The following is a 144,179-nucleotide window of genomic DNA, read 5'->3' as shown; positions in this document are numbered from 1 at the left end:
ATGCTATAAATAACTTAGAAGACAACATGAACAATATGAAACATCATAAACATGAACAAATTTACCTTATATATGGAATGCAAGATCGTCAATAGAAGGGGTGACGATATCTGCAGTCAATTGACTATTTGCAAAAAGGGTGATAATCAGACACAATATAAAAAATGGTAATTATAAATAACATATGTTGTAATCATTAGAATTGAACACAATAAATATGTAATCAAATTTCCTGCATATGTTAATCATTTATCTTAAGTTAGCTAAAAATTACATGATAAGCGTATGCTACAAATAACTTAGAAGACAACATGAACAATATGCAACATCGTAAACATGAACAAATTTACCTCATATATGGAATGCAAGATCATCAGCAGAAGGGGTGACAATGTCTGTAGTCAATTGACTATTTGGAAAAAGGGTGATAATCAGACACAATATAAAAAATGGTAATTAAAAATAACATATGTTGTAATCATTAGAATTGAACACAATAAATATGTAATCACATTTCTTGCATATGTTAATTATTTATCTTAAGTTAGCTAAAAATTACATGATATACGTATGGTACAAATAACGTAGAAGACAACATGAACAATATGCAACATCGTAAACATGAACAAATTTACCTTATATATGGAATGCAAGATTGTCAACAAAAGGGGTGATGATGTCTGTAGTCAATTGACTATTTACAAAAAGGGTGATAATCAGACACAATATAAACAATGGTAATTATCAATAATGTATGTTGTAATCATTAGAATTGAACACAATAAATATGTAATCATATTTCCTACATATGTTAATCATTTATCTTAAGTTAGCTAAAAATTACATGATACGTGTATGCTAGAAATAACTTAGAAGTCAACATGAACAATATGCAACATCATAAACATGAACAAATTTACCTTATATATGGAATGCAAGATCATCAACAGAAGGGGTAACGATGTTTGTAATCAATTGACTATTTACAAAAAGGGTGATAATCAGACACAATATAAACAATGACAATTATAAATAACATATGTTGTAATCATTAGAATTGAACACTATAAATATGTAATCATATTTCCTACATATGTTAATCATTTATCTTAAGTTAAGCTAAAAATTACATGATACATGTATGCTACAAATAACTTAGAAGACAACATGAACAATATTCAACATCATAAACATGAACAAATTTACCTTATATATGGAATGCAAGATTGTCAACAGAAGGGGTGATGATGTCTGTAGTCATTAATTATCTTCATCATTATCATCATAATCATCATCATCGCCATCATCACCATCATCATCACCATCATCACCATCATCATCGCCATCATCACCATCACCATCATCACCATCACCATCACCACCATCATCATCATCATCACCATCATCGTCATCACCATCATCTTGATCTTCATCATCTTCAATATCTTTTTCTTCCATAACATTATACTTTATCGGCCTTCCTCTTGGATCATGTCTAACAAAAAATGACCAACCCTAGTTATGTGGAACCTCTGAGTAAAAAACTTGCTCACATTGGCTTGGAAGAACATAGGGCTCATCTCCAACTAGCTCAAACAACCTTGTATTAATTATTGTAAACCCATTATCATGTTGAATAATCGTTCTATCTAGATCATTTTGATTTAGTTGTAACTTGGACCATTTGACGATGAATAGAACTACATTGAAGGAGTTAAAGTCACACTCAATTATATCATCCAAGATGCCATAGTATTGATTTTAAGATTGTTGAGGATCTATGTCATTTCTAGATGATATATTGGTGACCTCGAAAAATGCAATTATTCAAAAGTTTTCTTTGTGTCATCCAACTTTTTTATGTGAAATTTGTGGCCATGATAGTACATAGCTTTGTGGTGCTTGACTTGCAATTTTTGAAGCATTTGTAAATTATTTTCATTGTGAGTTGATATGAAACATACATCGAGTTATGATCATTAATAGATTTCTACATACCTCTCCACCTCTTAAACTCTTTACTAGATCAACTATCATTGGCATAACATTGGAATCTCCATTACGATGAGCTTCTATAACCAATGAAGCAACACCTTCCCATGTTAATGAGCAACCATTTTTTTGACATCATTGAATACATACCATCATCCAATCAAGATTGTTCACAATATACAAATGTATTGCATCCCACTCTAGACCATCTGTATAAAAAAAAACACCAATTATAAATAACTTATATTGAAGATTTATGAGAATTAATTAACTACACTAACATCTTAGATTTACCTCTCACTTTTCTCGATCTACTTTTTCCTATCAAGTACTACCCTTCAAATTTGTTAATTGAGTTGGGATCCCAAATACGATGTACATCGATCTTTGCTGCAAACTTAGGAAAATATTCACTAATGTACACCATAGTCTAGTATATTATATATCCCTCCACCATAGAACCCTTAGGATGTGCTCTCTATTGAACCAAGCCTTTCAAAAATTTCAATTGCCTCTCAACCATCCACATTGACTTGGTTGGTATAGGTCCACACAATTCAATCTCCCCAACTTGATGTATGAGGTAGTGTTCTTGTGCATTGAAAAAACTTGGAGATAGACTCTTTTGCATTTCACACATAAGAAGAGAAATTTTTCTCTTCTAATATTTTATATCTTCTTTATTGATTTCTTTAGATGACAACCACCTCATGTATTTTCGAAGATCATATATAACTTGTTTGACATTGTTGGTGAAGTGGTGTGGGAGAGATAGAAGTAGAATGCACTGCAATATTTGTAAAATGATCTTGTCAATATTTTATAAAAGAATGCAATTAAAACTATATGCAGTATAAAAATATATAGTGAATAAAAAATAACATGAATTATCTTAATAAATGTATGCCAATCGTTTGTTTTCAACCCTGGCCCAAATTCACTTTTCTTTGATATGAGATTGTTTATCTTCGCAGCAAATCCTATGGGAAATCATTTTTTTTTTTAATGAATTCTTTTATAGCATTGCTCTGCTGCTTTGACAATAACCAACTAAGGGCACTTGTATTAGTTTGGTCTCCATTTTTATTTGATCGAATGCTATTTTTCATTGCATGGTTGGATTCTTCAATGTCACTGCAAGTTTTGACAATTTGGTCTTTTTCATGCCTTCCATCCAAGATTTTCCATAATGTCTCTGTTACATTCTTTCCAATATACATAGGATCAAACAAATGAACAATTGGGAGTTTCTTGTAGTACAACAATTTAGTAAATTGTGTAGGATAATTTTTTAGTCATTTTGGAAGTTGGTCATTGATGCCTTGACAACCTTCACAAGCATCAATTACATCATTAGTAAACAAAACACAATATCAAAATATAAATTTGAAACAAAAACCATCAGATGGAATGACATTACCTCGACGATTTATTTTATTGTATGCCAACTTCCATAGGTGAGGTGTCATTCTCTATGGCTTTGACGTAGTCTCTTCTTTCCCATTGAAAAGATGTTTTTCAGTAATTCAGTACTTATGATTTATTTGTAGAAAGTGTCTATTCTCATTGAACACCTGCTTTCTTAAACTTTTTGAATGATGAGATTTTGAATTTGGACCACAAACTGGACATGCAAATTTTCCCTTTGTCTGAAGACCTACAAGATCATGTATAATTAGATTAAATGTGTTAACTTTATGTTGTAACTAAAACATACCAAAGAAAAGGTGTTAAGAAGAGAACATACCACAAAAATATGTTAGCCCTGGGGCATAATGTATTGCCCATACAAGCATTTCATGAAATTGAAATTGTCTTTGTCCTATTGGTCTACAGATGTCATACATGGTAACCCCATTCCATAACACCATCAACTTGTCGATAAGGGGTTCAATATATACATTGATATCTTTAACTTGGTACTTACCTAATTGAATGAAAAAAAATATTACATAATTATTATGACCATTTTGATGGATTAGTAATAATAAATTAATTTAGATGACCATTAAATAAAAAAAAACCTAGAACAATTAGTGTCAACATTATGTGCTCTCTCTTTATGGACAACCAAGGAGGTATTTATTGTTGATAACAAAAATAGGCCACACCGAGTAAGTAGATCTCATCTCTCCAAAAGGATTGACATTGTCTGTTGCCAATGAAAGCTTGAGATTACAAGGTTCTTTAAAGTGTGACCATTTTTCCTCTATTTCCTTAATTGTCAAACCATCTAAAAGCATTTGCATAATGTCATCTTGAATTCTATTGCATGCATGGCAATCCATAAATTGTGCCAAGCTATTACACCTGAATAATCATTGCAGACATGGAATAATGGGAATATGTTGAAGAACTTGCGAGGCACCTTTTTTGTTAATCGATCTGATTGATATCTACTAGTATGACAAATAGGGCATTGTGTTGCAAATTCATGCTATTTATGATATATAATATGATCGTTTGGACATGTGTTTATTGTTTGATATTCCATTCCAATATCTTTCATGATGGTGGATAGTTCTAGGTACGAGCGAGGTAGAATGTTTGATGGTGGTAAAAAACTCTCACCTATCAACCTACAACCAAAAATATAATTTATTAATTTCAAGAATATTAATTACTGTACGAACCCAATGTTAATTGTAAGGGAACTAAAAGTAAAATAATGAGAGAAGATGACATACCTTTACATATGTGTCATTGTTACATTAGATAAACCATTCATAACCTTCAAGTTCACCAACAACAATACAATGAAAAGATGTTTCAAAGCCTTCATATAGGGACTTGTGTGCCTTCTCAAGTATAGGTACATGAAGCTTTGCATCAACATCATCATCATCATCATCATCTTGATCATCTTGATCATTGTGGTCTTCTTCCATGGTATCATTACCTTCTACTTCAATATTCACACCTCCATCTTCCCTCATTTGGAAATTTGCATTCTCTGAATTGTCATGGTCCATAACATGAAACTCAGGGATGTTGACCTATATGAAAATGATGACCTTATAATAGCCATGACCATGATGTCATCATCAAATCATGTCTTATGTAATTTATAAATTATTAAAATACATACCAATGGATGATATTCGTTGACCATGTTGCCTACAATTCTTTAGTTGTTTTGATTAGATATCTTCAAGTCTTTAAACCCTTACAATTTTTGCAAGGACGATAAAATTTTCTATCACCTTTCCTTTTTAAGTTAGACCATAGTCTAGCAATTGCCTCCCTATTTTTTTGTGCATTAATATCATCAGACATGGTCTTTCTTGAATGGAATGAATCGTTGGTGGAAGAAGGATGATTTGTTTGCAACCTGTAGATGGAGTAGTAAGAGGAAGACACACATAGAAATGAATACTAAAGTGAGACAAATAGAAAGAGGTATAGATAGAGAGATAGAATGATAAAGACATAAAGAAATATAAAAAATGAAAAGAAACAAATACTTAGTTGACCTTCCATAACTCTACCTGTACATATTACACTTTCTGCATACAAGCAACTATCCAATCACCTAAAACCAAATGGCGTTTGAGGATCAAAATCATGCTTGAATGTTAATTGGGAAATATTGAAGCCAATAATGGCAATTTTTAATAATCAATTTGATTTAAAAGTTAAATGTCCTAGAAGTCCTGGTAAGGACTTAGGACCAACATATTGTATGTTGGCCAATAGTGCCAAATAGGGATCTAGATTGATTTTATGGGTCAATTAGGTCCTAGGAACAAATTAGAATAAATATTGATAAGTTATAATGAGAAAAATAAAAATAAAACAATAGTTAGAAATTCAAAAAAATTGAATATTAACGATTAATACAAATTGGAGGGAAAATGAGTTTTAAGGCATAAAACAAACTGTAAACACTTATAACCACTTGGGGTCGGTTATGGAAGTTGGGAAAAATATTATAAACAACCTTTAATGCCTAGAAAATGGGGATGGTATGGACTAGTGAAGTATTTTGTACGGACTGTGAGGAAGAAGGCAATAATTTTTTTAAAAGGTTTTCTTGCATTCTTGGCATCCATTTGATGTGATGTTGATTCCAAATCATTTCTATGGCTCAAGAATATTACATTTGATCATTTTGAATCACATTCATCTTCCTTATATCAATTTTTGGAAAATTATATTGACTGGTCTGTTACAGGTGTTGGGGTCTGCATTGATTTTTAAACATGAATTAAGGATTCATCCCTAAAATGTGATTACTGTGACTTGGGATGAATCCATGACTTGTATTATGATAAATGAACCTTCTAAATTCAAGAATGAAGGAAATATTGTAGGTGATCACCTCGAGACATGATTTTTATGTTGAAGGACTGAATTTGTGAAAGGATTCCTTAAGGAAATGCTTGGTTGGGAGCAATAGCCATTAATCTACCTAAAAGAGATAGAATTTTAATGAATTTTATAGTCTTTTATTGTCCTATGTATGGTGAATCAATCATTGTTTAAGCTTGGAAGTGCTTGGAGAGGGTACATTGTGGAGGCCCTAGCCTTAAGGGCTTGTTGAAGACAAAATTGGGGCTTTGATAGTTGCAGAGACCTTAGGGTCATTTTGAGTTGATTTTTATTTGTTTGCAGTCATATTAGAAGACTACTGAAAGTTTCATAGTCAGGGGATAAATATAATTTATAGTTGCTTTGTTAAATGACCATTTTTTTGAATTGTTGTCACTTATTCACCACCTTTGTTGTCCTCTCTCTCTCTACATCATGTAACTTCAGTAGGAGTTTGTGGCATCACTCTTTCCATAGAAAAATATGAGTTAGATACAAAAATAGTGGCTAGTTAGGAAATAAAATTGGGATTCTTGATATGAGATATGCCCTCTAAATGAATTTCTTAAATAACTATTGACGTTGAGGGTATGATATAATCAAACTCATTTATTTCCTCAATATGTCTAGGTGGAAGGGTTTCCAGTTGAGTATCCAACAAGATACTTTTTGGTTTTTTTTATCTTCTCCTATATCTTCTTATTTTCCTTTTTAGAGCTCCTTTCTCTTTCATGCAAAACCAAGGATTTTTCTCTCCTACTACTAGGTTCTCCTTGTGCCAATTCTGCCTCTTTTGATTCATTTGTAGTCCTTAATATTGGACATTGATGGAGGAGCCAAGAAACATGTTTTGATTGTAAAAAAAATAGAGTTACTATTATTTCCTGTTCATCCTTCGACACCCCTTCTTGTTTCTTCTAAATTATTGATGACTCTTGAACTCTTTTAACTTTGAACTACTTTTGGAACTATCACTGTTCTCATGGAAAAGAGGTAGGCACAATTCCTATGTAACTAAGGTGACAGTTAGTATGAAATTTAATGGTTGAGTGGCAATAGAAGATATAAATTCAAAACCATGTAGCATATTCAACAATCCTATTGTAAAGGAAAAATGTATCAAGATTAACATCAACACTAGAATATAAATTCACATCTTTTATGAATCTGACAAATATAATTCTCAGTATACCATTAGCAAGCATAAGATCACCCTGAATAACATCATCTAATACAAAATAGAGAAAAAACAGAAGGTAACCATAATATTTACTCATAATTTGAAAACCAAGATCACAAGTGCATATCTATCAATGAAACTCCCAAATAAGATAAAATTTGCTAAAAGCATAAAGTTAGCAAAAAATTTTCACCTATTTTTCAACTCTTTATCAAATCTTCAAACACGGGTTTAAATTTTTCTTTAAAAAAGGTAATTTTTTTTTGTTCAAGTCCAAATTTCATTTATACATTAGCAAGTACAATATTAGGGCTTCCCCAATGATTGAATACCTTTAATAGTATCGGAGTACTGCAATGTATGCTTGAAATACTTCTGACAGTTCAAGTTTAGGGGTGCACTAGAAATCCAAAATGCTCCAAAATACTACACTAGAAATCTGAAATGTAGCTTATCAGTGTAATTAATAATGTCTTCATAACAACATGTGGGTTAAAATGGAAAGACAAATCTGCACTTTTAATTCAATTTAAGTATTTTCAAAATTCTCAATATTTTATCAAGAAGTTGCCGACTTCTCTCCAATATTCATCGAGAATTTTATTTTTTACCTCACCAATAAGTGGCAAATAACTAGAATTTGTACTATGGTTCAAACAATCAAGTATAAGGGTATAGATGCTTATAATTCCACCTATCACCACAAACTCACCTATTTGTACAATCACTCTTTAAGGTGTAGGTCTGAGTGCCTCCAAACATATATTACTCTTTCTAATGTTGATCATCAACCTTTAATATACTCACCATCATAGATAGCTTCAAATTGCAAGGAACATATCAATTCACAGGTTTCCATTCATACCCATCACTAAGAGTTAGGTTCTCTAAACAACCTTAAACACAATCTGAAGCAACAAATGTTGTTAAGGTATAATAAAAATCTTTTGTGAGGAAAAATCATTCTTTAAAGGGTTCGATAATCACTAATGTTCTATTGTTATGTCCCTCCAAACAACCTTAATCACATTCCAAACCAAATTTTTTTGTTAAGGTATAATAATAATCTATTGTGAGGAAAAAACATTCATTAAAGGGCTTGAAAATCATTGATTTGCAATTGATATATTCTAACAGGTACCAAGGAAAGCTTATAAGACAACATCACCCCATCTTTTATCTATGAAGAGTCTTAAGAATGTCAAAGAATGTCATGGGATCACCATGTAATTTTAAAAACACCTCCAAATTGTAGCTTATTGCTCTTTAATTTTCACACTCAATAATTAGGGGTATGGCCAACCAGGGCAATGTTACAACCTAGTCAGAACAATTCCTTTGCTAAATTTTTTGTAGAGTTTACAACCTAGTTAGAATAACATTTCCAAAAAAATTCAAAGAAAAGACAAAATCAATTTGGTTACTTCCCAAAAAGATGATATGGCCTACAAATAGAGATCATAGTAACATTTTGAAAATGATTAAACAAAAGACGAAATTAGCTAAGCAGATTCACCCCCAAGGATGCCCAAAAAGATATCTTAGCCTATGGCCCAAAATGAAAATATCTTTAGTTTCTCACAAAATCTTAAATTACTAGAGAATGTAGCTATTGGGTAGTCATAGCAAGTTACTATTTCCAAGTGTGAGTGTAGCAACCTTACACCCCTACAAGTGATAATCAATTATTTATCCTTCTTTAAAAACTACAAGTAATATGCATCAATGACCTTCAACATGAAACTCCAAAATCTAGAAACTTGAATCTCAAAGGTGATTCCTGAATGAAATCATAATACCTTCATCAAGCTTAATTCAATACATAATCAGTCTGAAGCTTTGATACAATACCGATTAAAAGTAAACTTTATCACTGTTCAAGTTAGAATTTTATCATTTTCAATATGTCATTGTTATATGAATTATGATCTTCTTGTTCATGTTTAAAGTTTTCCTTCTCTATTATGCATCTAAACATTTATCATATATTATTACACAATTCAAATTGGACTAGTCATGACTATAAAACACACACAAACTAGATTTGTTGAAAATATAAAAACACAAAGACACATGTATTAACACTTGTACATGACGTATGCATGTGTATATGTTTTCCACCCAAGCCATAAAAATTTCCTATGAATAAAAGTATCATCTACTATGCAAATTTGTGAAATGTCCATGGATCGTTAGAAGAATTTTTTAAAGGTGGAGAATTCTTGCACAAAAAATATTCATAGCATAGGTAGGACTTTCATTTAAAAAAGGTCTTTGCCAAACTAATAGCATGTTTAATGAATTGTGGGTGTTTGCAGATATTTTAAGAGGCATTGTAAGCATTATGAAGATTAATTCAACTTTGCTTGCCCATCTATAGGTATTTAAGTAACCCTTGTAATTTTAGTTTTAATCATCATCTCTCTAGCTTATATATATGTAAAGCCTTCACATCACCATCGATCTCCTTGCCTCTGATGATCAAGATAAATCCTGCTAAAGAGGTTAACTAGAGTTGAGCTTTGAGCTCAAGTGATCTCAAAAGTGTGGGTCAATATTTGAGCTGATGTCCTACTAGATGGAAGACCATTGGGTAAAACTATAAAAGAAAAGGAGGGTCTTGTAGGAAATAGTTTTGCTAGCTCCCACAATCCTTAGTAATTGTAATTCATTTTAAATAAAGTGGAAATGTAAAATTTTTAAAACTATGGCTATGAAAATTATATTAATGTCAAAAAAGTTCTCATAAAGGTTTGGTCAGAATTTCTACTCTACATAATGTATGGAATTCAGTAACTCCATCATCAATATAATGGATCTGTAGATTATTCAGGCTTGCATTTCCATTGTCAAATCTAGTTACAAAAATATTTCATGACAAAAAGAAAAATATCAGTAATTAAATAAAATGCAGTGGCACCAATTGTAACCTTGCTATAAATGCTATAAGCCTTGTATTTGGATTCTTGCATCTTAGAACTCCAAATTTGAATTTAGATTATGTTCACTGAACTAAATTTTGGTTTATACAAAGACTATAAAAATAAAATGTGGATGAAAAGTCTAATTGTTTAAGACTAAAAATAGGAACAACTTTAGTATAAATAAAATTTCAATTTGGGTGGCAAATATAAGAGAAGGAAACTTCATTGAGAAGTTATGGGGGCCAAGATAAGTCAAAATGCATTCAAGAGAAGTATGCTTACTTAGCTTCATCAAGTACCAGTCTCTATTAAATATTTTACAAAATCCCTTCCACCAAGAAGTACATTCTTGTTGCATTACCTAATTAATGGATAATGTTTTCCATGTGCTAGATCTTTTGTCTTTTTGCATGTAACATAATAGGGCTTCACATAAAACTTCATTAATGAACAAAGACTATCACTATCCAAACATATTACACCATTGGTAGTAAACCTAGGAGCCTTCTTTTTGATCCCTATAATAGAAGGACTAGGTTGACTATCAAGAGACAAAAGCCAATTAAATCACCAGTTAAACCTACCATGTTGAAAATATTTGATACTCTTATGTCTCATGCACCATGAATCAAATACAAAACTAAAAATTTAATAGATTGTGGTTCCCTGCAGATAGAACTATTTTACATGAAAATTGGGAATCAAATAAACTCCTTATTCCTATGAAATTTTGATTGTGAACCAAAATTTTAACTAATAAAATAATTATTGATGTTGTTGAAACTATGTCTAAAGCCTCAAAATTCAACTCTTCATGCTTAAATTTGACCAATTTTCCTAACCCTTATTTTAGGTATAGCGGAGTTGTCTTGACACATGTAGAAGCATGGAAAGTAGGGTTAAAAACATGATTGCATATGTGTCAACTATTTGGGAGAGGGTTAAAGACCCCTATTCTAATATGTCTTTTTCTCTTGTACATTTTGAGAGACCCATTCTTGGAGCATGGACCTATTTATGTTCAAAGTACTAGTATTTATGGCTATAAATGGTTCCATGGTATTGGATAGCACAATTCAAATTATGCTTTGTTTATTGATACTTTAAGGATGTCATTATAGATCCAAAACCACTTAGTCATATATTTTGAATCCTTTGGTTCTCCTTGCAAGGAAACTAGTTTTGCTCTGATCTTATACTTATTTTGTATTTCCTTCTTTCATTATAGACTTTGGGGGTTTTGCATTTTAGGTTTATGGAACCCGACTTGATCCTGATGAGTTCCCCATTTGTGCTTTAAATATTTTGATTCTTACAATTTATTAATCACAATGTACCACATAAAATGGGTGTTGTTTGTATATGAAATTGTCATTGTTATTTATAGAATTGCTACTAACAATGTAATATAGTATTACTGTCCCTAAACATTGCTTGTTGTCATTCACTACTTTATTGTACATGTTACTTATCAACATCATTCACTCAAATGAAAATGACCCTTGTAGGGTAGATTTATTTCATGGTAGTTCACCAATCTTCTAGATGACTCTTCACCTTCCAAGCAATTCACGCAAGCCCTCCGTAGGACCTATCAAGTCCAACTTTACAAAGGTATCCCATAAGCATGACTCAATCAACTTAGAAAAACTATCAATCAACTCAATCAACTTAGAAAAACTATCTCTGAGGTTACAAGATTCATTACCAATGCCCATAAAGAGAAATTTCAAGATAGGCCTAAAGATCACCTAAAATAGTTAGGCTTCCATATTGAATTTTTGGACCTTAATTCAAAATTCTTCCAAAATACCTCCAAACCAAAATGGACTTCCAGACTCCCATTTCAAAGTACTTCAAGATTACAAAGTTTAGGTTTTCAACTCTTTTCTAACTTGCTAACCTGCAAAACCCTAAGTTTAGGGGTTTTAGTCCTACTAATTAGGGTATATGCTAGTTCAAGGTTCTAGGGCATACCCAATGTCAAATCTCCATTCCCATAGAGCATTTCATATGCATCCTAAAGTTCATCTTCACTAAATCAATACCTTTCCTACTTCCAAAAAATTCACTAGTAACGTTATCCAGGTTACTCACATCAAAATGCCTAATCTCAACAAATTATATTGGACTTGGAGACGGTGAGTTGCATAACTATTGAGTGCAGAATCCTATAATACATTGGGCTATCTCCCTCTCTAGACAATATCTCCATTTCTGTATGGTTTGAAGGTGAGATAGCCATTTTGTTTTAAAACCCTAGGTATGGTCTTTACTGATAACAAAGAGAAATAAGTTTATGTAAAAGCTCTTAAAAAAAATAACTATTAATAATTGTTCTCAATCCATGCAAAATGCATTACAAAACTTGTATAATTCTCATTAAAAATCAAGCAAATATGACCAATGTCCAAAGAAAACAATGACTTATAGGCTATAATAGAGAGAGAGAGAGAGAGAGAGAGAGAGAGAGAGAGAGAGAGAGAGAGAGAGAGAGAGAGAGAGAGAGAGAGAGAGAGAGAGAGAGAGAGAGAAAGAAATCCTGATGCACTTATCTCCCTGGACATGCAGAGTGGCTCATTCCCTACCAACCCCACCCCCAATTCAAGTAGTAGGGTGTATGTAGTTCTCTCCCTGGCTGATTAGTGGATATCTATCTCCAATTGCAATGACCCTTTACTCTATAGGCATACACGGGAAGAAACTCAACAGGCAAAGATTGAATATCTGTACCCAGTAAGTGAGAGGATGTAAATGCTCAACTGGTTTGCATTTGCTGAAATGCAACTCGAAAGTGAAATGAAAAATTACATTTGGCACCTTTTTTTATATCTTTATGTTGATGAGTTGGTCACAATTGAGACCAACAAAAAATAGAAAGCATTGGTCACAATTGTGACTAACACGGGCATGCTATAAAAAAAAAAAAACAAGAGTTTCCTTTATAATGTGACCAACCATTAAGCAATTTATATTTTGGTCAAAATTTAAGGTCAAAATTTAGGGTTAAATGTACTAGTGGGAATGTAGGATATCTCTAGACTTTTCAATCTATCTATCACAACTCCATCACGGTGCCATAAATATGGATATACATCAATGAAGTGGATGAATTCTCTAATATGGATCTCCTCCCTTGATGGCCTACAATGCACTAGATCTTTGAGAGGAAATTCTCACAAAGGATTCTTCAATACTGGATATAATTTTCCTTGCTTGAATGCTTTAAAAATGCAGGAATACTTGAATACAAAAGACTTAAGTCTTCACTAGAGAGAAAGAGCTTGAAAATGATATGCTTGATGTTCATGAAATATGAAATTGAAGCCTCAAGTCTCCTTATATATGAATTTTTGGGCGGGAAAACCATATAGGCCAACTAGGTAATGGTCAAAATGTAATTAAAACCTCAAGGATTTTTGGACCCCAAGATCTAGAACTATTGGGGACTATGCCAACCTAGTTCAACCTAGTCTAGGGCTATGTCAACTTGGGGGTACTAGATTGACCTAAATGGACTTGGTCATGGAGGACATGTCTTGGGTGCTAGAATAAGCTAGGGAAGATTTTAGAGAGATAAGGTGGAAAGATGAAAGAGAGAAGAGGAAGATAGAGCAAAGCACGAGCATATCCATGGCCTAAAGAGGGAATAATGAAGAGGAGGGAGCTAAAAGGTCTTAAAAGGCAAGTGCATCCATTTTAATATGGTACATTGATTACTTCTTTCCAAAATATCTGAGAGACCTCATTCCTAATCATCAGCATCCTTGCACAAGCCATGATAGATCTATGCTTTCTTTCACAAATACTATTCAATTATGGAGCCCTTGGTGTAGATAAATATATTTTGATACCATTCTAAGCATAAAGTTAGTGGATTTAGAAAACATAAATTCACCACCTCGATCAGATCTTAAATGTTTTAGTAATTTACTAGTTTCCTTTTTAACTCTTTCTTTGTACTATTTAAACATATCAAAAGCATGTGATTTCACTTTCATGAATATTACAGTCATCATCCTTGAATAATCACCCAAAAATAATATAAACTATCTATCACTATAGTAACTATAAATTCCAATTGGACTACATAAATTAGTATGCACTAATTATAAAATATCATTGGAAGTGTGTGCCTTTCTAGAAAAAATAGACTTTATCATCTTACTAAGATGACATTATTTTCAAATAACACTATAGGGTTTTTGCAGATTCAGAAAGCCTCTTACTCTTTTCTTTCTATTGATTTTTACCATTATCCAAAGTTAACATGACACAACATGTTATGCCATAACTACACTTCCTTAATTCTATCAAATAAACACGTCTCAACTATAGAATCAAGGTAGAATAAGTACCTTTGGTTTGCATTCCTATTCCAATCAGATTACCTTCATCATCAAGGATTTTGACATTCCTATTCTAAAATTCTAGCTTATGACCCATGTTATTCAACTGAGAAACACTTTAGATTATATTTAAGTCCTTGAACCCAATATGCATCATCACATCTAATCTTATCATTCAACATTAGTGATTCTTTACCTTTCACCCAGTATGGAACATCACTACTAAACTTAACAATTACACCATCATTAATTTCTTCAAAATTTTTAAACTAAATTTGATCACCAATCATATGATGTGAACAACCACAATCAATAATCCAAGAGTCATTCTTTGTAACATGTGAAATAAGGGTAGTTTCATTCTAATACCTTTCACCATTTGGCTCTTCCTTGATTGCAACATAGACGATTTCAACTACTTCCTTATCATCATCAACACTTGTCTCAGTAGGCTCTTCTTCAAGAATGTAGCATGACTTCTTTCCCGTGTCTTTGTAATCTTTATTCTTCCTATACTTGTAATATTTCTTGTCATCTCTATCATTTCTACTGGATTTTCCCCAGTTAGGATGTTTAGTAGCAAAGTGACCAACCTTATTACATTATAATAGATCAAGGGTTTTTTCCCTTTGTATTTATCTTTACCTCTTGATAACCTTGTAGAAATAAATACTTCAATCTCATCCAAATCACCTTTAATTTCAGATTCACTTTCTGTTAGACTGTGGTGACTGATCAGGAAAGTACTGTACATACTTCATAAATAGTGGGGTTCGAGGCATCAGCCTGAAATTTTTTTTTGGGCAGTAGCCGACATGGTAGCCAACATATGGCTGACATGTTATAACCCTAAAGTGGTTTAATACTTGTATAAAAGGGCTTAGGGTTGGGTATTTTTCATAATGTTTTGATACGAAATTGGTTCTTGCAGCGGTATTGAGCTGTAAGGGATTACATATTGTAATCAGGTTGTAATCACTGGATTGTAATAAGATCGAACTTGCTGTTTGGTGGACGTAGCCCAGGGATTGGGTGAACCGCGTTAAATCTTGGTGCCTTGTGTTCATTTCTGTGTGTTCTATTATTTTTTGTTATTGGTTATATTTGCATGTAGTTTTTATTTCTGTCTGTGGTTTATCCTAACAAGTGGTATCAGAGCAAGGTTGTCTTTCAGTTATCCTCTGCAGGAAAGTCTCACGGTTAAGTGGGAGTCTCACAGTTGAGTGGGAGCGATGGCAGAATAGGGTAAGTTGAGGGTTGATAGGTTTAATGGGCTAAACTTCCAGCTATGGAAGATGCAAATGGAAGACTATTTATATCAGAAGGATTTATGGAAGCCGTTGGAAGGAAAAGCCAAGAATCAGGGAACTATGTCAGAGGCTGAATGGGATCTTTTGGACAGAAAGGCACTCGAAAGCATTCGGTTATGCTTGTCACCATCGGTGGCATTTAATATTACAAAAGCAAAGACGACAGAAGATTTGATGAAAACTCTAGCGACACTGTATGAAAAGACCTTCGCTTCAAATAAGGTATTTCTCATGAAGCGTTTATTTAATATGAAAATGGCAAAAGGTGGATCTGTTGCAGATCATTTAAATGAGTTTAATACTATTACTAGTCAATTATCTTCTGTGGGTATCAATTTTTATGAAGAAATTAGGGCTCTCTTGATTTTGTGTTCTTTGCCTGAAAGCTGGAATGGCTTGGTAATGGCGGTGAGTAATTCTATTCCTGGATCTAGTACCCTAAAATATGATGATGTGATCGGTGTTATTTTAAGTGAGGAAACTCGTAGAAAATCCTCAGGTGGATCTACATCAAGAAGTGCTTTAAATGCACAAAGCAGGGGCAGAACGACTGAAAAAGGAAGTAACTCTAAAAATCGTGGGAAATCAAGAGGAAAGTCAAAGGGGAGGAGGTCTCAATCGAGAGGACCAAATGATTGCTGGTACTGTGGGAAACCAGGGCACAAAAAGAAAGATTGCTGGAATCGAAAGAAAAATGAAGGAGATAAATCAGATGGAGACAAGGAGGCAAATGTGGTAAGTAACAAATCCAAAGAGGATGCTTTGCTTCTATCTTTAGAGAGTGTTGATGATTCATGGGTTTTAGATTTTGGTGCTTCATTTCATGCTACACCTCATAGAGGTTATTTCATTGATTATGTCCAAGGGGATTTTGGGCTTGTTTATTTGGGGGATAATGAACCCTATCAGATTGTTGGAAAGGGAAAAATTAAGATTAACTTGCAGAATGGGAATCATTGGCTACTACATGAGGTAAGACATGTTCCAAAACTAAGTAGAAATTTAATTTCAGCAGGGCAACTCGGTGATGAGGGTTGTGTAGTTACTTTTAATGATAAAAATTGGAAGGTTTCAAAAGGTTCCCTTTTAGTAGCAAAAGGTGTGAAAGTAGGCACCTTATATCTTTGTAAAGGTCATATTGTTCCTTCTACTTTGATTGTTTTAGAGAAAAATGAATATTCAGGAACAATTATTGCAGTTGAGCAGGGAGAACAAATAGCTTCTATAGATTCTGATACAACGCTTTGGCACAATAGACTTGGGCACATGAGTGAGAAAGGTATGAAAGTACTTCCTTCAAGGAAATTTTTACCAGGTCTAAAATGTGTGAATATGGATTTCTGTGAAAGTTGTGTGTATGGAAAACAAAAGAGAGTGAGTTTTGTAAAGACAGGGAAGGAAAACAAAAAGGATAAATTAGAGCTTGTGCATACAGATGTATGGGGATCAACTCAGGTATCTTCCCTTGGTGAATCTCATTATTATGTTACATTTATTGATGACACAACTAGAAAAGTATGGGTTTATTTCCTTAGATAGAAATCTGATGTATTTCAAACTTTTAAGAAATGGAAATGCTTGGTTGAAAATGAGACTGGTAAGAAATTAAAATGTCTTAGATCTGATAATGGTGGTGAGTATTGCAGTCATGAATTTGAAGATTATTGCTCCACTAATGGTATTCATAGACAAAAAACTGTTCCAAGGACTCCACAGGAAAATGGAGTGGCTGAACGCATGAACAGGACTATAATGGAGCGCACAAGGAGCATGAGGTTGCATGCTGGGTTGCCCTTACACATGTGGGCAGAGGCTGTCAATACTGCAATATATTTGATTAATAGAGGTCCCTCTACTCCTTTGGGCTGTGGTATTCTAGAGGAAGCATGGACTGGTAAGAAGGTGAGTTATTCTTTTCTCAAGACCTTCGATTGTGAAGCTTTTGCTCATATAGACTCTGAAAATAGAACCAAGCTAGAAGTTAAATCAAAGAAATGTGTCTTTGTTGGATATGGCATTAATGAATTTGGTTATAGGCTTTGGGATTTTGAAAATCTTAAAATTATTAGAAGTTGGGATGTCATATTCAATGAGAAAGTGTTGTACAAAGATCTGTTACAGCAACATGAGAAGAAAGAAGATGATTATGTAGTGCTGGATGATACTCCAAAAGATGATGTTCCAGCCATTCCTCATGATGTGCAACAACTGCAACAACAAATACCACACACACCAGTGAATGTTAGACGATCAACAAGGAAAATTAGACCTCCACAAAGGTTTTCTCCCTCTTTGTATTCTATTTTACTTACTGATGCTGGTGAACCTGAAAGTTATGATGAAGCTATGCAGGTGGATACTAAGATTCAGTGGGAGTTTGCAATGAAAGATGAAATGGACTCTTTGCTGAAAAATAAGACATGGGATTTGTGCAAGTTGCCTGCAAGTAAAAAGGCTTTACAAAATAAATGGGTTTACAGGTTGAAAGAAGAGGAAGGAGGTAAGAAAAGATTTAAGGCCAGGTTAGTTGTAAAAGGATTTGCACAGAAAAAGGGAATTGATTTTGATGAGATATTTTCTCCTGTTGTTAAAATGACTTCTATTCGTACTGTTTTAAGTCTTTTGGCTACTGAAGATTTGCATTTAGAGTAGATGGATGTTAAAACAACCTTTCTTCATGGTGATTTGGATGAAGAAATATATATGGCTCAGCCACAGGGTTTTGAGGTCAAAGGTAAGGAGAACTTAGTGTGCAAATTGAAGAAAAGTTTATATGGCTTGAAGCAAGCACCTCGGCAATGGTATCTAAAATTTGACAGTTTTATGCATGAGCATGGATATAATAGGTGTCATTCAGATTACTGTGTTTATTTTAAGAGGTTGGATGATGATAGCTACATTATTTTATGTTTATATGTTGATGATATGCTTGTAGCTGGGTCTAACATGGATCATATTAAGGGGCTGAAATGCCAATTAGCACATGCATTTGCTATGAAGGATTTGGGGGTAGCAAAACAAATCCTTGGTATGAAGATTTGTAGAGATAGGAAGAACATAACATTGACGCTATCTCAAGCTGATTATGTTGAGAAGGTGTTGCAACATTTCTCTATGGAGAATGCTAAAGCTGTCAGCACACCTTTACTTGGTCATTTGAAATTGACTAAGGAGATGTGTCCCAAGACATAGGAAGAGGAGGATAAGATGTCCAAGGTACCCTATGCTTTAGCTATAGGAAGTTTGATGTATGCTATGGTATGCACTAGGCCAGATATTGCACATGCAGTGGGAGTCGTTAGCAGGTATATGAGTCATCCAAGATTTGAGGATTGGAATGCTATCAACTGGATTCTCAGATATTTGAGAGGAAGATCCAATAAGTGTTTACACTTTGGGGGCTCTACTACTGATTTATAGGGCTATGTTGACTCAGATTTGGCTGGGGATATTGATACCAGGCGGAGTACTACAGGTTATGTCTTTATTGTTGGTGGGGCAGCCGTGAGCTGGGTTTCTAGGTTACAGAAGATTAATGCTCTCTCCACTATAGAGGCAGAGTATGTTGCTACTACAGAGGTAGCCAAAGAGATGATATGGCTTCAGTTCTTCTTGGAAGAATTGGGACATCCTCAGAAGGATAATTATTTGTTCACAGATAGTCAGAGTGCCATTCATCTTGCTAAGAATTCAGCTCTGTATTCTAAGACCAAACACATATAGTTGCGGTACCATTTCATTCAGTCAATTTTGGAGGATGGATAGTTAAAGCTGGAGAAGATACATACCAATGACAATCCAGCAGATATGTTGACAAAGGTTGTAACAAGGGAGAAGCTAAACTCCTCTTCAGCTTCGGTTGGTCTTTTAGACTGAACATGAATAAAAGAACAGTAGAGTCCAGGATGGTTTGATCCAGTGGGAGCCCCATGTGGTAGTGGTATTGCTACAGGATCAGTCTCCAAGTGGGAGATTGTTAGATTGTGGTGACTGATCAGGAAAGTACTGTACATACTTCATAAATAGTGGGGTTCAAGGCATCGGCCCGAAAATTTTTTTTGGGCAGTAGCCGACATGGTAGCTGACATATTATGGCCGACATGTTATAACCCTAAAGTGGTTTAATACTTGTATAAAAGGGCTTAGGGTTGGGTATTTTTCATAATGTTGTGATACGAAATTGGTTCTTGCGACAGTATTGAGCTGTAAGGGATTACAGATTGTAATCGGGTTGTAATCACTAGATTGTAATAAGATCGGACTTGCTGTTTGGTGGATGTAGCCCAGGGATTGGGTGAACCACGTTAAATCTTGGTGCCTTGTGTTCATTTCTATGTGTTCTATTATTTTTTGTTATTGGTTATATTTGCATGTAGTTTTTATTTCTGTCCGCGGTTTATCCTAACACTTTCTTCTTTGAATTGTTCATGGTTAATGAATCTACTTAAATGAATTTCCAATTGTAAGCATACTATTATCATAATTTCTCAACTCAAATATAGTCAACTGACTAGATAGACCATCAATTGTTAGATCATTGCAAGGCATATCTCTTACTTCTTGAATATAAAAAACTTTGATAGAATAAATTAAAAAAAAGAGTTCTCAAGACTTTATTTACAATTTTAGAATCCAATATGGTACCTCCAACAACTATTATCTTTGATTTGGTTCACATAGTGTGCAACATTTTCACCTTCTTTAATTCTCATGGAATCATACTTACCTCTCAAGCTTTCAGCTTTAGCTCTTCTTACATTGTCATGTCCTTCATGAACAAGATTCAATTTATTGCACATTTTCTTTGCACTGGCATAGTTCTTAACATCATCAAATTCAACATCAGTGAGAGTAGATGCAATATCAATCATCATACTATTATGATTCCTCTTTTCATTCATTTGATCCATATTTAGAGGACCAACATGTGTGACATATTCATTATCCAACCAATGTGTGACATCATCTCAAATACATGAAAGATGCAGTCTCATTTGGTCTTGTCATGAGAAAAAGTTCTCCTTTGCAACTTTGGTTATACTCTCTTATACATCTTGACCATTTTCTTAAGTTCCTTTAAACTTCTTTCTTTCAACACTTTGATCTCTAATATAAAATTGTCAAATAATTGAGAGGGGGGAGGGTCGGGGGGGTGGAGTGGGGTGGTTGGGGTTGAATCAGTTATGTCTAGTTATCTCACTATCCCTTCAAACATTTCATCACCATCAAAGAAACATGAACATCAAAAAAGATAACTTTATATATCCAATCACTTGGTAGACATATCCAACATAAAACTTAATTGATACATCAACTTCTTTTCAAATAGTTCCTTATTTTACCAAATTTCAATAAATTCCTAGTTATTACCTAGTGATTACTTAAATTTATGACTAAGTTGCAGTAAACTGTAAAAACTTGTAAAACAACTTATAACATAAGTAACATCCACAGAATTTTGACACCAATATTTAACACAAAAATTTAGTTAGGTATAACCACTTGGGACCAACAACCCAAAATTTTACTCTTATAAAGTGATCTCTTTTATGAGAGTACCTTGCTAGAGGGTACATACACATTTTTAATGTGACCTTGTTAGATTATTTCACCATAAGATCATGCGGACCTAATTGTTCCTTATCTAGGACTAAAAAGAGTGGCTTGATTTAAAGGATTTACAAACACCACTAATAAATGTTACCATATAGGATTTTAAAGACTTGTTAGGTCCACTCAGCATTTCTAAGATTTTATTCTACAATGGTTAAATAGCAACAGTGTAAAATGATCTATTAAGAATAACAACTACATTTTCTTGTTCAAATCTCTATTCCATCTCTTTCTATGTCTTTAACTCACTCAATTGATTCTATCTTCCACAAACTTCTTTCGTTACTTGTCTTGTTGTCTCATCTCTATTAAGTTCACTTGGCTCAACACTTATCTATTTTCTCCTACAACAACTTCTCTCTTTACAACATTCTCCCATCATATCTCTTTCAACTTCATCAATTCTTGAACAACATTATAATGAAATCATCACCAACTTTGAACCAACAACATTTTTCAATCAGCAACCTAGACTATCATTTTCCCTCCTTAAATATATTTCTCAATGCTTCCATATCCTTCTATCATTTTTCTAGTTAATTAGAATTTAGACACCTTAGGTTTACAATAGAATTCCTTCATACAATGAATTTAGACACATAAAAAATATAACTTTACATAGAATTCTGTGTCCATCCTTATCCTTCTTTATTTTCCTTCATAAGATCCTTCTTGATTTTTTTCCATCATTGATCTTGTAACAAACATTGACTCTTTCTTTATACCTTCTCTAAATTTCCAAATTTCTATCAAAATCTTGTTGGAAATATAAATGGGAAAGTAAGTTCTAAGAGGGGGGAGAGGGGGTGAATTAGCACTTAAAACTTTTACCACAAAAACATTTCACCTTTCATCCATCTCATAACTTAGCATATAAACTAAAATACCTAACCATGCATCACATCTATAGCATAATGTAAACAAACACATAACAAAAAATATTTTGGTCACCCAGAAACCATCCAAGGAGAAGGTAAAATTGGGGTGGGGATGATACCCACCTTCACACTACAAAAATAATAAAGTGTGGCCAATTATGGCTACAAAGTTTTGATCATAAACTATGAACTACCATGTGAGAGGTTTGCCCTATTAAAGGCTTACAAAGACTATTAGGTCTCACCTTGACTAAATGATTTAAACTCACAATTAAGCTCTATTTTAGAAGATTTACAAAAGTCTATTAAGACTACTCTATTAAGATATTTACCCTATATCACTTGTCAAAAGGATTCAATACTCGATCCTTCATTTAGCACCCTTTTGCTAGATGTAAGATCTCCTCTTTTCTAATTGTACCATGATCCCTCTGATCGAATGTATCTTCTCTGACCTTTCACTACTTGTCTTTACAACTAGTTATGTTCTCATCAATTGATTCTACAATACCAATCCTTTACATAAGCATCTTCTCCATGCCTCTTTTTGTACATGATACTCCTCTTTGTAGCTCTCTCATCACTATTACTCCCCCTTAGGGTTTTACTCTTTAAGTAGGTATCATGGAGATGATCTTAGGTAATAATAAATGACTTTGGTTGATTGTTATTGCTGCTTAATGCTTCCCTTTTTTTGATTGGCTACATGGGTCACATAGGGAGGTAGTACATGACATGATCCTTATCTCTCAATATTGAAAATTTACTTGATTATGTTGGCCAAAAATGTTTTACATAGGAGTTTGTGCCATTACAAAATTCTATGTCATTGACTGGTTACTTGAGATCAAAAGACTTCTGATGCTTAGCCTTGATTGTGCTCTTATTTTGTTTACTTGAATCTTGAATGTCTTGACACTCACTGACTACTCGACACACATTGTTTTCTTGACACCCATTGTTTGCTTGGCTTCTAAATGACTTGGTATACACTAATTGTTATATCACTCGACATGTATTGTTTGGACACTTAAGCTCAACATGCTTTAATCACTCAGCTCACACTTTTCACTCAACATGCACTATTCACTCAGCGTATGTAGTGGCTCGGTCATAGTGATGACCAACCAAGTATGCTAGATAATGACTAAGTATTTTGTCACTACTTTGTCAAAACCATAATGAGATTAACAATCTCCCCCCTTTGACATGAGTGGCAAAAAAAATTTGTCTTGCTTCATGCATATGTCAAACAATGTAGAATGTCTACTCAGTCTCTATACAAAATCTCAAAATCTCAAAATTTGCAAAATTGTTGTCATACCTTGATACTCCCCCTGAGTAAATACTTCATTTTGGCTCGATAACTCCCTTAGAGTAGATATTTTCCTTGAAAAATTTGCAAAATTTACAAAATCTTCAAAATCCCCCCCTTTTGACTCTTATGCCATTGAGAGATTTACAATTATAGTATATTTTCCAAAAATTGCTTGTGTACTTGCATAATGATTCCTAATGTAAAATCCCAATTATCTCTAGCAGCATCTAAAGATTGAATCTAATTTTTTAAAGTTGATGCCATGTCAACTAGACCTTCTTGTGTAGAAAGATGGGAATATTTCTTCATCAATGTCTCTACAAAGGCTAGTTCTTTCTGCAAAAATTTTGTGTGGGGTCAACATGGATTGATTGCTGATCAAAGGTGATCTTATGTTTTCATATTTTTCTTGCAACTCAGAGAGCCTACTCTTTCTCAACAATAATATTTGAAAATATAACTGACTGGTTTGAGGAGATGTCTTTAATGAAGATCCAGTAAACTTGAGATCTCCTTGCAACCTATCAATTTTTTGTTGAGTTTCTCGATTAAATAAATCCAAATTGCATAATTTACTATACATAGAGTAAATGTTATCCAAAACTTTCTTCACACTATCCATCTTAGTTGACAAATCAAATTGTCTTAGTTCAATAGCATTGGATATCTTATCCATGACCTTAGTGTGAAACTTCTTCTCAAACTATTCCAAAAACTTTACATTAGTTTCTATATCCTCATCTTTTATCCTATCAACTATATGTACAAGTTGTTCTATCTTAGGCTTATTGGATACTAAATCTAAAATATCAAAAGCATCAACAAAAATGTCTTTGATCTCATGAAAAATTTGTTTTTTCTTGTGCTCTTTCTTAAGCTTCTCTTGCCTTGATTTTCTTTGTAGGGCCTCCTGGAGTACCTCCATTTCTTCTGGTTTAATTTTTGTTGGATTGAATTGGGGTAAAACAATCAATTCATCTAAACTAATATCCTCTATTGATGTAGTTCAACACTCTTTGGTGAGCAAGTACATGACACTGATATTTGTAATGGTGTGGCCTAAGTACTTGGTATTTGAAGAGTCTGGCTATTGGAAGGTGATATAGTTACTGGCAAGGTAACCGATGTCTGTATTTGAACTTTTCCCTCTATCTCAATAGTCATCTTATTCTCTTCTCCTTGTTCATCCTCCTTATGATCTTCAATATGTTTTGGTGAGGTGGGTACAAGACTAGCTTCCTTACCCTTATTTTCTTCACTTCCTTATCAATTATCACAATTGTTGGTATACCTAAGATTTTTAAATTTGGTAGTCATATAGCTGGTGTATCTACCTCTTTGTCTTTCATCTTAATGAAAAATGTTGGCATTGCAGATGGTACATTAGTAAGCTCATCTTTCTTCACCAAAGCCTTATTGTGTGATTGATCATGTGATTCTTTCTCCTTTACTTTTTTAACAAGTTAGGGCACAATAGATGTATCTTGTTGTTGCTTCTTTGTGGATGCAATGTTAGCCTTTTAAGATTCATCAATCCTGACCAATATAGGATTTGTGCATGAAATAGCTATATTGGTGGATTCTTATTGCAATTTCTTAATGTCATCATAACTAAGTGGAATTACATTCTATGTACTATTGTCAATGATGTCCTCAATAGTCACATAGTCATATTGACTCTCTTTCTCTTCCTATAGAGGACTAGTATTTAACACATTAACATTTGTAGTCTCTTGTTTTCCATCCTTTTTTGTTTCATCCTTCTTTGTTGTTTCTTCCTCTATTTATTTCTTCTCTGCTACAACTATTATGGTCAACCAATAGATTGATTTCCAAAGTAATGTACTTTGGGTTACCACCTCTTCAACTTGTTTCCTCAAAACATGAAAAGATCTATATTTAGGAGAAAATCTCTCTTTTTACTTCTCTACAACCTTTTTAATCATCTTCTTATCAAGAGTGGGCATAACTTGAGCTAAAGTAGTCTCTCTAATCTATTTTTCAGTTTGCATGTTGTATTTCCTTTTTGGCTCAACTCTCTCATATAAACTTTTAGGTAATGAGTTAGCAACCTCTAAAGGAGTGGTTTTGAAAGTAGTCATCATAACATAAATAGCTTCTTCAGTGTTATTTTTGTCTCCTTTATCTAACTTATCAAATTTAAAATGTGGAAAGCTAGATAAACCTACATTATTCTTTACATTCTCACATAGATTATCTATATCAGATGAGAAATTATGGCTTACCACTTTGAATTGACTTATGTTGTCTAATTTTTTCCTCTCTTCATTTGATTTATCTTGAGGTTTATGCTACGTCCTTGGTTTCTTTATAGGATGGCTTGACTTTGCAGTATCATCCTTCTATTTCCCTTTAGCTAATTGTGCTTCTTTTGCTTCTGTAGTGGAAGCCCTTATGCTTGACCTTGTCAAAGGTGCAACTAGCTTCTATTCTTTCCTTTTTGTTGTCTTCTTAGGATTCTATGACTTTCTTTTCTTTCATGTTTCTTTAGGTTCTTTCCCAGCTTCTTCTTCATCATTTGAGCCTTGATCTTCAACTAATCCTTGTGTTAATTGTAAAGGTCATTGATCTTCTTCTTCTACTTCTTCTTCATCACCAAATTTTTCTTTCAATTTCTTCATCAATTTGTTCATTTTTCTATCAATGGTGGTAGCTTTCAAGTTGATAGTAATTATTTCCTTTGCCTCTTCATAGTTTCCAAATTCCTTAGCATTCTTATCAATGTCCTCTGCTAATATTGAAGTGATGGTTGTAGATGCTTCATCAACATTCACCTCATAAGATAAATGTTTCATGCATCTAACCCTTGGAATAACTGCTTGAACATATGTATAGTCGGTATCTACTAGGAAACAAACATCATTATAATGTTGTTGCACTAGATATACATGCATCCTTGATCTCTACTTCATTGACTTATTAAAATCTTCAAAGTAACTAGTCATTACTGAATCAAAATTGTCTCCTAGTTGTTTAATGAAGTCTCCTATCTATTGAGTAATAGACCGATTGATCTTCCATACTACTTTGCCAAATGTAAGAAATGTGTTTTGCACATAGAAAAATATGTAAACAATAAGTGAACCAAACTTATATGAAGAATTCTTTACTTTCTTAATTGCTTGAAGGTTTTCTAATAATTGCTGAATTTATAGTTAACTAGGTCAAAGTTGTGATCTCTCTTGACAATTTTAAAACCTAGGTCAATGGAAATGCATGGCACAATATTGATTCTGGTTGACTAGTAGAACCTGTGTGTTACCACATGTACTACAAATGCAATAATAGGGTCAATGATTGTATCAATTGACATTCCCCTCTTGTTCCATACTGCTCTTGTAGATTTCTCAATTAGCTCCTTGGTATTTTCTTTGTGATTTTGATAGGACCATCCTCCAACCATAGTTGGTTGTCATGAATTTGGCTTAAATTTTTTTAATCCATTCCATTTTGAGTGCTTGGGGAAAATCTAGGGCACACATTAACCCTTTTCATTCTGCAATTTTTTTTCTTCCTTCAGTATTCCATTCTCACCAATTTTGGTATGTCTCTCTAATCTCTAGGTCTCCAACTTCTCCTACCTTGCACATATAGAAACACCTTACATCATATATCATTAAAATATTTTATGGGATCATTGATAAAGCACCTGACAGGTCTCCCTTGTATGAAATTTTAGGTATAGCACAAAATTTAGGAGGTTCTCATACATCATTACTAATCAATTGAACATAAGTAACCTCTTTACCTTCCTTCCTCTTTGTTGTTGTAAACCTTTTTACCATATTCATTTGCTAGGGTTTTCAAAATGTGAAATAATGTAACTTGACACAAGTGAAATAATTTTTGATTGGATGAAAATTATCAAGTATTAGTTGAATCTCATTTACAGTCATTGGAATCCCTTTCACAATTTTCCTTCTTTCCCTTCGATCATCTAGTAAATGAAAAATGAGTTGAAAATTAACTATATAGCCTTAAAAACCTTGCATTTAATGCTTAGTGCTTACATAATTATAAGCTCAATCACTATAGGATTTTTAGTATGCTTAGTCAACATAGCTAACTCAATAGTTACTATGATCCCTTCATTACTTGACAACTACTACAATTCTTTCAATACTTGGTAGCAACATAAAATATATCATAAGGATAGAATAAATTTCTTCTAATCACTTCTTTGCATCTTAATTCATGTTGATAAATCTTTTTCATTCCTCAAATGCTTGGAACTAATGCAAAATATAAGATTTTAGTTATCATTTCCACACATACCTTTGATTGCCTAGTTGGGGGTGATTTGATCACCTAATCCATTAGATAAAGTGACCTTATCTGTACCTGATGTGCTGAAATCTTCCTTCTTTCTCCACATATTGTTCATCTGCATCTTTTCTTCTTAGCATCTACCTTTCCTTTACCTTTTTTGAATTCATTGCTCGGTACAGGTGATCAAGTTGGGAAGTTTATGCTTACATGACTGACCTTAAAACAACTGAAACATACAATCTCCTCCATTTAACAACTTTTTATAATTGTCTCTAAAGTGAGTCCTTATGCAATATACAAAAAAATGACCATATTGTTGGTAATAGCGACAACTATACATTGTATTTTTATCCCAATTGTAACAATTTCTATGATGATGTACCTTTTTTTTCTTGTTTGGTGCCCACTTAGGTTTGGATATGCATTCATATTCTTTGTGTCCATACTTCTAACAGTTATAATAGTATCCTTCAAATTTTTGAGTGTTGATGGTCTTTGTCCTACATTCATGTTGTTAATGTCCTTACTTCTTGCTTCTTGTAGTTATAGAAATGTCCCTTGTATTGTTCTTAGGGTTCTGATTACTAGTGTTGCTTCTAGAGACATTTGTTGTATGAACTGTTTTGTCACAATTATGACAAGTGGGTTTTTTGGTATTTCTCTTATAATTTCTTTGTTTAGCACTTTTAGATGATTCTCCTTCCTCAGTAGTAGAATATCCCAATCTAGCAATATGATCATTTGATCTTGGTGTTTCCATTAGTTTTTCAAATAACTTTATGGCTTCACTAGGTTTATTGAACCTTTCAATAAATTCCTTTCCTACTTTCAATTCATTCTATAGTAGATCGTTCTATGATTTCATAGTTATAATATCAATGTCTTTCCTTTTCAGTTCTTGATTTGCAATCATCAATTGATTCATTGTGTCCAGTTACATGTTTGCCAGTTTTTGCACATTTGATGTTTTCTCCTCAAGTTTGTTTTCCAATATTATTTTATCTTCTTCAATCATGACTTTATCTTCAACTTTATTTTTTCATTCATATATCTTACATGACATAATTGATTGAGTTTCTTGTACCCTTTTCAAATTGACTTCTTTATTTAGGGTACTATTCATTTCCATTAGATCTACAATTGGTACATCAAATTTTTTGGAGTTCTTGTCTTCAAATAGTCCTATAGTATCTTCTTCTTGATATTGAGTACCATTTTGTTGAATAGCTAGATCCTTTCTTCTCTTTAATGATTTATGTAGTTCATCTCTTGCTTCCTTGAATTGATATAAGGCAAGCCATATTTCAATCTTTTCGTTCTCAATAGTATTTCCCAATTTTTAGACTTCCATCTTCAATATCATTCCTCTCAATATGTAAAACTTTACTTTCTATACAACAAGGCTCTAATACCAATTATTAGAAATATAAATGGGAAAGTAAGTTTTGAGAGTGGGGGAATTAGTACTTAAAACATACATTTCACCATTCATCGATCTCATAACTTAGCATATAAACTAAAATACCTAACCATGCATCACATCTATAGAATAATGGAAATCAACACATAACACAAAAGATTTTGGTTACCCAAGAACCCTTCAAGGAGAAGGTAGAACTTGGGTCAGGATGACACCCACAAATCTTCACTATAGCAACAATAAATTATGACCAATTATGGCTACAAAGTTTTGATCATAAACTATGATCTGCCCTATGAGATGTCTACCATGTTAAAGACTTATAGAGACTATTAGGTCTCACCTTGAATAAATGATTTAAACTCACAATTAATTAAGCACTTTGTTAGGAGATTTAAAAAAGTCTATTAGGAATACTCTATTAAAAGATTTACCCTGTATCACTTGTCAAAATGATTGAGTACTTGATCTTTTTGTTAGTAACCTTTCGCTAGATGTCAGATCTCCGCTTTCCTAATTGTATCTTGATCCTTTTGATCAAATGTATCTTCTCTAACCTTTCACAACTTGTCTTCACAATTAGTTTTGTTCTCATCAACTATTTTTGCAATACTGATCCTTCATGTAAGCATCTTGTCCATGCCCGCTTTCACACATGATACTCCTCTTCATATCTCTCTCATCATTATTACTTTCCCTTAGGGTTTTCCTCTTTAAATAGGCATCATAGAGATGATCGTAGGTAATAATCAACAACTTTGGTTGATTTCTATTTCTTCTTAATGCTTCTCTTTTTTGATTGGCTACATGGATCACATAGGGATGTGTAACATGACATGATCCCTATCTCTCAATATCAAAATTTTAAGATTATGTCGACCAAAAATGGTTTACATAGGAGTTTGTGCCATTAAAAAATTCTGTCATTGATTGGTTACTCAAAATTAATAGGCTTTTGATGCTTGGCCTTAACTATGCTTTGATGCTATTTACTAAAATCTTAAATAGCTTGGCACTCACTGACTACTTAGCACTTGAATCACTCAGTACACACTATTTTATTGACACCTATGATTTTCTTGGCACTTGAGTGATTCAGCACAAATTGAGTGTCATATCACTTGGCATGTATTGTATGGACACTTATGGTCAGCATGCTCTGATCACTTGGTTCATAGTGTTCACCCAACATGCACTATTCACTTGGCCTAAGTAGTGGCTCAGTCATAGTGATGACCAACCAACTATGCTAGATAATGACTAAGTGTTTTTTCATTACTTTTTCAAAACCATAATGAGATTAAAAAAATTGGTCTTATATTCCAATTTCTTCAACTTGTTCATCTGGCTATCACTCAGTAAACATTACATTTACTTTGGAAACATATAACTCAGTTAATGCTGACTTGCTTGGGGAACATTATGTTCTTCCTTCCTCTTTGGAATCACTTGGGAAATATTGTAGTCAATCAGTGACTAAAGTCTCCCTTCATCAACCTTGTGACTCAGTTAAGATTGTGATCTTCAATAAATCTCAATAATACATGATTGTAAAAAAATCAAATCAAAATTATATAATCATTATCCAACTCATTTAAGTACCCATTGAATACCTTGCTTATCAATTCTATATGCATCACACTTTCTTCAAATCTTCTTAATCAATCAAATCCTATTCGTCAAGTAAATGATATGGTACCTTCTTGAGTTAGAATAATGTCTAGCCAATTAAGATGTTGACATCAATGGCAATATGACAACTGATATGAATCTTTTACATACATTCATAACATCATCACCTAACAATCTCACTCTATCAATTACAATATCAATAGGGGATAGAAACCCCTGGGTTTCCCCTAGAGGCCCCATCAAAATCGAGTTTACATCAACCATAGGAGGGGGACACCAAATAAATTCCTTCCTCTCTTAAATAATTTTCCTAACCACTTTACCTATAAATGAAGGATGTATCAAATACAACCATTTCTTTCTCATACTTTCTCCCCATGAGGACATGGGAGAAGATACCCCATTATGCTTAAACAAATTACTATTAATGGTTTCTATTAGTAACACTTAAATTTTAAGAGTTATCCATTCCTAACTCATTGTTGGGTTTTTAAAGATACTTTTGTTTCTTTATTTCTAAATCTCATATATTACAATGGAAGGAGAGACTAACCAAAGTCCTCAAAGAATGTTGTTTGGATTCAAAATTGGTGAAGATTGAAATAAACTAAGGATATAGTTAGGTAAGGAAAAATTGACTACCAATTTCTTTTAGGAGCCAAGCCCAAGATGAAAAATCATAATTAGAGTTTAAGAGAATGTTATTAGTGTCTTCTTTAGAGTTTTCACACATTGGGCATCTAAGCCCATTATTTTAAGCTTATCTATAATTAGAATTTCATTTTGGAGGCCTAACCATGAAAAAAGTCCATCTTTTGGGATGAAAAGATCATACCAACATAGGGTTTGAGGAATAATAATTTTCAATTGAATTTTAAGGTTACAATGATAGTTATACCCTTCATTCAATTTATATTCTCTAGATTTAGATCCATCCCAAACCAATATATCCTTTTGTTGTGATAAGGTAATCCTTCTCTCTTTTAGGATTTCAAGTAGAATGGAAAACTCATTAGAGGGAATATTAAATTCTTCCAAGGACTTCCATTTCCATCCCCCATAACTATCCATGTTGATTAGATTTACTTCTAGGATTATCCTAGAACTATGCAAATTTATCATTTTTATTTTAAATTGAAACCTTCCCAAGAGTCCAACTAAAATATTTCCTTATGCCAATTTCCTTTCTTCTAGTTGATCTTATTTTGTATAATAAAATTATAGTAAAGCATAAAGTTTTATTTTTTAGAACCCTTAGGGGGATTATTATTAAAAAAAGTCTAATAGGGTTAGGGTTTTTAAGATATTTATCATAAATAATCCTTTCCATTTAAGATGAGGGTTTAAAAAAAATCTCAAATCTTTTTGTTATAAAGAATCCTTAAAGTTCTTTGTTTGAACCCCCCCAACCCCCAACATCCTTGGGCTTTCAAATCTCATCCTAAGCCATGAGAAAAAAATAATTCTTATTTTTAGAACCTTTTCAAGTAAATCTCTTAGCATCTTATTTAAGCTTTCCCTTTTCTTTCATTAGAAGAACAATGAATGACAATTTATAAATATGTATACCCACAATAATGACTTTTATAGAGTAATCATTCCTGTCAAGGATAACCACTTCCCTTTCCAAGAATCCATTCTAACCCTAACCTTCTTTAGAAGACTATCACATGAAAAGGAATTTGTCTTTCCTTGATCTAAGGGAATACCAAGGTACTTACATAGAAAAGAGCCAATTTCAATCTTCAAAATCTTTAAAATATACCATTGAGTAGACAATGGTCTATCAAAGAAAAATATTTTACACTTTGAGTGATAAATTTTCTGAATAGGGGCCTATATATAAACATAAATGAGATATTTAAAGGATCTAGCCTCTTTAGGATTAACTAGAACATAAATCATTGTATCATCTAAATAAGTTTGGTAGGTAATCAGTTCTACATTACAAGAAATATGGACACCTTTAATTAGAATATTAGAGCATCTATTGTTGATTGATCTCCCCAAAGCTTATGACATTAAGATGAACATGAAAGTGGAGATAGGGTGATCTTGTCTAAGATCTCTTGAAGGAGTGGAGAAACCTTTTGTGGTTCTGTTCAAGAGAACATAAAATATAGGAGTAGAGACACATTGATAAATTAAATTCATCAAATACTTAGAAAAATGAAAAGCTTCTAAGCATTTATAGAGAAACCTCCAATCTACCTTATCAGCTTATTGAGCTATAATGACACCATCACAAATAGATATGTATGGGAAAAATCTATGTTTTTACACACTTATAACAATTGGAAGAAGTGTTTGAATGTGATTAGCTAATATTTTGGAGAGTAATTTATATAATTTATCACATAGAGCAATAGGTCTAAAGCCCTTGAAACTATCCATTGAGTCTTGTATTAGGATAAGGACCAAGAAAGAATGATTAACTTTCTTAAGGAGACATCCTAAATTTCTAACTCCTTCTAGAGTCTCACAAATTTTATCTCCTAAAAAATGCCAAAAAAGTTGGAAAAAACTAGCCATAAACCCATCTGGCCCTAGAGATTTATTAGGGTGCATTTGGTAAAGAGTTGTTGTTACCTACTCCTTAGAAAATTACGTAGGAGGATTTTTTTTTTGTTCATCTAGGGTAATTCTAGGGATATATATTAGAAAATAAAATTGGCTATGGAGGGAGGGCTCCTCAAAATCATTCAAAATACCTTCGTAAAAATGAATTGCTTCCTTTTCTACACATTTCGTTCTAACAAAACCCATTTATGAGCTCAAAAGTGTAGGTTCTTATTGTGTTGATAGACCAGAGAGACTTAGATTTTGACCATGAAGGGATGATAGATGACATACATTAGGTTTTCCATAAACCAACTATCGAGGACACTGTGAGAACTGCTCAAATTGACAGTTAGTCAAAACCAATGTGCAAAGTGTCATTCATTGCTCCACAAGCATCCAATACTTCCCTTGTTAGTGTAGTTTTTTATTTTTTCCTATTTTGCTAGGTTTTTCCTACACTTTTAATAATCTCGCTTAGGTTAATAAAGCATGTCTTATTAGGTGAATGGTTGTGAGGTGTCACCTTCCTACATGTGAGCATCCATTAGCTATCTTGGGAAGATACTTTGCTATCTTTAGTCCGATAGATGGTTGCTCCTCATTGGTTGGTGTTGCCACCTCCTCTCTCTTCCTTGCCTATATAAGCATGCTACCTGGCTTGTATTAGTATCTCTTGTTTTTGCATCCTCTTAATGCTATTTTGCTTCCAACATTTGCATTACTCTCTTGGAGACTAACTCTATGATGCTATTTTGATTTTGTATCATTTGCATTCATAGTTTAGATATTTACTCTTTGCACTAGTTTTCTGGGTTATTAATCTTTTCAGATTCTAACATGGTATCAGAGCTAGCTTGCTACTCGCTATTCGTGGTTTGTTGAATTATATTGTTATTCTATGCTTCTTTGGTTGATGGTTCGTGCCTTCTATTTCTATGGAGGTTCTACAGATTAGCATTTTGATAGAGTTTTGTGGTTCTTCATGCTTCAGTGATGCTGCTTCTTCATGATCACTCCTTGTTCCTATTTTAGGGGACAATTTCCCTAGCGGGAGACTTCTTTAGTTCTTCACTAGGTTCTTACCTCTTTTTGGGGGAGGGTTTTTCCCTTGTGGTTTTCTCTCTTTCCCTGCTTTCAGAGGTTGCATCTTCTTGCATTGTACTTGGGTACCTAACATGGCCTCGTTGCCGGGACCCATTTCTACATCCACCTAAGCTTCGCTTATGGGGGGGTGTTAGTGTAGTTTTTTTTTATTGTTTTTTTATTAAAAAAATAATTTTTTGCATTTTCAGAAGCTTCTTTTTTTTGGAGCAGTGGGAGGTTGTACGGACAACTTTTTAAATTTTTTTTTTGGAGTACTTTGGGCTCAAACGGACGCTTCCATTGGATTCGGAAGGCCGTTTGCAGTCAAAATCTATATAAAATTTGTCCATTTTGGACACCGTTGGTCTGGGAGGCAAATTTTTTTGTCCGACAGAGCCGTACGGCCCCCTGCACGCAGTACGAGGGAAAAAAAAATAAAAAACTACACTAACACCCCCCCATAAGTGAAGCTTAGGTGGATGTAGAAATGGGTCCCGACAACGAGGCCATGTTAGGTACCCAAGTACAATGCAAGAAGATGCAACCTCTGAAAGCAGGGAAAGAGAGAAAACCACAAGGGAAAAACCCTCCCCCAAAAAGAGGTAAGAACCTAGTAAAGAACTAAAGAAGTCTCCCGCTAGGGAAATTGTCCCCTAAAATAGGAATAAGGAGTGATCATGAAGAAGCAACATCACTGAAGCATGAAGAACCGCAAAACTCAGTCAAAATGCTAATCTGTAGAACCTCCATAGAAATAGAAGGCACGAACCATCAACCAAAGAAGCATAGAACAACAATATAACCTCCCCTTAAGGTAGGTGAGGTGACAGGCAGCTGAAAAGATGGGCCAAAAATCTCCTACAACACAGGAGCCAAACTCATCGAGAGTGAGGTACAAACACAAATAAAGGCATGTGTCATTGACACTGCATGAGGAATTATAGAAAGAGGGCCTATAAGCGGCAAACAACTATCCAGGAAATAGAAGACACGAACCATCAACCAAAGAAGCATAGAACAGCAATATAACCTCCCCTTAAGGTAGGTGAGGTGACAGGCAGCTGAAAAGATGGGCCAAAAATCTCCTACAACACAGGAGCCAAACTCATCGAGAGTGAGGTACAAACACAAATAAATGCATGTGTCGTTGACACTGCATGAGGAATTAGAGAAAGAGGGCCTATAAGCGGCAAACAACTATCCCCCCCATGGCACTTTATATAATAGTGCAAGTACAACGAATCACAATGATGAAAAGGATCCTGAAACGCAAGAGTGGCACTTTATCTCAGTGCGTTGCATAAAGATGCTTACAATGAATATCAGCAATGATCAGAAAAAATATAAGGCTGAAACAACAGAAGGTAAATCCCAAAAGGAAGCAACTGAAGCAACAAAATCGATCTCCGGACCTGAAACAAACAGAATATCCACCAGAATGCTAAAATGCAAAAGGATGAATAGGAAGTGTTTGGAACAAAATCTAGAATAACAACTAGCATCACTAGAAAGAGCATAGAAAGAGCTTTCCAGCGATATAAAGAAGTCCAAAATCGGAGATCGAAAGCTCAAGATACGCCTCCCGGAGTGCAAAATAGAACATCTGGATTTGACTGCCATAATAGGCAATCAAACTGTACCAAAACTCAAAAATACCTATACCAACATCTTTGTCTCAGAATTAGCTTTTTGGTGCTTCTTTAGGATTAGAAAAATACCTCCGTATGCAAAAGTTATGGCCAAAAAACCAAAGGTAGGTCCAAAATGACCCAAGAAGAGGTGCATGCAAGGATGGATGATGCAAGGATGATGTCATACTAATGTCAGCAATCGAATTGATTAAATTTGACAGTTTCTAGGCCATCGCCGCAAAAAAGGATGTCACGTGGCAGTACAGATGACGTGGCAGGGTCCACGTGGCACCCAGGCCACGTGTCACCCCTACAGCTGCTGACGCGACGCTGAGTGTGCAGACCGGTGGCGAGTGGAGTGGCCGGAGGCAGAGGCGGCGGACGGAGAAGAGAAACCAGCAGAGGAGACGTGCAGAGGGAGGCGCCGCCCAGCCGCGGCGGTCGATGGGTGGCCCGCCGGCGGCAGCCGGTGGGGAGGAGAAAATAGGAGGCGCCACTGGATGAGCGGACCGCGGGTGGCCCCGCGGTGGCGCGCGAGCGCTGCTGCGGTGGTGCGGCCCGAAAATATTTTTAAAATTTTTTTTTTGATGCTGAAATCGTCCGTACGATCCGTACGGAAGCCCTACAACCAAATTTTTTTTTTCCTTCCAGAGCTCTGTCTCCAAAATCGAAAAGCTTTATATGAATCCTGACTGCAAATGGCCTTCCGGATCCAATGGTGATGTCCGTTTGGGCTAAAAGTGCTCCAAAAATTTGCCGACCCCCTTATTTGAGGAAAAATTGCATTCAAATCTATGACTGCCAACGGAGAGGAGTATGGCTGTAGCTTTGCATGCTCGATTCTGAAAAATATACAGCTTGCATGCAAAATCTAAAAGATACCCAGATGGTTTTTCGGGGCTGCGAACAAAACCCAAAAAGTGTTTTTTTGTCAAAACTTTTCTGATTCTCAGGATCATCCAAAGATGCAAGAGAAGAGCATACTTCCTTTTTCAAAAAAACTACAATAAAGTTTATTTGCCCCCCCCGAATCTCTCAATGAGTTTGGCTCCTGTGTTGTAGGAGATTTTTGGCCCAACTTTTCAGCTGCCTGTCACCTCACCTACCTTAAGGGGAGGTTATATTGTTGTTCTATGCTTCTTTGGTTGATGGTTCGTGCCTTCTATTTCTATGGAGGTTCTACAGATTAGCATTTTGACTGAGTTTTGCGGTTCTTCATGCTTCAGTGATGCTGCTTCTTCATGATCACTCCTTGTTCCTATTTTAGGGGACAATTTCCCTAGCGAGAGACTTCTTTAGTTCTTCACTAGGTTCTTACCTCTTTTCGGGGGAGGGTTTTTCCCTTGTGGTTTTCTCTCTTTCCCCGCTTTCAGAGGTTGCATCTTCTTGCATTGTACTTGGGTACCTAACATGGCCTCGTTGCCGGGACCCATTTCTACATCCACCTAAGCTTCGCTTATGGGGGGGTGTTAGTGTAGTTTTTTATTTTTTCCTATTTTGCTAGGTTTTTCCTACACTTTTAATAATCTCGCTTAGGTTAATAAAGCATGTCTTATTAGGTGAATGGTTGTGAGGTGTCACCTTCCTACATGTGAGCATCCATTAGCTATCTTGGGAAGATACTTTGCTATCTTTAGTCCGATAGATGGTTGCTCCTCATTGGTTGGTGTTGCCACCTCCTCTCTCTTCCTTGCCTATATAAGCATGCTACCTGGCTTGTATTAGTATCTCTTATTTTTGCATCCTCTTAATACTATTTTGCTTCCAGCATTTGCATTACTCTCTTGGAGACTAACTCTATGATGCTATTTTGATTTTGTATCATTTGCATTCATAGTTTAGATATTTACTCTTTGCACTAGTTTTCTGGGTTATTAATCTTTTTAGATTCTAACATCCCTCACATAGATTATCCAAATATTCTCCATTACTATTTACTATGTTTGTGATTCTATTAATTGACCTTCTTAGCTTAGCACTATTATGGAATTATTTTGTTTTCCTATCCCCCTCATGGAGCCATACCTCTCTTGACTTTTACATCTAAAAAATATATTTTTTGGCCAAAATATTCTCCAATTGTAAATGAATGCCTTTTTCTTTCAAGTAGAGAGACTCATCCATCTCAAATTTCATTACCTATGAATTTAAATTTTCCAAATACACTTCTATATCTTTCTTTTCATCAAATATATTACCAAATTAGTCTTTTTTCCACTAGATAAGGTTACACTTAATGGTCTTAGGTTTTTGGACAACTTTATAAATTTTGAAACCATGGACCTCAATGTTTTCCCACCAACCCACTATTCTATTTAGAGAAGTATCTTTAAGACACATTTGTTCAAACATAAAGGGATTTCTTTTAGGGTTTCCTTCTAATTCAATATTGAGTGAAATAGGATAACGATCTAGACCCAAAAAAGAAGGGTTTTAGTAGAGAAGGATGCTATAGAAGTAGCCATATTATAAAAGATAATAATCTTTCCAATCTTTTTTTAATGTGACTAAAAACCCATCTTCTATTATTCTAAGTGAATGTATTAACTTTAGTTACTACTTCTAGAAATGCAAAGCCATTAGTGAAATTGTTTCAATAAATAGAGGCCTACAACATTTTAGCCAAGCTCCCCCACTTTCCTAAAGGTCTTAAGATAACATTAAAATCTCTACCATTAATACTAAATTTTTTAAGGGAATTAAGGTGGATTTAAAATTCTTTCCAAAGTATTGTTAAAAGTAGAACTACATATATTAATGATGATGCTACTTCTGGATTCGATTGTGTAAGTTTTTTTATCATCAACGTTTCGGATCACTTTTTACTTCCTTCTCTCATCCTGATGATGGATCACAGAGTGTGATCTGAAATGTTGATGATAAAAAAACTTACACAATCGAATCCAGAAGCAACATCATCATTAGCAATGGATTTTGGAAACCTGATATTATTAACTACATATATTGCTAAAACAAAATTCTAAATTTATTTTAATTAATTAACATGAACACTAATTCATTTTTTCTTCGTACAGAGTGGTCTCAAAGAATTTATTCTTGGGTTTCAAATGATAGCTAGGCCTATGAAGGTGCTCATGGTTGAGCTTCCAATTATATCCTTAAGCCCATTTTTTAAGAGCCATTAACTCATGTTGGTTCAATTTAGGCTCCTAGATTAAAAGATTATCTAGTTTGTAATTTCTTATACAACACTTTAATACACGTTATTTGTAAGAAGCATTTAAGCCCCTAACATTCCAAGTTAGGACCTTCATCCTACCTTAGGAAAGACCTTCTCCTTCCCTACATAAAGTAAATTAGTTAATTTGACTTCGCACCTAGCCTCAACATCTACTGATCTTAGGGCATTCAAAAATTTCATACCTCATTTCTTATTAACTTTAGTATAATTTGGGGTTGCCGATTCTTCCTCAGTTTGGTCTAAGCCCTTTTACTTTTCCTATTTCTCCATTTAGATGAAATTATTCTTTGTATTTTACATTGTATAACTCTCACCTCATAATCCTAGGAGTTTAACAACCAATATCTCTTTTTGAAAATTTACTTGCTCACAAAAATATTCATCTATAAAAGAATTAATTAAATCCTTAGTTAATTTATCACCAAAAGTTTCCCTTTCCTTAGAGAATGATCCATGAGGGGGAGAGACACTAGGGCTCGATTTCTCAAGCACATCCCAAGTTAAGGAAGGTCAATATGAGGAATGGGGACTTCCTTTTGGACGTATTCCTCAAAGACATTATGAACTTCCATTGAACTTGTTTCCTCATTAATAGCTTCCAATGGAGAGCCACCAAACAAGATATGAAAGGAAATTGGGATCAAGGGGGAAGGAGGCCTAATTTCCAAGGGGAAAGAAGGGACCTGAATAGGAGAAGAAGAATGCAAAGGGGCCTCCCCTGTAGGACTAAAATTATCCAAAATTTCCCCTTCTTCCACAATAGTATCAAGAGAGAGTTCCAAAGTCTTAAGAAGTTAACTTAGAGAAGGAGGGGTTGATTTTAGTATTCACAAAACCCCCTCCCCAAGAATTAAATAAAATATGCAAGTTTTCCTAATTATACCAAGTGTACTAGAAAAGTCTATTTTTATATGATCATTTCTTTTATTGCTAGTGCCACAAAGAAGGGGTTTTATATAAGAAATAACCAACCGATTTACCTAGAAAGAGCTTCAGATGCAAATATTATAATAATTGATTAATAATACATCTTATTGGATCTAACTTAGATTTAGCTAGTTCCATTTTAACCAAAACTTCTACATAGGAAGAGAAGATAAAATTATATTATATGTCCCTATAGCTACTAATTGTGTCACCTAGTCTCTTGAGAATTTCACTTTATAGAAGATCCACTAGGAGATTTTTGATTAAGAATCATTTTAGAACTTTAATTTCATTAAAATTGCTAGGGTTGAAATTAGGATACCATCAAATGAAATTAATCTAATCCCTTCTAAGAAAATAGGCTCACCATGAAGAAGTTTTTTTCTAGGATCTAATGATTTACAAACTAGAAAAATAACATAATTATCAAGAGATGAGATACATACCTAGTTGGTAAAGGTAGCCTCTAACTACTCCTTGGCTCTAGTTCCTAACAGATCCCCTCCACACCATCTTGAAAAGAGGTCACTAGATTTACAATAATCCTCTAAAGCCCTTAGTATAATTTTTTTTTAAATAATAGGGTTTGAGTTTCCTTCAGTTGTGGAGTGGAGCCATTGATAACTATAGAAGGGAGATAATTAGGGCCTTCCTTAGGAGAATCTTTAACTTGTATATGGAATGGCCATTTATTTAGAGACTTCAGAGTTGAGGAGGGTAAAGGATGATGGGAATAAATTTGTGAATCACTAGATTTACCTAGAGGGATAGAAATAACCCCTATTAACAAAGGACAAATTTTGATAGGTAGAAACCACATATTCCTCTCCTAAGGGAGTTTCCTTCTATGAGCAACTAAAATTTGTTCCTCAAAAACCTCATTCTTCCTATCTCAAATCCTCCAAAAAGAAGGATGATCAATTTTCCTATCTTTCCAACCCAAACAATGCTATTTTCCATAGGCTTATGATTAGGGTTCAACTTGTGGGAAACCTTCATATCACTTCTTGAAATAGGAAAATCATCCATCAACATAATAAATGAATTACAAATCAGAATTCCTTCAGAGATTTTTGTTAGATACATATTGGGATGAAGCCTAGATTAATTATTATTATACTATGTATTGAGATTAATTATAATTATGCATTAAGTTTGAGTATATTTGAATAGAAGACCTCTTCAATGGGAGGTTCACAAGATATTGCTATGTTATAGGATCTTGTCTAGAATTAAACTGGTTACTTACCACCACTTTCTAATGATCTTTTTTAATTACTACTAAATTAGAATATAATTCCTCTCCGATTTGATTATTTGTACAAGCCAAAACATATTGAAGATATTCATCCTAAATAAAAAAAGTTCACAAGTATACTTATTGCTTATAATCTTTATTTCTATTTTTATCATGATTTTATTTTAATTATAAAATTTTTAATTGAGGTGATATTTTCATAATATATCACCCTATCTAATTTTTTATCAAGATTAAAGTAAATAGTTTTAAAGTTAGAATCTTCATCAATATATATTTCATGAGTTGTAGCTCACAACAACTTATGTCTCATGATAATGAATAATCCACATAATGCTAAATAAGTGATGTTCATGTAGATGATTCATGAGATATCTTGGAAGGTTACTTGTTTCAATATATACTTCTAGAACCATTATGCTCTCTCTCTCTCTCTCTCTCTCTCTCTCTCTCTCTCTCTCTCTCTCTCTCTCTCTCTCTCACTCTCACACACACACACACACACACACACACACACACACACACACACACACACACACACACACACACACACACACACACACACACACACACACACACACACACACACACACACACACACAAACACACACACACACATTCATTGCTTTTGGTTCTATATAACCCAATGGGATTATGGATAAGTACTAGATGCAATACTTTATGTTCTTCAGAACACGATGGAATTTTACTATGCATAATGTGATCATGTTATTAGTAAGTTAAAATGAGATTGTGCTATGACTAAGATGATTTTTTTAAATATTATTCTCTTGGCTCATTAATGAGCCAAACCCCATTTTAAAATTTTATTAAAAGTATAGATAATATGCTCACATTATGTGTAGTTTTGAGTTCTTTTCATAGTTTCAACATTTTTACACACCATCTTGGTGCATATCATAGTTTGGTCTTAGAAGATTTTTGGTATGGCTTCCAAAGAAGGTTTTCCCCTTTCTACCTCATTCTTACTTGGGTATTTGTAGTTTGGGCCACACTTCCTAACTATCTTGAAGAACATTATCTTTATCTAGCCACATGGCCTTCTATAATTCAAAAGTGCTTGCCCTTCTTGATCTTGGGGTACCCTCTTTCCCCTATCTCAAGATTTGTTGGTAGGATGGGCTATTGCGATTTTATATGTGATTTTAAGGGCATATATGGATGGTGTATGTTTATATTTTGGTTCATACTTATCAATGTTTATTCTAATTACATCTTTGATTTATGACTAGATAGATTTTTAATCTTGCTTCAAATTAAATATTTTTATGATCTTTAATGCTAATAGGGATATCATTTTATTAGTATGATTTTTCCATCTCTATGAAATTTTCTTTTTTGATGTGTCTTTTCATCCAAATGTGATCCTATCCTCCTATATTATTGTTTCCTTGGATTAGTTAGTTATTTCTCTGATTGTGAAATGCAAGTTCAGGGTAGGATTAGTGTAGCTTCTAGATCTCCCTGGCTGGTTTCCTTAAATATTTTGGAAGGCTTCTAGATAAGTCTACATGGATGTTTGTAAATGGGATTTTATGATCTTTTTCTTCCTTCTTCCTTCCTCTTTGTAAGGGTAGGGATTCCTACCCAAGTCCTTCTAGATAGTTGAGGCACATGTATTTTATCTCTCTGATATTGTATGAAAGGTAGTATACCACCTAAGTGCATAATTTTATGTATATCAAGGGTATTCCCTTGTGCCTATACAAGGGTAGTTTGTATTAGAGGCTACCTTGCCTCCTATTATATGCAGGGCTTTGGTCCAATGCCACACCATGAATTTTCCTCACCATTCTTTTTCCCCAAATGCTTGCACTTTGAACATGGACAACATGTAAAATTAATTATTAATAAAATCAAGGCTTTAACTATTTATTTATTTTAAAAAATAAAATCATAATGTGTTCCACTATCATGGGATAAATTGCTAGAAAATGATTATTATGAGTACCCATATAGATAAAGAATATGCACCAAAAAAAGAATAAATTTAAAAGAGTGGATGGATATGTGGAGGACCGTGAGTGGCCAAAGTATGTCTTTAAGTGGCAATTAAATCATAGAGAAAAAGAGTTATACATTTTGACGTATACATTTTTATAGGTTATCAACTATCTATAAAACATGTGTAAGAATTTGATTAGTTATTTTTTACAACTTTTCAACTATATTTTTAAATTACTAATAATTTAAATGTAATTTCTCTTTAGTTTCATTATTTTTACAAGCCATAACATATTGAAGTTCATCTTAAATAGACCAAGTTCAAAATTTTAATTATTTCTTACTAAAATTTACTTTTGTTTTATCATACAATTACTTTCAAAATTACAACAATTTTGAGTTGGCATTATCATAGTATATATCTAATGTTGTGTCAAGATTAAACTAAATATTTATCAATCCATATTTCATGTGTAGTGGCTCACAACAAATTATGTCTAATGATCATGAATAATCTACATAATACTAAATAAATGATGTTCATATAGGTGATTCATGTTGGAATTCTTTAGAATAACTAAGGCAGGGGGGGTGAATCAGTTATCCAAGGTCCAAATGTAGAAATAAAACTTTTCTTAGCTTAGTGAACCCATAAAACATTTATCATCATGCATGCATCCATAAGATTATGCAATCACTTAAAACATGTAGGTTATTGTCAAATTAATTTGCAAAAATTAAACATGAAACATAATAGATTCAACAACACATTTGACACAATGATTTATGTGGAAAACCAATTTGGGAAAAACCACCAGCAACATGCTACTCTTTTTCACTCTTCTGAAGTGATTCCTTGTGAAAGACCAACCCTATTAAAGGTTACAGTATACACTATTAAATGTGACCTTGTTAAAGGATTTCAATCACCCTATTAGGAGTGAGCCTTGTTAGAGGACTTTAGACCATTCACTTGGAATGTCACCTAGTTAAACGATTTACAAATGACTGTTAGGTCAACCTTAATCCAAAGGATTTACCCTAGACAAATACAATTATTAGAGAGTAACAGTAAGGCTTGATCTAATTACAACTTAAAACTACATTTTTACATTATAGATCTTTCTTTTAGTCCTCCATTCTACTTGGCTTTCACACATTTAAGCTCTAATAGCTTGTTCACCCTTCAAGCATCCATACCTTTAAGCCTTCTTGCTTAACATGCCAATGCAGACTCTTAATTAAGTCATTGAATGAAGCAATACCCTTGACTCCTTGTCTTCCTTAGGTTCTCACACATGACAAGCCCTTCTTCTGACCAGCCATCCCTATAAATAAAGAATTAAGATCTTTTGTCATTCATTCTCCATTGTCCAATTTAGGGTTAGGACAGATTAGGTAGGATTTAATGAATCTACCCCTCATTCCATATCACTTCTAGAAAATTATTCTTTAATTCTCTTTGAATTCACCTCAAAATGGTTTACCCTAAATTTTGTGCCACCAACTCATCAATTCTATCTTCCACTTGGTTCACACAATCCAAGAAAACAAAATTGTTGGCTCAGATCCATCAAATTCATGATCTTTCTATTAATGTTTTCACTCAACATTAACTTTCTTTTGATGCTCAACACATATTGCATTGCTTAGCACCCTCTGTAAAATTACTTGGCATGAACTAAAGTTTACTAGTGCTCAACATCAACTAAACTTTACTCGACATCCACTATTTTTCTTGGTATACACTAAAATAGATTTTTACTTAGCTCCAATTAATTTTTTTCTTGGCTTGCACTGACTTCTCTTGGCACCTTCTATTCATTCAATCAAACTTGGCAGAAAAACTCTATTTAACCTATTCTTTTGAACTTGCTTAGTGTAACCAACCTTTGCAACCTTAAGTAGATTATCAATGCACTATGATATCACTATCTTAGCGGATTCTTGTACTCCTTTTTATATCATAACTCAACCTTTCCTCTAGGTGCTATTGTTACATCTTTTTATCAAATCCTCTTCATCAATTAAATAAGTAATAGTACTTAAATCATATTTAAGCAGTTATCTTACTAGCAAAAAATAGGTTTGACATCAGTGACAAAACAATGATTGAAACATATTTATCATAATTGTATCTATCTATTTTCAACAATCTCCCTCTTTCGCATTGATAGCAAAGAAAACTGATCAACCAAATTGACTTGGTTAAAACTAAAAGAACAACAAAATACAAAACAATCCCTTGTATTGAAATCTCTCCCTCTATTAGCAACTTTCATCTTCTGAATTGGTTAGCAAAATTTTGTTATGTTCTGATCAACATAAATTAACAATCAATTCATCCTTATGACTCCCTCTGAATTACTTTTTATATCTCCCTTCTATAGTATCCCCCTCTTACTAGGTATATGTTATGAACAAATACACTTTCTTTATTAGTAGTTAGTATTTCTCCCTTATATTGTATATTATGATTTCTGCCTCTTTGTTTAATCTCTTGTATTTCTCCCTTCAGGATTAGTTGAATCTCTTGTATTTCTCCTTCTTTGAGAAAAATGCCAAAGACTTGTCATCTTAATATGCATATATGAACTTCTTCAGTTTCTCCTATGTCACCTTGCTTATGGCTGATTTTTAGTTTCAGCTATTTGATTACTTTAGGCATCTCCTAAAATAAGATCCACTGTGTGAATGTGTAACATATGAAAATTAGCTTGTTTGATGCAGGACACTCCTTTTTTTTTTTTTTTAGATAGCCTTTGATAGGGGTATCACCCCTAGTTTACCTCTTAGATACTCATGAGAATCCTTAAGTAATGCTTTTGTGAAGATATTAGCAATTTTCTCTTTTATGTTAACATATTCCATCTTCACCCTTTTATCTTAAACTAATTGTCTCAAGTAATGATACTTGATTGCAATGTTCTTAGTTTTTGTGTGCATCATAGAATTCTTTGATATATTTATAGCACTTGTATTATCACAATAAAGTATCATTGGTTTAGTGATCTCTTCCTTCATACCTTTGAGTAGTTGTTTGATCCATACAATGTTTGTACAATTAGCAACAACATATTCAACTTCAATAGTAGATTATGAAGCGTAGTTTTGTATCTTACTAGTCCATGTAACTAGCCTCTTTCCTAAGAAAAATGCTCCTCCATTAGTGCTTTTTCTATCATCAATGTTTCTAGCCCAATCAACATCAGTATAGGCTCTTAATTCAAATTTCTCATTTTTCTTATAGTATAGACCATATTCCTCTATTCCTTTCATATATCTCATTATTCTCTTTATAACCATCAAATGGTTCTCCCTGGGATTAGTAGGGAATCTTACAACTATCCCTATAGATAATACAATATCAAGTCTTCTATGTACTGCATATTGTAATTTCCCAATCATAGACCTATATAAGATTCAATTCACATTAGCTGAACCATCAATCTTTGACAATTTATGTCCTATCTCCATAGGTGTACTTATTGGTTTGGAATCCTCTAATCCAAAAAAATTTAGTATCTCCTTGACATGCTTTGACTGAGTGATGTATATACCATAATTCATCTGATGTACTTTCAAACCCACAAAGAACTTGATCTCTCCAAACATAGACATCTCAAATTCTTGCTTCATTTTATGTGCAAAATCCTTACATAAAGCATCTTGACCTCCAAATATGATATCATCAACTAAAATTTTAGATAAAAAAATACCTTTTCCTTTCTCTATCTTCATGTGTGGATTTTTTTTATCATCAATCCTTTCAAATCTAGTCTTCACAAGATAATTATGAAGTCTTTCATACCATGCTCTTGGTACTTGTTTCAAACCATATAAAGCTTTGTGTAATCTACATACCATATTCTTATTGTTAACATCAACAAATCCTTTTGGTTGTTCTATGTAAAGTTCTTCCTCTAATATGCCATTTAGAAATGTAGATTTAACATCCATTTGATAAAATTTGAAATGTTTGTATGCATAATAAGAAAGTAGATTTCTTACTCCTTCCAACCTAGCAACAAAAGAAAATATTTCTCCATAGTCAATTCCTTCTTCTTGCGCATATCCTTTGTAGACTAATCTAGCCTTGTTCCTTGTGACTTCATCATTTTCATCTAGCTTATTCCTGTATACCCACTTGGTGCCAATCACATTTTTGTCTTTTGGTCTAGGAACTAGAGTCCATGTCTTGTTTTTCTCAATTTGTTTAATCTCTTCTTCCATGGCTTTACTTTAGTCCACATCTTCTAAAGAATATTTTAATATTTTTGGCTCTTTTAAGCTTAGTAAACATGTATCATTTCTCAATTTATTTCTTGTCATTGGTCTAGCATCTTTATCTCTAATTATTTGTGCAATAGGATGATGTCTCTTAACATATTTGGAAATTCTTGGTTCATCTCTAGTTTCTTCATTTGGTCTATCTATGTCAGAGTCACTATGCACATCTTTGTTAGATAGTTTAGCATCTTTCTCATGTACACTAATATTAGAATTAGAATGTGGCTCAACTTCATTATGTGACTTGACATTTTATTGTAGCTCACTTCCTGAATCCAACTCAACATTCATAGTATGTGACTCGGCAGTCACTGAAACTTGTTGTTGGTTTGTGGCTTGATTTGCAACATCTTCTTTAGAAACCATACCTTCTTTGAAATATACAAATGATTTGTATTCTTCTAGTTCCTTCATAGGTTCAGCCTCATATACTTCTATATATTCATCAAATTTCACATTTGCACTTTCCACAACTTTGTGAGTGTTTGTATTTAAACACTTATAAGCTTTACTTCTTGTGGAATAACCTAGGAATATGCCTTCTTCACCTTTTGCATCTAGTTTACCATTCCTAAATTCTTTGAGAATAAATCATTTTATTCCAAATACCTTAAAATATTTTACATTGGGTGAGTATCCATAACATAGTTCAAGAGGTGTTGAATGAGTACCTTTCTTGACTTGTACATAGTTCAAGGTATAGACAGTTGTACTTATAGCTTCTCTTTAGTATTTCAAAGCAACATTTTTCTCTATCATGAGTGTCCTAGCATAGTCCATTCTAGACCTATTCCTCCTTTTAGCAATTCCATTTTGTGGAGGGGTTTTAGGAGAAAATGTTTTCCTTTTGACACCTCTGTCATTACAAAACATCTCAAACTCATTTGATGTAAATTCTCCTCCTTTTTCAGATCTCAAACATTTTAGACTTTTACCTATTTCCTTTTGAACTCTTGCTAAGTACTACTTAAACATTTGGAAAGCATCAAATTTTTGTTTCAGAAACATAATTGTCATCATTCTAGAATAATCATCAACAAGTAGCATAATGTACTTATCTCCTTTGTAGCTTTGCACTTCAATTGGTCCACACAAGTTAGTATGAAAAATCTCTAGTATTCCTTTAGAGGTATGAGTTTTACTCTTAAAACTTGACTTTGTCATTTTGCCTAACTAACATTGTTTGCACAATATATTATCAGGCTTCTTTAACTTAGGCAAACCTCTAACTTTTCTCATGTTAGTGAAACTAACCAAGTTATCAAAGTTAACATGACAACCTTTTGTGTCATAGCCACACATTATCAAATTTTACAATTAAACAAGTAGCATCCTCTGTATTAAGGTAGAATACATTACTCCTAGTTTGATCACCCTTTTCATAACAATTCATGGCAATGAACTTCCTTTTATCTCTAGTCATGTGATGTGAACACCCATTGTCAATTATCCATCTATCATTCTTGTTCACACAAGACACAAGTGCAGTTTCCGATTTGTCTTTCATTGCAATGTACACCACTTCATCATCATGTTCATTAGATTCATCTTTTGTTTCCTGTTTAGAAATGTAGCAAGACTTCTTGCCTTTGTTTTTGTAATCCTTGATGTCTTCATCTCTTCTACTTTTTTACTTGTCACCACCTCTGTAGTTCTTCTTCTCTAGAAATCTATTAGCAATATGGCCAACTTCATTGCAATTGAAACAAATGATAGGTAATTTAACTTTAAACTTTCCTTTACCTTTGTGAAGTCTCCTTGCTAGTAGTGCTTCAAGTTGATCTACATCCTCCTCATATGTATCACTATCACTACACACATACTTTTTACTTTTCTTCTTCTTCTCATTAGGTTCCTTTAATGACAACTTGAATTTGAAAGTAGATTCAATATTTTTTAGGATTGTAATTATCAAAGTTAGATAGCTCAAAAGTAGTGAACCTACCTACCAGACCTTCAAGAGGTAGAGTATTCCTTGCTATACATCTTAGTTCTTGTATTGTAGAAACTCTAATACCATATATAGGAAACATTTTTCTTAAGGATTTTCTTAGTATAGTATCATCATCTATTGTACCAATAGCTCCTCCTATTGCATTAAGAACATCTTTTATCCTTGAGCAGTATTAAGCAACATTTTCCCCTTCTTGCATTTTCATATCATCAAACTTACCTCTGAGAATTTTAGCTTTGGCTCTTAGAATATTTTTGTCTCCTCCATAGATGGTGTGTAGATTATCCCACATTTTTTTTGCACTATCAAGACTTTTGATATCATCAAATTCAACATAGTTTAGGGTAGAGGCAATCTCTGGCAATGCCTGGATATGTTTCTTCTTTTTTAGATCCTCAACAACTAGGGCTCCAGTAGGATCAACATGCTCAGTAGTAATGGTAGATTTTGCATGATCTCCAAGCCCTCAAAGGTATAGCTTCATCAAAATTTTCCATGCAGTTAAGTTATCTTTGTTAAGATTTGGTACATCTCTTTTCAAAATCTTGATCCTTGTGCTTCTAGTACCTTCAAACTAGTCTTCTTAAGAAAATGGCTCAAATACCAATTGTTGGAATTCTTTAGAATAATTGAGGGTAGAGGGGTGAATCAGTTATCCAAGGTCTAGATGTATAAATAAAATTTTTCTCATATTAGTGAACCCATAAAACATTTATCATCATCAATGAATCCATAAGATTATGCAATCACTTAAAACTTGTAGTTTATTGTCAAATCAATTTGAAGCAATATAAATTTGAAACATAATAGATTCAAAAACACATTTGACACAATGATTTATGTGGAAACCCAATTTGAGAAAAACATCAGTAACATGCTACTCTTTTTCATTCTTTTGAAGTGATGCCCTATGAAAGGCCAACCCTATTAAAGGTTACAATACATACTGTTAAATGTGACCCTGTTAAAGGATTTCAATCACCTTGTTAGGAGTGAGCATTGTTAGAGGACTTTAGACCATTCACTTGGAATGTCACCCAATTAAATGATTTAGAAATGATTGTTGGGTCAACCTTAATCCAAAGGATTTATCCTAGACTGATACAATTATTAGAGAGTAACAATAAGGCTTGATCTGATTACAACATACAACTATAGATTACAGATCTCTATTTTAGTCCTCCATTTTGCTTGAATTTCACACATTTGAGCTCTAATAGCTTGGTCACCCTTCAAGCATCCATACCTTTAATCCTTCTTGCTTAGCATGCCAATTCAGACTCTCAATTAGGTCATTGAATGAAGTAATACACTTGACTCCTTGTCTTTCTTAGGTTGTTGAACATGACAACCCTTGCTTTTGACCAACCATCCTTATAAATAGAGAATTAAGATCTTTAGTCATTCATACTTCATCATCTAATTTAGGGTTAGGAAAGATTAGGTAGGATTCAATGAATCTACCTCTAATTCCTTATCACTTCTAGAAACTTCTTCAGTTCTCTTTGAATTTTCCTCAAAATAGTGTACCATGAATTCTGTGCCACCATCTCATCAATTTTATCTTCCACCTAGTTCACACAATCCAAGAATTTTTTTTTGTCATCTCAGATCCATCAAATTCATGATCTTTCTAATATGCTATCTTTCTTACTTCTGATGCTTGGCACATACTACGTTGTCTCAACATCCTCTATAACATTACTCGGCACAAACTAAAGTTTACTAGTACTCAACATCAACTAAACTTTACTCAACATCCACTATTTTGCTCAACATACACTAAAATAGATTTTTACTTAGCTCCAACTGATATTTTGGTCATCTTGCATGGACTTTTGTTAGCACCTACTATAAATTAGGACAAACTTGGCATAAAAACTTTGTTTAACTTGTTTGTCTGAACTTTCTTAGTATAACCAACCTGTGCAACCTTAAGTAGATTATCAATGCACTATGATATCACTATCTTAGCTAATTCTTGTATTCCTTTTTATATAAAACTCAACCTTTCCTCTAGGTGCTATTATTTCATCTTTTGATCAAATCCTCTTCATCAATCAAATAAGTAATAGTACTTAAATCATATAAGTAGTTGTCTTACCAGCAAAAAGCAAGTTTGACATTAGTGACAAAACAATGATTGAAACACATTTATCATACTTGTATCAATCTATTTTCAACAATATCCTTCTTTAACAATTCACGAGACATCATGGATTGTTACTTGTTTCACAATATACTTTTTCTATTAAATATAAGATAGTTCACAATATCAGAGTACCAATGGCTTGAAAAAGCATACTAGAGTAATATAAAAATAGAGGAAAGTGGTACTTAGATCTCGGCCTATTCAGATCATACCACTTAAACACCAAGCCATCAAAAAAAAAAAAAATTGAATGATACTAACATTATAACATATCATTATTCTATTTAAGAAGTCCATGCTAAGTATCCATCTACCCATTTGAAGTGTAGTCCTCCTTTTCTAATGACATTATATGAGCTATTGAGAATAGTAGCAATAGGGATGACAAGAGCCTAAAAACTAGGATGACTATTATAACATGACATCTTCAAACCCTAAGCTCAAATTATTTCTAAATAATGATCAATGTGTTTTAAACCCAACCATTAGGGATCATCCTATTAATAATGTCTTCAACTGTAGCATTTTTATGACCCATTTCATCAACATCTCTAGTAATTTGACTTGGCACCATTAGTGTGGGAGTTGATGTCATGGGTTCAACATGATTAGAAGGGGGTAAGCTTCTCATTATTTCTAGATGCCACTTAGAGCATCATTTTTAGGGGTTATAGGAATTGCAATTCTTTTCTTCCTTATAATCTAATTTAGAATATCCTTCAATGTACAATCTACATCTCCCCCTTTATTCTCCTTGGACTAGATATCAAATATTAGATCTTCATTCTTGAGAATATTAGTATATTCCTTGATCAATTTATGAAATTTTGACTCCTTAGCTTTGAAGATGATGGAAACCTTCAAGAATAGGTGTTTAAAAATGAGTCTCCACAGAGACCCAATATGTCTATTCTTAAATATATCCTCATTTATAGGTATCCACAAATGCCAAACCAATAAATAAAAGAATGTAGCCCAAAGTGTGTTAAGTTTTTAAAATAAATTGGGTATGAAGCCAATGATGACATGGGAGTAGGAGATGTGTTCACCAATAGTAATACCAAACAAGTTCCACACCCCTTTGGAAAAGGAACATTCATAAAGGATGTGGGCAAAAGATTCAGGCAACTAATACAAAAATCATAGATAAGGGTTACCATCTGTAATAGCAACATGGATCATATGTAAGAAGGGTTTCCAAATAAAATAGAGAATTTTGGGTTCCATAGGTATCTTCCATAAAGAGTGTAGGCATTTATCCCAAAAGGGCTGGTTAAATTCATATCCCCATATTTAATTGAGATGGTTAATAAATACCTCTAAATTAGACAATAGGTAGTATACATAGCTTTAGTTACTACTAATGGAGAGACATCTAGTCATTTCATGAATGGTAGTCTATCAATGATTTATCCACAAAAAAAGGGTAATATAGCTTGAATCCATTCCTACATTAGAATTGAATAGGTTCACTTCTGAGTGGGGGGCAAGAAAAATTTGAGGGAGAGATACTCCCAAGGAATCAAACATCCATTACTGGTAAGGTCACTAAAATTGGAGATGTCAAGTCTGTACCATTGCTTATAAAGATCCTTGCAATAGGGCTTACAATTTACCATCCCTCTCCAAATTCCACTAGAGATGCCTTTCACCATAGAGCTTAAAGGAGTCATCAATTAATCTTGTACCTAATACCCAATGTATGAGTTGCTCCCAACCTTTCCAAATACCCTTATTTAGATCCACCTACTCTAACTTTCCACTTACTAGAGTAGAGATTATGAATGTGCATGTTCTTCTAGGACTTCCCTAATTGAGGAACCCCTCTACAAATATTATTTCCAATAAAAACTTTCCAAGGTTCTTCTTTCTATTTTTCTTTGGCTACTCACTTGACTACTAAAGCACACCATTGCCATCTAAGGTCTTTAAACCCCATGCCTCCAATTTCTTTCCTCCTAACACACAATTCACATTTGACAGTGTGTCTCTTCTTTTTGCCTCTTCCATTTGACCACAAGAAATTCCTAATAAAATTTTGTACATAATTGACATGAGCTTGAATGAAGAACCAAGTTGAAGAGCAATAAATTGTATAAGCAACTAGGATCTTTTGACACACTTGAAACCTACCAGCAAGGGATTAGGTAGTTGTTATTCTATTTCTATAGTTTCTTTTTTATCTCACACTTGACCTAGTTCCACATGGAATTAAGGTTGAGGGATACTAAGAAGGGTGTCCCAAGATATCTAACCATATTGTTAGGCCCCCTATAGGAGATACCAAATTTGCAATACCAATTAGAAGGGGTCTCCTTCCACCCCAACATAATGGATTTGGTGATAGATATTTTGCTACCAGAAGCTTTGCAAAAGATGTCCAATTTAGTAATAAGATGCTCTATATTTCCTTCAAAGAGTTTACTTAGTAGTGTTATATCATCAACAAATTAGACATTTGAGATGTTATTCTAATTATGTAGAAGAATCCCTTTCACTTTAAGGGAGAGGGTTTTAGCATGAATGTTGATGGTATTGCTTAAGGGGAGTATGCTAAGAATTGTAAAACATGTATATGATTGACATATTACATTCAAGATTGTGTTTGTCATTGATGTCAACATAGTATTGTTTCTGTGAAGGCTGGCAGAGTAACAAACAAAGAATAAGGTTGTACAATCTAGGCTTGCAATTTGATGGTCACCCTTGTCTGTCACATGAATCTTTTGTGATTGGATCATTTTAATGTCTTTCATTATATATTTTATGAAATTTTTTTATTGTGAATTTCATATATTAAATTAAATAATAATATAAATGCATTAAAAAATTCTAAATATTTAACAATATATAATAAATATTTTAAAGAGATTGAGCTATTATGAATTTAAAATAATTTTTAAAAAAATATTTGTAAAAGTTACAAATTTAGAATGGATTTAAAAATCATATATTTTATTATACAAAGTATCAAATTAATTAAGCAAGTTTCTAAGTTATTTACATGCTTTATTCTATCTTAAAGATATTCTAAATTGTTACAAATAATATAATATATACAAATAAAAACTAAATACTATTAAATACAATATATATCATATATATATATTTACATTATTAAATAATATATTTTACTTGTTGATAATAACATGTGATGGTTTATTAGTAAATTTGAATGTCATATTTACAATTTTAGAAAAAATTAACCTATCAATCTATATAGTCCATAAAATTTTCAGCCTATCAATACAACTCAAAAGTGCAAAAAAAAACCAAAATGACCATCAAATTCTAGGCTTGGTACATATTGTGTATTGATCATTAAGTCAAGCGCAATTACGGATGTATTCTACACTGTGTCCTAATGACATGGATAAGTGTGCATAGAAAGAGTCAAAGACATGCATAAGTTATTGAAGATTTATAAAAGATAGTAAGCAGACAAAGTACTTGATAAGTGGTTTTTGATGATTGATTTGTATCTAATAACTAGGATACAATCTTGATGCACATAGTTAGATTGTGATAGTAGACCTCCTGATGATGATGTCAATAAGTGTGCAAGGTCAGAGGTTACATGTGTGATAAGTTGTAAAGACTATCAGTTGATAGTGATTTTTAATTAATTTTTTTATAATATCTTATTGAGGTCCTATTATAGTTAATCGGGAAAGCCTCAAGACTAACTCAAGGAGTTATTTTAAGGATATCATATAAAGGAAGGTTATTTTCCTTGTTAAGTTGTATCAATTCAAGTGTTTGATATGAGAAGTATTTGGTAAATGTGAGTAAGTGATCCAAGGGATTATTGGATGCAAAGTTGGTGATCTAATATTGAGATCTAAAGAGGTTTGGTCTAGTCAAGAGGATGGATAAGGAGCTAAGATTATTTCATTTTGATAATTTTTCAAGGAATAATATAGAGTAGTTGGACAATGAATTCAATGGTCTTTCCCTTGATGATGTTTTGATAGTGGGTCTTTCTACCTTCTACAAATCTTAACAAGGTTGACACAACTCCTAATAGGAACTAATATGTACTGAATATATTTGATTGGCTCCTAATAGAGTCCATCCTCTTACAATGAACATTTATATTAGTACATCATTTTGTGGGTACTATCCCCACTAGGGTTTTCCCTTTGATCAAGGGTTTCCCTAGTTAACATATCTGGTGTTATTGTGTATGTATATCTTTTTATGATTAATTAATTATACTATTCACATGCTTATGGATTAATAGGTTTGATAAGTGTTCTAATAGTTGGATAACTAATTCAACCCCACCCCCCCACCCTCCCACTCTCAGTTGTCTTGGTGGACTTTACTTCCTAACAATTGGTATCAAAGCCTTAGGTCCTTAAAGAAAAAGCTTAATAGCTTTGGGAGATTACTGGCGGATCACTTCAAAAAAGAAAGTCCTAAATTTGATGGAGTTAACTATGAAAACTAAAAGGAAAAGATAAAGATTCATTTTATATGTATGGGTCTAGGGTATTGGTTGATGACAAAGACTAAAAAGAAGATTGTGGAAGAAAGCAAACTTGAGGAATATAGTAAAGCTGAAAGAGATCTGTTTATGTGTAATATGCTTTCTAGAGAAGCATTATTGTCAGACCTTCTTGAGAATGAATACACTTAGGTAAAAACCTTAGAGAAATCTTATGAAATTTGGATAGCCTTAGAATCTAATTTTGAAGGTGATAAGCATGCTAAAAGAATTAGACTATAGAATTGGATATGTTTGTTTCAAGATGCTAAAATGATGGAAGATGAATTTGTGAGAAGCTATATTGGTAGAATATCAAAAATTGTTGCAAGAATTAAGTCTTGTCAAGGATCTAAAGGTGAAGATGAGATTATATGGAAGATTTTGAAAACAGTAACACCACCGTTTAGACAAACATCACAAATAATTGAGCACGTGATACCTTGCACTGTGAATTTTACTAGAGATACATTACTTGGAAGATTGGAAGCAACTGAAGTGAGCTTAAAGAAATCCAAAGAATTTCCCATAGTGGAAAGAACTTTTAGTACATTGAGAGTTCATCTTTCTTTATCAAGAAGTGCAAGTACCAGTGGAGACTATGCTAATAGTAGTAGATCCAGATTTGAGTTGGATAGAAGAATTGATGAAGGAATTGCCCTACTTGTAAGAAGAGAAACATATGGTAAGAGAAATTTTAAATGTTGGACTTGCAATGAATTTGGTCATTATGCTTCTAAGTTTCCTAAAAGAGAGAAAAAGTATAAGAAGAATTTCAAGCTGAGAAGACCTAGAGATTATTTGTATGAAAATAAAGATGATGAATTCAAGGAATGGGTTTAGAGTGAAAGTGATGTTGAATTAGGATTTGTAACTATAAAAGAAGAAAATCCTAAAAAATAAATTAGATAAGAAAAAGCCCTAGCTTCATAGGTTGAAAATTTTTTTTATTGGATTATAGACAATGGGTGTTCACACCATATGACTAGAGACATGAATACCTTTGTTAGGTTTATAGATCATAATGGAGGGATTGCTAAACTTGGTAACAATATTTCAGCTTGTCATATCACAAGAATATGATCTATTACTCTTGATGGAAAGACTAAGAATGATGATGTCTATTTTGTTGATGGATTAAACCATAATCTATTGAGTGTTGGACAATTGGGTGATAAAGGTTATCAGTTACAATTCATAAAAAAGACATGCATTATCAAGGATAAAGATGGTAAGTTGATTGGAACTGGTACAAGATCTAGAGGTAACATTTTCCACTTGGACCCTATAAAGATAAATTGTTTGGTTGCAAAGGTGGTTAAAAGTTGGTTATGGCATAGAAGATTTTTTCATGTAATCTTTGATAACATTATTAAGGCTATTAGTAAACTTTTTGTTAGAGATCTACCTAGAAATGAGAAACCTACTAATGTTGTTTGCAAAGAATGTGTTATATCTAAGCAGAAGAAAGTTTCTTTTCCTAGCAAAAAGTTTACTACCATAGCAAAATTGGAGATTAGAAGATTCTACGGTGAAATGTACTTTATGATTTTTGTTGATGATTTCACTAGAATGATGGCGGCATATTTTATTAAAGAAAAGTATGAGGCACTTGAAAAGTTTAAGTTGTTCAAGAATAGAGTTGAGAATGAATCTGGTGTAAAGATAAAATGTTCGAGATCAGATAGATGTGGAGAATTCACCTCTAGAGAGTTTAATATCTTTCTATGAAGAAAATGATATTAAGAGACAATTATCAAAACCTAGGACTCATGAGAAAAATGAGATTTTTGAAAGAAGAAATAGACCTATAACTAAAGTAACAAGAGCAATGATGTTTGAGAATGATGTATCCAAGACATTCTAGAGAGAAGCAATTAGCATGTAATAGTATACACCATGAACAAAGTATAGATCAAAAAGGTACAAACAAGACTCCCTATGAATTATAGTTTGGACATGCACCTTCACATAAATATTTCATAATTTTTGGATGTAAATGTTACATAAAGAGAGATGATGATACTGGTAAGTTTGATGCAAGAAGCGATGAGGGTGAAAATGTGAAAGTGGATAAAAATTTTGGAGTTAAGGAGAGAATGTTGGATCATATTTCTAATGAAGAAGAAGATAAACCTAAATCTATTAGAGAGAATATTGAAGTTTACTTTGAGACTAACAATGATTTGTAGAATGATATTCAAATTTTTGAACAAAGAGAAGAACATAGATCTGAATCGAGAGAAGAAATAAAAATTGAAACATTAACTCCTACACTGGACAAGAATTTGACAAAGAACCACCTTGAGAATTAGATTATTGGAAGTAAAAAGAAAAAGGAGTTGTGAAAAGAAACAAATTAAATGATGAATTATATTTGATTTCTGAAGTTGAACCAAAGAGTGCAAATGAGGTATGCAAGGATGATCACTAGATTCAAGAAATGTAAGAAGAATTAGATCAAATTGAGAAGAATGAGACATAGGAACTGGTTCCTAGACCTAAAGATGAGAATGTTATAGGAACTAAATGGGTATTCAAAAATAAGATGAATGAACAAGTTAAAGTTATTAGAAATAAAGAAATGTTGGTATGAAAAGGATATTCATAGAAAGAAGGCATAGATTATGAAGATACATTTGTCCCTGTTCCCAGGCTTGAAGCAATAATTGAATGTTCTTGGCTTATGGAACAAGCAAGCACTTCAAAGTATATCAAATGGATGTAAAGTCAACATTTATGAATGTAGAACTTAAAGAAGAAGTCTATATTAAAAATCCTAAAGGTTTTCCTTTGATAGAAGAAAAGGATAAGGTATGCAGATTGAAAAAACCATTGTATGGTCTAAAGCATGCACCTAGAACTTGGTATGCAATATTGAACAAATATTTGACAAAGTTGGGATTTCCTAAAGGTATTGTAGATAGTAATTTATATTTGAAAGAAATTGAGAATGAATTTTTGATCATTTTAATACTTGTTCATGAAATAATCTTTGGAGGTAATGATGAAGTGAGTGACAAGTTTGCTAATGAAATGAAGAATGAATTTGAGATGAGTATGATTGGTTTGATGAAATTTTCCTTGTGTCTACAAATTGTACACAATAGTGATGGTATTTTCTTGTTGAAAATATTTGGTTTGGAAAGTCATAAGCCTATTGGTACACCTATGATAGTTGATCATAAGTTATCTAGCAATGATGAAAGACCTATAGTTGAGCAGAAGAAGTATAGATCTATGATTAGAGGTTTGCAATATATAACTCATAGCAGACCAAATATAGAAAATATAGTAGGGATATTAGCAAGATTTCAAACTAATCCTAAGGAATCACATTATGTAGAAGTGAAAAGAATATTTAGATATTTAAAGGGTACACCAAATTTTGGACTATGGCATGACAGATCAAGTGATTTTAATTTGTGTGCATATAATGATATAGATTGGGTAGGTATTATGGATGACAAAATGACCACTAGTGGTGGAGCATTTTTCCTTAGAGAAAGACTAGCTTTTTAGATAAGAAAGAAACATGATTGTATCTCATATAGTATAAAAAGGTAGAGTATGTAGTAGCAACAAACAATTATAATCAGATCATGTGGATGAAGAAGATGGTAAAGGGCATTGGGATAGAGTTTTCAAAAGTTTTTATCATACATTGTGATAACACAAGTATACTGAGTATGTCTAAGAATCTTGTGTTGCATTATATGTTTAAGCATATATCCATTAAGTACCATGTTTTGAGAGAGAGTTATAGAGAAAGAGATTAGATTAGAGTATGTAAGTACAAAAGAGCATATTGCATTTATCTTTATGGATTTATTTCCTAAATATACATTTGAGTATTTGTGAGGTATTCTTGGGGTTATGTCCCTACCTACTTCTGAGTAGATGATGTAGAGAGTACATCAATCCAATGGTACATGTCACTATTGTTTGTCTAGACTGAATGTTGATGTTTCCTATATGTGGGAGTATCTGAGATGAGTAGAGTCATCAAGGACTCTTGGTAGTTGGTATTGAAAAATGTCTTTGGACACTTGAGATGATTAAAGACTTTGAGCAAATGATTGACATAAAAAGCTTTTTTCATTGATTTTAGTGGGGGAGAAGTATTCATAAAAAAAATCCTCTAGCACAATGGGGGAGAGAGAGTACATGATAAAATCTTCTAGTATTGTGTGGGAGATATATGTATGCAAGAGAATTATTCATTTATCTATTGATGTCAATAAGGAGAAACATTGAGTTATATCAATAGGGGAGAAGTTGTAAACAATTTATTTCCATCCGTGTAAGAATAAGGAAGAAAATAGAGAAGTGTTCCTATGAGTTTCATATTTGAGTGATGAAGAGGATTTGAAAAGAAGAAAATAATAGCAACAATAGATTTTGATTTGGTATTCTTGGAACTTAGTTTTTTTTTTTATCTATGTTGTCATCAATGCCAAAGGGGGAGATTGTTAACATGAATTCTTATGGTATTCCTTTGGGGGAGTATCCTAAGAATTGTAAAGAATGTTTATGATTGACATATTGTATTGATGACTATTTTTTTGATTGATGTCAACATAGTATTATTTCTATGCATACTGGAAAAGTAAAAGATAGAGAATGAGGGCCTACAAACTATTTATTGATGATCAACCAAGCACATTTGAAGATGTATTCTACATTCTGTCCTAATGATGTGGATAAGTGCACATAGAAAGAGTTGAAGACATGTGAAAGTTATACAAGATTTACATAAGACAATAAGTAGACATAATATCTATTAAGTGATTTATGATGATTCATTTGTATCTTTGAACTGGGATAGAATCATGATGTGCATAGTTGGATTTTGATAGTAGAAAAATTGATGATGATTTCATTAAGTGCACAAGGTTAGAGGTCACATGTTTGAGAATTTTTAAATACTATGAGCCAATAGTTATTTTTAATTAAGATTTTTTGTAATATCTTAATGCGGTCCTAGTATAATTAATTGGGAAAGCCTCAAGGCCAACTTAAGGAATTATTTTGAGGATATGGTATAAAGTAAGGTTATTCTCCTTGTTATGTTGTATGAATTCAAGTGTGTGATATATGGAGTATTTGGCAAATGCGAGTAAATGATCCAAGGGATTATTGGATGCAAAGTTGGTGATTTGGTATTGAGATCTGAAGAGGTTTGGTCTGGTGAAGAGGACAGAGAAGGAGATGAGATTATTTCATTTCTATTATTTTGCAAGGCATAGCATAGAGACCAATTGTATATTGAGTTCTATGGTTTTTCCCTTGAGGTTATTTGCATAGTGGGTACTTCTACATGCTACAAATCCTAATAGGGTTGGAATCTCCTAGTAGAGATTCAAAGTCTCCTAACAAGGACTAGTCTGTATTAAATGTATTTCATTGGCTCCTAATAGAGTCCATCCTCTTACAAGGAAATTTCTATTAGTACATCATTTTGTGGGTACCATCCCCACCAGATTTTCCCCTCTGACCAAGTGTGTTCCTAGAATATATATGTTGTTATTGTGTATGTATATCTTCTTATGGTTTCTGATTATATTATTCACATACTTAAAGATTAATATTTTTGATAAGTGTTTTAATACTTGGATAACTGATTCAGACCCCCCTCTCAGTTATCTTGGTGGACTTTACTTTCTAATAGAGGGAGTCATCCCTAAAGATATAATGCAGGCAGTTAGCTTGTAGCACAAATAGGGAGGTGGCTAATGGGAAACCTTGGTGGATGGAGCTAGATAGGGGAAACTCCTTAGATCTAGAACCATTAATATGAATTACTATAGTGACATGTTTTGTAAGTATGAAAACCATTTTTATAAAGAATTTAGGGAGGTCAACATATTCCAGCATCATCCTTATGAATTTCCACTCCACCCTATCATAGGATTTTTGGTAATGAATTAAAAATATGGCCTAATAAATTAATTAATAGGTAATGAGCTTTTCTAAAATCTATCTACCCTTCACAAAACCATTTTGGGTATGACAGATGACTTTAAGTAACATATCCTTAACCCTTAAGGCTAGGATTTTTGCCATGATTTCATAAGATACATTGAGAAGAGTGATTGTTCTCCAATTTTTAATCAAAATTTTATCCCCATCTTTATGAATGAGATTAATGAGTCCCTTATTGACCTTTGAACCTTAGTGTACCACTTTGTATAGCTTTCTTATACATCCAAAGTAGATATTTCTAGATCCAACCAATGTGTTCTTTGTATAATTCCACTGGTATGTCATCAGGTCCTTGGGCCTTACAATTACTTATCCATATAACTATAGTATTAATATCCTCTTTTGAGATAGGCAAGCCAAGTCCAGCTCTATCTTCTTTGACCTTCACTTTTTTTTGGATAAGCTTACAAATCCTCTTTCTCTCCTCTTCCATCAAAATCCCATTATATTCTATAGTGAATAACCAAGAAAAGAAGTTGGCAAAGGTATTGAGTATATACCCTTGGTTAGAAATGGTGGAGTTACCCTCCATAATCACATTAATTCTATCTCTTGCCTCCTTGCATTTTAAAATTTGGAAAAAATATTCGAAACCCTTATCACCATGTTTTAGCAAGTTGTTCCTTGTTCTAGTTTTAGCACCTTGAACTTTATAGTTTTGAAATTTACTTTAAAATTCCATAGAAGTCATCAAGGTGTCCAGAGCATGGGAATTGAGTGGATCATTTTTAAGAACAACCTTTGCAAATACAAGATTCTCATGCAGTGAGTTCTTACTCTTCTACTATCTTTTTCTCTTTTCTTACCCATAATATAAAATAGATTTCTCCATCTATCTATCATGATATTCTATCTACTAGTAGCATTTGGGTGTTGAACAACATGTATGTTGTATAATATAACAAGGAAAGAAATCAAACTCACACCTTTATCTTTATGTAAAAATGTGTTGAGAGAAAAGCTTGAGTTCTTTGCTTTTGCCAATCCAGGTTGGTTGAGCAAGAAAATTGAAGCAAATGTTGGATAGTGGTAATAAAGAGTAAAATGATAGAATTCAACTCTATTACCATCACCATTTCTACTGATGGAGAACAATTCTTACTAACATAAAATTTTTCTAGTCTACTATATATCCTTTTGGGAACTTTCTAAAAATTAGTCCAAGTGAAGCAAATTCCATAATGATCATTCCTATTCCCAAGAAGGAGATCAAACAATTAATTTTTTTAATACATTTATTCTAAAAGAACCTTTTCTCATTTTTCTCTTCAAACCTTTGTCCACCTAATTTTTTGTATTGGCTCTCAACTATATTGAAATCTCCCACCATAATCTTGAGGATCCCTTTCAACTAACATTTCAAGTTCCATGATTTGTCCTAGTTGTAGAATTCATTTGTTGCATAGATAGAACATATTCTAATTTCTTTGTCTTCGAACTTAAGGGTAACCTAAACTATTCTATCATAGGGGAAAATATACCACTCCACTACATGTCTAGACCACTTGGGACTGATCAAGATATCTACCACACCTCTACCTTTGGCATGGTTGGTGCAAAAGTGTTTAACATCTTTCCAAATGCACTTGAGGGTTATGTCTAACTGAAATGTGGAGGATTTGATCTCTTGAAGTAAAATTAAATCAACATCAATATGAGATCTAAAAAATTATTTTGATCACATATGTCCTATCTAAATTTTCTAAACCCATGACATTCCAAGAGATAAATTTGGCACTCATTAGGAGATAGGGTTAGATTCAACATCCTGTGTAGCTTCTACACTCTTGAAGAATCTAGGGAGTCTAAACTTTTGGATTGTGTTTGGTTTCAAAGATGCAATAGAGTTAGAAGGTTTACCTCTCTTCTTGGAACCAACATTCTCAACCTTAGGTTTTGAATTTCCCTCCTTATTCATCTCCTCACTACTTTCTATAGAGCTCCTATTATGATTTCTGGTTTTCCTTTTTGCTTTGGAAAAAAGAATGTTACATCTTCATCCTAACTACCCTAAGCCTAAATTCCTACTACTCCACAATCATCATCAAAAATGTCCATAAAGCCACAATCCTTACGTTTAGGTACCTGATTAACTAAAAGTAGCCTCATGGGGGGCGATTGATCAACCAAATTTAGGGGGAGAGAGTCAAGGGAAAAGGTTGGGATCACTACAACCTCAATTATTTTAATCTTATCATCTACATAAAATGTGATTTTTATGGTTTCATGGCCCTCACAATTTGACTCACTATTGACCCTAGGGGGACAGAATTCCCATCAATTTCCATATTGATATCTCTATCTAAACATCTACAGGAGGGGGCTTAGGGTCACCAACCAATATGGGTTCAACTTCTTTAGGGAGAGGAAGAACTGATAGAAGTTTCCCTCTATTCCTAAATTTATGTACAAAAATCTTTTTAATCTTTTCAAGTGCAATCTATTGTGCATTCATTGTGTAATACTCCAGCTTATGAGGAGACAAGCCAAGCTAGGATGTATTAGGTTTGGGGATTACAATTTCAAGGGGGCATCCTTGGGAAGAAGGAGATATTCCTCAGTTGGTGATTTAAATGCCACACATAAAGTTTCTAATTATGCCACAAGCTTTGATGAAGCTAATTATGACCTCTATTTTATGATAGTTTTAAACACTTTTTTTAACACTATTTTATTTTCATTAAGACATTTGTGAACTTATGTTTATCTGAAACAATGATTAACCTATGGGTAGATAGTATGTCATATTTTGCCAATATTATATATAATATAGTATTTCATATAACCATCAGAATGTGTGTTCTTATATTTGAATTTAATTTGATAATGCTTATTTGCAAATATCTCTCCATTATAACTATCCTGTTAGCAATGAAGCTGAAGATGATTGGAAGAATTCAAACATGAACATTGAAGACAACTAATAGCATTCAAGGAGAAAAATAAATTGAAATGATTCTTAACTTACATTCTATGTTAGTAGATTACCAGAAGCCAACCTAGGGGGCCCACTTGGGAGGTGGATTAGATTAGAGCAGTATAGATTTATTTTCAAGCATTTTTAGTATTGCAGGTAGAAGTTATAAGTTCCTTCCTATAGCATCATACTTTGTGAATGTTCCTGCAACATCTATGAGAACAATTATAGTAGATGACCTGAGTTGGAATATATGTTAGAATTTCATTGCATTTCTAGTATTCATTTCAGTAAAGAGTTAATTGTGTTAGTTTCTTGCAGCACTAGTTTAGGTTCTTTCCTTTCATTTTACTTTCCTATAGCATAAGAATAATGACTCATTAATAAACCTAGTGTACATACTATACCGACCATTTCAAGTATATGTCCCTAGGTTGACAAAATTAAATGTACCTCATAGTGGGAAAAATAGTCCTTAGATTCAATACACTATTCCTAAGTATGGTCTTTGGCATGATTATTATACACCTATTGTGAGGTAGATCATTTTTGGTGCCATTGCCGTGGATGGTGTCAAGCTAGGAGCATTCGTGAGTCATAGTTCTTAGTTAAAGTTTTGTAGAAATTTGTAGTCTTGAAGCTTTCTTCACCAATGCGAAGAATTCAATTGCATGCATCGAAGAGGAAGACAACAAGATGAATATGGTAGATTTCTTCCATGGGAGTTTGTTAATTTGAATGAAGAAATTGAAAAAGAAGTTGAGTTGCCTTTTGAAGATGTAAGCCTTTTTTTTCCTACATAATCATCCTCAAGAGTAGAACCTATAGATACAAGTGGTCTTCAACCTTTTGCTGAAATTGTGGCTAGTTTTCTTGATAATACTACTCTAAATCTACTAGTTGTTAATAATCTAGTACCCAATGTTCCTTTTCAGCAGCAACCTCATAATCTAATACCTCCAATAATGGCACAAAGTACTTTTCCATTTCCTCTCCCAAGCCTCATAAATACTGATAATCTCAAGAATTTACTTGTAGTTTCTCTTTGAAAGTTCTATGGCCTTGCAACCAAAGACCTTGATACTTTCTTGTTTGAATTTGACATACTCTATCATAGTTTTGACTACAACACTGATGCCCATAAGCTCAAATTATTTCCAAAAACATTAAAAGAGTTAGCTTTATGATGGTTCATGGGCTTAGGAGCCAATGCAGTAGGAACTTGGGATGAAATGCAAACTCTATTTTTGGATAAATATAAATAGTATTGCAAAGAATCTAGATCAAGAGGAGATGATGTCTCCAAGATATCACAAAAGGAGGGAGAAACATTAGAAGACTATGTTTCACGTTTCTTGTATACACTGTAGAAGAACCCTCAATTGGTGTTATCTGAGGATTCTCAAAAGTTAGCCTTTTGAGAGGTGTGAATGATAACTGTCTAGAAGCACTAGACCTGATGGTTGGTGGTGATGTATATCAAGCATCACTAAAGGAATCAGAAAAGGTATTTCAAAGCTCAAGATATCTAACCTATTGTTAGATTTCAAGTAGGACATCATAAATGATGTCACTACACATCATGACATAATGAGTACAAAGAAGAACTATGTAGAAGCTGAATTACAAATAGTTGAATGATGCCCTCATTGTTGGAAGCAAAAGAAGGATTGCCAATGCAAACTGGTTGCAAGTATGGAGAACCAACATTTTCCAATTGAGTACCTCAAGGTAGATGGAGATGATCAGCAAGTATTTTTTGGTGCTCAATATTGGCCATGGGCCCAATGTTAAGGTATGCCTTAGGACCCTTTGAAAAATTCAAATTCATATGGTAATCAATGGAAAAACTATAATCCCCAAGGTCCTCCTCAATATCATCAACTTAATTGGAATAGTGTTGAGAAAAACAATCTGCAATAGCCCCAATGGCCTTAGCATTCCCAACCATCATGGCCCAACCAATAAAATAACAAATGCTAGAACCAATAGAACTACTAGCAAAACTAGTAGAACCAATGGCAACCACCCCAAGGGAATTGGAAGTCTACAAACCAATGGAGGGGACCTCAAAAATGGCCTAACCAAAATACCAGTACTCCATAATTACCACCCCTAGTTCAACAACCTGCTCTAATGCCACCACCTACAAATCATGGACCTCAAAAGTAGACATAGTTACCTACACAACCTCACCCAAATCCAAATAGCCAACAACCACAACAACCCATGTATATTGTTGATGCTCAACAATGTCTTGTTTATTCTCTGAGTGTTGTAGATATACATTTGATATTTGGTACAACTTTACCAACACCTAAACCACCTCTTATATATGTATATGTATTATATATATATGTATTATATATGTATATGTATTATATATACATATATATATACAAATATATATATATATATATATACATATGTATACATATATATACATATATGTATATATACATATATACCTATACATATATACATATATGTATACATATACATATATACATATATAAATAAATATAAATATATATATATACATATATATATACATATACATATACATATATATATACATATACATATACATATATATATATATATACACATACATACATATATATATACACATACATATATATATATATACACATACACACACACACACACACACACACACACATATATATATATATACACACACACACATATGTGTATATATATATATATATGTATGTGTATATATATATGTATGTATGTGTATATATATATGTATGTATGTATACATACATATGTATGTATACATACATATGTATGTATACATACATATGTATGTATACATACATATGTATGTATACATACATATGTATGTATATGTATGTATACATACATATGTATGTATACATACATATGTATGTATACATACATATGTATGTATACATACATATGTATGTATACATACATATGTATGTATACATACATATGTATGTATACATACATATGTATATATATATACATATATATATATATATATATATATATATATATATATATATATATATATATATATATATAGACACACACACACACATGCTTCTGACTATGCCATAGGTGTAGTTCTAGGGCAACAATCTCAACATCTTGAAAATGCAATATATTAAATTAGCATGAGCCTTCATGGACCAGAATTAAACTACACAGTGACAGAAAAAGATCTATTAGTAGTAGTTTATTCTTTGAACAAATTCTGGCATTACATAATTGGCTATCCCATATTTGTTCATACTAATCATGCAAAAATTAAATATCTCATGAAAAAACTTGCTATAATAGGCAAGTTGGCAAGATGGTTACTATTGTTGCAAGAATTTGATCTTACTATTGTTGATAAGCCTGGAAGAGCTAATGTGGTAGCTAGTTCTTTATCAAGAATCCATCATGATGAGAATGACACTACTTTGGTAGATGATGCATTTCTAGATGAGCATTTATTTCATATTGATGTTCAAAATCCATGGTATGCAGACATTGCTAACTACATTACAACTAATAAAATGCTAGAACATTTTTTTTACAAAGAAAAAAAGCTTCTTGTAGAAAAAAGTTTCTATTTCACTTGGATAGATAATCTCTTGTTTTACACTGAACCTAATCAAGTTACGAGAAGATGTGTGAGAGAGGATGAGACATATGACATTCTACATACATGTCATAATAAACCATGTGGAGGGCACTCTGTAGCAAAAGGAACAACCCTAAAAATCTTGACAACTGGTTACTATTGCCCAACACTTCAAAAATATGCAACCAACTATACATGGAAGTGTTATAAGTGTTAAAGGATGGGCCAACCAACATGAATAGATGAAATGCCTCTCAACCTACAAATGGCCTTAACACCATTTGAGAAATGGGGCATGGACTTCATTGGTCGAATTGATCCTACACCCAATGGGAAATCATACATCATTGTGTGCACTAATTACCTGAAAAAATAGGTTGAAGTTAAAGCCATGAAGCATGCTCATGATCACAAAGTTGTAGAATTTCTATATGAAGAAATATTTACTCACCATGGTGTACCCAAAAAAATAGTCACTAACCAAGGTGCAGAATTTACTTCTAATCTGATCTCAAAACTGATGAAACAATATAACATCAAGCACCAAAAATCAAGTCCCTATCATCCTCAAGCTAATGAACAAGAAAAAGTCACAAATCAAGAGATAGAGAACATCCTAACAAAAATAGGTCATTTGCATCATAAGGATTGGAATAGTAGATTGCCAAAAGCTGTTTGGGCCTACAGAACAACATGGAAGACTACTACAGGGTTCACACTATTTGAGCTCCTCTATGGGAAAGTAGCAATGGTCCCCATTGAATTTGAATATAAAACTTTAAGAACTGCACTGGAGTTGGACATTGAACTTCCTGTAGCATAGAGATAACATCTTCTACATCTTAACTCTCTAGATGAAATGCACAAAGTTGCTATGGAACACTATGAAATTATACAAAAATAAAGAAAACAATGACATGACTCCTACATTAGCAATAAAAAATTTCAAGTTGGTGACTGGGCACTACTATATGATTCTAGATTTAAAGATATGTCAATCATGTTGTAGACAAGATGGATATGTCCATATGAAATTAACCATGTCTTTGAAAATGGAGTCATCCAATTAACTACCATTGATCTAGTGCCTTTTAAATGATTAGTCAATGGTCATAGACTCAAGTTATATAAATGACCCCAAACAAAAGAGGACTTCCTACAACAATTTCAATGGCCAAATTATAATACAAACTAGGTAACTCTTCCTTTAGCAGAAGGTGGTAACCTTCCACTTACAATTCTTAAACACTAATTTCTTTGTGCATGCCCATAATAAAAACTTTATGCCAACATAAAGTTCCAAATTTCTTCATTCACTTTCTAATTTCTTCTTTTTCCACCACATCTCATTTCTTTACCTTCTACCCTTCCACTTTCCACATCATCATTTTCTAATGTTTTCAATAAACACTGCAAGTTTGTTGATAGATGTTGTCACTATTGATGTATATTCTACCACCTTCCTATATGTGTGATGATCAATTAATAGGTATAAGATTTTAAAATTATTATTCATTTATATACATAGATTAGTTGCTTATATCTAATGATGCATTCTTTATATTATGATGGTGTTATGCCAGTTACATACCTCGTATTAAGTCTGACAAGTGTGGACACTTGTCCATGTTGTGTAGGGGGTAAGGAAGGTTACTAAAACCCAATAACATTCCTATTTATTTGTAAAGATTTTTTTTCCAAATCTTCATACTTCCTTTATTGATGGAATTCAATTGTCATAAGTATGCAAGTGACTAGGTGTTGTACCCTTTATTCTTGAATGATTCCTTATTGTCAGGCTATGATGTGACCTGCATTTAAATTTTAAGTGATCTGAATCCCATTTTCAGACAATTTTTATGCATCCATGATTTAATCTCATTAAAGTCATATTATTGCTCATAATGAATCATTATGACATTAATTACCGGTTAAATGAAATGTGAAAATGAGTCTATAAAACAAAAACAAAAGAAGCTTGAATTCATAAGGGGGAAATAGTGCAAGAAGCACAGACAGTGAAAGTGTTAAGCAAAAATGGGTGGCCAATTGCAGTGATGAGAACTAGTGGAACATACCATTTTTCTCTCAGATGTAGAGGTAGTGAGGAGAATTAATATGTGTAGCTAGCTAGGGTATTTCTTAAGTTTAACTACATTTGATGAAGAAGCAGCCATAGAATTCACAAGGACATTTGATGAGGAAGAATCTTCTATATGGGGTTCAACAGTGGTTGCTATAGAAAAGCGAATGACAAAAGTAACTAGATTACTGACAATAGGAGAACATTATCCTAATATGCATGGTGCAAGATTAGCTAGGGCTTAGTTTGTCATACCAACTGATCCTCAGTTGGATATTACCAAGCAAGGTTGTAAAAGAACATCTCTTTTGTCGCCATACAATGAGCTACCATGCACATGATCAGGTACGTCACATGTGAATGAAGATTTTCATATTTACATGCACATAATTTTAAATTGCTTAGTTGTATAAGGAATAATTATCTAGTAAATGTTTCCAATTTCTTGTACAATATGCTATGTATTAGTGCTAAAGAAACCCAAAAGGGAAAGGAAAATTTTGTCACCCATCATACCCTAATTAAATTACTCATATAAAGATCAATTAGGGATGTCTCTCCCATGTCATGTGCAGGAATTGTCCAAGCTAAAACCCTACAACCCTAGGCTACCCTTAATGAATAGCCTAGTGAAGAGAATGTAGTTCCCACTAATAAACCTATTGTTGAGCAGAGCACTCAAAATGTTAAAATTGAGAATGTGCAAGAAAATGTGTCTTTACCTATTCAAGAAACTTAGAAACCTACATCTTTCTGAGCAAAGAGTAAATGGAAATTGCAAGAAGAGATCTCTGCTTCAATAAAAGAAAAGCCAAACCCTACAGTCATAAGGCAAAAGAGAACTAAGATGGGTCTTGCAACAATCACTCCTACAACAGAGACACCAAAAGGAAGAAGTAGGCAAAAGGCCGTGATACTAGAAGAAACCCCTATAAGAAGAAGTCCTTGAATGAGAGGAAAAATTTCTAAAGAATCCACTTCATCCAAGCCATCTATGAAAGAATCCCTTCTACAAATTGTTCCTAATAACTCTCCTCCTCACATTGAAACTACAAACATTCCTAAAAACCATAATGAGGAATGTAGGGTTGAAATCAATGAAAATCAAAATGGTAACTTAATAGGCCAACTAGGTACTTCAAGCTCTAAAGATGAAATAGTTCTTGAACAAGTTTATCCAAACACTGGCTTAGTTCCCTATAAATCAACATGGCTTATTGGTTTTGTAGAACAATTATGGAGGGAATAGTGAATGAGGATAAGAAACTATGAAGAGGACAATGATTCCATTACCCTGCAGAAACTCCTTTTCTAGTTGTTTGGACAACATATGTTTGCTACAGCCCTATGGGAAGGAGAGATGAGGAAAATGATGAAAGACATAGTGTCTCTAGGTGTAGAAATTACAAATTCAAAGGAGCAATTAGCAAATAAAAAATAAAGGATGGATCATGCCCTCAAATTGGCTAATCAAGCACTTGCCTATATACCACCACCACAAATTTATGCTATGTGGTTAAGGAAAAATTTCTTTTATTCCAACTTATGCTAACCCTTAAATATATAAATGAAAAATTCAAATTAGCTTAGGAATTCCATGGTTTATACCAGACTCTACCATCCTAGTAGCAGAATTTGCTCTATGAATTATATGTGCACAATTTTATTATCCCATTAGAATCCCAATGGAATCCTTTACTCTATATAGGGGATATACATCTAAGGGATTTGATGTCTTGGATGTATAATGAAGCAAACTATGATAGGCAATTGAATAATTATAGGGACAAGGAAAGATCAGAGCCCCTACCATTAAGAGCTAAGAGCAGTAAACTAGAAGAAGTTCTTAGGGACTAGTTTAGATTAACTTATGGGGATAAGAACAAGAGAGCAAGGGATAAAATCTTCACTACTCGAACCAAGGCCTATGAAGATTATGAGGACTTACCCTACTTTTCCTTACAGAAAGCCATGGGTGGTGTTAGAAGTAGATGGGGTAGATTACTAGAGACACTTAAGAGGTCAAAGCCACATAGTCCCATCAATTTGGAGGTTGCCCTTCACCAAGCTCCAAAGTATATAGAGTTAGGGACATACGCTAGACCAAAACTATGATGCCTACTCACTATACAAACTCCAATGCTCATGTGGCCCTTGTATAATATTAATGCTGATAGACTTGACAAGCTGCAAGAGGACAATAGAAGAGAAGTTTGGGAAAGAACATAAGGATTCTACTATACCTTCAAGAGCAGCAGGAAAGGAAGGACTGAAGTTGGGGAATTCAGGTCACTGACTAGGAAATGCAATGCTTGAGGGAAAGCATCAGTTTACCAAGGGGTAGATGATGAGGAAAATTATTACCTCTATTTTATGATAGTTTTAAACACTTTGTTTAACACTCTACTTTATTTTCATCAGGACATTGGTGAACTTATCTTTACCTAAACTGATGATTAACCTATGGGTAGATAGTATGTCATCTTTTGTCAATATTGTATATATAATGTAGTATTTCATATATCCATTAGAATGTGTGTTCTCATATTTGAATTTAATTTGATAATTCTTATTTGCAAATATCTCTGCATTGTAACTAAGCTATTAGCAATGAAGTTGAAGGTGATTGGAAGAATTCAAAGATGAACATTGAAGATAGCCAATAGCATTCAAGGAGAAAAAGATGTGGAGGTTTAGCCATGATGGAAAAGTTATAACAGTACTAAAGGACACAACTATGAGTATGGAGGAGCTATGAAGACTTGGTACATTCTCTTCATTTATTATTATGTCAAAGTAGTTGTCCAAACTTTATTATTCCTACCTTGAGCCATTATATTTTCTTCCCACCTTGAGCTGTTATCTTTAGTTCTTTTTCTCTTGTGGATTTATAGCTAGTTTTTTTTATTTTCTATTTTGGAATAAGTGTTGATCTTCTATTTATAGGTATTAGACCAATTGTGTTAGGGGTTAGAAGAAGAAAGTTTATGAAAACGAACTGTTAACTCTTGCAATGAGTTGTTTTGATAGTTCTATGTATTGTTTCCATGTAATGGATTTTTGAAATATAATGAAATAGTTCTTGGCTTACATTCTATGTTAGTAGATTAGAAGAAACCAACCAAGGGGGCCCACTTTATAGGTGGATTAGATTAGAGTAGTATAGATTTATTTTCAAGCATTTTTAGTATTGCAAGTAGAAGTTATAAGTTCCTTCCTGTAGCATCATACTTTATGAATGTTCCTGCAGCATTTGTGAGAATAGTTATAGTAGATGAACTAAGTTGGAATATATGTTAGCATTTCATTGCATTTCTAGTAGTCATTTCAATAAAGAGTTAATTGTGTTAGTTTCTTGCAACACTAGTGTAGGTTCTTTCCTTGCATTTTACTTTCTTGTAGCATAAGAATAATGACTCATTAAGAAACCTAGTGCACATAATGTGTTGACCATTTCAAGTATACATCCCTGGGTTGACAAAATTAAATGTATCTCATAGTGAGAAAAATAGTCCTTAGATTGAATACACTATTCCTAAGTATGGCCTTTGGGATGATTATTATACACCTATTATGAGGCAGATCAAGCTTTTAGAAATTAGACTAGATTTAAGATTTAGATAGAGAAAAGGAATTCTGTACACAATGGCTCTAGAGGTACCCTATTGCATGAGATTATAGACTTGACCACAATTCTTCAAGATAAGGCAATTATTCATAACATGCCCTTATTTTATACAAAGAAAACAAGCATTGAGGCCACCAAGGAAAGTAAAAGAACAAGAGTACTGGTGAACATAAATATCAAAAACCAATTCTTTGGGAAAATCCTTGCCCAGGTGAATAGAAATCAGGATTATAGTGTCGATATGATGAAGTAAAGTAGAGGATTTATCAATTTTGATGGCCTTGCCAAGGGGTTCAAGATCTTCAGGAATATGGTTCCATGAAAATGGAGAAATGTTACCAACATTGATCCAACGAGGAGTAGAGAGAGCTAAAAATTCTATAGCAATGGCCTTTGGAGACAAAGGAATAACCCTAAAACTAGATAACCCTATTCTCCAAAAAAAATCTCAACAATGTATTTTTATGTATTTGGGTCCTTGAAAAATGGTAAAAAAAGACCTTTTTGTATCATTCTAAGAAATAAAAAATGAAAAGCCCAAGCTATTTGGTCTAGTTATTGTGAATCCATCCATTCAAAAAGGCACTTCAAGGAAGTTTCTTATAGGTTCTTGGGCGACAAGAAAGATGAAAATACTATGATGTTTAAAAATCTCTTCTTTAATGGCATATTACATTTGTGAATTAGGAGTGAGGATACATGCAAAAGAAGACATGTTCTTACCTAAATCTCATTGTTGTCTTATGCCATTGCTATCTCTTTTCCTCTCCTATACAAACTTGGCTCCATCAAGAAGACTTGGGTCGTTCCTCAACACCTGTGCAAAGGATTTTCTTGTTGAACTAGTTCTTGCAACCTTTTATCCAATGGAGCAACATAGGGTTTAGTATTTTCAAAAGATAGAATTTTCCCTATGGTTTTCAAGTCATTGCAAAAGTGTTTCACTTAACCATCCTTTAATAGTCATTAGGTGCTCATATTATTGGAGGGTTACCATGCTACTCGAGTTGCAAAGCCTCAGTGCCAAGTTTTTTTCACAAGATTTTTTATTTTTTATTTGTTTCAATTCATACTTAAAGAAACATTGTGTAATATTACACCAACATAGTATTAATGGAATCTAGTTTTAATTTATATTCTATCTTATATCTATAGTTATTTATACTTTGTGTAAAAAAAATTATTTGTGTAGATTTCATTTTTTTCTAGAACCTGTCATGAGCCATGACTAATGTATTATTTCTTTATAAAAGACATATGCTTATAATTGTTTTACTATTTAAGTTAATATCTTGAAGACATTATTGTGATAACATTGTTGTTACTTTATTCATTTAGTATATCTATATAATACAATAAATGAATCTAAACAATACATTTTTATTGGTTTAAATAAACAAACAATATGTTATTACCATAATAATATTTATTATACTAATATAATTAATTATAATATTTAAAAATAATAATATTATTAATAATATTGTGTTGTTATCAATCACCTCTTCATGCTTAATAAATATTTGTCATCGATATAATGAAATCATATATTATGCTATCAATATATAATGTTAAGCTAATAACATAAAAGTTAAATTAATATTATATTAATATATTATTAAACAAATACGAATTAAATGAGCATATTTAGTGATTGAACAATAGCATTAATTTGAACAAGCATACTATTTGGCATATCTTTTCGGTACTTATAAGTACCGATGGGTACCCACCGAAAGGAGGTAAGCAGGAAAAAGTAAAAAAAGAAACACCAATTGCAAGACAAGATACATAAGCATACAGGCTGAGTACACAATACATCAGACCCCATCACTCAGCAGAGTACCAAAGTACTAATAGGTACAAGGTCTATCAACTTATTGAAGTATATTGAAAATTTCATTAATAGTAAATATATGGTACAAGTCATTTATATATATGTGTGTGTGTGTGTGTGTGTGTGTGTGTGTGTGTGTGTGTACACAAGTATAGATGTGAATATATGAAAAATGAAAAATAGATAAATATTGAATTAAGTGATACATGTATTATATATATATAAATGAAAAATAGATAAATATTGAATTAAGTGATACATGTATTATATATATATATATATATATATATATATATATATATATATATATATATATATATATATATATATATACATTCATAAGGATCATAATGACATTAGCAACATATTCTAATTATAGTACATAAGGGTCTATTTCTCATCCACATTATGATATCTTAAGGTAGGGAGTTTCTAGAGGGAGAGGTAGAGTAATTTTGGGCAAATGATGGATATCCTTTAGGGAACTGCTTGTAGTCTATTTCACATGCCCTTTGGCACTGTAAGTCTTCCAACTTATGATGATCATAATAAGGAGAGAGAAAGATTCTTGTGCCCTATATGAAGAAGTCTTCCAAATGATTATGTTCATTAGTTTAACACTCATCCCTTCAACACCTTAATAATAATGATGGTTATATATTGCTAAATATTGGATGATCCCCTAACATATGCCTAAAATTTGGATCTTAGGTGAAGGGTTTAAGAAAGGGATCATCACAAGTGGTATCAAAGCATGATCTTGGCATCCTATACAAATAGAAAATGAGAAAGGGAGAAAAAATGAGCGAACAATTATCTAATGAACTTAGGAATATTATGGAACAAACAAACCAAACTCTAGTAGAGAAAATAGAGAGATCAAACCAAGCACTTCTCCAAGCATTGCAAAACATGGGAAATTCCATAAACAATCTAAAAAATAATAATTCTAGTGGAACAAACATAAGTACAAACCACTCAGAAAATAATGGAGCTTCATCATCCTGGGTGCCCAAACCCTCCTTTTTACCTAGGGAGGAACCCTAAATGGAAGGGGCAAGACAAAAAACCAATAATGCTATTGAGAATGCAAGAGCTTATGCCAGCCTTGAACTAGAAATCAGAGAGCTAGTAACATTTAGAGAATTCTATGAAGCGAACAAACAAGAAACTCCTAGGAGAGAAAGAAGACATCAAAATCAAGATTTTAAAAGAAAATTAAATAAAGTAACACTTCCAAATTTTGATGGATTAGGAAAGTCCACTACACATGCTTGGCTACAAAAATTGAACACTTATTTCACCCTTAGCCCTATGACAAAAGAAGATGCACTTCAATTCATAATTCTTCACTAGGAGCAAATGACACATGATTGGTGGCACCATAGACTTACTACTCAAGGGCACCAAAATATCACTTCTTACGAAGAATTCTATCAAAAACACATTAAGAGATTTGATAGAAGGAATCCCCAAGAGAATTTTAAGAAATCAACTCAAATAAGGTAGCAAGGAATAGTGGAAGATTATATAAAAGAGTTCCAAAAGATTTTACTCCGAGTCATAGGAGGAGATGATGACCACTCCACCTACTTGTTCATAGAAGGATTAAATGACTCATTAAAGGGTTTAGTAAGTTCCCTAAAGCCTTCATCCTTAGACGATGCTTTTGAAATAGCACTAAGACTAGAGGTCTCAACCACAAATAACAAGTCATGGAATAAGCCCAACACAAAATCTCACAAAAAAGATAAGTTATACAAAAAGTTTGTACCTACAAAAGAATGAGAGGAGCTAAAGAAAAAGAATTTATGCTTCAAATGCCAAGAACCATGGGGACCAAGCCATAGTTACAATTAGAAGAGAAAGCCCTATCACAATTGCAATGAAGACTGGGTACTAGGACATAAATGTAAAAAGAGGGGCCACCTCAAAAGAACGGAAGAAGATCTTGAGGAAGAAAATACCAAAAAAAGGGAAAAATATGAAGAAAGAAATGAAATAGAAGAAGGAGAAGAATATGTAGTGATAGCCACTATTACTCAATCCTTTAAACATCTAATCTTAAGAATTAGGAGCACTCTCAATGGACAAAAAGTCATTACACTAGTTGTTAGCGGAGCATCCCATAACTACATTGATGAAAAACTAGTTAATAAAATGAAGTTAAAAGCTAAAAATATCAAGTGATTTACTGTTGCTCAAGCCATTGGATCATTGGTATGATGTACAAGGATGATTCCACAACAAGAAATCACATTAGAAAAAAAGCACACCATTAGAGAGGACTTGCATGTGGTTCCACTAGATTCAGATATAATTTTGGGGGCTCCATGAATATTTTCTTTGGGATATTTTAAGTTTGACCTTCCAAACTTGAAGATCCAATTTGAGCACAAAGGGGAAGAAATAAAATTGGAAGGAATACTTGATAGTCCTGCAAAATTAGTCTCACGCAAAAGAATAGAGAGAATATTACGACATGGTCAAGGAGAATGGGTTGCACAATTCTTAGTACTAAATAAATCTACTCCAAAAGCCTTAGCCATTCATATAGATATTGAGCCCATTATTAAGAAACATCAAAAGGTGTTTGAAAAAATTCTTCCAGGATTACCATCCAAAAGAGGATTTGAACAAATTATAGAATTGGAAAAAGATGCTAAGCCAATTATCACCACCCCTTATCGACATCCTTAAAAACATAAAGATGAAATTGAAAAAGCCATTCAAGAACTCCTAGCAATGGGACATATTCAACCTAGCTCAAGTCCTTTTGCATCACCAGTGGTACTTGTGAAAAAGGAGGATGGGACAATGAGGATGTGCATAGATTATTAGGCACTAAATAAGAAAATTATTAAAAATCGCTATCCCATTCCTAGGGTGGATGAACTCATAGAAAAACTTCATGGAATAGTGTATTTTTGTAAGATTGATTTACAATCAGGATACCACCAAATCAAAATGAGGAAAGAGGATGTTCCCAAGACAAAATTTAGATGTCATTATGGACATTTTGAATTTCTAGTTCTACCCTTTGGCCTCACTAATGCCCTGGCCACCTTCCAATCATGCATGAATCAGATCTTCTAGAAACAACTCAAGAAATTTCTACTTATATTCTTTGATGACCTTCTTATCTATAGTAGGTCATAAACAAAGCACCTCCAACACATTTAAGAAGTCCTAAACATATTGGAATCCAAATGCTTATTTGAAAAAGCATCGAAGTGTGAATTTGGGTCATAAAATCAGTGCCAAGGGTGTAAGGATGGATGAAGAAAAAGTTAAAGCAATAAAGGAATGGCTAAAACCCAAGACCCTAACTCAATTTAGGGGATTTTTGGGCTTATGCAGCTACTATAGATGATTTGGGAAGAATTTTTCCAAGATAGCATCCCCTCTGACAGATTTAACAAAAAAAAGAAATTTTGGATGGAATAAGGCAACACAGGAAGCTTTTGAAGAGTTAAAGGAAAAAATGAGCTCTTGCCCAGTCTTAGCTATTCTAGATTTTGCACTACCTTTTGAATTACAGTGTGATGCTTTAGGTGAAGGAATTGGGGTAGTACTCATGCAAAAAAAACACCCTATTTCTTTTGAGTATGATAAGGAAATGTTGGCTATCATGCACGCATTGGAAAAATTTAGACAATATGTAGTATGTGGCAAGTTCAATATTAAGATAGACCATAATAGCTTAAGGTTCTTCATGAATCATAAAGACCTTAATGATTGCCAACAAAAATTGGTAAGCAAGATCCAAGCCTATAATTTTGATATTGAGTATGTCAAAGGAACCAATAATGTGGTAGCAAATGCTTAATCTTAGCGAGACCATTTGAACACTCTTACTAGTATCATAGGCGATTGAAAAAATGATATTGTTGTAGAATATGTTAAGGAGCCAAGAATTAATGAGATCATGGAGAGAAATATACTCAATGATGAAATCAAAATAATTGAAGAACTCATTCTATATAGGGGAAGAATTCTATTTATAGAAAATTCCAAGTTTAAAGAGAAAATTATGAAGGAATACCATGACAACCCTCTATCTGGACACACAGGGTTCTACAAGACTTATAAGAAGATATGAGAGAGGTTCTCTTAGAAAGGCCAAAAGAAGGACATTATGAAATATGTCCAAGAATGTATCACATGCCAGAAGAATAAGTCTAAATAGAACCACCTAGCTAGTTTATTACAACCAGTACCCATTCCAAATCAAAAGTGAGAAAGTGTTTCCATGGACTTCATTAATGGGTTACCAAAAGTGCGAGAAGGAGATTTCATCTTTGTAGTGGTGGATAGGTTGACCAAATATGTACATTTCTTTCCAATATACATACATTATAAGGGACCACAAATAGCAGAGATATTCTTCAAAGAAATTTTTAGGCTACATGAGTTACCAAAGAATATTATTAGTGATAGGGATAGAAAGTTTCTTAGCCTATTTTGGAAAGAACTTTTCCAGTTAGCAGGAACTGAGTTGACTTCTAGCACTAGTTACCACCCCTAGACAGACAGACAAATTGAGATTGTTAATAAATGGATAGAAGGATATCTCAGAAACTATGTGACTTGGACATCAAAATGCATGGACCAATTGGTTATACTTAGGAGATTACTGCTATAACATCACCCATCACATGTCTATTGGGATGAGTCTGTTTAAAGAATTATATGGGTACGAGGCCCCCACATTTAGAGATTTGATTATTCAAGAAAGCAATGTACCAAGAGCCAATGATTTCATCCAACAAAACATTGATATTATGAAAACTCTAAAAGATAATCTTCACCATGCTTAAAATCTATAGAAGATCTATGTTGATCAAAAGTGAGTGGAAAGGATGTTCGAAGTTGGAGATTTGGTATTCTTAAGACTACAACCATACAAATAATCTTCACTTAAGGTTAGTGGAGCAAAGAAATTAAAGCCATTTTTCTATGGACCATATTGGATCTTCAAAAGGGTGGGTGAAGTAGCCTATGAGATAGAATTACCCAAGAATAGCAGGATTCACAATATCTTTCAGGTATCGAGACTAAAGAAAGTCCTTGGGAAACATATCAGCCCTTGTGTTGATTTTCCACCACTAGACAATGAAGGGAAACTCATATTGGAACCTAAGGTTATTCTTGATAGGCGTGATAGGAAACCGAGGAACATGATTATTCCTGAATACTTAGTGAAGTGGATAAATCTACCCACGAAAGATGCTACTTGGGTAGGGGAGGAAGTCATTTCTCACTCAACATTGCTTGAGGACAAGAAAATTTAGGAAGGGTGGACTATCATGATCCATGACTAATGTATTATTTCTTTATAAAAGACATATGCTTATAATTGTTTTATTATTTAAGTTAATATTTTAAAGACATTATTGTGATAACACTATTGTTACATTATTCATTTAATATATTTATATAATACAATAAATGAATCTAAAAAATATGTTATTACTATAATAATATTTATTATATTAATATCATTAATTATAATATTTAATAATAATGTTATATAATATTGTGCTATTATCAATCACCTCTTCATGCTTAATAAATATCTATCATCGATATAATGAGATCATATATTATGCTATCGATATATAATGTTAAACTAATAACATAAAAGTTAAATTAATATTATATTAATATATTATTAAACAAATATGAATTAAATGGGCATATTGAGTGATTAAATGATAGCATTAATTTGAATAGGTATACCGTTTGGCATATCCTTTCGGTACTTATAAGTACTAATGGGTACCCACAGAAAGGAGGTAAGTAGGAAAAAATAAAAAAAGAAACACCAATCGCAAGGCAAGATACATAAGCATATAGGCCGAGTACATAGTACGTCGAACCCCGTCGCTCAATAGAGTACCAAGGTACTAATAGGTATAAGGTCTATCGACTCATTGAAGTATATTGAAAATTTCATTAATAGTAGATATATGGTACAAGTCATTTTAATGTGTGTGTGTGTGTGTGTGTGTGTGTACACAAGTATAGATGTGAATATATGAAAAATGAAAAATAGATAAATATTGAATTAAGTCACACACACACACACACACACACACACACACACATAAAGATACATTCATAAGGATCATAATGACATTAGGAACATATTCTAAATATAGTACATAAGGGAGTATTTCTTGTCCACATTATGATATCTTAAGGTAGGGAGTTTGTGGAGGGAGAGGTAGAGTAATTTTGGGCACATAACGGATATCCTCTAGGGAAATGCTTGTAGTCTGTTTCACACACCCTTTGGCACTGTAAGTCTTCCATCTTATGATGATTGTAATAAGGAGAGAGAAATATTCCTATGCCCTATATGAAGAAGTCTTCCAAATGATTATGTTCATTAGTGTAACACTCATCCCTTCAACAACTTAATAATAATGATGGTTATATATTGCTAAATATTGGATGATTCCCTAACTTATGCTTAAAATTTGGATCTTAGGTCAAGGGGTTAAAAAAGGGATCATCATAGAACCAAATTAAGCAACACTGGTCTATTCTTGCTTTTAGCAAGATTAGATTACAATAAAATTGATATGTTGACAACAAATTTATATAATATGTGATAGATAATTAACTAGGGTCATATTCAACCTTGATGAGTACGTAATTTGTAAGTCACCACATCTCACCATACGATATTTAAATATAGTATAGCACTTGATTTCCTCTCCATATTTTTAAAAATTTATTAATTATTGATAAATTCATTTGATAGAAAGTTAGATAAGATTGTGTTAAAAGTGAGATATTTTTCTTCTAACTTTAATGAATAGTGTTTTAATTTTATTTTATGGAAATGATACTAATTAGAATGGTCATCATTATACACCTAAAAATAAATTTATATCTATATCTTTGCAATGCCCACAAAAACAAGTGTTAGAGATGAGAATGTAATTATCTAAATTTTAGATTTATAGGAATGCACAAGTATATAGGCAAAGAAGTATGTGTTTTATGAAATTATAAAGAAAAAAATCTTGATATACTTAGTTTTTGAAAGAAATGCCTAGAAATTTTAAATGGCTCAACTTCACACCAAAGATTTGTTTATGTAGAAAATATTACCTAAAATTATACAGAATTAAAGAAGGGTGTTTACTTGCAAGTATGACATTTGTGTAAAACATAGATTTTGGATTCCCTTACACAAGTCCAATTCGTAGACTTTTGTATTCATACAAAATCCAACCCTTAATCTTCTTAGGGATGGATTTTCCAAAGCACACATAAATGGAATAAGGCCTCATTATAATGTGAGTTTGTTGTGAAGCACATCATATAATTTATGCATGTTCTACTTCTTTAATAATAATTTTTTTTTTCGTAATAACATAGCATGAGCATTTTATGCATTCAAAAAGCTACACTGTTTAATCTAAAACAATATATTTTCATATTAATTTTTGATAATTTTTGTGTCCTTGTCTCTATAGAATTACTTATCCTCAATGCAAAAAATTAAGGAGGTAATAAGTTTTAGTAAAATACATATAAGAGGTACTAATATCTAAAATCATAATACCATAGGATAAATTTCTAGAAAAGGTTTTTATAAGTACCCATATAACTATAGAATAAGAACCACAAAAATGATAAATTTAAAAGAATAGGTGGGTATTTGGAGGATCATGAATGGTCAAAGTAGGTCTTTAAGTGGAATATCTAAGTTGGTAACACTATGATTATGCATGGTCAAGGTAGGTCTTTAAGTAGGATATGATAGGACTTTAAGATGTAAGAAAAGAATCTATAGGAATTGAATGCAGTTTTAATATCTTATCAACTATATATCAAAAATATGTAAGAATAAAATATGTAGGAAATTGAATGAAATTTCTAAGCTATTAGTTTTTTTTTTCTAAGAAATCTATTTGGCAAATAAATAATTTGAAAGAAAAAGGTCGCCTAGTAGAGAACAAAAAAATTGTGAAGCATCATTAGCGTATTATTAAAAAAAGAAAAAGGTATGCAACTATAAATTCATGTCTTCATTTTAATTTTTTTTAAATTTGATCAAGTTTTCTACATGTAGCTTGCAACCAACAATTCTAAGAGGAATTGAAAGTTTAGGTAAAATTGTCAAACCAAGTTGAACAAACAGATATCAGAAAAGGTTCAAGATATGACAATATAGAAGCTCAAGTAATGAAATTTGGAGAAGGGGGTCATGATTAATTGCTCCTATTGGTATGGATGAACACATAAAACTGTCTCAAATTGCAAAGAATAAAAATTACATATATAAAAACTTAGATATTTTTCTTGTGATGGATATGGAGAAATTGAGATCACTTATTGATATCAAACCATTAAGAATTTCTAACAATAGGACTTTGAATAAGATAGAGAGAAACATAATGAATAAATTTGATAACCTAGATTAAAATGAAAAATCCCAATTACTTTCTCTTGTTCTTATAGGAAAAAACTTGCAAGAGCCATTAAAATTTTGGGTGTAGACAAAATCTTGAAAAAGAGAGAAATTCCTAACATGTAAAGTGATATCATTGAAACTTTAGAAATAGTTTGAGCTTTTAAGGGAAAAAATCTCAAACTAAAGATAAAACTATCAAAATAAGAGTTATGTTGATAGCCATTTTTGGTAACACTATCCTTTAAAACAAACAAATATCTTCAATTTCATCTCACATGGTAGGAAAAAAATATCAAAATGCTATGAAGAGAATTCTTTTGGGTGATAGAACTTTGGAGGAAAATTGTAGAATTATTTATAGAGATCCTCATTGTGATATGATTGAGGTTGGAATCAAGAATTTAGTAATATCATTTTGGAATGATAATACTCGTACTTCATCAAACACATGATATGCTATCAGATACATGATTAGATATAATCAATATGAACATCAAACAATACATTGGTTGGACACAACACAACAAGAAATGCATGTCTCATTTTGTAGTTTGAATCCTTACGTAAAGATTGGAAATTTTTTTTTTTGAAAGGTTGAAGCCATATTATGTAAGGAGAATCAAAGTGATTGAATCTTTTTGTAATTGTTATCATATTGAATTTGATGTCCACTATTAGGTTTTACGAGATTTTATAGAAGATAATTTTTGTTTTCAAAATTCTCCTCCTAGTAGACAATGTGAGTTCATGTCATCCATTTTATGTGACAAAATAAATGATTCAATTGGTCAAATAAATTGCATAAAAAGAATGTACAAAATATGTGCAATTTGGATATTTTTCCTTTGAAAATTAAAGCTATTGATGTCATAAAAATAACAAATTACACGAGTTACAAATATGTAAAGAATGAATGAAACTAAATTTGGGAAAGAATCCAAAAGGTTAAATCATATGTTGAAGAGGAGATAACTACCAAAACATTAATGCAAAAATTTAAAATTTTGATTCAATCATATATTCATCGTGTCTTTTTTTCATAGTGGTAAGCACAACAATTCCAAACACTTAGAGATATTTTTCTACTTGGAACTATTCTTTTATTCAAAAAAGGGCTAATCAATGAAAATAATATTTTTCAGAGTAGATTACGCTAATGGTACATGTTTGTTATCATCATGTACATTTAGATTTGGATGGTATTTAGAGCAAATTTGAATCATGAGTCATCAAGAAATAATATAACTTTTACTTAGTAATGCTAAGGAGCATGAAACTCATTATGTAGAACATTGTTTCAAGATTGTTTTTGTGAAATTGAATGAAATGAGCATAAACATTAATAAGAATTATGTTTTCTCAAATGGGTGTAACACACAACTCAAATCATCCAAACCATTTTATGCACTTTGTAGATATCATCATAATAAAAACATACCACATGTATGGAGTTTCTTTGAGAGTGGACATGACAAAGGTGAACATGATGATGTTGGAGCTTGCATCAAATATACTCTACAAAAAGTATCAAATGAATTACAATGAAGCTCACATAAATAATACACATGATGTTGTTGAATTTTGCAAGACACATTTTGCATCAAATACGGTTCGCACATCATCAATAATGAGTCAAACAATATCATATAGAGTACTTCAGGATGTAATAGGTAGATGAACATGCATTCTTTTAATCACGTATAATTTTTCTTGTTTCAATTTTACACATGTAATTTATCTATAATTTGTCTCAAATTTTTATGTTAAATATATGTGTTCAACAGTGGATAGGAAATCTATGCATGGTTACAAGAGGATAGAAAAGACACGATTGTTACATTTTATGGATACCAATTCTCATAATTATACAATGTACACTAGGGAATACTCATATTTTTGTTGTCATTGCATAACAAAAAACTATTTTGAATGCATCAACTAGGAATGTGGATATGTAGTTGCATGAAATTTGGTGCTATTTTTTGTTACTAATACAACTAATGGAGATCAAGCTAAAAAAATTGATGACATTCCTTTGATTTCTGTAGGAGATGTCTTTGCAGCAGTTGTTGAGCCTCCAAATGTAGAAGGATATAATTACTATTTATTGTGTTGCACCATAAAGAGGATGAAGTTAATTAAACCCAAAGAAAGTGATGGGATGCTATTCCATACATGTTTATGTTTCAAATATATTACATTTAATAAATTACAAATTTATTTTACTTATGTAGTATTTTAAAAAAATGTGGTGTGTAGGTTTAGTTGTTTTAAAGAGACCATATCTCAAGAAAACCAAAATAGTGCAGCATGGAATTCACTTTGTTGATTATCAACCTAAAAATAAGATGTTTCAATATAGCCACCTAGTACTTTTTATCTTTCTTTCTCTCCATCTAGTTAAATCTCAATGTGGATGTCGTAAGTGGAGAATAGATAGTGAGGACCATGAAAGACTATTAAATGTTCTCCATGAGAATTTTGAACCACTTAAGATGTTCTAGAAATAATATTAGTTATGTATATTTCATGTTTTAGGACTTATTTTGTATATTGATCTACTCTAGTATATGACATGGTTATATTTCATGTTTAGGACTTATTTTCTTTGATATAATTTAATATACAACATGCAAATATATTTCATGTTATGGTCCAACCTATTTGTGCATTGATCTACTTTAATACATGACATGTGAATATAATTGAATAATTTAATTATATGATCTAATTATTTAATCATACAATTGAATAATCTAATCAATCTAATCATTCATCATGTCTAAATTATTGAAACATCTAATCAAATAACCTATATTATTCAATCATCAAATTGAATAAATAATATAATCTATGATGAAATCATCTAATAAATTCATTTAGATTTCAATCACACACACACACACACACACATTGTAAAATCATATTGCAATACCTACACATGTCCTAAATTAGACAATCATGTATAACATCAAATTATAAATGTAGTACATATATTCAAATTTGGTATTTGAATGTAAAATGTTCTAGAAACATAAATGTTGAATAATAGATATATTTTTTGGGAAGATCAATGATAAATTAGAAATATCATGTCCTAAGCTAGATAGTCACCTAGAAATATAAGAACATAGCGACCCTCTTATTGAGACTCATGAGCATCTCATCGATTTTGAAGTATCTATTAACCCCTAGGAAATTAGTAATATAATTCATCATACATGCATACATGGATACATACATACATATATCATACATGTCACTAATGCATTGCCAAAAATCATTTTTTCACCATATGAAATCACAAGGAAAGTCATCTGACATTTGAAATTCTTATTTGATGTGTTTAAACTTGATCAACATCACTAAATAGATCTAACAATTCAAAATTAAAGGCCACATAAGCACAAATATGAGACTAAACTAGTAGATACATTTAAAAATCTAAGATTCAAAAGTTCAGATAAATAATATAATTTAAAATAGATTTCATAAAAAGTAATCGAAAATTTATTTTTAATCTCATTTAAAACTAGATACTATTAAATTTTTCATCAATTGTTTTATGTATTAGTATACTCAATTAGATTATCTAAAATAATGATATATTGATTAATTAATTGATAAATAAATTCCTTCCTTAAATATTTTTCTTGGGTTCAAATTAGTTTGAATGACAAGTCAACCATTAGAGGAGGCCTACCAGTAGATATTATAGCTAACTCTACATACCTATAAAGCTTAAACTATACATTAAATCTGAACATTTATGTTTTTTGTTGTCTTCATATGGGACTTAGCTATGCATACTTTTTTTTGGCTTATGATTATTAACTAGATTCCTTGTAGATTTGTTTTTTGATGAACAAACCTTTACTATTAATTCAAGATATTAAAATTAATATTACTTTAGTGATGCATAATCACCCCACAAGAGTCACATGACTATAGGTTGTAAGGCTAAAAAAACTATTCATTAAAAAAAAATACCACCTTCGGTAGTCAAAGTTTTACTGGCTGAGGGAGGTGGGTCATAGTTGTCATTTTTTTTACCCCATCCATTCTTGGGATCCACGAGTGGGTTGGTTAGAGACCACCCATCATCAACAAAATCTTTATCTTTCTCTTTTTTGTCCTCGATTCTAGGATAAAAATGGACAAGGCTAGAAAAGGTAATTGTTAGAGTAAAGCATTAATTTAATTTCATTTATTAAATAACCTTTACCCCCTTCTTAAGATTTTGCTTTATGCACTTTGTGTTGCCATTTAATAATTAATTAGTAATTAATACATATCATTTACCTCTTAGGGTTTCTCTTTTAGGTTTTCTATCTTCTTTTATAAGGATTGATCTTTTTTATTTATCTCATTATTCTTTTTAGACTGATCATACACTTTGCATATTTTCAAAGCAATACCCTTGTCTCCTTTTTGCTTTTTCTTCTTTGTGACAAGTTCTTGTATGCAAGTATTCTTCAAGCTTTGTGGATTTGTATTGCTCAAATTTTTCATGGTATCCTAGCCAAATCTATTGTAGCTTGTTAAATATTTAGAGAAAAAGAAGAAAGAGGGTTTGACTGAATAACTCTGGCATTTTGGGTATTTTTTGTGAAAATAGGGGGGTCTCTAATTTTTGGAGCACTTTGAGCCCAAAAAGACCTTGTGGTTTGATTTAGAAGGTGTCAAAACACCCATTTTCATATAAAGTTTGTCAATTTTGGAAAATGTTGACTTAGGAGGAAAATTTTTTTTGCATACTAGGGTCGTACAACCTCTAGCACCCAAAATGAGACAAAAATCACAAAAATTCAAAAAATCTGCATTTTTAGCCTTTTTGGCTCATAGACAGTTTAAAAAATTGCTAGCGCTAGCTGAAACGACTGGCAATCTCAGAAACCACTACAATGACTACCAATAGTCATCTAGACAGCTATGACTTTTTCTCCATCAATCACTCCAGCTCAGCCCACCCACTACCACTCAGCTTCATGACCATTCTCACTTCTACTCCGTCGGTGGCTCCATAGTCAAACCACTTAGCTCGTCCGCACCCATCCCATGGTCACAAGGCTGGTTGATTTTTTTAGCTGCTAAGACATTTTTTTTTGTTTTTAAATTTTTTTCCTTTTGGGGACCTTGTTAATTTTTTGGCAATATCTTGAGCATACAGGGGTCTTTTTTCTATCCAAAATCAACACTAGAAAGTTGATTTAGAGAGGGAGACAATGGTGTAGGTGTTTTTCAGAATTTTGTCCATTTTGTACCTTTTTTTTAGTTGAATTCTGATGAAGTCTTTAATCTTCTAGGGGGCATAACTTGCTCGTTATAGCTCCATTTTTTGATTCGAACAAAGCACTAGAAAGCTCTTCTCAAGAAATTTTTAGATTCTATGCCATCTTACCAGTATTTTATACCAAGTATTTGTGACACACTTGTGAATAATTTTTTATCTTTTCTTGTATACACATTCCTTATGCAAGTTGGGGTTCAATTTTTTGCATTGTGGGGGATATTTTTATATTAATTTCTTTTATAATATTAGCCTATCATAAAACTTTAAAAAAATCTTCTTTAAATAATGGATGAGACCTCTTCTTTCTTAGTACTCCTCAATAGACACAACTATCACACATGAAAGTCTCATATGAAATGACTTCTCCATTCAAAGTGCTTGTGATCTTGTCTAGATATAGTGCAACCAATATTTCAAAGTCAATACCAGACTATGTAGCATAGGAATCCGATGGATGAAGCCATGGGTCTTGAATGTTTTAGACATCTTATAGTTCCATCTTGATGAGTGTTCCAATCTTCAATAAGTGTGGGTCAAGTTTCATGACTTGTTTATTACCATCAACGAGTTTAGAGCACTTTAGATTGAGGTAAAACTTACTTATCTTATGCTCGGTGCTTTCCCCTCTATTAAGGACTTTCTTATGAGGCTCAAACAAAATAGAACTTTTCTACAGGGATGTAGGAAAGAGAAGACAAGTAAGGAGTGCATCTATCTAATTCTCTCAAAGCTTTGAAGAAAATTTTATTTTTCTCTTCTACCTTTCATTCCATTATGGATGCCTTAGGTCCAAGACTTGTCATGCCCACTTTTGAGGCATTTTTTGATTTCATGACTAGAGAGAAGTCCAAGCTTAAGTAGTTGGATACTATCACCAGCTCAAAGACATAGGCATTGGTTGCTTAGACATCTACAGGGAAGCTAAAGCAAAAACTAAAGCACATGACATATTCAATAGGTAGTGAGAGTTCCTCCAAGCCTACTCCAAAATAAGATGCTTGAAAACCCTCTTAGAAAGGTAAATCTTCTAAGTATGGTGAGTCTTCCTCCAAGACTAAGAAATACACATGTGATCATTGTAGTTTTTATGTCAAGGAAGGACATCTAGTTTCCAGGTGTTGGAAACATCTTGAGGCTTTAAAGGAGGCCATGCAACAACACATAATTTCTTCTCTGAAGCTGCCACTTCTTCCTTTAGGGAAAGGACATGCTCTTTCTACATGAGCATTGTCTTCTATAGCTACTTGGATTTTTTATTTAGGGACTTCACACCATATGACACACTCACCTGATTTGGTTACCTCACTTGCTCAGAGTGTTACTACATATATTACAATTGGTGATTCTTTACAAATTTTAGTCACAGGTTCAGGAACTATCTCTTTAGAAGGTGGTTCACTACATGATGTTCTCTTGGTTCCTTCCATTTTTATGAACCTCTCATTTGTCTTTCAAATTTGTCATTCTAACTCTAGGAAGATAGTTGAGTTCTCACCATATGATGTGGTTATTCAAGACCTCCATGGTCTTGACTTGGTTGTTGGTACTAGGAGTGTTGATCTTTAGTCTAATTTATATTAGTTTTATGGCTTTGAGAGATTCAATTCTATAGGTCTTTCTCTTATTTCTCATGCAAACATAGTGAGAAAATTTGGCATGAGCATTTTGGCCATGTCAACTACAAATATATACAATAGGTGAGTAGACATGAGTTAGTGATTGGGCTACCTCAAATCTCTTATATTGATAATCTATGTGAAATTTGTGCACTTGACTAACATCATAGAGATCAATTTATGATAGGTAGATCTACATGTGCTAAGGCACAATTAGAGTTGATACATAGTGATCTTATGTCATTTCTAACTCCATCTTTTTTAGGTACTCGATATGTGCTCACCTTCATAGATGAGTTCTCTAGACGTACATGGGTGTACTTTTTGAAGTAAAATTCTAATGTCTTTGATATATTTTGAATCTTTAAGACATTTCTGGACAAGAAGTCTTCTCTTTATGTCAGGCATATACACATTGACAATGGGGGGGAATATGTCAGTCAGTCTTTCACAAATTTTTGCCCTAAGCATCGTTTACAACATTAGTTCACAGTTCCCCATACCCCTTAGGAGAATGGGGTTTCAGAGAGAGATTTAGATATTATGGGAGATGGCCAATTGTATGATATACTCTTGAGTTATGAGTTCTTAATTTTGGGTTGAGGCTACCAATTGTACCAATTATATTTAGAATTGGGTGTCTCACAAGGTATTGTGGCACATGAGTCCTGAGGTAGCTTGGACTCATGTCATGCACAATGTTTCTTCTTTCTGCATTTTTTATAGTGAGGCTTGGGCATTTATTCTAAATGCTTAGTAGGAAACCATGGAGAAGAAGAGTCGACCACTCATGTTTGTTGGCTACTACAAGGATATGAAGACATACAAGTTGTTTGATCCTAATTCTAGAGCTGTCTTTTTTTGGCGAGATTTTCAGTTTGATGAGAATTATCCTAAGATGAAGCCACCATCACTAGCTTCTCCCTCACTACCTAGTACCTCCTCTACTCCTCCATAGGGTTAAACATCCTCTAAAGAAGATCTTGATATTGATCATCCTTCATCACCTCCACTAGTTGTTTAGTGAGTGCACAAGTTAGCTCATGCTACTGTTGATATAGTAGGACCTATGGTAGGTGATCCTACAATTTCTTTTCACACTCAAACTCATGGTAATAGACTCTTGAGCCATGCCATTTTAGATGATTCATAAAGTTTTTTGCAGGTGATAGGACACTTATAGTGGGATAGGGTTATGGATGAGGAGTACTCTTCTTTGATGAAGAACCATACATGGGATCTTTTTCCCTCTTCTGAAGGGAAGAAAGGTGGTTCAGTGCCAATGGGTGTACCATGCCAACTATGTTGTAGATGGTTATATTGATAGGTAGAAGGCATGCCTTATTGAAAATTTATTTTCATGGGTTGAGGGTATTGATTACTCTGAGACCTTTTCTCCTATTGTCAAGATGAATTCTATTCACCTTGTACTCTCTCTTGTAGCTTCATAGGGATGGATAGTTTTCTAGATGGATGTAAAGATTGCCTTTTTCATGGAGACCTTAATGAAGAGATCTATATGGACCAACCTAATGGTTTTATGCAAGACTTCATTGGTCTGAAGGCTTCATAGGTCTTTATATGGTCTAAAACAAGCCTCTTAGGCTTGGTATGAGAAGATAGATTCCTACTTACTTTCTTCATTGTTCACTTTGTGTCATTATGATCCTATGGTTACATTCAACATCATGGGGCTAATTATTGATTTATGCTTAATGTATTTGATCTCACTATTACAAGTAGCTCATCCTCCATGATACCAAGTGTTCAACAAGCCTTGAGAGAGTAGTTTGAGCTGATAGACCTTGGACTTTTGCACTATTTTTTGGACTACAAGTTGTTTAGTCTTCATATGGGATAGCCATACTCTAATAAAAGTATGCTCTTGGTATTCTTCAAATATTCAACATGCTTGATTGCAAGCCTACTCCAATGCCTATTTAGTTGGGTGTTGTTTTATCTACCACTCGCACTACTCCTACAGTGGATTCCAATTTATATAGACAACTTTTGGGTAGTTTATTGAACTTGACACACACACATCTTGATATTTCCTTTATGGTTGGAATTGTCTCTTGATTCTTACATCAACCATATAAGAGTCATTGTTAGGATTCCAAACGTATCTTAAGGTACATTAGGGTTACTACATGTTATGGAATTCACTACATATAAGGTGATCACCAAATTGTTGATTACACAAACTTATACTGGGCTAGTTATATTAATTATCGCTAGGCTACTTTTGGATTTGTCTTATGTCTTGGTTATGGTCCTATCACATGGTCTTGCAAGAAGCAATATGCTCACCCATTATCATCTATAGAGTTAGAGTATAGCACAATTATGCTATCTTGTTAGGAGGTTTCATCACTTTGACACTTGATGATAGAGTTTAGATTTCCTCCTAATAGTACCACCTTTTTGTGGTGTGACAATCAGAGTACTATACACATTTCTTGCAACCCAATTGAGCATCAGTGGACCAAGCACATTGAACTTCACATGCACTTCATTAGGCATCTGATTCAGGATGGTGCTTTGAGCTTGGAACACATTCCCACTATTGAGTAGGTTGTAGACATCTTCACTAAACCTTTTGCATCCCTATGGTATCTTTAGTTGCATCCTATACTTGGGGTGAACGAAGTTGTCCTTGGGGGTTCTTAGTGATGAGTCCTTCCTTCCTTCTTTTCTTTCTATCTCTTTTTGGATTGGAGTTTTTCCCACTAGTTTTTCTCTATTTCTTTGTTTCATATAGATTTAGTTGTGATTGGTTACCTCATCAGGCTTTGTTGTTGGGGCCCACATTTTCTTTTAGCATTGCATTGTTGTTTCTTTTCTTTTTCTACATCGTTTGTAGCTAAATTATTGCTCATCTTAAGAGGGATCTTAGAGTAAAGCATTAATTTAATTTAAGTTATTAAATTACCTCTACTCCCTTCTTAAGATTTCACTTTATGCACTTTGCATTTCGATTTAATAATTAATTAGTAATTATTAAATGTCATCTACCTCTTAGGGTTTCCTTTTTAGATTTTCAATCTCCTTCTATAAGGATTGATATTTTTTATTTGTCTCAATATTATTTTTAGTCTAATACAATTTTCATATTTTTAGAGAAAATCCCTTGCCTCCTCTTTGATTTTTCTTCTCTATGACAAGTTCTTACATGCAGGTATTCTTTAGGGTTTGTTGATTTGTATTGCTCAAATTCTTCAATAACAATCATTTGGATGAGTTGGTCTTAGGCCACGAAGATCCACTACTAGGGGTGGGTGAACTAGTAGTAGGAGCAATAAGAGACCATTCAAAGTTGCACCATTATGAAGATGTAGAGTAGCAATTTTGACCATCATTCCAACTATGAGGATAATGATAGGGATCCTAGGACTAAGGAGTTTGTGAATGATAAGAAGAGGAACTACATCCATAATGACGACCATGGGGAAAAATGTGATTGAAAAAAATAGAATCTAATGACACTTTGGCCACCATCCACATGGTGTGACCCTAGTGGTTCAAAAGATCTTGCAAGTGGTCCACCTAAAGCACCAACTAGTTATCCCTTAGTTGGATTTGTATCATCACATTATTGAATATGAAAGCTTTACTGTACATAGAAAAAATTGTATCAATAAAGTTGTGAGTGAAAAAAATAAAATTTCTATCTTTTCAAAGATTAAATAGAATATTAGTCCAAAAATCATGCTAAATATGAGTTTATTTGTAGGGGAATCTAGGAAAATCACCCAAAAAAATCATATGCCAAGAAAAAGGCTCAAGCCAAAATAGTTTGAAAAACTCATGAATTGAGCTCCAATACTATTGAGATGTTTGACAAGACTAAAAATTATAAAGAAAGATATTTTGGTTGCCTACAAAAGGGACACCTAGGATCAGGAACTCCCAAATTCTTCAAATAAGAACCTAATGGAAAATTCCTAGAAAATAATACACCAAGAAAAATATGCAATCTTCAGCTCGATAATGTCAATCCAAATATAGTAAAATTCTAGTCTCTATTTTTTTCTGAGAAGACTGCAAGTGCCAATATTGGTTGAAGTTTCCGACCATGGGAAAATGTGGCACCAACCAATGGTATCCCATTTTGTTCTTATAACTGGTAAAAGAAGAGAAAGGATACCATTTCTAATCCTTCCACCACAACTTAATTGTTTGAATACCCAACTTGTGAAGCATGCAAGGAGGAAATGAGGAAATAAAAATTCAAAAGTCTATTCATTTGGCCAAGATAGAAAAAACTAAACTTGAATATCTTTCCCATGTTTTAAAGATCATGGTAGCTCTCAAGAGTAAATATTTTCCTAATTCCATGCTAATAAAAACATAGAGCACTAACATCCTAAACCCTAACATGTGGGAACCCTTGCACAGAAAAGAGGGGACACCACCAAATATTATGCTAGTTCATAAAAAGCTCATAAAAAATGCATCACTATCCTAGTGAAGCCACAACTTGATGGCTTTCTAGTTTCTCCAATTTTTTTTGGAAAGTAAAGTGCCCTAGATTTGAAATGGTTCCTATTATAATGAGAAGGGTTTGAAAAACAATCTTCCTTCCAGGATAGTCTACTAATAGAAAAGACTATAGAAATGAAATTCCTAATAATAATTTGCTAGGAAATTTTCCCAATCAAAGCATTGATGACCCACTTGGCACATAAATTTATTCTTTTCTTCCATATAGAAAGAAGACACATGCCTCTAGACTCCTTGGGAAGACAATAATACTCCCATGTGACTCTATTACACCCATGATGATCAACTGTAGAAGTCCAAAGAAAGTACCAAAGATTTTGTCTAGCCTCATGTATGAGGCTTGTAAAGAAGCCCAACAATAAGAATAGTAAACATGGGTGGCTTCCATAACCTTGGAACAAATCTATAACTTTCCAACCAAGAAAATAATCTTGATAATCCTGTATTGACGTTTCATTTTGATCTTGGTAGGAACCACATTCCACAAATCAATAGGAAATGCTTGGAAGGAAAAGGTGGTAACCAAAAAGAGGAAGACCTGTCTATGTTGAACCCATTTCTATCCATGTTCAGAAAGCCAAGGAGGAGAAGGAAGAAAAGATTTCCAATAGTAGAGATTCATGTTCCATTGAATAGATTAATAGAGAAAAGGAAATAATCATGGAGTTGGAGGGTATTGGAGAAATTGTTGACATCCTCAATGAGAGTATGAAAGGAGTCATTAATAAAATGACCATTTAAACGATGGGTAGGTGATGCAAGGAGGGAAATTCATCTAACAAGAAAAAAGACATAGAATTGACAAGAAAGTAGCCAAACCCCTCAATAATAAGCACATGAAGATCCAGAGCTAAAAAGAAACTCTAGTGAATGGATTTAAAAATGCCAAAAGATTTGGATTATTTTCCGTTAATGGTAATATAAGAAAATGCATCACCAAAAAGTATCTAAACTAACTCAATCAATGAGAAAAAAATGTTGAGGGCCTGAAGCATTGCAAGGATGAAGGGTCATTCAATATGATTATAAGCCTTGGAAAAATCTATCTTAAGGAATATAACTTATTTTTTGGACTTCCTAGTCCACTCCATTCCTTCCTATACTACAATAACATTGTCTAGAATATATCTAGACTTGATGATTCTAGTATGCTCAGCATGCACAACTAGAGGTAGGATGTAGCATATTTTTAGATTCAAGGCTTTAGCATTAATTTTGTAGGAGACATTAAGAAAGTTCACTAGACTTTGATTATAGATATCTTTAGGATATTTTACTTTAGGTATGACTTTAATAATTCCTTTTTTGATAATATATTGGTAAGAGATTTGGAATGAAATACTTTTAGATAGACCATATGCAAGTTAGGGCTAATTCAATCTCAAAAGGCTTTGTAAAATTCAAATGGAATTTAATCTCACCTGGTAGCCTTTTCGTCCTCTATGGAGAAGATGAATTCCTTGAGAGCATTTATGGTGAGATTTTTCTAACATAAATAATAATACTCATCCACAAGAAAGTCTAGAGTAACAAAAATACAATCCTTCAAAGCTTGGTTCATGGTAGATGAACTTCCCTATAGTATGAACTCATTCTCATAATGCTACAAAAGAGCTTGAAGAATGTTAGGATGCTTAGAGAGAACCCTTTGACCTTTCTTGAGCCTCTTGATCCCAAAATAGGTATGGTGAGTTGTAAGAGATTGGAAAAACTCTTTGGAAGCTTGGTCTCCAATCTCAAGCTAGTGAAGGAGAGCCTTGATTTGGGCTCTCTTGGAAACATAGTTCTCTAAAACTTTCTTTTGGTGATAGAGATAAAAAAACTAAAGCCAAAGCTTCATATCAAATAAAATCATGACCAAGGCCTCTAAATTTTCATAGAGATCTTCTATAGTTGCATCATACAAATTTTAGCAGTACATGGAAAGCTATCTTTCATAAATGTGAAGAAACCTAGTTGTGCAGCTGATGACACCATTCTACCATTGAATCCATCTTGAGTGACTATGGGGACTAGGCTCCAAATTATAGACATGCAAGATATGAGCCAAAGTGGATTCATAACTAAGAAGTGTCACGTTGATGAAAAAAATTGTTTTAGAAGGATGCCTCTTAGTTGTCTACCATTAAATAGTAAAGAGGGTGGGATAGTAGTTTGAAAAAGTTACATCAATCAAAGGATTGATAGGTAAATAGTGAGCTTCAAAAAAAGATAAAAAAGATTAAGTTGTAATCATGGTAGGATAAAGTTATTTGAATACCCTTTTAGATCTGGCTCTAAAATTAGACAACGTGTGACAAACCCCACCAATACGACATCAGTTGAGATTGGGATAAAAAAGAACCAATTTATTATTTATGTAGTATTAAGCCTTCCATTCTCTAGTTATCCATCTAAATGGAAAAATTTCATTTTTTAGAAGCTAGCTCAACCATATTGAAGTACAGATACATAACCTAAGTGATTGGTAGTAGATGATCCACCATCTAAAATAATGATTGTTGAAGGACAACAAAACCCAAAAGATTCTCTATATGGGGTCACAACTATGCAAAATAAGAAAAGAAAATAAATGAGGGGAAATAATAGTAACTACACCACCTTGATCAACTTCATGTCATGAAGAGAACATAGTTCCATATGGCCAAATAACATGGCAAGCATAATTAAGACAGAAACAAGAAATTTATACTATTTGGAGATAAATATAATTGAGGTTGCTAATCCCACATCTATAATCTGAAATAAAATATTTTTAAGGAAGATAAGTTGAGACCTCAAAAATTATAGAAGAGAAAATTTATAATAAAAATTCTTGTGTGTCATCCTTGTCTCTAAGAGAGGAGAGGTTATTATGAAAGATAGTTGAAATGGGTTTGAAGCTTGAAGGAGAATCTCCTCTAGAAATGACTCTCTTCTTCTCCATGCTTCCATCTCAAATATTTGCATGCCCATAAGGGTTGTGAGATTGTCAAAAATATTGAGACACAAACATGGAAGCCTCCTACAAAGTGTAGACCTATGTGGGATGAGAAGCACATACAAATGCTTTTGTCCCCTCTAGGGAATGGTTTGAAATAGGTGTTGAAGAAACCTCAAGTGTCAAGGTAATAGGAGCCACCACAGAGACTTTTATTGATGGAATAATCATAGATGCTAATTTTTTCTTATGGTTCAAGGCATTTTTACCTTTTCACACCATGGTGGTCCATTCTTATTTGTTGGAAATTTACAAAAGCTTGGAAAGAACATCCTCAAGAGGAGATTTTTTCTAAGGCACAACCAACATACAATATTTTATCTTATGTTTAACCAAATGACACCTATAAATGTGTTAGGTAGGTTTAGGTATAGCACCTTTTGGGTGAAGGTATGGCCTCCAACTTGAATATCAACAATTTCTTTAAGGTCATGCAAAAGGTCAAGCTCAACACTAACCTTCTTCTAACAGAAATTATTGAAATTATGATCATGTATCATGTACACCACCTTACTTAGGATTTATGTAATGACCTATATGTACACCACCTTACTTAGGATTTACGTAATGACCTATATGAATAACTAACATGGAAGGGAAAGACCCAAAAACTCAATCAAAAATAGGACCCTCATCTTTTTATCATTTGAGACTATAAAGTCTTGAGACCAATGTTGGAAAACTAACAATTTGAAGATTTAACTGCATAGGGCCCAAAACTAAACACTAGATTGACTTGGGTAGGGTTTGAGAAATAAAACATAGAGAAGCCCTTGGTAAGCCTTTGAATACCATTAAGATGAACTCCATAACCCAATCATTTAGCATTCTTTGAGGTAAACTTTTAACCACAAAATATCATATTAAAGTATGCCTCTCAAGTTAGATAGGCACTACCAAATTCTTGAATATTAAGCACAATATTAGGAAAAGACATACTCATGGAATAATTTCATAATAAACTTGTGAGGGTATTTTTTGGGGGAGGCACCATGAACATCTGTCATGGAAACTCCAACACCAACATAAACTATTGGGCCAAAATTGGCTAGAGTTATTATAAACCCCTAGAGATCTTGCAACAAATGCAGTATGCCAAAGTGATAAACAAAGTTCATTTGAAAAAAAAAGTGTAAAACATTCAAAACACTAGAAAAATGCATCACCAAACCATACTTGTAGAATTTTATAAGTTTTGTAGGGTAGAAAACTGGCCATTTTAAAGAGTTGCTTGATAAATACTTAACGATGCTTCAAATATTGTTCATTTAAAATTGCAGTATTTATGGATAAAGGTTTCAATAGTGTACATTAATGTTGTAGTAGTATTGTATAATGGGATCAAGTATGAACCAAAATTGAAAACTACACAATTGATTATTGATAAATATAAAATTTATTAATAATCTTTTACTTTATTTTTTGAGATCCTTTAAAATTGATAATTGAAAGATTGGGTGTTCAAGAAACATATAAAATGCATTCCATTAATGTTGTTTTTCCTCTACACAAGCCATTTGTAAAATAAAGTTTAAGAGTTACAGTATGATAAACTTTAGTTTCAAATATAGTATTATAAATATTTTATTTTATTCACTTGCCAAGTAAAAAAAATAATGAAGGGGAAGCACTTTTTTTTTGCTAGCTATTTTAATTGAGTGGAATTGTTGACCCATTAAAGTTGAGCAATTTCTCATCAATCAAAGGATTTTCTTTGAGTAGCTAAGAATTTCTCTATTCCCAATTTTACTAAGTTTATTTTTTGAGCAAGTAGGGTAGCTCACAATCAATGCAACCAAGAATATAATAAGATATATATTATTTCAAGACATTACAAGCCTTTAATTGACGAGATGGTTTTAACATCACACACTAAAGCTTGATTCCCATGCTAAAAGTGTTAAATAATCAAAATTAACTCACTTTTTCTAAGCTTAATTTTTTCCTTAATATGTGATGTTTAAAAATGGTCATAGAGTATATTTGTTGAATACCATAAATATTTAAAATTCCCATAGCTACCCAAATGAATGAAAATAACTTGAATGTATTAGAGCCTTTACAATATTATGCCTAAAAAAATCTAATTTCTTATCATTTTTTTTTGGATAAAGAAAAACAAATTAGAATTACATAGTTGTTAACAAATAGAGCATATGTAAAAACATCATCACAATAGAAGTAAAGTGACAACAAATATGCCCATTACATCAATACAAACATAACCAAAACTTTAGTAGCATTGGGACAAACTGAATAACCATAGTAAAGGAGAAACAAACAAAATAACATGATATGTCACTCTCCAATACAAGATCCTATCTAGTAATGAGCTGAAAATCCCATTTTGTTGAATCTTTTCTATACTTTATGTACAGTCAGATCTAAAATGAACCAATGTGAAGTTTTCTTAAGTCTATTTTATAGCCATGCATGGATTTTTTTAGTGTGTATATTAGTTACAATGTCATGGACAAAAAAAAAATTCCAAGTCATCAGAGTTAACAAATTAGAGCATATTACTTGAGTATCTATTTCCAATGGGAGAAAGCAATGGGACAAGGTAGTCTAACATCAAATATTTCAAATATTTTTAATAATAATAAGCTTGCAAGGGTTAGAAATCATGTTATGAGAAGGAGAGGATCTATAAATATAATATTTCCATGACCATGTTAAATTGAAGAGTGATAGTATGGAGATTTTTAGGGAAGCTCATAATAATCTCACACAAGAGAAAAACTCAAAATAGTGAATTAAGAATTCATCTTTACCATTGAAGGGGTAGTATGGTAGTACAATGAGGAATTTTAGACAAGATCATACTGAAAGATCATAGTGGACGATCTGTAAGAAGTAAATTGTGATTTTACATCATCTTTGATTTTTGGAATAAGTGTTTATACCAATGGACTTGACTTTGTTTACACTTCCAAATAGTGTTGAGAGAGAGAGAATGAGAGATGGCCACCCTAGGCACACACATATTGTACAAAACTTTGAGAAGGAATAATCTAATGCTAAGTTACCTATTGTTACAAAAGTTTACACCCTTGCCTAAAGTCCAACCTAAAGGAAACCTTGTGAAATATGGAAATAATCTCCAAGTTGTGGGACTTGAACAATGAGATTGAGTCTTTAGAGAAGGTTAGCCTCCTTACTATCAAGGTGCACCTAACTACTTCTTGAGAGATAAAGGGGGAAGGACATGCATGAAAATTAAATTGCCTAATCTAATCTAGAGGGGTGATACACCAAAATAGTATGTTTAGTCTTATCACTTCCTAGAAATGCATAGTTCATCAATATAATCTCAAAATACATAGATTAAATCTTTTCTCTAACAAACAACCATATGAAGATTAGAAACCAATAGAATGTTATAAGGAAGGAGCTTCACTGTAAATCATTTAAAGGCCAAATAGATACAAGCATACAAGTTTAAGAATGTAGGCAATACGTTAATAGAAGACAAAATGATATTGCACAATATATTAATGGAAGAAAGAGATACAACAGATAATTTATTCACTCAAAGAAAAAAGGAAATTATAGTAGTAGAGTATGCAAATATGACTAATACAAAATTAGAAAAGTGACCAACCCTTGAAAAGGTTACAAAACTTTCTTTTATAGCTTTAGCATAATTGAGAAGACTACTACTGAAAGCCAAAAACTCAACTATTGTCCTCAAGTTACAGAGAATAATTACTAGTGATCCAAGAATATTCAATTAGGTGCATGTCCATATGCAAAAATCTGATCTTTACATGCAAATATGGCCTCACAGAGATGGAAATGGTGGTCATAATTGTTTTTGTTGGGCAGATGGATCACCATGGTAGTGATGGAATGTCTTTTGCATTTACCAGATATAGAGGACACTAAAATGTGGTTGTAGGAGATCAAAGGACCCATTTTCCATTAAAGAGTTGCTCAATTTTATGTTCTCAAAAGTGTTAGGTCATCCATGTTATTAGGTAAACTAAATTCAATAGTCAACTTTGCCACATGGCCCTATATCATTTAAACATTTTGCTACCTCACCCAGATTTATATCTATTATCTTTACTAATATCTCCTCCTATTTACGGCTTCATAACTAATTTTCCTTATTAATTTCTTGGCCATGTGAAATAATGACATCTTAATTTTGGGTCCTATCATTTCTTCACAGGTTGAAATTACCTTAGTCCACTAATTATGGTAACCCTGCAAACATCATAGAATTGACTACTTCACACCCTCACAATAGTTAGGACCCAACTGCTATTTAACCATGTGATGTCATGATCTTTGTCACTTTATGAGAACCACCAACCATGAAGCCTATTTAAAACATGTGATGTTGCGATCACTATTTTGATGATTGCCATCTTTAATTTCATGGTTTCACAACCAAAAATCATAATCATAGACGAATCCTAGTGATGTTGTGCCTAGCCCTTAACTACTTCAACATTTCTTTGTTTGTAGCCTTACAACCCTAACCCTTCACCTCAGCTTTAACCCAACGAATGAGTGAACAAAGTGTTTTACAACTTTGTTGCCTTAACGCTGGATCAATCTTAACTCTTTGTGACACTATGATGGTTATCTGATCTTGACTACATGTCACTTTTTATGGCTTTGCAACTTAGAAAGATTTAATTGCATTGCCACCTACAAAGTTGTGAAGTCCATTTAACCTAGCTATTGATTGCCATATTGTAGCCTGAACTATTAACTACACCTTTAACCCTGCAAACTAGCTAACAAAGAGAATCACATCATCACTACCATAACTCTAGGTTAACCTTGACTGCAAGAAAAAATTTGAAGACCATTAAAATTGACTGCTTCCTTGAATCACAACTTCATAACTCAAGATCCCATAGTGCATAATTGGTCTTCTATCATGTGATTGATAGTGAGTAACTCCTTCATGACCTAGATTTGAATACTAGCATTATCACCTGCACAACCATGGTAATGATGAACTTTGACTATGTCATTCTTGCATAACCAATCTCATGGTTAAGACATAAACTAGAGTGACAGGGAAATGATGGGGTTTCGCATTTTTACAACTTGAAACCTTTCATTCAATGTAAAGAATCTAAAAGATCTAGGGATAAAAAGAAAGAACACTATTTTTATGTATTACTTATATGCTTGCATGGAAAATATGAATAGTTCAATGAATGTGAGACATGCAGATCACCCTGAGTGCTCATGAAGATGGCAACACTAGAATTTTAGGAAGCTAATAAAATGGCTAACATTACCACCAGACCACCTCCAATGCTTCAAAATATTTGAGTGAATTCTAGAAAAAATAGTATAAAGAGAGTAGGGGAACTAGTCTTTGAAATTCTATCACTGACACCTTGTCTTTGCATTTTAAATTATAACATTCTTTAAGTTGAGGGCACAATTTCCATGTAAAGTTTGTAGAATGCCAAATATTTATGAAACCTAAATGTCTTTCATGAAGATCAACTCTTATCTTTGAACCTGGGAATCCTTACCAAAGGGTTCCTATTTTCTTGGATTAATCTATTCCACCATATTAAAGAAGAGACCAAACATGACCTATGGCTAAAGGAGTGATCATACCGAGATAACTTACTTGAAAGAAGTTTCCATGTTTCCAAATACATTTGAGAGGATCCAAATCATTAGGTTTAAAACAAGAGGCTAGGAGAAGCTTATCGTTCTAGTGAATTGTGTTCGAAGAATTATCTACAATGGTTGTTTGAATTCTATATCTAACTAGAATTTTCCAAAAGGCATTTCCTTCAAAGGCCTTGCCAATCCATTTTGATAGAAAAATCCTTTGATTAAAAGGGTCTATGATACCCAACCCTCCCTTATCCTTTGGAAGGATAGTTTGGGATCATGATGTAACAGGTATACCTTTTTGGTTACCCCAATTCAACCAAATAAAAATTTGAATTAGATGAGTCATTTAATTATAAAAATCATTAGATGATAGTGAATATGAAGGGATGCATACATGGATTGCTAGGAGAATTTTACTAACCACTATATAAGACCAACCATTGACTAGAACTAGGTTGACCAAGCTAATAATTTTGATTTAAATTTAAATAAGAACCATGCCCATATATCTTTTAATAAAAATTCAATTCCAAAAGGTATACTAAGATATGTGGTAATGAATCCATGCTTTATCTCCTTCTATTTATTTGAAATCCATGGGTGATGAGAGCTAGGATGAGCCATCAAAAATTTAGTTGTATGATTAGAAATTTGTGAACCTAAAACTATACAAGTCAGGGGCATACAAGAAGCTTCCTCTAAAAAATAATTTGTCTAGAATTCTGTCTTTTTTGGCTCTGCAACTTTTTCACATTTTTCCTGCTCTCCCAATGTTTGAATTTTGATGGGAAAGGTTAGCCCCCTAGATATAGGCTAGATCCATAGGATTTTCCTAGATCTATAGTTTGATCTAACCTCAACTACGAGTTTTTAGGGTGGTGTGGATCTTGAGCGTCCTTCTAGTGGGGACCCTATGGAGTCTACTATGCTTTTGGTGGATGGCTAGGAGAAATTCATGATCCCTATAATGACTCAAGGTTGGAAGGACATAGTTCAATGAGAGAAGATGAATCATGTGCCCAAGATGATCAGTGGAGAGGAGAGGTTAGAAATTAATATTTCAGACAACTTGGTTGATAGTGTGTCTGCCAACATGAAATTGTGCTTGGTTGGTAGGTTTATGGCCTTCTGCCCTTCAATTGAGATAATTAAGAAGTGGGTAAGTTAGAAGTTGAAGGTGAAAGGGGGTGTGCCTATTTGAGCGATGTCTGGGGGCTTCTTCTACTTCAAATTTACAATGATGAAAGATATGACTATGGTTTTGCTAGCTCTTGTTACTATGGAAAGCATAGTCTGATGGTGACTAAATGGCACCTTGCTTTGGACCCGAAGAAGGAATTAACTAGGTTGGCTTCTATCTGGGTTAAACTCTCGAGTCTCCCTTTAGATTTTTGGGATGAAAGGGTCCTTAAGTGAATAGAAAACTCCTTTGGACACTTTATGATGGCAGAAATGGTCACCCTTCTTAAATCTAGACTAGTTTTTGTGAGGTTTAGTGTGAATGTAGTGATTGGTACTATACTATCTAAGTCCATTGTGTTGAGCTCTAAGTGGGGAAAGAAGGTGCAACCCATTGTCTATGAGAATGTAGGGCTTTTCCTAAATGACCCTAGCTATAAAGGTCACTAAATCCCAATATTGTACTGTGGCAATTCATCAAATAATTTGCAAACAGGCTCTGATACCACTGAAAATAACCCTGACAGGTTATTGCTTTCTCTAGCACCAAAAATACTAAAACTTCAAAGGTTTGACATTTCGTCAAACAATTAGCAATCGAGCTCTTACTATAAAGTCACTAAGAACCAATGCTAAACTAAGACAATTTGTAAAAACACTTGTTATGCAACCTTCAGTTTGGTATTATTTCCAATAGGATTCACCAAATAATATAGATGCAACAATAGGTAACAATACCATCGATATTCAAGGAAACATTTTCAATTACAAAAGATTCTCAATGTCTAATCACAAATATAACAGACCTGGACTGAATTGGAACAATATCAAAACCTCAAATTGCCACCTCCATGAAATTTGCCGAGTCTGTTCAAAGTCCTCCATATCTAGTTGGAAATGTAGAAACTGATGCCGCCAACCCACCACCCTCAAGTCGAGCCCATGCACCACTTCTTCAATTTGGAGTGTCGATCCAACCGGTTTCTGAACCGATACGGGTGCTGCTCAGGCTTATTAACTGAGTCGTTGAATGCAAAAATGAACTGCAATTGCCAAGACTTGATCTCGATCTCTGTATATCTCTTCCGCAGACTAATACAGATGGTTTACTCCATGATTTGTTTGCCCAAAAGTGTGATTTGAAACCTGACCATGAGTATTCAAAATTGATTCATTGTTTGCTAGTAAACCCGTGCTGACAATATGTGAATCTTACTCCGGTCTTCTCTTGCTCACGTCACTGGCAGTGGCTTGAGACAGCGGTTACTACTAATGAATTTCCAAATGCTGAAGCGATGGCCTGTAGTCGCATATACAATTCGCACTTTCCATTTTCCTCAAACAATGACTGAAATGCGTGAGAGGAAAGGCATCTAGTATTGGCTATTGCCGAGTTGAATCATTTTGATGGGCAATAGTGATGTCTAATTTACCAATACTGGTCGTTCCAGAGGTAGATTTCTGGATCGATTCACAACACGCTGTAGGTGATCTATCACGACTTGTGACGATGTGACCAGACTGTATCGAGTGCCCTTCTTCAATCTTTCACCAAGAGATAATGTCGGTACGGATCACAAGCTCGCCTTTGATACTCATACGCTGCAAAAATAAAAACTTGTGATGATCACATAGATAAGGAACGTCTGTCGATAATCATGAATGATCGAATATAGAATAATACACTCGTTCCTTGATATAATTAAGCATCAAATATCCCTAGTCAATAAGCGCTTTATCATAAGTGATATTTGCCTTTCATCTAAGGTCAGTCTTAATGATTTATGGCAGTGCTGCTGGAAGATTGACTAGGAGACTCGCCTTCTTTTCTAGATCTGTTCAATACTACAACTGATCCTGTAAACCTTATGAATAGATTATATCTTCGAATATCAATCCTCAGAAAGATCCTCCAAAATTGTTGGCCTTGAGCCCATAGATTCTGTCCCTGATGAAATGACTATAACGTCACCTCCATTCTGCAATAATTCAGATGATATTTCACACCCTCAAAATTGTGTACCAATTGAGAGTTATCGTTCTCAATGGCCAACTGTGACAATTGCGAAAACCCTAGGTTCCACAATGCACTTGTGATTAAATCACAATCTGAAAATCAAAGAGAGATAATCAACTGCCTGATTCGAATGGAGCCCCGGGGTGCCTATTTATTCTTTTCCCTCCATCCTCTCCAGAGACTTCTAGAACCTTTTTGATCTTATCTCTTAAGTGACTTTATTAAATATTTTCCAAGTCACTTTATTAAATACAAGGTTATCTTTTAATATTTATTTATTTAATTAAAATAATTAATTAGTCATCCTTGGACAACCAGATTAATTAAATTAATTAAATCGAACTGTCACCAAAAATTGGGGACATGACAGTCCGCCCTTCCTAAAATTGCTTGTCCCCAAGCAATGGCTGAACCATGAACCAATCAGTCTTCCTGGATCCCAAATGTAAATCTGTGTATCATCCTAATCCGCATCATACTCCCGTGGATAAATCATCAATACCAGTAACTGAGAAACTGTACTCAACATCCAAACAACTGAGACTTCTGATGAAATCATCTGAAAACCAACTGTAGATGCTGGTAGAAGGAAACATTCTGCGAAAATCAAGCCAACTGGAACATCAACTCTATCAAAACTCAAGCCCCTGTCAAAAAAACACCTGCACCCAACTGCATTGTAGATATGACAACAGCCATAGGTACCTGAATCATTGCCATCAAATCCAATCTCTGAAAAACTACTCCAGGTGTGTTGATGCTGCAGGCTGAGTAACTTGCTACTACCAATTTTATTTTCAAAAGATGGTGCCAATCTATCCCCTAATGGATGGTAAGAAACTGGAGCCAATCTACATCTGCGTGAAATAAAATCTTCTATCTCTGTGTCAAAAGAAAAATGATGAGTGTACCCTACCATATAATGACAGTAAGAACCTCCAAATTCTACTGCTAGCTCATCATCACTGGACTGGTAATCAACATATGGCTCCAATCTCTGACTCTGAGTGACTGTAGGTTGGATAGGATCCCGTGCATTTTGCTCAACAAACCCCTCCTCGAGATCCCTGTGAGGTAGCATAGTAGAAAGGACCCCTATAATCTTCTCAACCAATCTACAAATAATACTAGTATCTTGGATGAGAACACCTTCCGTCACTTTATGCGAGTCCAAATGAACACATGCACTATCCAGCAAATATTCCATGAATGGTTCAGTGCAGTAAAAATTATATGAGGAAACATTAACATACTCCCCTTTACACCACAATTGGTCCTCCTGTAAGGGTGGCATACTCAACTGTACCACACTATCAATTATCTGAGAAGAATCAATCTGGAAACTTGACTCTACCGGTATCCCAAACTCATTAGGACCAGCTACTACCAAATCCTAAATATGTGTGTTAGCCTCAACAATATGCTCCTTAGTAGTAACTACGGAAGTGTACTTACCATCATCCACCTCAGTAGTCAAATGAATTGGTGCTAGGGCCGGTTTTGACTGCAAATGCTCCAACTCCACGGTCACCACCTTCAACTAAAACTGCGACTTCTGTAGATCTCGTTGTGTGTCCTCTAAAGCCTCAGTAGTCGCTATGAGCTCTTGGGAAAGCTCACTCACCTCTTCTTCATGATCCAAGAGTGCCTCATAGGCTGTACTCCCCCACTCAACCAGGTGATCACGGTCGGCTACCAATTGTAAGTAATCCTACTTCAAAATTCGAACAGCTTCACGCAAGGCATGAATCTCTGCCAAAGAAAAGTAACCACCGCTGGACTCATCTGTCATAGAAGAACCCCAACTAGTAACAGCCAACAACTGACGAGCAGTATCAAAATGCTCACAAGCGATAGCAATGTCTCGCTTACTAACTTTCAATTGGCTAATCACATGATGGCTCTGGCTAAACTATCTTCTATAAACTCCCTCTGACGCATTGCCTAAAGGAGTATCTTCAAAGATACTGGTCTCTGGATTATTATCATCCATATTTTTTGAATCAACTTCAAAACTCATATCAACATCCAGAGTTTCAAAATCTGTAGTCCTGCTGTCAAGCTCTTCTGTACCTAAAGAAACTGTCAAGGAAGCTGAATCTTCAAAACTGTTCACTTCATTCTCCCGGATGTCATCAAGGTCAAAACGATCCTGGGACTCATCTGTACATGCTTCCAAATATGAAAAACCTTCAACACCTTTCAGCAAGGATGGTCGACTGGAAATATGAACCAAACCCAACAACGGTGCATAAAAACTAATAGCAACATCGGATGTTCTGCTGGCACAAGGAAAGATAACACCGTATATTCTGCTAATCAAATCCATGATAGTACTCAAACAATCATGGCTATCATAAAGTGCTAAAGATCTTCGGTTGACTGAATCCCAAATGCTGCAGAAACATTCCCGAATCCATATGCAAGAAACAACTGGTAACTCAAGCAAACTACTTACCTGAGTAATGTGACCAATACTAGCTAACTTCACATACCTGTCTGCCATCGTCCTTGTATCCTGAATGCAAGATGAACTTGTAACATTATCAGCTACCATATATGATCCGTCTTCTGCAGGGAGCTGAATGTCAGGCATGTAAGATGAAACTAAGCCCAGCTCCATGCCATGCTCATTTCTATGCCTCTCCCAGTCCTGTAACGCCAAAGTTGCTCGAGTGTCCTCAAGCTCGCAAGAAAGCTTGACAACTTCCTCCTCTTTCCTCCTCAAGGCATCTGAATAGTCTTTGGCACGGCTTAGAAGATGGTCACGATCTGATAGAAGATGTAAATAGCTCAACTTCGTCATTCCCATTCCTTCACCAATTGCATGTAAGTCACAACAAGGAGAATTTTCCTGAACTCCCTTATGTCTTCCTTGTAACTGAATCATCTGGATGTGCTCTTCTAACATCTCTCGCATCCTGTCATGATGAGATAAAGAAGCCACAATACTATCTTTGCTTACCTTCAGCTGGCTGGACAAATCATGTGAAGTACTGCCATTCTCATCCTCATGTGACGAAGCATCTAACTGAGCCTGGTACTCTCTGTTAGCAAAATCATAAATGCTCGATGTCTGCTTCTTCACTTGGGGAAGAGGAGGGGAAATGGAAAAATCAGAGAAGGAAGACCAAAGTTTTAAAGAAACCTAAAGGAGGAAAGGAGTTGAAGTTAGATGTGGCAAAATCAAGGAAACATAATACAAGAATGAAATAGATGGCAAGGGAGGTGGTGAGTTGTAGGTAACCTACCCTGGAGGCTACATGACCAAGGGAAAAAAATGATTATCCTATCTTAGAAAATGAGGGGGTTGAACAACCCTTAGAAGTAGTTTGCACTTAAGCAGCAATAATCTAATAAAAGAATTAATATCCCTCTAATTCATGAATTTAAAATGACCATTTATAACCTAGAAAGTATTGTGAATATTTGGCTAGAGGCCAATATTTTGTTATAGTGAAGCATAGGGAACATCAAGAGGTGCGGCTATTTTCCAAACCCTAGTGTTGGTAAAGGGAATTTCATACATTGTTCTAAAAATTACATTATTACAAAGCATAAGAATTTCATTAATGTGTATGCCTCAAACTCAAGGAGATGAAGAGGTTGGCTTTGGGATGAATTGTCTAATTTTCTATCCCATTCTAGGAATACTTTGTGCATGGGTGATTTTAATTCTCCAGTGTATCTCTCTAAGAAGGCTAGAGGAGTAGTGGATTTTGCTAATAGTATGGAGGATCTGACTGAGTTCATAAACAAAATTGACTTGATGGATATGGAGATGTGTGGTGTCAAGTTTACTTGGTCAAATAATAGTAAGGGGATTGACCCTATTCAAGTCAAACTAGATAGACTCCTTGTCCTAGTTAGCTAGGATGGGTTGACCTCTTTTACTCTTAGAATTACCTGGGGCAATCTCAAATGATGTCCTTATCATTTTTAATTACAAAGAGGTGGTGCATGGGGGCCCAAGACCTTTTAGATATGAAATAATGTGGCAATCTCATCTAGACTTTTGTTCTTAGGTGTAGGAATGGTGGGGTATAACAGTGAAAGGAACTACAATGTTCAAGCTCCTGGCCAAACTTGATAGTGTGAGAAGGAATGTTAGACCATGGAAAAAGATTTACTTTAGAGATATCTATAAGACAAAGAAGGAGGTGGAAGGGAAGTTGGAAGAGCTAAAAAAGGTGATGGAGGAGGGCTTGGCATTAGAGGATATGGTTCTAGAAGAGGAAAACTGTAAGAGGGCGTGGAAGGACAAAATGATGAAAAACACAACTTTTTGGAAGCAAAGATTGAAAGTTTTATGGCTAAAGTTGGGAGATATAAATATGACATATTTCCATAGATTGGCCTCCATCCATAAAAGGAGAAACACAATTGATGTTGTGATGGATGGTAATAATATAAAGTTAACAGAAATAGAAGAGATAGGAAGCTGGGTTAGAAGTTACTTCAAAAATTCTTATAAGGAGGAGCACAAGGCCTTTAATAGTGAGGATAGGAAATGGTTGATTGACTCCATTCCCAATGTGATCTCAGTAGAGGAGAATGAGGAGCTTACTTAGTTGGTCGCTAAGGAGGAAGTTCACAAAGCCATTTTCTCTATGAAAACTTACAAGTCCCCGGGCCCTGATGGTTTCCCCCTAGCCTTCTTTCAACACTTCTGGGAGATTATAAAGGTTGATTTGATTAGAGCTACACATAATTTCTTTAGGACTAGCAAATTACTCAAGTAACTTAATAAAATGTTCATAGTTTTGGTCTTGAAAATTAAGGACCTGGGGGCTCTTTCTAATTTCAAACCTATTAGCCTATGTAACACCACTTATAAGATCTTCTCCAAGATAATGATGAATCACCTAAAGCTAGTACAACACAAATTTATTTGGAAAAATAAGAATGGGTTTGTTTGAAGCCATCAAATACTTCATGCTTCTATAACTACTCATGAGGTGCTACAATCTATGGAGAAGAGTGGCAATCCAGGTATGGCTTTAAAGTTATATATTTCAAAAGCTTATGATCAGATTAATTGGACTTCCTATATGAAGTCATGGAAAAATTGGTTTTATTCCAGGAGTTACAAAATTAATTAGATCAGTGGTTGAGACTATAAATTACTCAATGTTGGTGGATGATTCACACAGGGGAGACTTTAGTGGGGAAAGAGGTCTAAGACAAGGGGACCCTATTTCTCCTTATCTATTCATCATGGTTGTGGAAGTGTTAGGAAGAACATTTTTGAGAAAGGTGGAAGGAGGGGAGATAAAAGGCATTAAACTTGCTACCTCACTACTAGTAGAGGTAATACACCAGTTCATGGATGATACTTTCCTAAGTGGGGACTCTTCTATGGTGGAAGCAAAATCTTGGAAACATGTCTTGGAGATATATGTAGTTATCATGGGATAGAAAATTAATATCAATAAAAGTAAAGTTTTCTTCTTCAACATTGAGATTGAAATCTAGAGGAGGGTGATAAATATCTTGAGTTCCAATAGTACTTCCTTCCCTGACACATAGTCAGGGCTTCCTTTGACTGTCAAAGAGGTAAGCAATCAGTTTTGGAATACCATTCTAGAAAAGATGCAACAGAAGTTGATTGGATGGAAAGGTAAAACCATGAGTAGTATAGGTAATCTACAACTTTTGACTTCATCTCTTCAAGGGATCCTGGTCTACTTCCTCTCCTTGTTCAAAATCACTCAAGTTATGGTAGAGAAACTAGAGAAAATCCAAAGAAACTTCCTTTGGTCAGGGGAAGGGGTGGAGGGGGGAGAGAAGACTAGATTAAGTCTGGTGAGTTGGGATACTATGTGTAGACAGAAAAATAGAGGAGTTTTACATATCAAAAATATTTTTGACTTGAACAATGCTCTTCTTACTAAGGTTGGCTGGAAACTAATGAAGGATGAGGCTAACTAGTGTAAGATATTAGAATCTAAGTATCTGGGAAATTTGAATTTTATTCACTACATTTGGAGAAATGACCTTCGTAGGGGATCCAAAATTTGGGGTAACATATTAAAGAATAGAAGTTTACATAGGGAAGGAGTGAGGTGGCTGATGGGAGATGGTAATTAGATTAATTTTTTGGAGGATACTTGGCTAGTTGGAAACCCCTAGTCTAAATAAAGTATGGTAGGTTGAGCAACTACCTTTAGTAACAAGAAGGAAGTAAGGTGAGGAATGTTTTTGGACTAGGTAGGAGGTGGAAAAAGATACAATGTCAATAGGGTCACTTAGATGGTAGAATTCTAGTTGAGGAACTAGAAGAGCTTCTTCAAGATTATAGAATCCTAGGGGTTTCTTAGAATGACACCTTTATTTTGAAGGAGACCATGTCTGGCCATTTTTCTATTGGTTCTACCTATAGGATGATTTTTGAGAAAGATATGGAGCCTAAATATTGGAGGAGAATCTGGCTTAGCCATCTGCTTCTGAAGGTCAGTTTTTTTTGGTGGGTTTCCATGCATGGGAAGATCCTTACCATTGATAACATAAGGAAAGGGGATTCAAATTACCTAACAAATGCTACCTTTGTAAAAGTGAGCGAGAGAATAACCCCCCATCTATTCTTAGATTGTAACTATGCTATTAACATATGGGGTAGGTCATTATGGAAATTGAAAATAGTTTGGGTGTTCGATAAGGGGATAGAATAATTCATTGAGAATTGGAAATGCCCATTCCTCCACCCCTTCCTTATCCAAATGTGAAAAGTGATCCGTTCCCATAGTCTGTTGGGGGATTTGGAAGGAGAGAAACATAGGGCTTTTATAAATGAAGAGAGGAGTGAGGAGATTGATACAGATATTATATTCAAGCTAATAGTGGAGAATATGAAGAATTGCAAGTGGAGGAAATCAATGGTTCCTGCCAATATGACTGAACAAAGGATTGCTAAGAATTGGAATCTTGAAGAAGGATTCATGGAGGTTCACAATTCCAAGCAACTTGCTAGAAAAAGAAAGAGATGGAGACCCACTAAGGAGAATTGGGTTAAACTTAATTTTGATGGTGTTGCAAGAAAGGAGGGTTCGATTAGAGGGGGTTTGGTTAGAGATAGTGAGGACATAATGCTTCTAGCTTATTCTAGTAATCTATGCTTAAGTATCAAATAATGATGCGAAAGTGATGGTGCTCTTTTGGGGCTTGAAGTTGGTTATCAATCTAGGATGAGAGAATGTGGAGATTGAAGGTGATTCAAAAATTATTATTGAAACAACTAAAGGAAACATGAAAGTGGGAATGGTGATCGAAAGGATGATAGAAGATACAAGGCATTTATTACTCATCTGATGACAACACATTTTTTAGCTGAAACACATTTTTTAGGAGGGTAATGGGGTGCCAAACAAGATGAAAACATTAGGTATGAGTGTGTGTGGCCTACATTGCTAGAGAGATTTTGGAGTGTTACTAAATTTGGTAAGACTTTTAGTGAATAGAGTTATTATCTGATGATTAAGTATAGTTGGAGAGATTTTTATACCTTTGTGACAACTTGGTGATGAGTGGATTGATGGGGTCATCTCACTATGGACATATGGAAAGGAATGATAAAATGGGTACTTACAATAATAAATTCACACGGTTCAAAAGGGAAAGTATATCGAAGGATGATATGGGTGTAGTTTTTATGATTTTCTTGCACATATCTTTGTACTTGGTGCTAAGTAAAAATTCAAATTTTGAAAAGTTATAAATTATTGGGAATGATGGAAAAGAATGGATTTGGGGTAATGATAGTTTGTACATGATAACTAAGCCAAGAGGTGACATAGGCATTCATGAGAGTAAAGGCCTTTATGAGTACTTAGTGCAACCCATTTTTATGCATAAGTGTGACTAGATTTTTAATATTTGCCTCTGGTTTAGAGTTTTGAAAGAAGAGAGATTTATGGTGAAGGTTACAACCATGGAGGTGGATCTTCTACATATTGAGCCTAGGATGATTGAGGATAGTGCTCGTAAACCCCTAATTTGGTACATGCTTAAAGAGGGTGGATAAATCCCATCAATGAATGCACTAAATGACTTTGATGAGAGTTGTTCTCAACAATTTGTTAACTCCTGGGAGGATAGGAAGGTTACTATAAATGGTATCATGTTCTATATTTTTGAGGAAATTATCTCCTTGGTGATAGGTTTGGTGATGAAAGGGAGAAAGTGGTAGAAGGTGACTAGGGTTACTAATGAAGCTAGCTTAAATCACTTCTTTTTGGAGGGTGAAGAACCCATTTTCCATCATAGATGGTTTTTACCAGAGAAACTTCTAGAGCCTTGGAATGAAGTTTTCTTGGTACTAATGAAATATTTAACCCTTAAAGGAAGGCATGGTGTTTGTTACTATTATAATTTTCCTCTACTAAATCACTTTTGTCATTCATGATTATATTTCTATTCTATTATTCCTATTACATGAATTAGTGGATATAGTTTCTGATGTTAAGGAGAAGATGAAAAAGGGGGTTAATTATACTATCCTCCATCAGGGGTTCATGTTCCAACTTTACCAATTCCACCTGGCCTTGTTACCCCTAGGATTGTGGAGGGTGATATCTCGACTCTTCATAACCCCTACCCCCACCATATGCCACTAAGAATTACTAGCCCTAGATCTCTTACCTCCCAACTTTAACCAAGTGGGTCCCCTGAGGAGAGGAAGATTTTCACATTAGTAAAAAAATGAAAATGGAGAAAGGGAAGGAGAAGGAGTTAGAGGACTCAAAGGATGAGGTGAGAGTGGAAGGCAAAGATCTAAAATAATTGTGAAAGTTAATGCTCAAGTAAGATAATGATCAAGAAAGATACTGTAATCATGTTGTGCTCAAGGGAATAGAAGTGACCAATATTTCCTCCATAATATGTAGTGAGGGGCCATTTCTTGATTCATTAGTAAAGAGTTATTTGTAGTGTTCATAAGATATTTTCATGATATATTCATCTCTGGTCTATGGTAATCCATTAATAATTAATCATTTATATGTGTACTTTATTGTGTTTGTTTTGTAGATATTAGAAGAAAACCTAGTTGTTTTATCACTCTCTTTCATCCATTGTAAATAGATCCTCATTTGAGCTCCCCTAGCCTTAGTATTAAATAGCCAAAATTGGCTTACTTTTTACAAGATGGATTTTTTCCTTAATGTGTGATGTTTAAATATGATTTTAATTGACATCTTTTAAAAATCATATATTTATAAGTGGATAGGCACCTAAATGAAAAAATGTAAAAAATTGAAGGTATTACAACCTTTACAATATTATGCATAGAAAATATCAAGTTTCTTATCATTATGCTTATCATTTATCCTTCTAAAAAGGAGACAAAAGTCTCACAACCTCCACTAGTAACTAATAATGCTAATTATAATGGAAATCTAGGATAGCATGTTTCTTTCCATTCTTTCACTTGGATCCATTAATGGAGACCAACCTTCAACATGTGGAAACAAAAGTGTATTGTCATAATGGACAATCTAAATTATTACAATGTATTCAACATTCATCCTCTATATTTTGAAGTTCTCCTTAGTTGTGGAGACACTTAGCTTATATTAGTTTCAAAGCTAAACATAAACAAAGGCATCCATACAACTAAAATCTAGAAGAAAAGGTGACCAAGACTTGAAAGTATGATCAACGGGGAGACATAGAACTATTCTGAGCATGATGTCCATGAATTGTTACAAGAATTATGTTTAAACATGTGAATTGTGAGATCAAGACAGACAAAATAATTTTGGTTTACAAATATAGCATCAATTGGTCACTAAACATGAATTTAGTTTTAGAGTGAAGCATTCTATGTTGGGTGTATATGTGGAGCACACCATCCATAATGATGTATTATTACTTTTTTTTTTTTTTTTCCCTCTAAGTGATTGTAAATCTTCAAATCTTTTAAGTCTCTATAAATATATGTTTTGGAGTTTCATTATGTATGTTGAATTTGACAAGTTGAATCTAGAGTTGTGATGTAAGAATCCAACTTGAAAATCAATAAGAGATTTCCCTTCTAGTGTGGATGTAGCCACAAATTATGGTGAAAAATAATAAATTTGTGCACATTTTTGTATTTTGTTTTATCTTTTTGCACTTTCAACATACTTCACAATTTGTATTAGAGTTTGGCATAGTTGATGGGGTTGATTTTGATGGTTATAATTCTAGAGTCAAGGAATATTTGAGAAAGCAATAGTAAAATTAAAAAGTTGTGTCATCTTTTAGGCTAACTTATTAGAATGACTAAATTTGAGCATTTCTTTCTAAAAATCATTTTTTTTCAAATATATATCTAGATAAATTTATTTTATCTATGTTATATATGTTCTCACACTTTTTCAATTGGAAATGTCTATTAAATGCATGTTTTATAGTAGTTTGTGTATAATTACTAAAATAAAATTATTTTAAAAAACTGACATTTCATTAACTTTTACTTTTTGAATGATATTCATTTATATGATGGTTTGGTCTTTCACAGCTATATTTTTAATAGCATATAAAAACCATTTTATAGAGTTCAAAGTTAAGAATATTCTCGTATAGAGTTTATAGTGTTTTACTTGGATATAATATATTGTAATAGAAAAATACTACAAGTACATATTTTAACACTTGAGAAGATGTTTATTATGATAATGAAAAAAATAGTAGACCATATTAAAAAAATTGTATATGATGATCTAGAGGAGAGATTTATCTTCCAAAATATATAATTTTTATTTTGGTTAAAATAGATTTGTTTTGAAAAATGTGGTGGGAGATTAAAACTATTAATTTCAGGTGAAAAATATCAATTTTGGGTGAGTTAACATTTGAGTTGTTATAATAGAGAAATATTGATTGAAAGATAAATTTTATTTTTGATAGATCTAGACATATGTGTCCTCTATAACATAATCTCAGATCAAAGGGAAGAATGTAAATATTTTTGTATAGTTTTATGGGGTGAACTAGACCCCACATTTTCAATGTCTTTCAATAGCTAAAAAAATCGTCCTTAAAAATTAGAAAAATATATCAATTCTTATTCTAAACAATCATTAAAAATAATAATCCTAAAATTTATCCATTTCTATACATTTCATTAGTTTACTTCATTTCCAAAATTTCAATAATAAAACCAATTTTATGCCATTGAAGTTGAATAGTTATACTTTTGTTATCCTTTTGCTTTATGAAAGGGTGACACAGGTTTGTGCAAAAATTATATGGACAAAATTTCAGTTTTTGGAAAGTACAAATGTAATTATTGTTGGTTAAGAAAGACCTTTCATGTGCAATTGGGGGAAAAACCAAGAGGTTAGATGCAATGTCAAATGAAGATTGGGAAAAGGTATATGAAAACATGATGGAAACAATATTTTTTTCATTATCTCAAAACATTGTGCTCATTGTATCAAATGAAAAGACAACAAACGAAGTTTGGGACAAGTTGCAAGGCATGTATGAAACAATGTCCATTGCAAATAAACTTTTCATAATGAACAGTCTCTACAAACTCAAGATGAAGGAAGTGATTGTGATGTCAAATTATATAAATGAATCAAATACCTAATGATGTCAATTAATCTTAGTTGATATGAATAAAGATGAAAAAACTAAGGCTGTAATCTTGTTATGTTCCTTATCTAATAGTTGGGATAACAAGGTTACAATAGTTAGCAGTTCAATTTTTAGTAAGAGCAAGATGGTCTATAATGAAGTAGTGGCCTCTCTACTTAGTGAGAAAATGAAAAAAAGGAGCAAATAATCCTCATTTGATGAATCCTTAATGGTGGTCATCACTAAAATTGGAGGAAGGAGCCACAATAGGGGGAGAAACCACCATCATAGAAGATCTAAATCATCTATGTGCTTGAAGTCAAAGGAAAGAAAAGGAGGAGATCACTTGTTTTGTGGAAAAGTTGTGCATGTGAAGAAAGATTGTAGAAGTCTTAAAAGAGAAAAGGAAAGAGTGCAAAAAATAGTGCATGAAAAAGATGATGGTTTCTTAATACTATTAACAACAGAAACTACTTCATCCTCTTGAGTATTGAATTCTGGTGTGTTATATCATGCCTTTCTGGATGTATCTAATACTTTACAAACTATGAAGAAGGTAAGTTTGGTGAAGTATATTTAGGTGACAATAAAGCATGTGAAATAGTTGGAAAAGGTGAAATTTTGTTGTGATTGGAAGGAGGCTTCAAATTATTATTAAAAGATGTGTGTTGGGCACCAAAATTAAAAAGAAAAATTATTTTTATAAGGAAATTCTACACACAAGGGTTTCTCACCTCTCTATTTGACTCATGGAAAGTCATAAAAGGATATATGATATCATCATATATTAATATATTATTATTAAATATAATATAGTTAAATATGATTATTATTATTAAATGTAATATAGTAATATATATTATTATTATAATATAATCTAGCAATATATTATTATTAATATTTAATATAGTAATGTATTTAGGTTGCAATGGGGCCAATGGGCATTGGACCCATTGCAACAATTACCCTATGTCCTTAGGGGTCCAAGGACCCTTAGGGACACATGTCATAATGTAATGGATCCAATGGAGTTATGGGCTAGCATACAACCCTATTCGACCCATAGGACCAATTATCCTATGTCCCTAGGGGTCCATGATGCAATGGGCCGATGACCCCTTTCGACCCATTCAAAAAAATGAAATAGGTCCCTAGGGGTCCTCTAAAGACATATGTTGTCATGAAATGTATCGAAAGGGGTCATCATTTATCCTATGAACCCCTTCGTTAATTCAAATAAATGAAATAGGTTCCTAGGGGTCCTAGGACCCCTAAGGACAAATGTTGTCATGAAATATGTTAAAAGGGGTCATAGGTTATCCTATGGCCTCTTTTGATCCATTCAAACAAATGAAATAGGTTCACCCCAAGGGACATATATTGTCATAAAATGTGTCAAAAGAGGTCACAGGTTATCCTATGACCTCTTCCAACCCATTCAAACAAATGAAATAGGTCCCTAGGGGTCCTAGGAACCCTGAGGACATATGTTGTCATGAAAGCATCAAAAGGGGTAATAGGTTATCCTATGGCCCTTTTCGACCCATTCGAACAAATGAAATAGATCGCTAGGGGTTCTAGGACCCCTAAGTACATATGTTGTAATGAAATACATTGAAAGGGATCATAGCTTACCCTATGACACCTTTCAACCCATTCAAACACATGAAATAGGTCGTAGGACCTCTAAGAATGTATGTTGTCATGAAATATGTCGAAAAGGGTCATGGGTTATCCTATGAAAACTTTTGACCCATTCAAACAAATAAAATAGGTCCCTACATATCCTAAGATCCTTAAGGACATATGTTGTCATCAAATGGATTGAAAGGGGTCATAGTTTATCTAATGACCCCTTTTGACCCAATCAAATAGATGAAATAGGTCCCTAGGGGTCCTAGGACCCTCAGGGACATATGTTGTCATTAAATGCATTGAAAGGGGTTATAGATTATCTTATGACCCCTTTCGACCCATTCAAACAACCCCTAGGGACATATGTTGTCATGAAATGCATTGACAGTGGTCATGAGTTATGTTATTACCCTTTTCAACCCATTCAAAAAAATGCAATAGGTCCCCAGGGTCCTACCAACCTGAAGGGCATATGTTGCTATGAAATGCATCAAAAGGGGTCATAGGTTATCATATGTAATGCCTTGCCCAAAGATCCTTGGAACACAAGGATAAAACATGCATTGGATTATTTTTTCTTAAGATAAGTTACTTAGCAACATCAAAAGTAACCAAGTGCAATAATGAAACACTAGGACAAGGTGACGTGAATAGGGAACATGGCAAGACTCACATATTCACCTACACCAGCAAAAGTCTTACTGTTAGGATTAAACCACTGATAGAAATAACAATTACATGCAAATATAACCAATATCAGAAAATAATAGATCACATAGAAAAGAACACAAGACACCAAGATTTAATGCGGTTCACCTAAACCCTAGGCTACATCCACCAAATAGAAAGTCCAATATTTTTATGATCTAGTGCTTACAACTTGATTACAATCCATAATACCCTATAGCTCAATATCACCACAAGAAACAATTTTCGCATCACCTTATATGACAATCCCTAATGCTAAGCCCTTTGATACAAGTATTTTTACTGCTCTAAGGTTATAATTAAAAATTACACATTGGCTCAAAATCTTGATAAAATAGGGCCCATTTTTTTTTGGGCCAATGTCTTGAGCCCCAAAGAATTTATAAATTATGTACATTACTTTCTTGATCAGTCACCACAATCTAACACTTACAACTACTTCCAAAGATCTCCAAGCTCAAAACTAAAACTACCAAACCAAGACCACATGAGTCATGAGAATATACCAAGGGGATATTCTCATTCAATCCCAAGATAAAAGCTCCTAGCATGTTTAGACATACAAGTCCATATCCACAAATCACATCATAATAATGATTTGCAAGTAGAGACCAACAACACTGAAGAAGAAGACAAGGTTCAAAGTTACCACCACTCATCTACTAAACACCATGTTGAAAGATAGATGTTGAATCCTAAAATTTGACTAAGCCTAAAATTTTGAAGCCATTAAAATTGTCTAAGTCTAAATTTATAAAGCGCTGACATTTTCTTGAAACTTTATCTTATCTCAAAGAGGTCTAGAACCTATCTCAAATGAATTTCCACATATATTAAAATATATCTTAAGTATAAGTTGGCATATATTTAATTCCTTAATTCCTTAATATCGAGTTTATACTTAATTCCTTATAATATATTTAATTCCTTAATTCCTTAGTTTAGGGTTTATATTTAATTCCTTATACTTAAATGATATATTTTAAACCCCATAGAAATATTTGCTAAACTAGGAAGGAGGGCAACCCTAAAGGGTACTCAAAACACCAATCAACTTCCTAATGAAAAGTCCAAAGACACCTATTATTTTTTTGAGAAGGTTTTTACAAGAAAAAGAGGCGACACTTTAATACAACTAGGAAACATTTGTTACTATAGCTAGGTAATACTTTTTTCCAATGCGATAATTTTCACTATAGCCAGGTGATACTTCTCAGTATGGCCAAGCGATAGTTCTTAGTATGGCCATGCAATACTTCACTAGTATTGTGTGATATTTCACACTACTATGGTGCGATACTTTCCAGTATCGCACAACCTTTTCCTTAAGGCATGTGATACTCTTCCAGTATTGTCTAATGTTGAACCACTATCACCAAGGATTGACAAGAAAAAACTTGATAAACAATCAGAAGGGAAAAGGAGTTAGAACCTTCACATTGGGGAGTACCAGATCCATTGTAATCAAGGCTTGGACACTCGAGTGCATGAATACAAAAAACCATGCCATAGGAAGTAGAATAAAACTATCCATCTAATTTATAATAAAATATAAAGGAACATGCAAAAAGCAACATCCCAAGGTCCTAGCCATCCCTCATGCGTAACATCCCAAATTGTCAACTAGTTAGTCAAAATTATCTTATGAGGACATCATTACTAAAGTGTAATAACATCATAAGCATAGGAAATCTAACATGCTAATCCAATAAGCAAAAGATTCTCCAACTAATAAAATCACAACATCTAATCATATGCTAAACAGAATAATAAGGGAATGTGTTAATAAAACTAACATCATCTAAACATGATATCCATGCATTCCAATAAAAACATAAATCACAAAAAAGCATACTTGAGAACCTGAAGTACCCAGTGAAAACATCCAGCAATGGTCATACTAGGACAATAGACCATATTTGTACACTAATCCCCAATAGTGGTGAAGGTAGCTATGCCTTCTAGCCACATGGAACCCATAGGTCCACTCTAGTCATGGTAATGGAGATGATGATTCAACCACAAAGACACATAAAGAAAACATCTATGGCTAACACTTATGCCAAGTAGTAATGAGGATTGAAGACAATGCATAAACTATAGGTCCTAGTCAGACACTCAATGGGCTACTATGTAGGGGCTGGTATCAAGCAGAGTCACTTGGCATCATAAAACCCAAGCTTGGATTGTGTGGTTCAAATCCTCAAAAAAAGGCTTTTGCACATATCATTTTGTTATATTAAGTTTTATTACCATCCATTGTTTAATTTAGTTATCACTTGATTAAAAATTTCTTCTGTCAACCCTCTAGGTACAATGATCACCAAACTGTGAGATAAAAGCCCCCTCTATATGCTACCCTACCCTACCCATTCTCATCCAATGATGAGTGCCCGTAGGCATGCATATTCTCAATCCAACCTCAAATGATCATAACTCTAACAAGTACCATGGAATATTGAGCCTCACAATTGACCTGATAAATGCACGTGCATGTGCTCATGTGTGATGCACCACCATCACAAAAATAATATCACAAGGACTAGATTATAACACAAGAAAAATATAACTTTCAACCAAATAATATCTTGGAAGGATGGATTCTACACAAATCCCAAAGAACAATAAAACCATACATAATGAAATCACTCAATTGACCTCAATCTAGTAGTATGGATTCTACTAGCATCCCAATTGATGATCCAAGTCTACGACCAACATCATGCCAAGAAAACTTGAGAAAATTGGGTGGCACACAAATTGAGGTAAAAAAATCTCAGAACTCAAAAACTTCAAAAAAAATAAAACCTATTTGGTCTTAGGGCACAAAATCCATGAGAATCCAATAAATTTTAGGTTCAAACACCGTATGCAAAAACAACCAATATAATGGTGTGAAAACCCAAACCTTCATCCCAAAAATTGGGAAAACATTCACACCCAACCAATTGGGTAGAACAACTATCTAAAATGGAGGGGAACACTAGTTTTTAGCCTCATAACAAACAACTACCAAAAATAGGAGTAGAAATAGAGCTGAAACAATAAAATGGGAGAACCCAACCTCGCAACCAAAAGGGGAAAAATGAGAATTTGAACCATGAAATAAAAATATTATAGAAGTAGCCAAAAATTGGAGCAATCCAAGATCTCCCCGAGCTAGATCCAACAAGACTAATCTTACAATGATCCCACACCTGTATCTCCCATAATGAATAGAACAGTAATTCCTCGTGAAGAGAATTTTTGGTTTTACTCTCAAACTTTCTAATTCAAAAGTTAGAAGTGAGGCATTAAATTCCTTTTTGGATACTTATTCACTTTTTTTAGTGAATAATGGAATAAGGAAAATAACCATGAGAACTTATTAAATCCTGAATTAACCCAAACAAAAATAGGCTATTCTAAGTAATTGAAATTCATCTATGGAAAAGCTGCAGAAATTAAAATTAATTAGAAAAAAACTTGAAAACCCTTAAACCAAAGTCACAGAGAACCTTAACAACTTCATGTCAATGTGAAACTCTAAATGAATAGACATGATCACAGGTCTAGTCATATAATGCAAATGAGTCTAGATTTATCAAATCACCAGAACATTTAATTTAAACATTTAAATAAGATACATCGACCACATCGGGATGACATTGGTAAAATGAATAGTTGAATCACTAACACCATGTGCCACTACCACGGATATAAATTTTGCACACTAAACAACACGATCAAGTGCAATTGCATATAATAACATAGCCGAAGAAATAAATGCATTAAATTTCTAATTTAACCATTTATTCAAATATACTGAAATAATCAATTTACAATACTCACATTCACATAAAGCATATCAAAGCAAGAATGAAGTAAATCACCATAGCATTAAATCCATGTATAACTAAATTAGAGATATCAACTAAACAATATTGTAGTCTAACATTTATGATACTCAAATCAAAATATAAAATTTGACCCTCAGGTCATCTCAAATGTAAAACATAACATGAATAGCAAATATCTCTAGGATCAAAATATAACAAGGTAAATATCCACAACACCTAACCAATGAATCCAACATGGAAAATCCATTTCTAATTATTTAAGCATTTAATAATGGTTGCTTAAACAACATTAAAAAGGCACTTAAAACGCATAAGCAAACATAGTTATATACATGACTAACCACTACTAATAGAACCTAGTCTAGTGTAGCAAGATAATAATATACAGTGCAATCTTTGCACACACCTCAGGTTAATTAAAAGACAACATCATGATACCACATGGATCTTGGTAATCACTAGCAAAAACCTCATTGAACCATCTAACACATCATAGTGCCATAAATCAGCCATAAGGATAATCAAAGAAACTAATATAGTAACATAAATCCAATCACCACAAGGGTGTACACCACTCATGGTCCCAATCACTATCCCTCCTCAAAGAGAGATCAACAAGGTTGCATCCATCAAGATGACTAATAGAAGGCAAATGGGAGAGGCACTACATCAAATGACCCCTTTTAACCTATTCAAAGAAATGGTATATGTCCTTAGTAGTCATAGGACCTTTAGGATATATGTTGTCATGAAATGCCTTGAAAGGGGTCATAGTTTATCCTATCACCCCTTTCTCCCATTCAAACAAATTAAATAGGTTCCTAGTGGTTTTAGGACCCCTAAGGACATATATTGTCACAAAATATGTCAAAGTTGGTCATAGGTTATTCTATGACCTATTTTGGCCCCTTTGAATGAATTTAATAGGTTCTTAGGGACATATGTTTTCATGAAATGTGTCAAAAAAGGTGATAAGTTATCCTATAACCCATTTCAACCCATTCAAACAAATGAAATAGATCCCTAGTGATCTTAAGACCACTATGGACAATTATTATCATGAAATGCATTGAAAGGGATCATATGTTATCTTCTAACCCCTTTCAACCCATTTGATCAAATGAAATACATCCTTAGGGATCCTAAGACCCCTAAGAACATATGTTGTCATGAAATACATTGAAAGGGGTAACATTTTATCCTATAACCCCTTTCAATCCATTCAAACAAATTAAATAGGTACCTAGGGGTACTAGGACCCCTAAAGACATATGTTGTCATGAAATACATTAAGAGGGGTCATAGGTTTACCATATGATCCCTTTTGATCCATTTGAACAAATGAAATAGGCCCTTAGGTGTCCTAGAGACCTAAGGATGTATGTTTTCATGAAATGTGTCAAAAGGGGTCATAGGTTATCATAGGTTATACTATCACTCCATTCAACCCATTCAAAAAAATGATATAGTGACCCCTATGAACATTTTTTTGTTATGAAATGTGTCGAAAGGGGTCCTAGGTTATCTTATGACCCCTTTCAACTCATTCAAACAAATGAAATAGGTCTCAAGGGGCCCTAGGACCCCTAAGGACATATGTTTTCATGAAATATGTTGAAAGGGGTCATAGCTTATCTTATAACCCATTTCAACTCATTTAAACAAATGAAATAAGTCCCTAGGGGTCTTAGAACCCGTAGGGACATATGTTATCATGAAATACATTGAAAGTGATCATAGTTTATCCTATGACCCCTTTCGACCCATTTGAACAAATGAAATAGGTCCTAGAACCCATAGGGACATATGTTGTGATAAAATGTTTCAAAAAGAGTCATAGGTTATCCTATGACCCTTTTTTACCCATTCAAACAAATGAAATAGGACCCTAGGGAAATATGTTATCACGAAATGCATCAAAATGAGTCATAAGTTATCATATGACCCCTTTTGACCCATTCAAACAAATGAAATAGGTCCTTAGGGGTCCTATGACCCCTAAGGACATATGTTTTCATGAAATGTGTCAAAAGGGATCATAGGTTATCCTATGACCCATTTGGACCCATTCAAACAAATGAAATAGGTCCCTAGGGCTACTAGGCACCCTAGTGACATATGTTGTAATTACCCCTAAGGATATATATGCTCATGAACTCTATCGAAAGGGGTCATAGTTTATCCTATTAATGCTTTCAATCCATTCGAACAAATGAAATGGCTCCATAGGGGTCCTAAGACCTCTAGGGCCATATGTTGTCATGATATTCCTTAAAAGGGGTCATAGGTTATCCTATAACCTCTTATGACTCATTTGAACAAATGAAATAGGTCTTGAGGGATGTCAGGATCCCTAAGAACATATGTTGTTATGAAATGCATTGAACGTGGTCATAGTTTAACTTATGACCCCTTCCGACCCATTCGAACAAACAAAATAGGTACCTAGGGGTATAAGGATCCTTAAGGACATATGATGTCATAAAATGTGATGAAATAGGTTATAGGTTATCCAATAATCCATTTCAACCCATTTGAACCCCTAGGGACATATACTATCATGAAATGCGTCGAACCATTTTGACCTATTCAAATAAATAAATTAGGTCCATAGGGGTCCTAGGACCCCTAGGGACATGTGTTATCATAAAATGTGTTGAAAGGGGTCACATGTTATCCTATGACCCATTTCAACCTATTCAAACAAATGACATAGTTCGCTAAGGGTCGTATGACCCCTAAAGATATATGTTGTTATGAAATGCATTGAAAGGGGTCATAAGTTATCCTATGACCCCTTTCAACCTATTAAAACAAATGAAATAATTACCTAGGTGTCCTTGGACCACTAGAGACATATGTTGTCATTAAATTCATCAAAAGGGGTGATATTTTATCCTATGACTCCTTACGAACCATTCAACCAAATGAAATAGGTCCCTATGGTTCCTAAGACCACTAGTGACATATGTTTTCTTAAAATGCATCAAAAGGGGTCATAGGTTATCCTATGACCCCTTTTGACCCATTCAAATAAATGAACTAGGTTTGTAGAGTCCCTAAGGAACCTAATAACATATGTTTTCATGAAATACGTTGAAAGGGGTCATAGGTTATCCTATGAACCCTTTCAACCCATTCAAAAAATTGAAATAAGTCCCTAGAGGTTCTAGGGCCCCTAAGAACATATGTTGTAATGAAATAGTTTGAAAGGGGTCTTAGATTATCCTATGACCCCTTTTGACCTATTTGAACAAATGAAATAGGTCCTTTAGTGTCCTAGGAACCCTAGGGACATATGTTGTAATGAAATGTGTTGAAAGTTGTCATAGGTAAACTATGACCTCTTTCAACCCATTCAAACAAATGAAATAGGTCTTTAATGGTTCTAGCACCCCTATGGATATATGTTGTCATCAAATGATTTGAAAGAGTTCATAGGTTATCTTATGACCCATTTTGACCCATTCAAAGAAATGAAATAGGTCGCTAGGGGCCCTAGGACCCTTAGAAAAATATACTATCATGAAATGCATCGAAAGGCATCATAGGTTATCCCATAACCCCTTTCAACCCATTTGAACAAATGAAATAGGTCGCTAGGGGTCCTACGACTGCTAAGGACATATGTTGTCATGAGATGTGTCAAAAGGGGTCATAGTTTTTCATATGACCCCTTATGACCCATTCAAAAAAATGAAATAGGTCCTAGGGGTCCTATGACCCCTAAGAACATACAATGTCATGAAAAGTATTGAAAGAGGATCATAGGTTATCCTATGACCCCTTCTAACACATCTGAACAAATGAAATAGGTCCCTAGGGGTTCTAAAACACCTAAGGAGATATGTTGTCATGAAATACATCCAAAGGGGTCATAAGTTAACTTGTGACCTCTTTCAACCCATTCAAAAAAATGAAATAGGTCCTTAGGGTTCCTAAGACACCTAGAGACATATGTTATCATTAGATGCATCAAAAGGGTTCATAGGATAATACGATATCCTATGACCCCTTTTGATCTAGTCAACCAAATGAAATATGTCCTCTAGGGTCCTATGATCTCTTAGGACATATGTTGTAATGAAATAGTTCAAAAGGGGTCATGGTTTATCCTATCACCCCTTTCAACCCATTCAAAGAAATGAAATAGGTCTCTAGGCATCATAGGACCCCTAGTGACATATGTTATCATTAAATGTGTCAAAAGGTGTGATAGGTTATCCTATGACCCCTTTCGACCCATTTAAACAAATAAAATAGCTCCTTAGATGTTGACATTAAATGTGTTGAAAGGTGTGATAGATTATCCTATGACCCCTTTCGACCCATTTAAACAAATAAAATAGGTCCTTAGGGGTCTTAAGACACCTTGAGACAAATCTTGTCATGAAATGCATCAAAACGGGTCATTGGTTACCCTATGACCCCTTTTGACCCATTCAACCAAAAGAGATAGGTCCCTAGGGGTCTTCGGACCCCTAAAGACATATGTAGTCATAAAATGAGTTGAACGGGGTCATAGGTTATTGTTTGACCCCTTTCAACCAATTAAAAATTGTGATATAAGTGTTAGAAATTCTTTAGAATAACTAAGAGGTAGGGTGAATCAGTTATTCAAAGGTCCAAATGTCCTATTAAAACTTTTTCACCAAGTACAGTGAGCCTTCAAAACTATTCATTCATCCAAGCTTAAACTTTCCTACTTAGCAAGTTACTGTAAATCAACATGCAAGCATAGCACATGAAAAGATCAACACATAACATAGTGATTTACATGGAAACACAATTTGGGAAAAACCACTAGTAACATGCTACTCAATTCTCACTCTTTTAAAGGGATGCCCTATTAAAGGCTACAACACACTGTTAAATGTGACTTGGTTAAAGGATTTAACCACCTTGTTAGAAGTGGGCCTAGTTAGAGGACTTTAGAACATTCACTTGGAATGCCACCCTATTAAAAGATTTACAAATGGTTATTGAACCAACCTAAGTTCATAGGATTTTTAACCTAACTGATACAATTACTAGAGAGTAACAATAAGAGGCTTTGACCTAATTACAATTCACAACTTATTTTGCAGATTTCAGATATCCGTTGAGCTCTTCACATTGCCTAGCTTTCAATCTTTGCAACTCTTGACAACTTGACCTCCTTTCAAGCTTTGTCTCCTTTAGTCTTCATGCTCGATGTACCAGTGCAATCTTCCTTTTGACTACTTATCGAAGCAGAGTCTCTATGCTCTATTCTTCTTCCTCCTCTTGATGCCTTCTCCTTGACACCTTTCAACCACTTTGCACTTTTGGAACTCCAGCAGCTCTTGCTTCTTGGTCTATGACTCCTTAAATAGAAGTCTAGAAATTCCTTTTCCCACTCGATTCTTCCATCCTTTAATTTCACTTCAAATGGATTAGGCAGGATTTATTGAACCCAATCCATATTTCTTTCCTTCTAGAAACATCATGAAGAATCCTCTTGAATTTTCTCAAAAATGGTTTACATAGAATTTTGTGCCACTAGCTCATCGTCCTTATCTTTCAACTAGTTCACAAAATTCAAGATAGCAAACTTGTTGGCTTAGATTTTGGTGAATCTTTGACTTTTCCAATAATGCAGAAACTTGACACTATTGAAGTTCTGGTGCTCATCACATATTGTGTTACTCGACATCAACTACATTTTATTGATGCTTGACACCTACTATGGATTCACTCAGCATCCACTAAGTTTTTCTGATGCTTGGCACCTATTACTTTGCTCAACACCTGAACATGCTTGGCTACTTCTGTATTACTAGGAACATACTAGATTTTTCATTTACTTGGCACTAACTGAAAAATTTGCTCGGCTTGAACTAGCTTGCTTGACACACACTAATGAACTTAGTTAAGCTTTGTAGTCAACCTTGTTGCAACTTATTCCTCCAATGTTTCTAAGTGTGGCCAACTTCTATATCTTCAAGTATATTGTAAATACATCATTTAGCCATTGCCTTGACTTATCCTTGAACTTCATTACAAACCAATAACTCAACCTTTCCCTTAGGTGCTTTTGTTACATCTTGTTGATTAAATCCTCTTCATCAATCAACTAAGTGATAGTACTTGGATCTTATAAGATTTTTTCATTCCAAAAAATGGTAGGTTTGACATAAATGATAAAACAATGATTGAAAACATTCTTTATCAACCATCTTCCTTCTTTGCAACAATTTCCTTTTTTGATAGTATTCTTTTACAATCAGTTTTCCAGGAATCTCCCTTTTTCAATCAATCTTCTTCTTACAATGATCTTTTCAATCAGATTTCCAACAATCTCCCTCTTTGGAATTTATGGAAAACCAAACTGATCAACCAAGTTAACAAAATGCTAACCAAGTTAAAATAGTAATTCAAATGCCAAAAAGAAAACTATATTCAAAACTATTCACTCTATCAGCAACATAAACTAGCTTATGACTCCCTCTAAATTCTTTACTGATAAACTATCTTCTCCCTCTTTGTTCTACTATTCCTTTGATTGATTCTAGTCTATACTGATTTCTCCCTCTAAGCTACTATTGACTCTTTCTTTCCTTTCTACAACACCTAATTTGTTCTTAAATTATTTCTTCCTCTGTATGCATTGATCATGTTTTGGTATCAACTACTTCAGCTTCTTGTTGTTGATCAGTTTCTCCATTCTTCTCCCTCAACTGTTGATTAGTTTCTTCATTCTTCTCCCTCTTTGACAACAATGCCAAAGATGTACTACTTCAGCATCTTAACATGCAAGTGTGGCATTTGTAGGTACTCCAACTTCTGCCTCTATCACCTTGCTTGTGATTGATTTGGAAGTTCAACACTTTGATTACTTTAGGCATGATCTTAAAGTAAGCATCCTCTGCATCAATGTATAATATGCCAACAATTAACTCATTTGATGTAGGCCAGTTTTTTTAATCTTAAGTGGCCTTGGCTAGGGGTATCACCCCTAACTTATGTCTAAGATACTCAAAAGCATCTTTAGGTAGTGCTTTTGTAAAGATGTCAACAATCTGTTCCTTTAAGTTGACATATTCCATCCTTGCTTGTCTTCCACCAATTCTCTTACATAGTGATGCTTGATAATATGCTTTGTTTTAGCATGCATAACAAGATTCTTTGATATGTTGATGGCACTTGTATTATCACAATAAAATATTATAGGTTTAGTTACTTCTTCCTTCATGCCTTGCAACAGATGTTTGATCCATACAATATTGGTGCAGTTGATAGTAGCTACAACATATTCAACTTCTTTTGTTGATTGTGAGGTACAAATTTTCTTTTTAATAGTCCAAGTAATCAATCTTTTCCCTAAGAAAAGTGTTCCTCCATTGGTGCTTTTTTTGTCATCAATATTACCTCCCCAATCTGCACCAATGTAGGCTCTCAACTCAAACTTTTCACTTTTCTTGTAATACAAACCAAAGTCATCAATTTCTTTTAGGTACCTCAGTATTCTCTTTACTGTGATCAAATGATTTTCTCTTGGATTTGTAGAAAACCTTGCCACTATTCCAATAGGTAATGCAATGTCTAGTCTACTATGTACAACACACTACAACTTTCGAATCATTGATCTATACATTGTCTGATTCACTTTAGTTGACTTATCATTCTTTGATAACTTATGTCCTATTACCATTGGTGTACTGACTGGTTTTGATTCTTCTATTCCAAATATCTTAAGTATCTCCTTGATATATTTTGATTGGGTCACAAATATTCCATGCTTTAGTTGAGGTACTTGCAATCCAACAAAAAAATTGATTTCTCCAAACATTGACATCTCAAACTCATGTTTCATTTGATCAGAAAAATCTTTGTATAGAACATCTTTTCCTCCAAATATTATATCATCAATAAAGATTTTAGATATCAAAATGTCTTTACCTTATTCTACCTTGATATATAGGTTGTTTTTGTTATATGTTCTCTCAAATTCTATGTTCACAAGGTACTTATGTAGTCTCTCATACCATGCTCTAGGTGCTTGCTTCAAACCATAGAGTGCTTTATGCAATTTGTGAACCATATCTTTGTTGTTGTCATCAACAAATCCCTCTAGTTATTCTATGTAGACTTCTTCTTCAGGTATATCATTCAGAAAACTAGACTTCACATCCATTTGATAGGCTTTGAAACCTTTATAAGTAGCATATGAAAGTAGTGTTGTTACACCTTCCATTCTTGCAATAGGGGAAAATGTTTCCCCATATTTTAGTCCTTCTTCTTGCACATAGCTTTTGCAGACTAGTCTAGCCTTGTTTCTTGATATCTCACCATTCTCATCTAGTTTGTTTCTAAAGACCCATTTGGTACCAATTGCATTTTTATCATCTAGTCTTGGAGCTAGAGTCCAGGTTTTGTTCTTCTCAATCTAATCTATCTCCTCTTCCATAGCTTTATAGAAATTATCATCTTGCAATGCATCTTTCACTATTTTGGGCTCAATCTTGCTTAGCAAACATGATTCATTCGTTAATCTATTTCTTGTCATTGGTCTTGCATCCTTCTCACCAATGATTTTTTCTACAGGGTGATGCATTCTCACATACTTGGCTAGTCTTGGTTCTGTCCTTTCTGCATTTGATCCTTTAGCGTCAGAGTCACTTTGCACTTCTCCTTCTTGTATTTCAGAATCAGAATGTGCATTTTCTTCATTTTGTAACTTGGCTTCTAAATGTAGCTCAACATTCATTGGTTGTGACTTGGCTGATACTAAAATTTGTTGTTGATTCCCAACTTGATTGGTAGCATTATCCTTAGTTGGTATTCCTTCATAGAAGTATAGAAGAGATCTATAATCTTTTGGTTTCTTAAATTCATTAGCTTGGAGTTCTGCATGCTCATCAAAATTTATATTTGCACTCTTCACAATCTTGTTAGTGTTAGTATTCAACCACTTATATGCTTTTCCTCTAGTCGAGTATCCAAGGAATATGCCTTCATTACTCTTTGCATCACACTTTCCATTTCTAGTATCTTTAAGAATATAGCATTTACAACAAAATACTTTAAATTTTTTTAGATTAGGTGAGTGACCATACCATAATTCAAAAGGTGTTGCATTTTTACCTTTCTTGACTTGTACTCAATTCAGGGTGTAAACAACAGTACTTACAACTTCTCTCCAATACTTCAGAGCAACATTTTTTTGCATCATCAATGTTCTTGCACAATCTATTACTAATATATTCCTTCTTTCTACAATCTCATTCTATGTGGGAGTTCTTTGTGCTGATGTTTGCCTTTTGATACCTTTGTCATTGCAAAATATCTCAAATTCTTTTGATTTAAACTCTTCTCCTCTGTCTGATCTTAGGCACTTTAGACTCTTTCTTATTTCTTTCTCAACTTTGGCCAAATACCACTTAAACATTTGAAATGCATTAGATTTTTTCTTTAAGAACATGGTAGTCATCATCCTAGAATAGTCATCTATAAAAAACATTATTTATCTCTCTCCTTGGTAGCTTGTACTTCTATTGGGCCACATAAGTCTGTATGGACTAGTTTTAGTACTTCTTTAGAAGTGTAGATTTTTCTTTTGAAGCTTGACTTGGTCATCTTTCCTAGTTGAGATTGTTTGGACATTATATTTTCAAGTTTCTTCAGCTTAGGAAAGCCTTTGACATTCTTCTTTTTGCTGATGCTAATAATATTGTCAAAGTTAACATGACACAACCTTTTATGCCATAACCAAACATCATCAAGTCTAGCAACAAGATAGGTTACATCTTCCATATCTAGGTAAAATAGATTACTCCTAGTTTGTTCACCTTTTCCTATTAGATTTCCATCAGCATCATAGATTTTTGCAATTTTGTTTCTAAATTCTACTTTGCAACCTACATTGACTAACTATGACACACTAAACAAATTGTAGTTCATTCCTTCTACATAGTATGCATTATCACATGCAATTTTCTCTGTAAGTTTGATAGAACCTTTTCCTTTGATTTGACATGGAGCATCATTCCCACGTCTACGACTATTTCCATCATACTAAGTAAAGTAAATAAACTTACTTTTATCTTGTGTCATGTGATGTGAGCATCCATTGTCTATGATCCATTTGTCATTCTTGTTCACACAAATCACTAGTGTTGTTGCTTTATCTTCATCTGATTCATCCTTCACGACTACATAGACTACTTCATCATCATTCTCATCAAAATCTTCTTCAACAATGTAGCATCTCTTCCCTTTGTCCTTGTAATCTCTTCTATCCTCCTCTCTTTTGTTCTTGTTCTTGTTTCCTTCTTTGTAGTTGTTCTATGTACATCTTGCAACAATATGCCCTACTTCATTACAATTGAAACAAATGATAGGGAGCTTACGTTTGAATTTACCTTTACCTCTATGGAATCTTCTAGCTAGTAGTTCTTCCAATTGTGTCACATCTTCCTCATCTATACTGTGGTCACTGGATGCATATTTTCCTTTTCTTGTCTTCTTCTTTGATTTCACCTCATCAATATCTTTCAATGATAGCCTAGTCTTGAAAACAGATTCAAGATTCTCAGGTCTATAGTTACCATAATTGGACAATTCAAATGTAGTGAGTCTTCCCACTATACCTTCAAAGGTTAGTGTGTTTCTTGGTACACACCTTAGTTGTTGGATGGCTGAAACTCTAATGGCATAGATAGGGAAAAAAGTTCTTAAGTAGTTACTATTGACAGTATCATTTTCCAAATGACCACCTAGACTTCTTATTGCACTTATCACTTCTTTCATTCTAGAGGCATATTGAGAAACATTCTCAACTTCCTCCATTTTCATTTCATCAAACTTTCCTTTGAGGCTTTTTCTTTTATCTCTTTGAACATTCTAATCTCCTCAATAGATATCTGACAGAGCTTTCCACATCTTGAATGCAATATCACATCATTTGATGTCATCAAATTCAGCATAACTAAGTGTAGAAGCAATCTCTAACATTGCCTAATTATGCTCCTTCATTTTTTTCAAATCATCTATAGAGAGGAGTCCAGCTAGATCTACATGTTCCACTCCAGTCGATGTTTTTGCATGATCACCTATTGATCCAAGGTGCAACTTCATTAGACTTTTTCATGCAGTGGAGTTGTCTTTGTTGAGCTTGAGAACTTCTCTCTTGGACATCTTGATCTTCTTGCTTGTAGTACCTTTAAACTAAATCAACAGATGGCTTTGATACCAATTGTTAGAAATGCTTTAGAATAATTGAGAGGGGGGGTGAATCAATTATTCAAAGTTCCAAATGTCATATTGAAACATTTTCACAAAGTACAGTGAGCCTTCAAAATTGTTCATTCATCCAAGCTTAAACTTTCCTACTTAGCAAGTTACTGTAAATCAACATGAAAGAATAACACATGAATAGATCAACACATAACATAGTGATTTATGTGGAAACCTAATTTGGGAAAAACCACCAGTAACATTCTACTCAATTCTCAATCTTCTAAAGTGATGCCCTATGAAAGACCTACCCTATTAAAGGCTACTTGACACACTATTAAATGTGACCTCATTAAAGGATTTAACCACCCTGTTAGAAGTACGCCTGGTTAGAGGACTTTAGAACATTCACTTGGAATGCAACCCTGTTAAACAATTTACAAATGGCTATTAAAATAACCTAAGTCCATAGGATTTTTACCCTAACTGATACAATTGCTAGAGAGTAATAATAAGGGGTTTTGACCTGATTACAATTCACAACCTATCTTACAAATTTTAGATCTCTGTTCACTCTTCACATTGCCTTGCTTTCAGTCTCTGCAGCTCTCTACAACTTGCCCTCCTTTCAAGCTTTGTCTCCTTGAGTCTTCATGCTTAATGTACTAGTGCAATATTTCATCTGACCACTTATCAAAGTAGAGTCTCTATGCTCTGTTCTTTCTTCTCCTCTTGATGTCTTTTCCTTGACACCTTTCAACAACTTTGCAATTTTGGCACTCCAACAACTCTTTTTTCTTGGTCTATGACTCCTTAAATAGATGTTTGAAAAAATATTTTCTCACTCAATTCTTCCATCCTTTAATTTTAGTTCAAATGGATTAGGTAGGATTCATTGAATCTGACCCATATTTTGTTCCTTCTAGAAACATCATGAAGAATCCTCTTGAATTTTCTCAAAAATGGTTAACATAGAATTTTCTGCCACCAACTTATTATCCTTATCTTCCAACTGGTTCACAAAATTCAAGGTAGCAAACTTGTCAGCTTAGATTTTGGCAAATCTTTGACTTTTTCAATAATGTAGTAGCTTGACACTAATGAAATTCTAGTGCTCGACACATACTGTGTTACGCGACATCAACTACATTTTACAGATGCTTGGCACCAACTATGGATTCACTTGACATCTGCTAAGTTTTTATGATGGTTGACACCTATTGCTTTGCTCAGCACCATAACATGCTTGACTCCTTCTGTATTACTAGGCACATACTAGATTTTTCATTTTCTTGGCACTAACTAAAAAAATTCTCAGCTTTAACTAACTTGCTCGGCACTTACTAATAAACTTAGTTAAACTTTGTAGTCAACCTTGTTGCAACTTATTCCTCCAATGTTTCTAAGTGTGGCCAACCTCTATATCTTTAAGTATATTATCAATACATTATTTAGCCATTGTCTTAACTAATCCTTGCACTTTATTACAAAACCATAACTCAACCTTTCCCTTAGGTGCTTTTGTTACATCTTGTTGACTAAATCCTCTTCATCAATCAACTAAGTGATAGTAGTTGGATATTATAAAAAAAATTCATTCCAACAAATGGTAGGTTTGACATCAATGAAAAACAATGATTGAATACATTCTTTATCAACCATTTTCCTTCTTTGCAACAATCTCCCTTTTGATAGTATTCTTTTACAATCAGTTTTCCAACAATCTCCCTTTTTCAATCAATATTTTCAATCAAATTTCCAACAATAGGTCCTTGAGGGTCCTTGGAACCCTAAGGACATATGTGGCCATGAAATATGTCAAAATGAGTCATAGGTTATCCTATGACCCCTTATGAACCATTCAAACAAATGACATAGTTCCTTAGGGTTCCTAGGATCTCTTGGGATGTGTTGTCATGTAATGTGTCAAAAGTGGTCATAGGCTATACTATGACCCCTTTCGACCCATTTGAAATAATAAAATAGGTCCCTAGGGGTCTTAGGACCCCTAAGAAATTTTTTTGTCAATAAATGTGTCAAAAGGGGTTATAAGTTATCCTATGACCCTTTTCGACCAATTCAAACAAATGAAATATGTACTCTTAGGAATCCTAGGGATATATGTTGGCATGAAATGCATCGAAATGAGTCATAGGTTATCTTATGACCTCTTTTTACATTTTCAAAAAAATCAAATAGGTTTCTAAAGACATATGTTGTGATGAAATGTGATGAAAGGGGTCATAGGTTATCCTATGAGCTCTTTTGATCCATTCAAACAAATGAAATAGTACCCTATGGTTCCTAGGCCACCTAAGGACATATGTTGTCATGACATGTGTCAAAAGGGGTCATAGTTTATCTTATGACCCCTTTTGACCAATTTGAATAGATGAAATAGGTCCCTATGGGTCTTAAAACCCATTGGGACATAAGTTTTCATTAAATGCATTTAAAAGGGACATAGGTTATTCTATGACCCATTTCGACCCATCTGAACAACCCCTACGGACATATTTTGTCTTGAAATGTGTCAAATCTGGTATTATGTTATCATATAAACCCTTTTGACCCATTCAAAAAAATGAAAAGGGTTCTTAGAGGTCCAACGAAACATACGGACATATGTTATCCTTAAATGCATCAAAAGGGGTCATAGGCTATCGTATGACCCTTTTCAACCCATTTGAATAAGTGAAAAACATCTCTAGTTGTCCTAAGACCCCTAGAAACACATGTTGTCATGAAATGAATTGAAGTTTCACCCATTTAAACAAATTAAATAGGTCTCTATGGGTCCAATGACCCCTTTCTCCAATTCAAACAAATGAAATAGGTCCCTACGTGTCCTAGGACCCCTAAGGACATATGTTGTTATGAAATACACCAAAAGGGTTCATAGGTTATCCTATGAACTCTTTTAACAAAATTAAAAAAATGAAATAGGCCCCTAGAGGTTTTGGGACCTCAAGGGACATATGTTTTCATGAAATGTGTCAAAAGGGTTCATATATATGCTATGACCCCTTTCGACCCATTTGAACAAATGAAATAGGTCCCTAGGGGTCCTAGGACTCCTAGGATATATGTTGTCATGAAATGCATTGAAAGGGGTCATAGTTTATCCTATGAACCCTCTTGAACCATTCAAAGAAATGAATTAGGACCTTAGGGAAATATGTTGTAAAGAAATGAAATAGGTCCCTAGGGAAATACATTCTCAAGAAATGAGAAGGCTGTATAAATGTTTCCAAAACTAGTATACCCTAACCATTGATATTTTGAGCATTGATTATATATTAGTGAAGTTTTCATTGAGAAAACTTTGTTCCCTAGTAAAAATGTAGTCCATCAACTTAATTTTATGACTAACTATTTTGGAACCCCTTTAGTGGAAGTCCTCTCGAGGGTTCATAATGATAAGGCTGGAAGATACCTTAGTAGAATACACAAAAAACAATTTGTACCTTTCTCACATTTACTTCCAAATATAGATCCCCTAGCACTCAAACTTCTAGAAAAATAGTTACCTTTTAACCCAAAGGATCATCCAATATAAGAAGAGGTTTTGGTTGATCCTTATATTAAAGGATTAGCAAAAGTAGAGAATGAACCTTCTACTCAACTAGTAAGTATGATGGAGTATGAGTTTGAGAGTTGCAGGGTAACAAAAGAAGATGTGAGGGAGCTTATTTTCAAAGAAACCCTTGAGTATCATCTACTTATGTTGAAAGAATATCTAAATGGGACAATTAGGAATAATTTTATGTACTGTAGTGCTATTGATCAATTCAAGAGACAATTTTCTCACCTTGAAGAACACTATGAAATAGCTGGGCGTGATTCCTTTAGATAGGAAGCATGGATCTCTAACATGATAATCCATTATCTTCTAAAGTACCACACCTCCCTCTCCAAAAAAAATATGTTCCACTAGGGATTGGCCTATAGAAGCTTGTCATGAAGCTTCTAGGTATATTAGGGAAATAAGGAAGCAAAACCAAGGTTCAAAAATGCACGAAAGCCTCCATTGCAACCATCTAAGAGGATTTTACAAGGGGGTTCTACAAAACCAAGGAAGTTCATTGGACTTATATTACCATATGAAAATGGTAATGTCAAAGAAGGATATGATTCTAGAAGGTTGATCAACAACGCCCCCTTTTAATCCATTCAAACAAATGTGAAATAGGTCCTTGGGAGTCCTAAGACCTCTAGGGACATATGTTGTCATGAAATGCATTGAAAGAGGTAATAATTATCCTATGACCCCTTTCGGTCTATTCCATTGAAATAGCTCCCTAGGGGTCCTAGTACTCCTAAGGCCATATGTTGTCTTGAAATGCATCAAAAGGGGTCATATTTTATGCCATGAAGACTTTTGACCTATTCAAACAAATGGAATAGGACCCTAATGAAATATATTGTCAAGAAATGTGTCGAAAGGGGTCATAGGTTATCCTATGACCACTTTCAACCCATTCAAACAAATAAAATAGGTCCTATGACCCTTAAGGACATATTTTGTCATGAAATGCATCGAAAGGGGTCATAGGTTATCTTATGACCCCTTTGGACCCATTCGAAAAAATGAAATACGTCCCTAGGGGTCCTAGGAGCCTTAGTGATGTATGTTATCATGACCCCTAAGGAAATAGGTTGTCATCAATTGCATCAAAATGGGCCATAGGGTAACCTATGAACCTTTACGACCCATTCAAACAAAAGAAATAGGTCCTTACGAGTCCTAAGACCCCTAAAGACATATGTTGTCATGAACCCTAAAGACGAATGTTGTCATGAAATACATCGAAAGGGGTCACAATTTACCCTATGACCCCTTTTGACTCATTTTAACAAATCAAATAGTTCCTTAGGGGTCTTAGGACCGCTAAAGACATATGTTGCCATTTTGGCCAATTCAAACAAATGAAATAGGTCCCCTAGGGACATATGTTGTCATGAAATGTGTTGACTTTCAACACATTCAAACAACTAAAATATGCCCCTAAGAGTCCTATGACCCTTAAGGAGATATGTTGTCATGAAATACGTTGGAAGGGCCCTTTGAACCCATTTGAACAAATGAAATAGGTCCCTAGTGGTCCTAAGGACATATGTTGACATGAAATGCATCAAAATGGGTCATAGTTTGATCCATTTGAACAAATAAAATAGGTCCCTAGAGGTTCTCGGACACCTAGGGGCACATGTCATGAAATGAGTCAAAAGTGGTCATAGGTTATCTTATGACCTCTTTTGGCCCATTCAAACAAATAAAATAGGTCTTGAGGGGACTTAGGACCCCTAAAGACATATGTTTTAATGAAATGTATAAAAAGGGGTCATAGTTTATCCTATGACAGCTTTTGACCCATTCAAACAAATAAAATAGGTCTTTAGGGGTGCTAGGAACCCTAGAGATATATGTTTTCATGACCCCTAAGGATATATGTTGTCATTAAATGAAAGACTTTATCTGATGAATTCTTTCAACCCATTCAAATAGATTAAATAGGCCCCTCAGGGTCCTAGGATCCTAAGAGACATATGTTATCATTAAATGCATCAAAAGTGGTCATATATTATCCTATGACTCCTTTCGACCGATTTCAACAAACCCTAGGGACATATGTTGTCATGAAATGCATCAAAATAGGTCATAGGTTATGCTATGACCCTTTTTTGACCCATTCAAACAAATGAAATAGGTCCCTAAGGCTCCTACTATCCCTAAGGACATATGTTGTCATAAAATTCATCGAAAGGGGTCATAGTTTATCATATGGAGCCTAACAAAAGAAATAGGTTCTTAGGGCTTTTAGGACACCTAACGACATATGTTGTCATGAAATAAGTCAAAAGTGGTTATAGGTTATTGTATGGCCTCTTTCAACCAATTTGAACAAATTAAATAAGTTCTAGGGACATATGTTGTCATTAAATGTGTCGAAAGGGGTCATAGGTTATCCTATGACTTCTTTCAACCTATTCAAACAAATGAAATAAGTCCTTGTAGGTCCTAGGATCCCTTAAGATATATGTTGTTATGAAATGTGTCAAAAGGGGTCATATGTTATGTTGTGACTCCTTTCAACTCATTTGAACAAATGAAATATCTTCTTAGGGGTCTTAGGACCCTAAAGAACATATATTATCACGCAATATGTTGAAAGGGGTCATAGCTTATCCTATGACCCCTTTCAACCCATTCAAGCAAATGAAGGAGGTCCCTAGTAGTCCTAGGATCCCTAGGAACATATGATATCATGAAATGCATTGAAAGGGGTAATAGGTTATCCTATGGTCACTTTTGACCCATTTGAACAAATGAAATAGATTCTTAGGGTTCCTCTGACACCTAAGAACATATGTTGTCATGAAATGCTTCGATAGGGGTCATAGTTTATTCTATGACCCCTTTTGACCCATTCAAATAAATGAAATAGGTCCCTACGGGTCTTAGGACCCATAAGGACATATGTTGTCATGAAATGCATCGAAAGATGTCATAGGTTATTCTATGACCTCTTTCAACCCATTTGAACAAATGAAATAGGTCCCTGGGGGTCGTAGGGCCCCTAGGGACATATGTTGTCATGAAATGCATCAAAAGGGTTCATAGGTTATCCTATGATCCATTTACACCCATTCAAACAAATGAAATGGGTCCCTAGGGGTACTAGGACCCCCAAGGACATATGTGCTTATGAAATGTGTCAAAATGGTTACCTATGACCCCTTTCAATCGATTCTAACAAATGAAATAGGTCCCTAGGTCTCCTAGGACCTTTAGGGACATATGTTGTCA

At 33.7% G+C, this 144,179-nt stretch overlaps 1 pseudogene; it reads left to right on the top strand.

The window, feature by feature from the left end:
* Positions 1 to 36,740: 36,740 nt before the first annotated feature.
* Positions 36,741 to 141,536, top strand: LOC149557682 (mitogen-activated protein kinase 10-like; annotated as a pseudogene).
* Positions 141,537 to 144,179: the final 2,643 nt, after the last annotated feature.

This window comes from Cupressus sempervirens, chromosome 5 (genome assembly GCF_028749045.1).
Source record: "Cupressus sempervirens isolate cs-2001-9-10 chromosome 5, ASM2874904v1, whole genome shotgun sequence".
Taxonomy (NCBI): domain Eukaryota; kingdom Viridiplantae; phylum Streptophyta; class Pinopsida; order Cupressales; family Cupressaceae; genus Cupressus; species Cupressus sempervirens.
Note: the sequence above shows the minus strand (reverse complement) of the source record. Positions and strands in the feature narration are given on the sequence as shown.